Source organism: Uloborus diversus, chromosome 10, assembly GCF_026930045.1.
Source record: "Uloborus diversus isolate 005 chromosome 10, Udiv.v.3.1, whole genome shotgun sequence".
NCBI lineage: Eukaryota > Metazoa > Arthropoda > Arachnida > Araneae > Uloboridae > Uloborus > Uloborus diversus.
This window is the reverse complement of record NC_072740.1, coordinates 121,920,288-122,042,183: the sequence shown is the minus strand read 5'-3', so window position 1 is coordinate 122,042,183 and position 121,896 is coordinate 121,920,288. Positions and strand designations below refer to the sequence as shown.

Genomic DNA, 121,896 nt, shown 5'->3' with positions numbered 1-121,896 from the left:
GGGCCATTGATCTTCATTGAGGACAAATGAACCGACTAGGACCAGTCTAGCTGGGTCCAGAGCTTGTTGCTGGTCGTCACATTTGTATCAGTATTTGTATAAGATATAGTGTTACTAGCCCTGGTAGGTATTTCTATACCCTATACAGCATCATTTAGAAAAACTTTTCAATGAAAGCCTACCTAGGACCTTATCTTTAAACTTGTTTTACTCAAAACTTGAAAAAGTCCACTACCAACCCTTTGCTTCTCACTGCCTCAATTGTGATGTAATGAAAAAAAAAAAGACGTTTGAACAAAAGAGGTTTTACATAATGATTTTTAAAGATTAGTAATAAATGCAACATTTTTGTATTATTATTTTTTATTTTCAAGCTCACATAAATGGAAGGTTTATTTTATAAAAAACATATGATTACAATTGTGATGTAATGAAAACAAAAGACTAATGTTCATGGGAACAAGACAGAAATCCATGAAGCATAAGATGGAATACCAATATCCATTAGTCCTATATAGAATTCTGTGTATCGATTTATTCCTAAAGATTCCAATCGCTTGCAACTCAATTGTGTGTCCTTGGGTCTTTGTGCCCCAGGACTTGGATTATCATCAGGAAGTATATGAGAAAAAGGAAGGTTATGCATCTCAGCAATAGTTTTTGCCATTGCATATTTGGTCAAAGGTTGCTTTCCACACCAGTGGAAAATAGAATTGAGAGTAGGATCCTGAAAACAAATTGCTTATCAAGTGCTGAACAGATAAAAAATATAAATACATTTTAGAGCCCTCATTTGAATACTAATTTTAAAAGATTTAACATTAAAATATAATTTGAAGCTTAAATATTTCACTTAATAAGTAAGTCTTAGAAAAGAAAATCCTGCTGATATTTGAAGTTGTACGAAAAGTATTTCTGCATCAGGGGATAAAAAATTTGTGTGTGTAACAGGGCTAGAAAAATCTTTAATTTACATGTCCTACTGGGCATGTTTGTCTAAAAATACATGCCTGTATAAAATTTTTACATGTCCACTTTTTATTTTATTGTATAGTACAGTGCCCGCCACTAATAAAATCACTGGATTATAAAATCAGCCGCTTTATAGAATCAAATCTGGAAGAACAGAATCATTTCTATATCAAAACATGTTAGGTTTATCCTTTAATAAAATCATCCTTGCCGTTTTATAAAATCTAACTTTTGGAGAGCATATGTTAATTCTTCTTTGAATAGAACCAGGATTTTATTTTTTCTTTCAAGGATTTAAAACATTGCAGCACTAATAAAATAACAAATTCCACATAAACAAAAACGAAAAAAAAAGATGAAGTTTGTATGTTTTTTTTTTTTTTTGGGGGGGGGGGGGAGTTGAATGAAACAAAAGGAAGAAGAATGAAGCAGTCTCAAGAGAATTGTTTCAGAGTCATGTATTATTAGTTGATGCTGCCTGTTTCCACTTCGCAGAACTGTTTCGACATGCAGCACTGCTCATTCAGCACTGAGTCAATGAGTTCGTGCTCATTCAGCAATCTACAGGGGTTGACAGTTCATTTTTACAATTGAATTAAAATTGTTAGCTAGCAAGTCCTGACGACTTGAGTGTGAAAGATTAATTCGAAATTTTGAATTAGTAGGACAAGCTTCCTAAATGTAGTTAGTGTGATGCTACAATTAAATAACTGATTTCTCAATCTTTACTTTTAAATTCCCTTATTCAAACAACAATAAGTCAATATTTTAAGACCCTTGAGAAATTTTAAAAATGTACCTTATGTAAGTTAAAATGTCAACTGTATTTTGCAACTAAACTAAAATAATACACTACAACTAGACTAAAAATAAAATACAACTAATCGTAATTTATTTCTTTTTTAGAGTATTTATACTTAAAAACCTTTTTTCTTTCATGAGTGCTGGTTTATAAAATCAGCCGCTTTATAAAATCAAATGTCCTCAGCACGAATGTGATTTTAATAAGCGGCGGGCACTATAATGATAAAAATATTTGTCATGTAGCATCAATCAGACAAAAAATTAATTCAACAGCTTTATATCTGATTCAAGAATTATTGTTATATAAAATAAAAAAAAATTATATTAAAATAATTTCTGAATATAATACTTTAAAAAAAGTTTTTTAAAAAAAGTATATTATAAGTTATTAAAATTACAAATACCTAATTTAAAAATTGCATGCTCAGCCGGACATGTAAGGGTAAAAGATTCATGCTCAATGAGAATTTCTACATGCCCCTACATTCCCGGGGAAATGTTGGGCAATATAAGTTTCGAGCCCCGGCATTTAAAAAAAAGATGAGTATAAAGCATTTATTAAGATAGTTGGGGAAAACCTAACCTGGTTGTATTATAATGCTGTGATTAGAATCTGCATAGCCTTCACAATGTCGCCAGATTAAGTTTGTCCCACTTATAATCTGGTCAAACATAGACTATAGGAAAAGGGATCTGCATTCACTGCCTCAGTTTCTTGTTGTCAAAACAAATTAACAGAAGACAACACAAACCAGACTGAAGCTGAAGACTCTATATCTGCCTTTTCAGACACAATCCCAAGTTATTAGAAATGTTCCATTGCTTATAAAATTTATTGCTGACTCATTTTCATGAACAGTTGCATTTCAGTCAATATTTTATTGAGTCCAGTTGTTCTTTTTTGTGATGTATTAATAATTTAAAACAATATTCTGTAGTTTTTTTGAGCTTTGATTATTTTTCTATGGATTCATGGCTGGGGACACAAGATCCTTAGAAAACAACAAAACTCCTGCCTAGACAATTGGAACAGAAGTAGAAGCACTTACATTTGAGAGACATATGTAAAAGAAGCAGTCGAAAACCTTTGTATAATGAGATGAGCAAAAAATACAATGCATATACATGTATAAACAAAAGCAATTAAAAAGAGTAGATAGCAAACCGCTGTTTCAAGGTTATAAAAACAAACCCCTTCATCAGTGCATAAAAGTAAAATGGTACGAAAAGTCAGACGGACAAGTGAACAAGAAATGTAAGATATGGAGTAAATAGACTGGAAGAGGCCGGAACCAGAAACATTACGTCATCAAAAACAGCAAGGACATCTGTACCTAGGAAAAATGTCATGGACTAAAAATAATTATTAAAGGAAAGGTTTCCAAACAGTAGGAAAACGGGGCCTGCTTGACAAATCCTTAACAACTAAAGTAGAATTTTTTCAGATTTAGTGAGTCTCCCAAAAATCTAAATCATAAGAGGAAGAGCAACCATGAATAATTTTAGTGGAAAAAAAAAATCGAAATTATGATTGTACCAACAATGTTGGGTGATAGAGGAACATTTAAAATCCTGTTTTTTGACCTAATTTTCATTTTCTTTTATACAAAATTTGAGAGAATGTCTAGTCTGTCCTATGTATGCCAATCCACACTGACAGGAAATACTATTAACCCCCCCATCTGTTAAATTCCTGAACAGGGTATTTAAGCTGTAAATATTAAAGTTTATTAATCGGGAAAAATTAAACTTTTTCAGGATTTTAGCAATCTGATGGGAGAAGAGTAAAGCGATAGAGTTAAAATAATCATCAGGAGTATGTGTTTGATTAATAGTAGTTGAATTAATTTGTTTCCAGTAAATAGTATCTATGACGTCAATTGAAAAACCCTGATCCAATGCTATGCTTTTAAAATTTCAATTCTAAGGATAATAAAACGGAATTGGAACAAATAGACAACATCCAGAAAAAAAGTTTTAAAAGAGGCTAACTTTTGTTGTGGGTTATGACAAGATAGCTTACGAGGCGGAAGAGTGACTGTGAAGGGTTTGCAGAAAACAGTTGCAATAAAATTATTTTTGTCCATCGCCCAACATTGTTGTTCCTGGACTCATACTTTCGATTTTTCTTGTACTAAAATTATTCATGGTTGCTTTTCCACTTACGATTTAGACTTTCAGGAATCTTACTACGTCTGGGAAAATTCTACTTCAGCAGTTAATGATTTGTCAAGCATGTCCCCTTTTCCTAATGATTGGAAAATTATCTTTCAATAAAACTTTTTTGGTCCATGACATTTTTCCTAGGTACAGATGTCCTTTCTGTTTCAGATGATGAAACGTTTCTGGTTCCAACCACGTCCAGTCTATTTACTCATTATCTCCTTACATTTCTTGCTCACTTGTCCAATGCCCAACTATGTGTACCATTTTTCTTTTATGCAATTATGAAGGGGTTTGTTTTTATAACCTCAAAACAGCTGTTTGCATAGTCTTCTAGCTCTTTTTTAATTGCTTTTATTTGTACAGATATATGTGCTGTCATATTTTTTACTCATTTGAAAGATATGCATTCATTTTAGTTTCATTTTGCATTTGAGGGGACATAGTTCCCCAAAGATATTAATACATTTAGTTCATTTACTTAATTATTCATTTTCTTTTAATGAACGGTGTTCCATTTTAAAACTAAATTAATAAAATCATGGTTATAGGCTGAAGAAATAGTCGACAATTAAGAAAGTATGAGGGAAAAAAATTATTTGCACTTCAGTTTTTTGGTTTTTGCTTGTCAAAAATAAAGAAAACCAAATGTTTGAATTTAGTAATCTTTAAAAGTAAAAATTATCCTCCACTTTAATTTTTAATGTCAGAAACAACTTTTGTCTGTAGATGAAATTCAATCATATAATTTAAAGGAACAAAAGTAAGAAAAGTTGAAAATTGCTAATTGGTTTCCTAATTCTGAAATATATGCAAACTGTATGCTTCAATCATACTTATACACAATCCTATTATTTATTAACTCTCTACAGGGTTGCAAAATATCACAACATGATAATGTTAGGAAAAGGGGAATGGAGTTTCTAGTTCAGTTTTTAAGTAAATAAACAGAATGAACATCTACGCATACTTAAAATTTTATTCATAAGAAAGTATTTTTTTTTTTTTTTTAAAGAGGATATAAAGAAACAAGTTAAAGAATTGTAGTTGCTTAAGAAATAAAATTATAACAATTTATCTCACTTTATTAAAGAAAAACATATTTTTCAACATCAGGTAATACATAGTAGTATCCCTTACTGATCAGATAATACCAATGTTGCCACCTTGTAGAAACTATTTGAGAAGCATCTGTGGTGATTTTGAGGAGAATTTTGAAATTCTGCAGAACAACTTGGTATGTTGTATAAAAATCAATATAAAAAAATTAAAACTCTTATGCACTTTTTTTTTTTGAGCTTTGATAATTATTTTAAGCACTAGTAAAAAAATAATTATTTTAAAATTACTAAAACAGCTTTAAACACTATATCATGCTTTGAATATAAGCACCTTTAATTTCCCATATGTGCAGGCCTGCTTTAATAAACTAGCAAAATATTATAAAAATAAATATAATTTTATTAAAATCTTTGGTAAGCCTGGTCAGAATTAAGACCAAACAAGAAATGCGGAGCAAAATAACTTTTGTGCGGAGATGCGGAGTTTCGATATTTTTCTGGAGCAACTCTGCAAAATGAGGAGCAGTTGGCAACACTGTAATACCAATAAATAAAAAAACTAATTCATCTCGGTTTTTCCCAGATTCCACTCATTCATTGATTATTATTTATTTTTCATATTGTTTCGTTTCATTTTACTTCCTCTTAGCTGCAAAATGAAAAAATAGAAAATCCATTATACGTCAAGACAGAATCTGCATAAATTATGGCCCAGGATTTTTGTTTTATGTCATTAAAAACTAAAACTGCTTATCAATCATTTCCTAAGATGATTTAAAATCAGTAATATTGATAGATATTTTAATAAATAACAGTCCACTTAATCAAAGTAGACAGCAGACAATGATTGGGTAGATATATGTGCTTACAACAAATGAATGGCAAAGCATTTTTTTTTACAGATTATTAAACATATATATACACACACACAAAAAAGATGTGTTTTTGTAATAGTTTTTAAACATTACCATTATATCAAACAAAATATGGCAAATAATTTTTCTTTTTTTTCAGAGGTCATATTGACCTCCCATTGGGGCATGGTATATTTTATTTGTTTTTCCTGTTTAACAATCTATCACAAATTATATTTAAATTATATCATGGTTTTGATAGACCAATGAGATTATATTAAATAGAAGATCATACTCGAATGATTTTTAGAGGACTTTCTTTAGGTGCCTGGAAAATTTACAAACACCAGAAAATTAATTGAATTTCAAACTGCACAGAAAAATCCCAAACACGATAATAAGAATTACCTAAAAATTTACACCAATATATTTCAAGTATTAAATACATTGAAAGCATTATTTTCATTTGTGAGGTTGACCTAGTGCTGAATATAAAAAACCTTTAGCCTTTATGCTTTCATGTCAGCACATTACACACCTAGAAATTTCTGTAGACAGCTTTCAAGACAATAGGGAATATAAAAATAAAATTGTTAGCAAGGTTTGCAGTATTTAGGAAACATTTTATTAAAGGAGAAATATACCTAGAATGTGTGCAATCAAATAATGGTTACTTAACTTTACATGGATTAAACCACAGAATACTTACTCTTAATTTCACAACAGCCAATTTATAACAAACATAAGCAATGTCTCGCACATGACATGGATATCGAATTTCATAGTTGGATATTTTTGTGCCTGGTTCTTTTTTCTGTAAAAGTGGGATTAAGCTAGATACAGCACTTTCGCCAACATATTCCTCATCTCCATATATAACAGGAATGCGCAATACACAGCTATCTAAAATAGGAACATAATGCTTAATAACATATAAGCACAGAGATCATTTAAGTACCCCCAGTGGTAGGAATTAGCGCGCCACAAGTAGCGACGCTACTGTAGTAGCTACGTTTTTTAAGTTTGTAGTGTAGCACACTACTTTTTAAAAAAAGTAGTGTAGCACACTACTTTTTTTGAAAAAAGTAGTGTAGTAAGTAGTTCAATACAAAAAAAAAGTAGTTTGTAGCGATTTCTGGAAACTACTTTAAAAAAATGTTAAAAGAAAAAAAAAAAAAAGAGGCTTCAAACAAATCTGACTGGTGCAAATCTTACGTGAGTAAAACTTGCACCACTCAGATTTGTAAGACCAGCTGACCTCAGACATAATATTTTGACACCATACGTTCTGTTTGACGCCATTAGTTTGTTTAACACTGAATTTTTCACACTTTCCCAACATTTGCCTTAAATAAAGCAAGGTTTAAAAATAAAAGAATAAGCAACAATTGTCAATGTAGTACCGCGTTTGAGTTTTCTGGCAGCAGAAAATGTCCTGTGGATGAACGTTTTAGATGCCAATGAGATTGTTCCAACATCTACCTCAGGGTTGCCACTCAATCCTGAGAGGAAAATTCCGTGTTTTCCCTGTACGAGTACGTAGCATTAAAAATGAGTGAAAACTTATATTTGTATAAGAAAATTAATATCCTGATAGTTTCATCATAGGAAAAATAAATACATAAATTAAATAAAGGAAATGAGAAAGTATTTATTAAAATTGAAATAACAGCATAGTGTCTGAATATTTATGTTTAACTTCTGATGAAAAAAAAAAGACTTCCATTTATTACTTGGACCATAAAAAGAAAAAAAAAATGAATTAAATAAGCAGAACAATAAATACCGATGACTAATCTCATGTTCCCCAAATTAAATCAGCATGAAATTCAGGATGTGTGTTAAACAAAACATTCAATACTAATTGCATTTATGATAGATATTTTAATACTTACACAAACAAAAACAAAATGGTTGAATCAAAATTACATTTATTTTTTGGTAGTTAATGTTTCAGCATTGATTCTTGAAATTTCAATGTAAGAAAAAAATTAAATTCCCTGTATTCTCCAGGTTTTTAAGGACTTTTTCCAAATATCCTGGATTTTCCCTGTTTTTCAGTGCATTTTTAAATACCCTGCACTTTCCCTGTTTTTTCAGGTTTCCCTGTGGCGTGGAAACCCTGTACATGTTTGGAAGCTACTGTAAATGTTAAGGAAGTAGATGATATTAAAGTGCCTTGGTCAGCTAATAACAAATATTAGTGTTATAGAAATGTATGATAAGGGAAATTATTCTGGTTCTTGCAAACTTTGCCTGGTAAGCAAATAGCTTTTGGTATCAATGTCCTTCTTATAAACAGTGGAATCTCAACTTACGCGAGGGATGGGTTCCAAAACTCTCACGTTGGTTGAAATTTTGCATTGTGCAAAAAAGGGTACCATTTTTTATGAACACATCAATTACTTTAGACATTTGAAAACATCCGTTTTAACCCATTTCTTAACTTTCTATTACCGAATTTATGCACAGAGAACCCAAATTTTACTGAATTTTTTAAAAAGTTGTGTTATTGAATAAATGAAACAGTACAGTATGCATAGTATGTAGCAATAGTGAAATGCAGCACCACTATAGTACTGTACACTAGATACAATAATTATATTCAATGCATTTTTTAGTTATTCAAGCATATCAAAAATCTTCACATTTCTTTAGATGTCAGAAACTTTCTATTTTTTCTTCCATTTTCACAAACTTTAGATAAATAGCCCACTTATGTGAAATTATGTATCATCAACTTCATATTTGTAATGAAAAAGTTGAGGAGTTGTGATTTTTAAATTAACAAAGCAATGTTTCAACTAGTATGGTGTGGGGAACTTCCGCTTTCAGTGATGCTAAAGGGAAAGTTCATTCACGAAACTAAAATTAGCATCCAATAAAGAAGGTGATACTTAAGGCCCACAATTTACTTCTGAAAATTTTCGTGTTGCAGGGTGAGGAATTCTCGTTAGCTCCAAAATTCGTTACTCCAGAAAAGCTCGCCATATAGCAATTTCATGCTAGTCGAATTGCGTTGTAGCACAAGTCCACTGTACTTCAAAATTGCACATTGGAGTAAAGTAAGCATTTTTAGTTATGCTCGCCAGATTTCTGAAATGTTCAACCGGGAGACCAGAATACCCCCTTCTTCCCTTGGATCGCGAGTATTCAGAAGGGTACACACCCCTGATTGGTTTTTAGAGTATTTTAGAAGGTAGTTCATTCTCAATGCTATAGTAAATGGTTACTAATTATGAAAAAAAAAACAGGGTTGATAATAAATAATACAAGTAGATAAATTTAACCATGTTATTTCCTATAGGTTAATGTTTATAATTTACTCTAGTAAGAACATTTGAACAATATTTACATGCATGAGTACTTTTCACTGGCTAGGACTTTTTTAAGATTTTTCTTTTTTTTTAAGGGGGGGGGGTGTTATCCTGTTGTAAAAATCCTTACAAGCTAATCCCTTATTAATTTTGCTCGTCAATATTACAAATGACAAAATAGTTATGCTAAATAGTTGAGCTAAATAGTCCTTCACAGTTAATTATTTTTAGAATTTTTAGGTCATTTGTAATCAAATTCATGTTTTACCGAGACGTGAAGTAAACCGGCCGAGACACCGGAGTTTGGTTCGAAAACCCAGTTTGACCAGGACCAACCCGGTCAAACCGGGATGTCTGGCAAGCCTATTCTTAGTTATATTTCATATTTTGGTATTAATATTTGATTATAAATGCTAGTACCCTTCGGAATATTATTCCTATTTCTATGTATTTTTTTTACTCATTGAGTGTTGATATATTTACATAATACATGGCGCGATCCAAAAGTAATAAGCCTCACGTTATACTAACACATGCACACCCTGTAGCTCGCTACGCTTGTTGGCCCTCAGGAAAAGGACCAACGGATGTGGAATGGTCGGGTCGGGAGAAATGAGCAATGGAAACTGAATTTCAATTTAAAAAACATTTTATTTAAAACATATGTATAAGTGTAAATAGGAAAAACAAACATTCAACATTTATAAAATCAAATCCCCATAAACAAATTAAATATTTCCCTCCAACATACATCAACAAGAAATATCACATTATTCGTTTTCCTTAAATTTCAGTTCTAAAACGTCCTTAATAAAACAACCCTAAACACAATGCCTTATTGTTGGTACGTACTGTCTAGGAAAAACTAATGGAAAAAGTTCATACCCCTGGGAGTCCACACACAAGCACTTGGCACACAAAACATGAATGCCACATCCGCCAATAGGATGTACTGTTGAATTGAAAAAGAACATGTCCACTCGTGGAAGTCAGACCATCCTCCATCAATGGTCACTGCATTCCAGGCACACCCCTGCCACAGTAGAGGACTCCTCACCATATGCAGCACAGGAAATTTACCTGGTTTCCATGCCAAACAGGAGAACATTCAGTAGTAGAAGACACACAGTCTATTAGAGGTCACCTCACCCTAATAGGGGACACGCAGTCTGAGAGATGCCTCACCCCACACTGAACCCGTACGGTCCAACCAGCTCGAAATCTAGGATGAGCAGCTTCGGATCCTCCGGTCCTGTTAAGCCTAATTCTCAATACTTCAACTCTTTCTTTCTAAATTTTAATTTTTCAAAACCGCCTTCCAAACATACGGTACAGTTTTAGAACTCATCCTGAATTACTAGCAGGCAAAATGAATTTTAATTTTACATTTCTTTAATAAACTTCCAAGTCCCCTGTGTGGACAAATCAACCAGAGCTCACATGCTCATATCAAAAACAAACTGTCTGCAGAACGGAAGCAAATTAAACGAGATCGATTGATTGATTGACTTTCTATTTAAACCAACTCAGTTACCCCTACACAATGACGTGACATCATCAAAATTTGCATCTGTTGCATCTCAAAGCAACTCAAAACACAGTTAATACTTTAACTGTTGCTATTTTAAATTACCTTCTTCACTGCTTTCAGCAGAAAGATCCTCAACTCTTGAGGCCTGACGTCACGTCCGCCGATGGGTGAAACACGTGATTGACTTGTTGGGTGTTTAATCACTGGGGATTTCTATACTTTCGCCGGATATTTACGTCTTTTATAACCGGGAATTTTATTTTTTTGGATAGGTTTGAATTTACAGGTAAGTTTTAAACAATTTAAAATACATTCAAGCTCTTCACGAATCTCTCCAAGAGCCAAAAAAAGGCTTTTGCCAACAATACTAACACATGCACACCCTGTAGCTCGCTACGCTTGACAATGATGGTGGTGAGGGTTGTTGGCTTGACAGCGCAATGTAAATCAGTTGCCTCCCAGCTTTAGGAGTGGTAACATCAGCTTTAACAGTAACCCCTATACGATGGTGCATGACACGGCGATATGGAATGTTTGTCAGAGCAATGCAAAGAGATCAAATTTTGCTTCTGGTTTCCTTCTCAAACGTTCGCAGTGCTTCAACAGGGGTTTGGAACTGAGTGTCTGTCCTATTTGCAAGTAGAAAAGTCGCACAAGGCCATTTGGCTGGGGCACAAGGCCATTTGGTGGGGGTGGTGGTTCGTCAGGCTGGGAAGTGGTGACTGACGAACCCCAGTCTGGACGCCCGTCCTCGGTCGGTACTGATGTAAATGTGCAACAAGTGTGAATTTTTGAACAGGGACTGGTGTTTGAGTCTCTACCAAGTGCAAAAGCCCTGGACTAAGCGGAAACAACGGTGTATCACATTGTTAAGGAGAAGTTGCGCATGCGGAAAGTCAGCACGAAACTTCGCCGAGAGTTCTGACTGAAGAAGGTAGGAGTCAACGCTCATGTGGTGCCCTAGTACTCCTACAGTCCAGGCTTGTGGCCTCCCGACTTCTTGTTTCCTCTATTAAAATCAGAGCTGAAAAGGAAACTTCTCGACTCCATCTAGGACATCCAAGCACATGTCAAGGCAGCCCTTGCAGATATCTCGAAACAGGACTTCAGGGATGCCTTTGAATCATGGAAAAGCCACCTACAGAAGTACATTGTTGCAGGAGGTGCCTATTTTTAAGACTATTAGGCAGTGTACCGATATAATCTGTCTTTTTAAACGAAGGCTCATCACTTTTGGATCGCACCATGTATAAGTCAATTACTAAATATTGTAAGTTTTTAAGGTTATTCAGTACAATCGAGAAATCCTTTTATTTCACTTAATCAATAGCGTAAGATACGAGATGGTGTCCAAGTCCGGACTGCTAGCTTGAAGCAAAAAATCAATTAATTAGTTCCCACAAAATATAAGTTCCTATAAAATTAATTCCTATAATGAAAATTAAAGTTTTTCTCTTTTGTTTAAACCATTTTTTTCATCATCTAAATCAATTTTATGTATATGCATGTCTTTTAAAAATTTAAATCAAGTTATGACTGCATCTTTTTACATTTTTAAGTAGCCGAGTTGCACTTCTTGAATGTAATATTCGCTGTCATGAAAGGATAAAAAATTTGAAGGTTGAATTCCTTTAACTTTTCAATCCTTTCTTGCAGCGAATATTCATAAAAATTGTAAAAAAATTTTGGAATGACAAATTGGTTCAGTAAAAGAAAGAAAGAATAAATAATTCTTAGTAATATTCCATGTTCAAATGAGCCAATTTAAGAATCTAAACCACTTTTCAAATTTCTCGTTCAATCCTCAAATGGTGTGTATGCTTTTTATTTATTTTTTAAAAAGTAGCGATGTAGCGTCTACTTTTCAAAAGTAGTTTGAAGTAGCTACATTTTGAAAAAAGTAGTTGAAGTTAACTACATTGTTATAAAGTAGTTGTAGTTTGTTACAAAAAAAAAATGTAGTTTTTCCAACCACTGAATTTGTCATCATTGCTTTTTGCTTCTTCATGCTATTTGCCTGAATTACTGTTTTTTTTTTTTAAAGTTTGCAATATACATTTATATTTTATTGTTCTGTGTGTGTGTATATATATGATATTTTTGACATTCATTTAATTTAACATAAGACATTAATAACATTTAAATTTTGTAAATTTAAGTGCAAAGTGATTTAGTCAACATTTTCAATGTTATTACATTGAAGGTTATGATGTTGCATCAGCAAAACATGTCTATGACACACTTACTTATAAAAGACATATGAAAAATGCCAAAATTTCGGTTATTCAAATTAATAAAGAAGCATGTTCCATTGAAAGAATTAAAGTAACAGATATCCAATCATACCGTTCTATAAATTTAAAAATAATGGTATGATATTCTCGAAGTATTTTGAAATTGATTCACGGAAAGAAGTTATGTATAGCAACTAGAACTTTAAATGCAGTTTTCAAATAATTTGGCCATTTAGCTCAGAAAAAAAAAACGACAGAAATCAGAGCCAGAAATACGTATGTATTGACTGAAAATTCGTAAGTTGACATTTTTGTCCTGCAGACAACTTTACTTGCACATTTGAAACTACTGATGAATTATCAATACATATAGCAAGAGACGAGTATAAAATTACTAAACTTCTCCCAGGAATGGATGAAGCTATAAAAATATATTTGCAAAAAGAATGGAGACTAATACAAATAAAAAAGCTATCCAATTATCAACTCTTTTAAAAATGCTATTGTATCGAGTAGCTATGCAATGTTTTCAAGTTAGGTTTTACAATATAAGTCGTCACTGAAGTAAAAAAAAAAAAAAAAAAAAAAAAAAGTAACGCCGCTAAACCAAAATCAAATTTTTCTTGAGCGCTTCAATAAAGGGAAAAAAAGGAAATAAATGAACCATTTATTCTAGACTAATACGGCATAGAATAAAGCAATTTCCAGCTTTCCACCAAATACTTCCATATTCGACCTTTTTTCACTCCCTAACCACTGGCCTAAATATGGATTAGCAAAAAAAAAAAAAGTCATGTGTCTAAACCAAAATCAAAAGCAATTTCTTCTTGAGTGCTTCAACAAAGAAAGAAAAAAAAAAAAAAAAAGGGGGGGGGGAAATAAATGTACAGGTCATAATGTAAAAATGATATGTTTCACTGTTCAGGGTAAGAAACGGTTAAGCCCAGAATATTTAACACAACTACAGGTTCTGTCCCATTTTAGCAAAATGAAAGGGAAGGCTAAATATCTTGATGCTGAAATGGATGACGATGATAAACTTTTACATTTCACAATTTAAGAAAATGAAATTGCTGAAAATGAAATATCAGGGACGAAATCCACTTTTTTGCAGAAGCAGAAAAGTAATTATTTCTCCATTCATTTTATGACTTTGCGCCTACATATAAAAATTGTAAATGTTAAATGTGATGTGCAAATTAAAATGAATATCAAATGTGTCACAGAACATTAAAATATCAATTTATATCAGGGTTGGCAAGTTTCTGCCGAGATGGTTAAAACCACTGGTAGAAACTGGTTAAAACCGGCATGGCAAAAACCACTTTCTGCCACATTTGCGGCAGAAACTGGCAAAAACTCAAAATGACAAAAAATTTATTATTGACAAACAATAGAAAAAGCATGGAGAAAATAATTAGCTGTTAACCAAAGCACAATTTAATTACAATATTATCACGATTCAAAATCAAATGTTACATTGTTTGGACCCTGCAGTTGCTCCTAGGAAAAGGTGGTTTCTAAAATCTAAACAGTTTTTCAATTTAATATGTACAAATGAGAAATTTTAGAATATTCTTTCAACAGAAGAGATAGCAGGCAATGCATCAAGGAACAAGCAATGTTCGTGAAACTTTCCTCTATTGTATATTTTTTAAACTGGACCAACTAGTAACTGGGGTAATGGTAAAAATTTGAGGGAAAAATAAGCTTTGATCCATTTTTTTTTTAAGCTTTGGCCATTTTTTTTTTTTTTTGCAAAGCTGTGACATTAGGTAGAAAATCTACTTTAATATTGGCAAGTAAAATTCTGGCACCTTCTTCTTGAAGCATAAGTTAATTTCAATCACAAGCAGTTTAGATGAAACATATAAGCGAGCAAATTACAATCAGGAATGCCTGTTTAATTCTGTATGTCATTCCTCTTTCCTAAGCACCCATATGATTTTTCATCCTTTGCTAGATTAATACAAATATTAGGAGCATCTGTAATTGGAAAGTTCCCTTTTCGAACTAAATCAAGCTCACTAGCATAGGATTTTATTTTTTAAAATGATGAAGAGAAGTATTTTTTTCATTTTACTTAAACAAATATCATTTAGTGATTACTTGAGTATTAGAGATGCTTTTAAGTTTTTGCCAATTTCTGCCGGTTTTTACCGGTTATAACCAGTTTCTGCCACTGGCATGGCAAAAACTAGTTTTTGCCGGCAGAAAGCCAACCCTGATTTATATTGAAAACTATATCATAAAAATACAGCAATTTAGGCAAATTACCAGGAAACTCAAGCACAAAATCATGACAGAAATAGGCTATATAAGTTATTTTTTCTATCTTCTTCTATTTTCTTTCTTTTTTTTTTCAATTTTAAAACATTGGAAATTAAATTTCTATGGTATTAGTTTTATTTTGGATTTATTTACAATTCTGATATTCCGGATTTATTTCAAATGTAGTAGTAAGTACACAAAAGTCAAGAAACAAAAATAATTTTGTTTTGCTGCTAATTATGTTACTGAAGTCAATATAGATGTAAATTTTAGATGTTGAATCAATAATGTTTCAAAATATACTTTGTCAAGAACAAAAACTAATTTATTTTACATTCATTTCTATTTGAATTGTTAAAAATGTAATAGTTCAAAAATAAGTAGCTTTAAGAAGAAAAAACAGCCTTGAGAACAAAGTTTTCAAAAAAAGATTTTTTTTTCTTTAACAGAAATTGTCTTATACTGATCCGTTTGAAGTGCCGCGTTAAAATTACATTCAGGAGTCTTAGATGGAACTATAAATTAGATTTAAAAAATAAAAAAAACATGCAATATAATAACAATGAAAATGTTGACTAAAACACTTTGCACTTAAATATACAAATTTAAATATTATTGTCTTATGTTAAATTAAATGAATGTCAAAAATATCATATATATGTCTCAGAACAATAAAATATAAATTAATATTGCAAACTTTTTAAAAAAATACCAGTAATTCAGGCAAAAAGCCATGATGACAAAAATAGGCAAAGGTTTTAATTTAAAAAAAATAATGTAAAGCATTTTGCCTCAATGGAATTTACTGTTTTGGTAAGACCAATAACAGGGCACGACAAGGGCAAAAAAAAAAAATTATTTCAATATGTTCGCGCAAGGAGTTAGGACAGTTTATCAGTAAAATGTGACATTTTCCCTATTTCGGACTAATATAACTAAAAGCACATTAAACTTGCCTTAGTTAATTATGCATTTCTTTAAAGTACTTTTTACTTACCATTCAAGCTACAGTACTTTTGCCGTGGCAACTGAAAATTGCAATCTGTTTTTGGACTTCAAAAATGCTAAAAAACGTCAAAAATGCCACTTTTTTGTGACTTTCATTTACCTTGCAGCAACAACTTGCCACAAATTCAGCATTCATTTTGTAAAGTGTGAACCTTCTATTAGGGATGCACCGGATAGTGATTTTGCCGGATACTGGATATCTGATGCACCCTTACCTGCCGGATTCGGATATCCGGGCCGGATATTTGGCATTTCGATTGCATTGCATGTTCGCATATTTTTCTACAACGCCATTTCAAAACAATAAATCAAACTTGTTCCACATATTATTTCTTTAAAAGCATGTTAAGTACATTCAAATGTACTTTTTTAGAGCCTCTATATTTTAATTTAGGAATTGTGCTATATATAAAATGAAACATTAAAATATTGTTTTATTTCGACAGATTTTTTTCGAAAGAGACAAACTTTCCGCAAAAATTAATTCTGTATGTAATGTACACATGATTAAGGTGAAAACACAAATATTGAAGAAAATACTGCATATAGCTATTTCAAGGATACTACAAAGGAACCTATTGATCAGTGCAAAAAGCTCACCAACACAACCAGAAATTGCGAGAGAACTAACAACAACCAGGTGGACACCGGTATTTAAACCAAAGAGGGTCAACCAATAAGAATACAGGAACAAGACATCAAACAACCAATCAGTGAACAGCATGTACACTCTGGGCTCATAGCAAGGGGAGAGACAACCCCTTTGTCTTTCCCCTTGTCAAAGTTTTTTTGCAGTGTTTACGGAATTGGGGTTTGACCAGTGTCTTCAATGTAACCCCATAAAAAGAAATCATATGTCATGTAGATGAAATTGGATTGCAGATTAGATCAGGGGTGATTGTGCCTCCATGAAAAAATACCCCTGCTGCCAAGTTTTGAAGATCCAAAATCGTAGCAGAATGTTGCAGTGTTGGGAGGGGGGGGGGGGGGGTCGATGCGTGGCTGATGATGCAGATTTAAAGAACAAAAACAATGATACTTAACAAATTTCAAATATGATACAGGAAATATTAAAATGGAATAATAAATTTATGTTCTTCATGGAATTTTCAGCAGGTTTTTTGGTCTTTTTTGTCGAAGATTCAATAACTGGATCAGCGTCGCGATCTAAAAATCTATTAATCTTTACACCATGCAACTTTTGAACAGCGATGCTGGTTGCGCAGAGACCATTAGCACACACACGTGTAGAAGTTTGATTTTCTGAACTTAACAGTTTAGTTTTCATGCAGTTTGTGTTTTTTTTTTTTTTTTTTTGCGTTCTTGGGATTATAAATGGAAAAAAACCCAGAAAATCGTAATTTTTGGACCCGCTTTCATAGTGTTGTAGTTTAAAGCTGTATTTTGTAGAAACTACGATTTTTTCGTAGCAGTTGGCAGCCCTGCATTACGTGTATGTACACATTTTATTATGCATATAAATAATTTATATACATAACTATTTGTTGGGACTAAAACTCAGTTTTAATTGGACTTAATACGTCCATGTGCACGGAGGGAATTAAATTCTTTTAACTTTTATTTTTTCTTAAAATTTTTCAAAGAATTTTATTTTCCTCCACTGTATCTGAATCCTTAACCATTAATTACATTTCATTTACTAATACACTAAAGGCTAATACACCAGCATTTTTTAATGATTCCCAGTTTCTTTTATGAGTATTTGTAGCAGAATGTTGCAATAATGCCTTCACACCATCATTAGCATATGTAAAGGGCTTGTAGCAAGAAACACAAGAACAAAATCCAGCCCTAAGATTTTTTTTACATAATATTTCCATCTTTACATTGTAGGAATCCACTCTGTTTAACCATTCCCAATTAAATGTGTTTTCCTGCATTGATGGAGCTAATATCTTCATTTTTATCCAGATACCTCATTTTTTAAATGAGAACATGCAAAGTTCAAATGAATAAATTTATCAAACAAAAAAGTAGCAAAATGAAAAGTAAGAGTTAACTAGTAAAATTTAACTAAACAAACTAATTCATATTTACGAGGAGCATATTAATAACGATAAAGTATAATTAGTTCAACAACAACAGAACGCACGCAAATAAAGATCATAAACCAGAATATAAAATAAAGAAAATATTTGCATACGATAAATTCCTACAACTGCCATAAAGAACAAAGACAGGAGTCGAAGCTCTTATCACTTTTCTCTTTCTACCTTCCCCAAAAGAAAATAAAACTGGGCACCAATTTCAACCCTTCCCAGTTTGACCTTGAAGCACAGCATCATCTGAAAAATACTCTTTCTTTGGCAGAAAAAAAAAAAAAAAGCAAAAAAAGAAAAAATGTTAGGAGGAAAGAAAATGGCACAGCAAATTCTGATAAATCTCTTTCTTTTAGATACAAGCTCCACAAGTTAGAACAGCCGACGTCAGCAGGGGAGCAAAATCGATTAGGGCAACCCTTCCGGAGGAGGAAAAATAATCTATCAAGTAACCCTCCTTATCTAGCCTTTAATCCATCCCCCACCTCAGCTGTTCTTCGATAATTACCATAGAGTTTGCAAAACATGAATGTAGCTTACACATTATACCAAACAAAACGTCTTCAATTTGGTCTTTTGGTGTTTCATTAAACATCGCCCTAAATTTTACAAAAGTGGGATTTTTTGAAAATATAGGAGTTCTGGTATTTTTGAAGAGGAAGATACAGGAATTCAAGATGGAAATCTGGTAAAATCAGGGCCAGATTAACGTATATTTACGCCCCTAGGCCAAGCTTTAAGATTGCGCCCCGTCGTCCAAACTCAATCTCAAAATTACCTCCCCCCCTCCCCTCCGTATCAGTAACAAAACTTATTTCTAACCTTCGTTTTTGCTTCTATGTATATAAGTATGGTATTCTGTAGTATGCGTAATCGCATACTACAGAACTCTGATAATTTATCATATAAAAAGGATTAAATATTTTCTGTGACACTTTTATAACATCCTCAGTCCAATTTGCGGCTAGAAACTAATTGGAAATTAATAATGAAAGTAACAAAATAACTACTTACACAATAATTCATTCGGTCTTGAATATAATAAACATATTATTTACAGCACAGCTCACAATTTTCTATATACATAAACAAACCCAGTGCAACTTCTTTTCATTTTAAAATTTTTTCTTTCTTGCCTTGGCCCAGGCAAATGAATCAATAGTGGTATTAAAGTCTATTGTTTTCATTACATCGGCTTCGATGCACAAAAGAGCAAGAGAGTTAAGTTTCGCTTATTTTATCGTTGACCTGTGATAATTTTTTACTTTTTTTAAACAGGAAAAAGACCTTTAAAAGAAATGAAGCTAACATTAAAATCTTTCTTAACATAATTTCTCTAACAGATACATACAATTTAATATTTGCAATTGGCTAATAAAAATAGAGCAGTTTGTAATTATTTAAAGTAACTAATGGAAATTGATACGTGCATAAGTACTTGTCATAACAACCTAAACTACTAGAGTTTTATTCAGATTTAGTATTCTGTTAGAAATTTCATTAGATAAAAACTTAAGCACTATCATTTATGTTAATTAAAGTTGAATTTAAACTATTTACTTAAGAATCGGCTGATGCTGTTTTATTTATTGATCTTACCTTTCAGCTGATGCGTTCTTTACTGGCGTACAAGCAAACATCCTGAGCACGATTTCAATATTTGGGTATATTTCTTGCAAATCATTTTCTTTGATCCATTTGTAAAGTGGAAGGGGCTTTCTAATTTCTATTTTATTGCCTAGAATGTGTGATTTAAGATGAATAAGTTCATCGAAAATCGATGGCTCCAAATCGTTCTCAAAAACTTTAACAAGTTTTTCCGCCTCATCAGCAAGCTCTGATGTCGTCAAATTCCATAACTTTATTATTCCACTGAACTTCTCTATTAGATCCTCATAGGAAATCATTCTCTTTTTGATTTCTTCTGTAACTTTGTCAATTATGGGCAAGAATGTATTTAATTTGAAATTATCTCGTCCAGAAAAGCAAACTTCACCAGATCGGGATTCGTCAGCTTGAAGTTTTCTAGTTGGGGCTCCCAGTTTTTCATCACGTTCATACGCTTTATTTTGGCAAAAAACGAGGGCTTTGTTCTCATAAACATCAAACTGCTCTCTTAACTCTTCAAGAAACCTAATTAAAGATTTTAAAACTTCTACCGCTGCCGTTAAGTCTACTTTTTCATTCTGAACATACTTGTTGATTTTGTGTAATCGAAAAAGAATTGTGCCCCATAATTGAGCCATAAATGCTGTTTCCAAGCGATTCAGTCTACTGATCAATCCTCTAGCTTTTGCCCGGGTACCTGATTTTTGACATGGATCTCTTTCTAACTCTTCTAGAGCACTGACAAGAGTTGGCCATTCTTCCTGCAAGGCTCTTAGAGCATCATGCCTCGCAGACCATCTTGTAGTAGATAGATTTTTAACTGTTAATGTTTCGGTCTTGTGCTCACTTAATAGTGCCCATCGATGAGTCGAGCTGGAAAAAAAGTTGTATAACTCTTGCAGCAGAGTAAAAAATAAAACCGCTTCAATGCAGTGCCAACTAAATTCAAAGAATGAGCTGCACATGGGACATACGATGCAAGTGGACTCACTTCAAGAATTCTGGCCTGCAAACCCAAATACATCCCAGACATATTCGACGCGTTGTCGTAAGATTGTCCACGGCACTTATGCAGATCTAAGCCAAAAAGCTGTAGATTTTCAGTGATTGCTGTAAACATATCAACAGCCTTGTGTCCAACATTTGGGAGAAAAGTTAAAAACCTTTCAACAGGTTCTCCACTTTGCTTAACATATCGTATAATGAAGGACAATTGATCAGCATGAGAAACGTCCGGAGTTGAATCAATGATTATTGAAAAATATTTCAAAGTTTTAGCCTCATTTAAAATGTAAGAGAGTACTTGCTTCCCCAGCACTTCAATGAATTCATCGCATATCGTTGATGAAAGATAGGAAACTTTCCCTTTTTCCGGATTTCTGTATTTTCTGATGTGGTCAGATAAAAAAGGATAGAATTCAGCAAGAACTTTGAGCACCATCATGTAATTTCCGTTTGAGTTGGAAAAAAATACTTCTTCTGACCCTCGAAATGGTAGCCCGCGAGAAGCTAAAGCTTTAATCACAACGACGACTCTGTGAAGTAATTTCTTCCAATAGCTTATTTCTTGATCTATCTTTTCTGTAAGCTGTGAATCAATTTTGCAGTTAGCATCTCCTTTGTTTCAAACTAATTACATTGTTTTTGTGGAAAAGTGAGCCCTCGTGATCTTTTATTCTGGATGATGCATTCTTCCAATCACTAAATCCATCTTTTAAAAAAGATGATTGTGCTTCTGAGCTGAAAAGACGGCAAGGGCCACAAAAAACTGCACGCTTTGATTCAGAGTAGACCAACCACGCTCTGTTTTGTTTTTCCTCGTTTGCCAGCTTCCTATTAAAGTTATTAATGTTAAAAGACCAAAAACGGTTCCCATAAAGCTTTTTTGTCTGCAAAAAATCTGCATCTTTATTTTGTATCAAGCCATTCTTTGATACATAATCACTTAGTTCATTATTCACTACCCAGTTTGCTGGATCAGGGTCAAAATAAAATGTTCCACATTCAGAGGTTCTTTCAAGTCGTTTTTCTTGATTTGTGCTAATGGAGGAACTTTCCACGTCTGACAATGATAGTGCTTCATTTTCAATTTGAATATTTGAACTATCTGATTCAGACTGTGGTTCTGAAGTAAGTGATAAGGACGAATGCAGATTAGCAAAGGCACTACTAGTAATGACATTGGAGTCTAAAAATGAATTGGCATCATCTTTTTTAGTTTTCTCATTTTCATCTTGTTGTGATAGTGCTTCGTTTTCAAATTGAATATTTGAACTATCTGATTCAGACTGTGGTTCTGAAGTAAGTGATAAGGACGAATACAGATTAGCAGAGGCACTACTAGTAATGACATTGGAGTCTAAAAATGAATTGGCATCATCTTTTTTAGTTTTCTCATTTTCATCTTGTTGTGATAGCCAATTTTTCAAAACACCACTGTACTTTTTGGCCTCTTCTGATTTTAGTTTAGCTCTTTTCCTAAATTCAGCTCCAGATGGGCGTTTTTTCGATTGGCTCATTTCAAAATCTGAAAAAAGAAAAAAAAAAAACTTCGAAATTATCCAAGGTATTAAACGTTTTACTATCAACAATCACTTGCTGGGAAAAAAGAATTGATTTCTTTCGATTTGAAAATTTATTTTATTTCGTTGTGTGAATCAATTTTTACCCAATGAATAAAAGAAATGTCATATTCATTCTTTTAAGGAATGAATAAAACGTATCTCTTGTGGTCATTATCGCAATGGGTCATTCTACGAAAAACGGTAATTTTTTCCCCACACGTGACGCTTCATATATTCCATTAAAAATAATTAAAAATGTTATCAAACAAAATTTTTGCTGCCTAAGATATCAAAAACGTATGTGTTATTTCTTCAGTAAAAAAATTTCGTCATTAATTACCTTTTAAATTATTACTTTGTAACGAAATATATAAACCGTCAAGTGCGAGACAACATGGGTACTTTTTCGTGCACTGATGCAGTGTCAAAATTTGAATTCCAAAGCTTACTGCAAGTGCTACTCGCGTCACATGATATCGATATAAAAGTAAATAATTAATTTTTACTTTTTATATTAGTTTTTGCATTTTATTTTGATTGAATTCATTTGGTGCATTGCGTGCATGACTGGAAGCATTTGCAATCTACCAAAAACTTGAACATTATGTGATAGATAATTAGAGGCTCATTTTCCACCTCATTGAGCCAACTTTCAAAAGGCTAGAAGACTGTTCAAATTACTTTTCAACGAAGCAAAAAAGTTCTGAAATCTTTGCACGGAGTTTTCACGTGCGGCGTTTACACTTTATTGCGAGTTTTAAGTTTTTACTTAGCACGGGCATCACCGTGCGGGTACTGCTAGTTATTTATATGTGCAGTCATTGATCGATTATTCATTTTTCTCTTTAGTGTACGAACATTAAATATTTCTAACAGTCGTGAGTTCAATAGGTTTCTTAAATTTTTAGTAGCTTTCTTACAGAAGTAGTTAACAATGCACACATTACTTAAAATTATCTTCTAACTGAAAAAGGGTAACTTTATTGAGTGTAAACATAAAGACTATTTGCACAAGATAGGTTAGATGGAAAATGATCCCAGTAATTCACGGCCATTACAAAAGGCAACATTTAATAAACAATCGATCCAAAATCAATAAAACTGCAAGTACAAAATTGATTATCATATTTACTCGTATCTTAGTGATAACATATTTGATTCAGAACTTCAGTACTGGATGATTCCTAATTATGACGCTGTTTGACCATCATCATAGAGTTTAAAATGCGGGATAGCCTTGCTTACAAGTCCTCCAGGAAGGCAATTTTTCCCTATGGTGTTACACCCCGAAAAAATAGTGAAATATCAAATATGCTTGATCATATGTAGTTTAGGCATTTGAAACTCTAAATTTGGCTAACAAACACAAATCATAATCTTCTTTTCTGGGAAGGTTAAAATTGTTACATTTAAAATGATCCGTTTTGTTGGTTTTTAATTTTTCAAAAAATGCGTAAAATTGCTGGTAGGTGAAATATGGGAGCTGTTAAGACCCGGTACGTGCATACTAATTGAAAGCCTTCACTAAAATCAACTGTGTTTTGTACTTGGGAGAACTTAATGCATAACAAAAACACTACACTAGTGGACAAAATTATAGACTCAAATTTTTTAAAAAGTTTGATTTAATTATAATTTAACCCAAGTTAAACGTTTTTTTCGTTTAAGTAATGGTAAATAACTGAAAAAAAGTTCTAAGCTTAGTATTACGAAAGGGCTTAATAAAACAATCAATGTAACTGGAAAAATGGAAAACTTTAATATTTATTTATTATGTGAATCAATATTATCTAATCATTTCGTTTACCTTGGACAAAAGTATAAAATGAAAATTTGAAATTCTTAGATTCTAGAAAAATTAATTAGTCCATGAATCAAGATTGCCGTTCTTGATCGTTAATTGCTTTTTTCTTTTCCGAAAATGATGACAAACAATAAAAATATGAATTAAAAATGAAATTTCTTGACACAAGAATTTTCAATTCTAATTCCAAGAATTTAAAACTAACTTTCTGGGTTTCTCCTCAAAAATTCATTTTATGGATGAATTCCGTCATTAGATATTTTCTTTTCTTTTTTTTTTTTAATTATGTCAAGCAATAAAATGCAAGTTACTACAATAAGTTTAGTAAATTGCTATTATCTATACAACTGGGATACCAAGAAACGGAAAAACATGTACTGTAATGTAATATGTGTGCATTTTGTTATCACTGTTTTTTTTTTTTTTTATCTTTTCTGGCCATAATTTTGACCACTTGTTCCGAAAAAGTTAAAGCTCTAGGCATTTTAAAATCATTCGAAATTCAATGTAAGAACAGTATATGACGACACAACAAAGTGGAAAATATCTAAAAACCTCAAATAATGACGAACTAAAATCTGACAGTGAAAACGTTTTCCTCTATCAATCCAAAAAATGGGAAAATGAGAGATTTGTTTACTAAGTGTTTTATTTTTAAGACGTTTTTATCAATTGACAAAATTTAAAAAGAAAGAAAATAACAATATCTAGTGCCGAGATTATTTGTTTTAGTTTACAGCCATGAAACGCATTTAAGAGGAAAAACCCAAAAATTTAAAAATTTCATCTATGATAATTTAATTTTTTATTTCATGTTTTTATTGTTTGTCATTACTTTAGAGAGATAAAGAAACCAACGATAAATAACCCAACATTGATTCATGTTCTTGTTTTAAATGGCCCTATTCGCACAAAATAATAGTAAAATCCAGGCATTTTTACTTTTTAATGTTATACTTTTATCCAGGTTTCACGTAGTGATACGATACTCAATTTGCACATTTTTTTAATTACTTTCATTGTTTTATTAAATTTATTAGTTATACTGAATTTAGAACTATTTCTCTAGTTATTCATCTTTACTTTAATAAAAGAACATTAAACTGGGTTAAGTTAGGATTACAGCAAAGTAAAATAAAAATGAGTTTATAATTTTGTCCAGCACTGTACTTTAGTATTTGTTGTTAATTTTGAAAAACAAAGCAACTAACGATAGCTAATATTTACATTAGTTCATGTTTAGGCTTTAAATTAACTTATTCGAACAAAATTTTACCGTAATACATGATTTCTTACTTTTGAGTTTATACTTTTGTCCAGGTTTCATGTAATGATGAAACATTAGATTTACAGTTTCTAATTCCACTAATTTTTGCATTTAATTGATGATGTATACTCACTTTAAAACTATTTTTCCGATAATTCATCTTTGTTTTCATTAAAAAAAGTTAAACTGAGTTAACTTAAGATTAAAACGAAAATCAAAAGCATTTTGAGTCTATAATTTTGTATGTGAATATAACGCACTTTCACGGTCTGCTCAAAGTAGTTTCTCTTTTTTTTTTCTTTGGAAAAGGTATCTTTCATGAACGTTTACATAAAAAAAGCATAGTAAACCAAAAATTAAGTAGATAAATTTAAAAGTTCTCTTAAGATATAGAAATTCAGTTAAACAAATATTATTAAAAACATAAATTGTTATTGAAATAATTATTATCATATTATGAAACTTACCTCAGCAGGGACAAGTTAGCGCAGTGTGCCTTGATGGAAAGAAAAGTTCCGGTATTTATTTAGAAAATTAATCACTTCTCATAGCATATGACTCTGGTTATGAATGAACAAAAAGCACGTCGAATATATCAACATTTCGCACACTATAAATAAGACAAGTGACAGCACAAGTAATCCTAGAGAGGGAATAAAAATATTCGTCAGTAATCAGATATCACACTTTAAAAAAATATTTTCAATAACATAAAATAGTTTTCAAAAAGTGTGAAGTTTCAAACGAAATATTCTTGTGTTAATTCAATTCTACCGACAGGCTAGAAGCAATTTACAAATTTGCCACGAAAAACATAAATTTATTAAACGAACCTCTAAGCATTTCGAAAAGTAAAGACAACAAATCTACTAAGATATTAATATATTAAAAATGTTTAAGCAAAATCGTAGTTGATAAAGATTATTGAAATTGAAGTTTAATCAAAATGCAAGTTAAAAGTATTTTAATATATATGTTTTTTAATATTTCATGAATAAGACTTTTTTTTAGAGAAGGTCTGCATATTTTTCTCTGATATATTATACAGCATAAATAAAATTACTGCACAAATGTGAAACTTCTCACAAGTATACAAAACTCTCAAATAACAAATATAAAAATTCCATTGAAATAGCTTCTAAAAAGAACTAATAATAAACAAAAAACAAATAAGGTGATTAAAATCACAAAATCTAGCATAACTTGGTTAAGATTACAAAAATAATAAAAGACAGACAATTGAAGTCAAAAAATTTTGAGTAATTCACTTGTCTACACAATGTAACAATGTATTCACTTAATATTACAATTTTAAGAAGGTTCCATTTTAACCTAACGTTAATGAATTATACATAAACTTTACAGAAAAAAAAAAAAAAACTTATGATATTAAAACATTAGTCCAAAAAAGAATTTGTAAGCACACATCTTCAGATTTTTTGTTTTTTAACAAAGCAATTTAAATATCTTTTTTCCCATTTAGGTCGATGCGTTAATTTTATTGCTAAGTTTTTTGTGAATTTTAAAATGTATGTGTACAGAAAAGCACAAATCGTAAGAATAATAATTATAACAAAAATAATAATAATGCTAGAAATTATGGAAAATTTAATCACTCCTATTGTTATTAATATGGAAATATAAAACTTACCTCAGAAGTTTTTACTTTATCTCAGTTTCTTCATGATGAGTCTTTTCTTCTCCAAAAAACGTGTTGTTGGGACCCCAAGAAAAGGAAAACGACTGACTAAACCTGCGTACAAATTTGTCCTTCTGTATAGTATACTGACTATTTCCGGTTGTAACGATAAACCTAAACCTTCCACCCTCCACGATTTGGAAATAGCTTCAGGATAACTTTGCATGTCGCCTGTGTGGATCAGGAGCATTTGTGTGGATACTTGAACAAAACCCCATCTTAATTGCTTAAAATCTATTTTCCAGCTCGTTCGCGTCAGCAATCTATCACTTTGCGAGAGATAGGGATCAACTTTCGTCGGAGCTTTTTAACAGACTTGAATAAAGAGACCCACTAGTTACCCTAAAGGGTAAAAGATGTGTCGCCTTTCTTTTCCAGCATGTGTGGCATCAAATTGCGGGTCTTGTTTACTTGGAAATACAGAGCCTGGAGTTATAAGTCTGATTACCTCTCATCATTCTCTCTTTTTCCGACTATCAGTCTACTGTCCCACAGAGAAGGATAACACTTTCTTCAGATGAGTTCTGGAAAATTGGTGAATTCTCTGGATGCACTCTACCCTTGCGGCAGGCCCGGGAATTTTGTCTTGGACCGACTTATAGGAATTATATCCCCCCCCCCCCCACGCCTCCAACTGTTCTGCCCGTTTTGAGATATATTTTCCTTTTCCATTGACTTGCGCGATGTGTTACTTAATTTATTTCTTTTTTTATTCTTATAAACAAGACGCTGTTTATAAAAAGATGAAAAAAATCTCAACCATGTGAGCCCTGTTCGACTTGTGGGGCTGTTTATATAAATAAAAATACATTAAAAAAAAAAAAACTCTGCAATGTGCGCCCCTTTGGACTTGCACCCCTAGGCCAGGGCTTAGGTTGGCCTAATGGGTAATCCGGGCCTGGGTAAAATACCGGAACACAATCACTCCTGTTAAATGTTTGTTGTGTAACCAAAGGGTCACATATTGAACATTAGTAAATTGAAAAAAAACTTTGTATATTTAACTTTTAATTCATGTCTCAGTTATTGCAATATGAGTACCAGTTTTAAAAATAAGATAGTTTAAAACTGGGTACATCATTTGTGCATACCCTGTACAATTGGTCTTTTACAACTAAAAAAAGTGGTGTTCTTAAAAATTTGAGGAAAAAAACTGAAATTTCTTCTTTAAAATGGATTAATTTTTTTTCTTCAAAATATACGATTTTTAATCTTAGTATCTTACAATTAAAAGCATAAACGATTTTTTAAAAATTATTTTTCCCATATACAGAATGTAAAAATTTGATGGATGCAATTCAATGGTGATATTTTTATAACCACTTTTATAAATAACCCAATTTTATAGCAATAGAGAATGGCCTTTCCCAAGAAGTTTTACAACACCGAAAACATTCTATATTCAACCTTATTGCGGTAAACTACCATGTATTCAAGCTAGACCAGGTCTACAGGGTTCCACTTCCATCTTGCAAACAAAATTCAAGCATTTTTCAAGGACTTTTTAAGGACATTAAAAATTTTCTCAAGGACTTCAACTCTAATGAAGGGTATGCAAAAGAATCAAGATTCCCTTCAAGAATGAAGTTATTATCAATGAACCATTCAGATTTGATGAGCAATACATTTTGTAAGCTTAAAAATTGAGATTTTTTTAAAATAAAGGTAAAAGTTTTGCATTTGTATGAAAAAGAAAATTCTGGAAGAATGTACATTCGAGTGAAATGTTAAATTTTTTGGCTTATTTAAACTTGAATTCAAAATAGTACTGTATAAGAAAGGATGGTTGGACTATATTTTCAGTTGAAAATATTGTATCATTGTAACAGAACCAGATCAAAATAATTTAAAAAAAAAATTTGCTGTCCATGTAAGGGACACTTATCAATTAAGTTTTATCAATGAAGTAATTAAATAATTTGTAGCCATTATTAATATACGATCAAGGGTGTATACTAGGGGAGAGTCATGACCCCCCCCCCCCTAAATCATTCACAACAGTATACGTCCATAATGTAAACAATTCAGTAGCATTTTCAATTCATTAATCATCTTTGAAAGTATCCCCCCCCCTTTTTTTTTGTAAATTATGAATGACACGATTTTATGAAATAATTGTAGGGCTTTTAGCACTAATTTTTACTACATTCATGGAAAAAAAAGAGAAAGAAATAGAAATTTACAGATTGCATTTTAAAAGCTATTAAGATGCATTTTGGAAAACTTAAGTGAAGATATGTTTTTATTTGCAAAATAAATAGATAAGCAAAAAGATGAGCAGTTGGCAGCAAACTGCATTTTAGATGAAATAGTTTTAGTTTATCGCAAAACCTGAAGGTAGTGAGGATCAAATACGATTTTGCTGATAAAATTTCACTTTTACAGAAAATAACTAATTAAAAAAATAATAATACATGATTTCCGCCCCTTTTTATGAAATTCTCAGTAGTTTACACTGAGATAGGCATCCAATTCTGTTTTTGGAAACTTAGGCAATTTATAGTCTTGTCTGCTTCTATCTCGCGAACGACCAAGCACAGCGACTACACGAAAAATTTAAGATAGTAGATTTTTGATTTTGTTGCATAAAAAAAATTATAAGTAATTAAAAACCCTCAAAAAACTATAATTTAGATGAAAGTGTCAGGTTTTAGCACATTAGCGTCCAAAGCCAATAAGGATAAAATAATATTCCGAAGATAAAATTTGATAATTTGAAGGAAAAAAATTTGCATTTTTCAAGAAAATAATTAATTATTAAGGGAGAAAAAATACAGCACATGTTGCTGAATGTTCTATAGTTGGCATTGTATTGCAATAGACATTCAATTCTGTTTTTAGAAACTTAGGTACTTAAAGAATCTTGTCTACTTCCATCTTGGAAGTGATCAAATATGGCGACTGCGAATAAAAATAAAACTTTTGGTTTTTGAATTTGTAGCACAAAAATAATTATAAAATAAAAAACCTAATTAAACACCAATTTAATTGAACTGTAATAGCTTTTAGCACATTAGCCTCCAATGCAATAAAAATAAGATGAATTTTTAAATACAAAATTTTTTATTTCTCAAGAAAACTATTTTAATAATAATAATAAAAAAATTATATATAAATACATAAAATGCTTTACAGCAAATTTTACGCTATTTTCATTAGTTTGCGTTTAAATAAACATCAAACTCTGTTCTGTTTTTGGAAACTTAAGCATTTAAGTATCTTGGCTACTTCCATCTTGTGATTGACCAAATATGGCATCTATGTTTCACACCTAAGTAAAGTGTATTGCCGTTCTGATCAAAAAACGATCTTCCTTGCTCATCCTTAAGCGTATGCTTCCTAAGCGATATATTTTCTTCAACCCTCTTGAGTTAGTGAATAATTCCTGTTCATCCCAAGATATTTTTTCTTGGGAAAAACAGAGGGGGGGGGGGGATGGCAACAGACGTTTTTTTAGGTTACCCCTTTACAAATTAGATCTGACCTTTACTGGCTTACTCTGTTGGAACGTGAAAAATGTGCTTCACCGCACAAGAGGGGAATTCTTTCGTAGAAATCAGTTTTCAAGGACTTTTCAAAATTTTCAAAGACTTCATATGATTTTCAAGTATTTTTGGGGGCCCTTGAAAGTCAAAATGAGATTAAAGGCCATGGGAACCCTGGGTCTATTGTTTAACTTTGTATAACCCTTAATCTAAATGAGAGAAATGACAAACTGACTAATGTAGAGCTGGTACAACAAAAACTATGTAGTTAAGTCAAGAAGTTAGTTGCACTACTACAAAAATGTGTTCCATCTTAGACCATTTTGATGACACTGAGTGGCAACTCTTCAGACATGTACCCTTATCGTGTGGTGTAGCGGTTTCCCCGACGCAAGTTTTGTTTTTCTGATAATCAGTCACAAACATGTCTCAACAGCTGCAAGTAGCATCCAAATTGGAAATGCGTGCAGTGATTCGTGTTTTGTGGGCAAAAAAGTGCAACTGCACTGAAATTTATGGGCAGTTGCATGAAGTGTATGGTGAAAATGCAATATCAAGTCGAGCTATCGCGAAATGGTGCAACAAGCGTGAGAATGGACGTGCAGAGGATGCTGAGAGCGAGGGAAGACCAAGATCACCTTTCTTATGGCCCAGACCTTTCCCTGATGACTTCCATGTTTTTGGTCAAGTGAAACAATTTTCAAAGCTACGATACCATTCGGATGATGAAGTGAACGCTGGAACCCAACAATGATTATTGGACGAGATTTCTTTGCAGGCGGGATCGAAAAACTTGTCCCTAGTAGCACAAAAATATAGAACGACATAGGACCGACACAGCTCGACGTTTTGAATCCCGATTCATAACGGATACAGTTTTTAAAATATAGAACTATGTCAAAGTATATTTTTTTCACTGGCTTTATATAAAAAGTTGTTTTTACTTCTTGTTTCGATTTTTTAAAAATAGTTAGCCGTAATTAAAAGCGTTTATTTCGTAATTTTTCTTATAAATATGCAATTTAGGAGAAAAATAGAAAAATTTCGCGAACGTCGAAAAAAGTCGTTTAATGTCGAAAGAAAATATTGTGACACTGACATACTTCGACGTCAATCTATAAAAAAATCCCCATATGGTTTTCTAAACATAGATCTGTGCCAAAATATGTTTTTTTTTCGACATTTTTTAAAATTTCATATTTAAGCTGTTTTAAATCAAATGAGGAAAATAAATATACTTTTTCTTTGGCATATTTTCATTGGCAGATTATTAAAAGAAAAAAAAAACTCTGAAGCTGCAGATATCGAAACAATCTTTAAAAGAAATACCTCGAAGTTTTTACTGCTTATTTTCATCAATGTGTCATTAAGAAATCAATGTGTCATTTTATCATACGAAAATATAGCTATATTCTTATTTGTATAGAAATCAGTAGTAAATGGAAAAAATTGCAAACATCGAAAAACGTTTTTTGACCAATTTCGACGTGAATCTTTATAACTTCTGTATAACAAGACCAATTCCGGAACCGGATGTCACGTGATCATGATGACTTGTCGCTACTTCCATTTTGTATTTGTATGGCGGCAAACGGCTACGGCATCGCAACTTTGGGAAAGAAACATCGCCATTGATAAATTGGATTCAGCATATTGAAACATCATAATGAACTACAATTTAAGTAAGTAACATTACAAGCAAAGTTACAAAATATAAAATGTTATGATTCTGTAGTTTTTGGCTGATTTTGTATTATTTACAACGCTATTTCTTCCTATTGTGAGTTGAGTATTTGGAATTGTGTGTTTTTCTTTAGTTGATCTTATTCCATGTTATTTTTATTTTCCAGCTTTTAAAAATTGAGGTAGCATTCCCCCCCCCCCCCCAATAATTTCAGTTCTTTTCTTACCCCTTCAAATTTTAATTTAGTACACTTGCTTTGAGATTTGTTTTTTGTTTTATTGTTTACGGTTGAGATAATTATATTTATTTGGTAATGTTTGCATAAGATTTGTTAGCAAATAATGTACAAATAATATTATTTCCTATGCATCTAAGATGGTTTTATGTTCAAACTATTTTGGTCCTGTAAGTATTTTTGAAGTACTTTGTTCAAATGCATTTTCTTGATTAGCGTTTTAAGATGCAAAAAGGTTTTGCAGACTCTCCTTTCTACTTAGGATTAGGAATTAGTTTCTCAGTTTCATCTTAATCCAATGCATTTTATATTGATATGGGGTGGATGAAATAATTTTTTTACTAAATGAAGAAAAGGATTTCACTATTATTGAAAAAAATAAATAAATAAATAAATAAAAGATTGAAAGTGTGTTTACCTTTGCTGCTCAAAATTTTGCTTTTGTATTTCAGTGCAAGGTCTTTTAGGTTATGAGCATTAAAAAATGTTTTCATAATTTTCTAGTTTCACTTATTTTGTGTAAAATTAGTTCATTTTTTTGATAATAGTGCATATTGTTCAGCGTTCAAAATTACGGCTGGTTCACTGGTCCCGGACCAGTGAAACCTGCCTCAGACTACAAAAAGGGACAAAATAAAAATCGGTGGTCCCTTGGCAATTTATGCTCACACTTTGCTAAAAAAATTCAAAAGCATAAGCCTGGTTGATGCCTGAACTAATTATTAGCTAAACCATTCATTGACTTTTTTTTTCAAACCGCTGTACATAATTTATATGAATCATCCACATTTTATTCAGCATTTGAAACTAAGTAAAAATAGCAAAATTAAATTATCAAATTTTTGGTAGCCCATTTTAAGGGTTGATTAATGAAATTGGTTTTCCGACTGTTTAAACTTGACTGTTTAAAAATTAAATGTTTATTGCCAAACAAATTTTGAATATAGTGCTTTATTTAGTGTTAAATCAATTAGCTAAAAATAAAGAAAGTTATATTTAAAACTAGTGGTACCCAGATCAGCGGCGTACGCAGACAAATCAGTCCGGGGGGAAGGGGGGGGCTGAGCTCGAAAGTCTTTGAGCTGGGGAGGGATACTCATGAACTGTAGCTAAGAAAAGTTCATGTATCGCTTTTCTGATATCAATACGAATGTAAGATTTCAAAAATACATCATAAAAAAAAACTTGTTCTTTATTATAATTTTTATAATTAATTTTGAAAATTTCGGGGGGGGGGGAGGCTGTAGCCCTATCAGCCCACCCCCTGGGTACGCCACTGACCCTGATGGCTATGCCAGTCGTAGAAAATTAAAAGGTCATTTGGTTCGCCTGTATATTTCAAATGATGGATGATTAATTCCTCGTTAATTGCTTGACACTTGGCACACATTGTTGGCATTTGTTTGTCCACGTTATTATAATTTGCTTGGTAAAATGTTCTTAAAATTGGAATAGAAAAAGAACAAAATCGAATTTTGAAAAAATCACTTTGAGGTGTTCGCCGAATTTCATGGAAATTAGCCAAATGGTCTAGGCGCTATGCGCGTAATAGACAGAGATTCAGATACAGACTTTCAGCTTCATTATTAGTAAAGATTACTTAATAAATGCAATCATAAAGCATAAATAATTTTACGTACAGACATATTTATTGGTTAAATTTAAAGCGGACCAATAATGTTGCTGTTGACTAGACCGAAGGACCAGTAGGATTTTTTGCTGATTTCTAACTTTGATGTTTGTCTCATTTATGTAAAGTACCTACCCCCCTTTGTGTGTGTGTTTAGTTTATGGATAGTTCTGTTGTTTGCATACATTTTTCTTTATCTATTACAGATTTGTTACTTAGTTAGTGCTTGGAAAATCTGCAGGAAAGTTAGTTTTGGGATATACTCAACAAGCAATAATGTTGCTGCAGACCCGGACAAAAATGGTAAGAACTCATATTATGGAAAATGTACAGTAGTCTCTGCCTTATATGATTGGGTTCAATGTTATCAATCCTTAATTGCTAGTATTAAAATCCCTCAGTCCCAATTTTCTCTATTCATTTGCATGTTAAAATCTCTTTTTGTTATCATGACATTTTTTAATGTTATCAGTTTTCAAATTCGATTCTTAACTATCAATGAACTACTTAAAAGAATCGTCTTGTATTTAAGTGCGCCAGTGTTTGTATTTCGGAGAATTCTCCCTATTAGAGACGTACCGAGTAGCACTTGTGCCGAGTACTCAACCTGTCACTACTTGGCTGAGTATCAAATATACTTTAAGAAGAACCACAGACAAACACATGATGAATTTTGAACTCATTGGAACTGTAGTATAGACCTCCATGTCCATATAACAGTTTTTCAAACAAAACTACATCTGAAATTTAATTATGCATCATTTAAAAACTTTTGCTTGTGTCAAAAATTTTACAAAAATGTTATTTTTAAAATTAGAAGAAAGCAAATAAATAAAAGGTATGATTAATCAAGTTGGAATTAAAACAAATTATATATCAACCTATAATAGTTCTAGTTGCCAAACGTAAATAATTTTTTAAAGCAAATAAAGTGTTAAAAGTACAAATGTGCAGAAATCCTGCGGACCCGTGCTTCTGTGTTGCAAGGAACGTCTTTTTCAGTGCATAAAGTGTGAGCTAATGAATGTAAAGACATCCTACAAAAATATCCGACTTTTGTCGGATATTTTTAACACATAAACTCGCATTTTGTGGATTAAAAAGGCATTCCTTGTAATGCCAAAACACACGTCTACAGTGTTCCTGCACATTTCTGCTTTTAATGTTTTATTTGCTTAAAAAAATGATTTATTTGCTTTTATTTTTAAACCAAAAGTATTTTCATATTTTCTATACTTGCCTTTTTTGTGTCTCATTTTTAATAAATAAGTTTTATTAACTTTGGTGACATTAAAATAAAGATTTACTTCATTGAAGCATAACAAACCTCATTATTCTCAAAATTTAAATTTGAGTTGTAAATTTGAATTGTAAATGATTGCACTATATTATCTGTTTGCACTTTTTTTTATTAATTGTCAACTCTATCTTGAACCAATATTCGATTTTTTTACAACTACTCAGTATTAGCTGAGTATCTCAGAAAAATTTGGCTGAGTGCCGAGTAGTTACAGAGTACTCGGTACCTCTCTACTCCCTATTTAGTCTAAGGAAAGGAGGAATGTACCAAAGAGTAGACAATGACACAATTCCAGCAATTTGTAGAGATATGCGCACTTGAGGTTGTCTTAAGTCATTTGATATGATAGTACCTTTTCGAAACATTTGTTAGGTTTCTTTTAAATTAATTTCATTTCAAAATAATATCTGGCATAAATTGATAAATTTATAATTTCCTGATTCGCTTTTTCAGTGGTTGATTCAAAACACAAATTTGGTCTGCTTTGCGGCCCTTCAAAAAATTTTGTCTCGCAAAAACAGGTTTAAACAAAATGTATACCCTAAAGTTAGACATTTCATAATATTTCTTATGTAGGAACCAGGGCTCAAATTATATTGCCCGACATGCACAAGGCATGTAAAAATTCCTATGGGGCATAAATCTTTTACTCTTCTTACATGCCTGGCCTGGCATGTAATTTTTGATCACATATTTTTTCCTTAACTTTATTATTTCGTATTTGATTGAAAAATTACCGTACCCTTACTTGGAGCTCAAAATTAATTTTAAGTCTGCTGTTTCTGGTTTGCGTGGAAGTGATCCTTCCCTTTATATAATTTAAATTTTGTTAAATTTAACAACGGCTTATTATGTACTATTTATTGAAACCATTTTTTTAAATTAATTTATATAAAAATAATTCGTCTGATCAATGCTGTACGACAAATTCAAATGCTTTTATTGATATACAATAAGGAAAACCGGGCATGTATTTTTTAGACAAACATGCCCGGCAAGGCATGTAAAATTTTAAAGATTTTTATTGCCGTGATAGAAGCAGCGCTTTCATCACTTTTATGCTCAATCAATTCAACTGAAAGCAAAAAAAAAGTTAAAACACCTCTTGCTTCCTAGTCATTTTTAGCGAGGTCCTTTAGGCTAAAGGGATTTCAGATTGGATTTGGAACAGCGAAACAATGTATAAAATAAGACCTTTTTTTTCAAAAATGGAAAAAAATTAACTAAAATTTCTTTTTTTCCCCACAAAATTTGGAGTTAAAAGAAAAACCAGAGTTGATTTATGTTATTGTTATCAATCGTTTTTTTTAATCAAAATCATTACGTCCCATACTGACCCATAAGGCAAAGATTACTGTAACTAGTTGTAAAAGAGCTGTCGAAAAACTTAATGAGTGAAAACGACAGAATGTGTATAAAATACAAATAAAGTGTTAAAGAGTAATTAAAAAGTAGAGTAAAAAAGAAAGAATTTAAACTCTTTTTTAATACTTTATGCACGTTATGTCGTTTTTACATATACTGTAACTAGTAATTCAACAAAATAAATTTAGTGGAAACTTCAGTGCATGATTTTTTGAGGAAAAAGGTGTGGCTATTAGTGTGACCCCCTCCCTCGCAACTTATAAATGCAAATTTATTTTCTTTAAATGAAGGGAACTTTGAAGCAGCTGAATGATACCAAGTAGAGGATTTAACATGTAGCAATTGCAAGGGACCAAACTAGGTTTGGGTTTTGGACTGTCCAAAACTGGTTTAGGACAGGACAGGTGGTTTTTACCATCCAAAAGTGTCTTAAACTGTCCTAAAGTATGTTTACGCAAACAGAGTGTAATCTAATCAGTTCATATTTACTTCAATCTTCGTAATGTAGAAATATAAATATAAGGGGCAGGGCTGGCAAGTTTTAGTTGACTTAATTAAGGGTTGCATTTTTTAGTTTACTTAAACAAATATGATGATTAAGTAATTACTTGAACTATTAAACAGACATTTTTTGTTTTTACCGGTTATAACCCGTTTCTGGCAGCAGAAAGCCAACCCTGCTTAGTAAGAATAATATGTCACTGCCTTCAAGAAAATGAAATGGGGTTAATAGTACTGTCGGCTCTTGCTTAATCAAATATTGTCGGTTCGAAGAAATATTTTCCATTAAGTAGGGAAAATTTCCTTACCTTTCTAAATTGACAATGTAATAATAATTAATCAATAACTATGTATAGGAAATAATGTCATTTGGTAAAAAGCTTTTGAAATAAGCTAAGTAAGCAACAAAATAGTTTCGTAATTAGAAAAATATATTATAAGTACGTATTAAAATTATTAAAAGGTAACAACTTGAGAAATATGAAATTTATGTTTTGGCATCTTTTTTCAGTACACCATATTTTGAAAAATTCTGTGATATTGGATTCCTTGCTTGAGGTCTTTGGGATCACTTTTCTGAACTCCCTTTTTTACCTCCTTGTCCGCTTTGTTTTCCACTCAATACAGTATACTCTCGATGTCTTGATCTTCGATATCTCAAAGACCTTGATGTGACAAAATTATTTTCCCCCTCGATTTTGCGTATTTACCTGAGGTTATTTTTTATTATGTCGAAGACTTTTTAATCAAGACCTTGTAATGTTGAATATTTTTCAAACCCATTTATAATTTTTCCAGGAAACCACAGTTTTTTGTCTCGAAGCAACTAGAGAAATGTTTCCAAAAATTTATCACACCCTTCATTTTTTTTGGGGGGGGGGAGGAGGAATGATTCCGTGAAGCCTATCTACTGTTGTTTTCATTCTAGAGCACAGCAGCATCAGAAAATGTAAGTCCTGAGAAACAGAGTTGAGTTTTGGACTGCCCAAAACTGGTTTAGGACAGAACCGGTGCTTTATACCGTCCAGAACTGTCAGAAATTGTTTTATGCTGTCCAAAAGTATGCAAAAGCCAAAGTTGGGTCTAATTTAATCAATTTGTATTTACTGCAATATTTGTTATGCATAAATATAGATATTAATGAGGTTAATTAATGAGTATTTGATAATATTTTTCTCAAATGTTTGTTTTTAAAAATACTTTAAAAAATTGCCAATAACTCTATTACATAAAAATTTCCTTATGTAACAGTTGGTAGAATTATAAAAGAAAATCAACAATGCTACGAAGACAACTAAATTTAGTTCCATTTGTAACTCAAAGGAATGTTATTAAATGTGACATATTAGGTGCCAAAAAAGCTTAATTTTTTCTGTTTTTTTTTTTTTTTTTTTTTTTTTTTTAAATCATGGATTAAAGATTAATAAATTAATGATTAAACATTTACATTTCAAAACTTGTCAATATTCTTGTCAAAAAATTTGGTTTATGGCTAGGAAAAAAACATGCATACAAATTGAAATTTTTAATGAAGAATTGAATTTCTACGTAATTAGATTAAAATCAGCTGTATAAATACATATATATTTATACTTAAATGTTCACGTTGAATAAATATATTAAATAGTCGAAAAAAAAACAATTTTTACACATTTTATTCTGTCATATTTTCTCACAAAATATAGTTTCTCAGAAAATAATTTTGGACACTAGGGTTTTGAACAGGGCATTATAAACCTTGCCAACCCCACTTTCTTTTGCACATGTATCAACTAGGGAAATTTGATTACTTTATCAAAAAAAATCAACGAATGCATACAAATTAAAATTTTGATCAAGAATTCAATTTCTATGTAACTAGATTAAAATCAGCTGCATAAATAAGTTGAATGTTCACATTGAATTAATGTTCAATATAAAACATTACTTTGATACATTTTATTTTGTTTTTGATGTTTTGTCACAAACTACAATTTTTCTATAAATATAGTTTTGGACAGGATGGTAAAAACCAGGGTTTTTACTGTTGTCCAAAACCTTGCCAAGCGTGCTGAGAAGCCTAAAAAACGTACTTAAAACTTTTCACACCATTCGGTTGAACCTTTTGACTCGATTTTCACCTCCATAAAAAGGGGAGATGAACGGGAACCCCCTTTAGAGACACAAGGAATGGTGCAATCTTTTGTGCAACTTCTTTTGTATTGGGGCGCTCGAATCTCATTTGAAACCATTCTGCAATTTGGTAATCGAAATCTTTGCCAAGTTTAGTCGTGATAATTATTACGTTTTGCTACTTCACTAGAGCATTCTTTTTTCTCTAATTTTGACTCATTTAAAAAATTTCAATTGTTATTCTTTTAAGACTTTTTTCAATACATATTTCCACTTATTTTTAGTGATCGTGACTGATTTTTAGAATAGTATTATTTTATTATGGTTATGACCTTGTTATGTCGAAAACTACCTATATATATATTTACTGTTCCATCGATTTCGTGACATTAAGAGCGTACTGTATTTATCAATTTATTACTGTCTGAAATGTGTATATTTCTTTTTGTTATCAAATTTTTCAGCTGCGCTTTTTTTTTTTTTTTTTTGTAATAGCAACGACAAAAGAAATTAGATGGATCAGAAGAGTTGTTTTGATGGAAAATGAATGCTTCCTCTCCTGTTGATAGCGAAAAATATTGTTTTACATTTTTACATCAATAGCTGTTCTTAGCTTATATCTAGTCGATTCAAAATTTTTCTCAACAAAAATATTAACAAAAGCTGATCAATATTATTTGATTATTGGGGGAAATTATTCGATTAAGTGGGGATCTTCAACATTGCTTCTGTGGAGAAATATTCGGTACCAAGAGGTTTAGAGGTTTTATTCATATAAACAGGGTATTCATTCAACCATTGCCTGATTAAGCAGGCTGACAATATTTTCTAGGTTTTTCACCACAGTTTCTACCTGCAAAAAACCTAGTTTTCCCCATGTCGTGGTAAAAACTGAACCCTGCAATATGTGTTGAAATTGCGAGTTCTATTCGGGAGGTTTGACTCCAAAACCCCTTGGCTGAGCCATTCATACTATTTCAAAGTAAAGTGCATTTTTTGCAATTTTAACATTACATTACTGGTACAATCAACATGACTAATTCAATTCTCCCCTGTAACTATCTAAAAACAGATTGTTCTTACTCGGTATACAGTCAAAAATTGATGGTTTATTATTTTGTACAGTAAAAAATGTTTAATGTTTTTAATTCTTATATGTTTTTCAGCTTGTGCTCCCTATGCTATTTCAATACGTGAAAACAAGATTTGGTTAAGTATTCTGAAGTGTTCATGTGTGGAAAGGATTGAGTGCTACGAACAATCCCAATGCTCTATGGTGAATGGATGATTAGATTTTGTTGCTCTGGTCTTTACCCGAGTGTGTTTAATTGACTTCATATATTTACAGCTGATGCAGTGTTTCCTGTATATACTATGTAAACCAGTTCTGTTTAATTTGTTTTTAATAAATATTTCAAGAAATAGTTTTGCTTCTACTCTTTATTTAGGCAAGATATTGTATTTTGCTACGAGTAGTCTTTGACTCTTGAATAACAACTTGATCCCCAAAAGCTAAGAAACTACTAAGTAATTTCATGCCTTGCATGAAAGAAAATCTAAGAGCCTTAACCTGCATTCCTCTGTTAATGCTTTTAAAAATTACTACTAAAAGGCATTGCTGAAAAAGTAATTTCAGTTTTAAGGTTGTAGGCTCATGCTTAGAAAGACTTAAGTATACTCTTATTTTTCTGTTATTTCTACTGTTTTTACTGATGTGGTTATTGTTTTATTGAAGATGTCATTTATAGGTATATTATGGTGATTTATGTATAATTAGTAAAATATATTTAATGATTATTTTGTATTTATTGGAATTTGAGGTTGACTTTTTTTACTGTAAGAAAGCTTTATTTTTACTATTTTTTTATTTTCTGACAAAAAAATATGTTGGGCAGAAATTATTTCTGAAATTTGTGCTGCAAAATGCAAAAAGCCATCATATTTACAAAACGTGAAAGATTTTAACCGTCTTATTTAATCCTATTTTATTTATTATTATTTATTAAATTTTAATTATTTACTTAATTTTTTTTTCATTTAAGAATTTTAGAAAAAGGCCAATTTTCTTTCAATATTGGGTTAAAAAGTTTATTTTCTCCTTTTTTTAAAGGGCTTTTTCTTAATATTTCATTGTACTTTAAGTACGTAAATAGAAAGCACTGTTTCACATGAATGAAATCGGGGAAAATGCTTAAGCTTCATGTATCTTGAACACAAATGCATCTGATGTATGAAATTGCATGCTTGTGCCGAGCAATAGTGCAAAACCTTCTTACTTAATAACATCAACCGCAATTATGATGACTATGTTTTGAAAGAAGTGTAAAAACTCTTTATTTATAAATTATTGTATCTAAAAAAAAAAGGAAAAAATGACATATTGTCGCCTCATAGCAATCCTCATATCGTCATCAATTAGGGCGACGATATAGAACCATTACTACTGAATGTTCAGGGCCGATATTCGTGAACGTAACGGAAGTGGAAAGTTTTTACGTAGTTCGACGTCGGTGAAAATATAGTTCTATGTTGTTTTTGAAACTTTTTCTACGTCGATCGGTTTTTAGAACTGTTATTTCTGAATATTCAGGACCGTTATTCCTGTATGTTCAGGGCCGATATTCGTGAACGTAACGGAAGTGGCAAGTTTTTACGTAGTTCGACGTCGGTTAAAATATAGTTCTATGTAGTTTTTGAAAAATTTTCTACGTCGATCGGTTTTAGAACCGTTATTTCTGAATATTCAGGACCGTTATTCCTGAATGTTCATGGCCGATATTCGTGAACGTAACGGAAGTGGCAAGTTTTTAAGTAGTTCGACGTCGGGGAAAATATAGTTCTATATTGTTTTTGAAAGTTTTTCTACGTCGTTCGGTTTTTTGTGCTACTAGGGGTACAATGCCTCGACAAATGCTTAAACAGAAGTCGTTACGCTGAAAAGTAGATTTTGAATGGAACTTTAAAATACCAATAAAGTTACTGTAAAATTTCTATCCTGTTTTGTTTTCTTAAGCACTGCAACTAAATTTTTGACTGACCCTTGTACCATAAAGATGAGACCCCCCCCCCAAAAAAAAAGATTCAAAAACTAAAAAGAAAAACTGAGAATGACTCACATATACATGTTGGGTACATGTGCCTATTAATCAGCCAAATCTGCATGTTACTAATTCCACAGCTTAAAAATATACAATAAAATAAATCATTTATCTCAATCGAGATTTATTGCTTGTTATACATGCAGTTAACTTTATTCACAGTTTGTAGCAAGTTGCTATATGCATCATACTAATGTCGTCAAAGATTTTAATAACTGCAAAGCAATTTTGTTGTGCTTAAAGAAACTTTTTGAAAACAAATCATAAATTACATTCTATTTTACATATATATATATATATATATATATATATATATATATATATATATATATATATATATATATATATATATATAACCATTTGATGAAGTTAACAATATTCATCTTTACTGACAAAAATATTTATATTGAAAAAACTATAAAAATCTTCCATACTGGTTCCCCGCTTCACTACTTAGATTTATTGAAAACACAACAAATATTAAATGATTAGTTATTTTGCCACACAATCAAATCAAAAGGTAAAAAACTTCTATTTTTAATCCAAATTCTTGTCATTAAAAATAAATGAATATAAAAATTAGTAGCTAACCAACGTGAAGCATGTGCTTCGACAGCAGGAATTCAAAAATCTTTTTTTCCACATTTTTTTAATGTGTAATTTTTAATGGGTCTCCATCTCGGGATGCTATATACACTATTTATAAATTTATACAGAGGGCTTTAAAGTTCAAATTAAAGATCTGTGTCAGGATTTAAACGACAAAAGAACTACAGCAGAACTAGTAGAATTCTACAATGAATTTAGATTACAGATTCATGTTTTCTTTAATCAGAATTCTGCTGAAGAAAATAAGTCATTAAAGGGGCAATTTTGGCCCAAGGAGATTTGAACTTGTGAACTTTGTATTATTAGTACAACACTTTAACAGGCTCATCCATTGGGCTTGATTTAGGGATGCCATTCATTAAGGCAATGAATACTAAAAATAAAAATAGATCATTTTTTTCGACAAAACAGGCAAAATGTGAATAGCCTGTTTATTTTCCACCGAGAGCAGTGGAAAAAAAAACTTTAAAATGCATGCCTTACTTAGGAAATTTGATTAAATGTTACAGAAGTTATGGCACTCAGAAAAAAAACAGAAAAAAAAAAACCACCCAATAATATAAATGATACTTGTTTTAACACAACAATGAGTGTAAAATTTAAAATCAATGCTATCACAGCTTTAAGTCGAAGATGCCACTATTACATAGACTTATCACTGACCACAGGTTAATATCACAGAAAGTATACAATCAATGAAAATCTTCAGTTAAGACAAACTATACATAAAAATAACAATAAATAAAGAAATAAAACTAACAAACTATATCATCTCTAAATTATGAAATGTAATCCAAGCCTTTTAGTATATATCAGATTCAGAGCCAATTATAAACTAACATAAGTAACTATATATTTATGTATATTTTACCTGGGTTAATTTTCATAACTTCTCTTTCTCCTTCTAGTTTAGTTTTTCCATATAAATTCAGTGGGTTAGGATCAGCATTCTCCGAGTAAGGTGGATCTTTGCCATCAAACACATAATCTGTACTAATATATATGAAAGCAGCATCATGGGCTCCTGAAATTGTATAGTTTACAGTATAACTGAATATTTTTAATTGAGAATTGAAATATTCTTATTGAGCGATCAATACCAAATTTTGTAGAAAATTGGTCCTGTTTTCCAGTTAAGTTTGACATGTGTGTAGTTTGTAAATGTAGTGAATGAACAAGGGTGTTGTTCAAGGGCATCAAAGAAGGTTTACAAGCATAGTTGCTAGGAGTTTTTCTCGGCCACAATACAGACTACATGTTGAAGAACAGATACATACCAACAGAATTTTTATTGATGCCAAATATGCAGTGGCGTAGCCAGGATTTCATTTCGGAGGGGGTCCAATCTGTGGTGAAGCCAGGAAGTTATTTTTTTTTGGGGGGGGGGGAGGGCTAAGGAAATTTGACGAATTGATATGGAGATCTTCTTATAAATAAGAAAAATAAATTTTAGAAATGAAAATTTTATTTAACTGTTATTGATGACAAGTAATAATTTTGAATGCATATGACTTTAAAACAAGCAGGTTCCTACCGATTTCTCACTTCCCCAGGAAGCCCACGCAGGTACAAAATTTCAATAAATTTGGAGGTAACTAGACAAAGGAGAAGTGCCTTTTGTTAGATTCTGAACAAGTACATTCTCAGAATTTGCATCTACTTCAATGATACAAGGGAAACCAATGTTTTGTAAACTGTAGAGAGAAATATTTTCGTACACTCGGGAAAAATTAAGAATTATTGCAACAAAGTTCTACGCATTATAGCGCTCACTCATTTCATCCCTCCGTCTTCCCCCACCCATTTTACTTTATCAATTTTCCCTTTATTTTATTTATTTATTTTTTTTTTTGTATGTTTCAGGGTTCATACATTTAAGGGAGAAAAAAATTCAAGTACTTTTCAAGGCAATATCATAAATTTGTACTAAAAATATTGTATGAAGATTTCATTCAATGCAAACATATAAATAATAGGTAATAATATAAAAAAGTCAAGAAAAACAAAATTGCCTTTTCTACAACAACAGACTCTGATAAAAAAAGATCCACTGTGTTGAAAGTTTTTCTGCAAATGTCTGAAAAACTTGGTCATAAAGAGGAGCAGGTCCTACAAGGTTTAATTTTGAAATCTTCACATTCAAAGAAGTATATTTAATAGAATATGCAAGTTAATATTTATAAAAAAAAAGAACCTTTCCTGAGTGATTTTAATTTTTATCAGAAGAAACCACAATGCCTAAATTCAATGGAATTGCTAGAGGAGGTTTTGATTGATAGTGGTTCATACACATATAAGGGCAGTTAGGATCAAAAACACAACCCAGAAGGTAATTTATGGTTGCACTAAGTTTAATAGTATTAGACTTTTGATAATTATTTATGGGTATCAAAGTATAAATCCATCAATCGATTTCATACAAAATCACCTGTAAGTTTCACCGAGTTAATCGGGGGGGGGGGGGGATCATTTTTAAAACTAAGACCCCTATTACTTAAATATACATGTGTACAGCAACTACTTTTGATACATATAAAATTCATTTCTTATGTTAAAATAATTTATGAAGTTAAAATATTGCACAGATAAGTGCCTGTTGATAACCAGCAACAAGCAAAGGGCCTAACTAGGTTGGTCCTAGTCAATTTATTTGACCCCAATGAATATCAATGACCTTCCTTAAGCTATCTACCCCTTTGCTGATTACAGCCTCTTCTGGTAAACTGTTCCATGCCCCACAATCCAACAAAGTAGTAATTTTGAATATTTGAGGTAAAGGGAGAAAATTGGAAGTAGGGAGGTGAAAGCATAACAAACTCTACTGGATTTCCAGTGAATAACCAAAACACAATCACCCGTGTTATATACCTTAATTATTTTAGTAGACATAAAAAAATGATGTACTTATAAATTCAACTTTACAAAATTGTATAACTCAACTTTATTATTAAAATACAAACTTTAAGTCAAAATGTTAAGTGCTCAATCGCTTAAATTAATTTTTTTTTCAAAAAATCTGTAATAACCAAGAATTAGCTAATGATAAAATTAAAATCAAAATTGCAAAATTAAGCAAGTATATATGTAATTAAACAAAACAAAAATAATTAACTTTTTAGTTATTAAAAATAATATAAACAAGCTAATCTTATGTAGCATGTGTCAAAATAATTTTGTAATTGCCAAAAAATATAAAAATATTTACAAGATGCAAAAGGGTTGAAACCTCAAACAAGAGAAGCAAATTGTCACGAATTAAGTTCAATGCTGGCATGTTTCCCATAAAATAAATTCATTAATTTTTTACTAAAAGTAAACATGAAATACATCATAAAATTAAACATAATCTAAGATAGCATGTATAAAAATAACATCTGATTAGCCAAAATATTTAAATATTTGGAAGATGCAAAAAGATTCAAATTTCAAACACAAGAAGCAATTTTCCGCGAAGTTTGAGTAAGTTCAACGTTGGCATGTTTTCCATAAAATAAATTTATTAATATTTTACTAAAATTAAACGTAAAATATGCTAATTTGAGGTAGTATATTCGAAAATAACAATCGATTAGCCAAAATATTTAAATATTTGCAGGATGTAAAAAGATTGAAATATCAAAAAACAGAGAAATTTTTCGCGAAATTCGGGAAAGTTCAATGTTGTTATGGTTTACAATATAATTCCTTTCTTGGACATGGAAATTAAGCAAAAAATAAACTAATCTGAGGTACTATACGTCAAAAAGGCTTCCGATTGTAAAAAACTTCAAAATATTTTCAAGATGGAAAAGAATTGAAATCCCAAACAGGGAAGCGATTTTTCGCAATGTTGCAAATCGAACACATGTTCAGAAAATAGCATTAGTAAAATACTTTATTAAAAGTTTTAAGCACAATCCGATGATTTTCGAAAGAATTTAAGCACCAAGAAACTTTTTCAAGGTTTTCAAGCACTTGAAAATGATTTTTTTTTTCAAGCACTTTTCAAGGTTTTTCAAGGGTGTAAGAACCCTGATATTGTACAAGTTAAATTTTTATGCATATTTTTTCTTGTTTAATTTTTTTACTTGAGTAAAATGCTTGTTTTCAACACAATGCATTTTTTTTCCTCAATCATACATTTATACTTGCTATTTCGGAGGGGGTTCGGACCCTCTGGATCCCCCTTCCCCCTTTGCTATGCCACTGCATATATGTTATTTTTTTTTAATTGATAGAAAATGCCATTTTAACTTTTGTCAAGTGCGAATTATTTTAACTAATTGAATGCAAGTGTTTTGTATTTATGTCGTGAAAGTGGTTAGTCTTGTTGAATGAAGGTAAAATTTTAAATTTGTATAAAGTCTGATAATTGTAGTTGATCAAACAAAAATTCTGTTTAAGCTTGTTTATGTCTGCTTGTTATTGTAATTTTAAGACAGATGAACAGCAATTTACTTCTCAATTATATTATCCTTTCATACTTTTATAGTTCCCATGAGAAAACGTAGGTGCTAACAATATCAATTAATAAGATAAGAAAAAACTGCAAGATGCAAAAGAATTTGCATCTATCTCAAATACAATGAGCAATTATCTGAAGAGCATTTATTTATCAATAATCCCATGCTTAAATATGTTTTTTATTTCTTAATTCTTTTTTCCAGATTACATTATTTATTTTAATTTAAAAACAGATGATGAATAAAACAAGTATTTACCCCTTTTAAATTATGTAATTCTCATGAAAAATAGGTAAACTACTAGTAATAATAATAATATACGAGGGCTGTTTTTTTTTCAACTTCCGATCCTGCCCCTAGACGGCAGGGCGAGCGGCATCGGCCAGCAATACGCGGCAGTCGACTATGCACCTCTCCCATTACAGCCTCACTCGTTTTTGGGCGTCAGATGCCATTACCAGTTTGTCTAGCGACACATAAACATGGCTACCATGATAGAATCTCCCCCCAAGTGTGAGTTGCGAAGTGTCATTCGCTTTTTGCAAGCTAAAGGAATGAAACGAACATACTGTGAAAGCTTTATGAGTGACAGTGCAGTGCGTGATTGGTGTAGGAAATTTAAAGATGGACGAGGTGACATTAATGATGAAGAGGGCCAAGGAGGAAAGTCGGTCACAAACGAAGACCTCGTTGATCGAGTTGACCAAACTGTAAGAAGCAATTGGAGGTTTTACGAGTACGGACCTATCCGATCAGTTTCCCGAGATTTCAAGGTCAACCCTATACACTATCTTAACTGACAAGTTAGGCTACAAAAAACACCGTGAAAACCCATCTCAAATCACTGGCGGCAAACTTCTATGAAGAACGTATTAAGAAGCTTGTACCCAGGTATGAAAAAAGCCTCAATTTTAATGGTGATTATGTTGAAAAGTAAATAATAATGTACCTAACTTTTGACAATAAATTTATTTAATTACTCTCATTAGTTTTATTTTCACACCACATCAGAAGCTTGATAAAAAAAACAGCCCTCGTAATATTAATGAGTAAAATAAGAAAAGTTGATAAAAGAAATAAATTTCAAAAGAACAAATTCAAACAAAACATCAAATTATGCTTATAAAATCTATATGCTGGTTTGCAATCAAACAATTAGTTTCCCATAATAGAACAAACTGTAGTTCTCTCATCTGATCATGAAAAATATCGACATTTCAAAAACATCAACAGGTTGAAACAAGGGCGTGCACAGGGGGGAGAAGGGACACCTGTTGGCCCGGGCCTGAGCCTGAAGTGGGCCCAAGATGTTGAATATGAGGCAAGAATATGAGGCACGTGCTTAAAGTAAGCACCGTTTAGAAATTTAAAAAGAACAAGTACAGATAGAGCAAAGAAATTTATTGGACAAAAATCTACCACCCTTGCACTGTTTTTTGACATTGCTCTCGGATTTTTCAAGCATTTATCATACATGGTACAGGTTTTTGTATACCTATTTGTAGAAAGTTGCCCCCCGTGTAGACAACCATGAGGCCTCTTACAGGGCTTTGCCGGACTTGATAAGCTCGGAGAACATACCACATGGTTGAGTACACAGGCGGCAACTTTCTACAAATAGGGACATAAAAACCTGTACCACGCTATGACAAATGCTTGGGAAATCACAGAAGCAATGTCAAAAAATATCGTAAGGGAGGTAAATTTTTGAATAATAAATTTCTTTGCTCTATTTGTACCCTGTACCATGGACGCCCATATGCAAAATTTTAAGGGGGGGGGGGGCTCAGATATTTTCCCCACGGTTTAGCTGGATATTTTCCCCATAGAAACCGATTTCATTACAGATTAGAGTTATTAAAGATTGACATTTTAAATGAATTATTCATTAATGGCAGGACAAGATTTTTTTTTTTTTTTACATTTTTGCAAAGAAAAAGTATTAAAAGCAAAGAAGTTCCAATTTCTAAGGGGGGCTTGAGCCCCCACTTGCCCCCTATATGGGCGCACTTGGCCTGTACCAGTTCTTTTTTCATTTCAAAACCGTACTTACTTTTAAAGACATGCCTTGTATATGTAGGGACGTAGGGGTAAACAATATGGAGGGACCTTGTAAAAGTCATTTGTGATGGGTCCCAAAATTTCTGTGCACACCCCAGGGTTGAAACACCTAAACCATTTGAGGTTCATCAAAAATCTTCTGCATTCTTCTTAAATACATAAGAGGAACAAACAGGCTATGTTTCATCAAAATTCGAGACTATGAGTGTTAAATCCTATTTCTTGACTGATTAGGCCCAACAACTAAAATCAACTTAAGAAATAAATAAACTATTGAAATCCATGTACGTAAAAGTAAAGAAAAAAATAGACCAAATTAAAGTAGCAATGTTACTACACTAACAAACTTCAAAAATAATTGAAACCTCCACAGAATGCTTAAAGATTGAAATCTCAAAAAAAAAAAAAAAAAGGCATGTAATTTTCGGTGAATCACGTGTTTGACGCTGGCATGTTTCCAAAAAATATATTTTCAGCAGAAATCACGGTGTTTGCTGAAGTTTGAAAAAATAGGAGCTGCAAGGTTGCAAAAATAGGAAGAAGGGACTAAAAAATCTAAAAAAATATAGGAATTATAGGAAAATAGGAATGTTTATCAGATTTATAGGAAAATATAGGAATATTGAAACACTTCTATGCCTGCAATATTGCTTCCTTTTTTTTTTAATAATTCATTTGATTACTTTGGGTATTCTTAACTCCTATCTATATTTTCATTTTTATACACACATTTTATATTCATATATAATTTTTTTTTTTTTTTTGAATACTTCATTGTGATAGCCATTGCATTGCTATTTTGTGTAGTAGATAATGACGCATGATTTACATAATTCCCATGTATATTTTCATTTTTATGCAGAACACATTTCATATTCAAATATAATTTTTTTTAGAATACTTTATTGTGATAGCTATTGAGTTTCTAAGTACGTGAATGCTTCTAAGATAGTGCAAGGGAAAATTTAACGTAGTTTGTTCCAGTTTAAATATGAGTCTATGAAAATTAAAATCCCCCCCTTTATGTTTACTTCATTTTAATATTGATAATCAAGATATTATTTTTTGAATCTAATAAGATGCTTTTAAAACCATGTGGATATGATACAATGTATTAAAAATTTTGGTTACAGTAATCTTGTTATTCCTTACATTTTTTCTTACATATTTGCTCAATGCTTATTTTAAATAGTAAAGCCTCTCCTAACAGACACCCCTCTTATGAGGACAATTTTTAATTCCCCCGATTCCAATGCAAATAACATTATTAAACCACTGTCCTGCGGACACCCCTCTATTGTGGACAAAAAAATTTGTCCTGTTAGTGTCCGCAATAAAGGGGTTTTACTGTATACTAACCAAAAAAAAAGTCGTAAAAATTCTCTCAGCATGTTATTCTTAAGATAATATTATCATGTTGATGGGACTAAATACACTAAGAAAAAAATAATACATAATTTCTATTTAAGAAATGAAAATTATTGTTGTGTTCCTCAGAAAAGTAGCAGAAATCTTTCTTTCTTGAAATCTGTTTACATTATTTGTTGGTACCACAGTTGTCGAAAAGTGTGCTTCTTTAGGGTGGAGGAAGAAAAGACGCCATAAATTGAAGCGATTTTCAATGCGAAACTCTCTCCCTCAGCCTTTTCTTATGCTGTCACAGAAATAGTGACGAGGCTCTCTTTCAGAGGGTGATGGTCTAGGTCAGTGGATGGCAACTGGCAGACCGGGATCCGTCAAATATTGGACAGCCAAAACTATTTACGTTTATCTAACAAAAAAAAAATTACTTAAGAATATTCTTCTGTAGATAACAATATTTTCAGGTCACCTCACCATTATTTTTAATATACTTTGGTTGGCAGGGTCTGGTTAAGATACTGAGAGGCCTAGGCCAAATACTTTTTTTACAATTTTAGCCATTGGCTCAAACAATTTTTGCCACTTGGGAACCTCCAGGTGTCAGGGACTCTAGGCCATGGTCTAGTTGGCCTATTCAGTAACCAGGCTCTGATAGTTGGGACAAAACCTAACCTGGCAGCATTTTGAAGGCTATGCAGACCCTAATCCTAACATTATGTTGTTGCCAGCTTAGGTTTGCCCCAACTAGTTTCTTCAAATTTTAATTTCCTATTTCATCATATTTTCTTAAATTATTAATTGACCAATTTGAGCCATTTACTTGGCTCTCATGTAAGGTTCGGATACTTTTGGGAAACTTTTGAAGAACAAATATTGATATAGTATGATATTTGCTCAAAATTTAGGGCACCCACCTTAAACCCACGAACAAACTGCTCCTTGCGTGAATCTCACTTGCAAAACAAGACCATATATTTAATTTCTCCCGTTGATGTTTGAAAACAAATATGCCTATTGATTGTCAATACAGTCTACTCTCGATAACTTGAACTTCCAAGGGACTGGCTAAAATGTTCGAGTTATGGGCGTTTCCACAACAGTCTCAAGAGTTTGGGACCGGATGAAAACTTCAAGATAAAGGAATATTCAAGTCATAAGCTTCCAGTTATCGAGATTTGACTGCATTAAGTTGGGAGTAAAAATTAAGATAAAAGAATTTTAAAGCATATATTTTCTTCTGGGCCTCAATGAAAAATTTTCAAACTTATCCAGATCCCACTTATAATTACTTGTCAACATCTGGTCTAGGTAGCTGATAAACAAATAAAATGAAAAAAATATCTTACGTCATTTAAATAGAGACATAAAAATTTCAATATGAAATAAGATTTACTTGCAAATTCTGCCAATTTTTTTGAGCAATCCACATTCAGTTTTCTAGCATCATCATATTCTTTTTCTACCCTATCGGGAGATCTTTGAGCAGCGCTATGTACTATGACATCTGGCTAAAAAATAAATAAATTTGATTATGTCACAAGCAAACATTTTGGAAAGACAGTTAATATCTAACACTTCACACATAGAACAAAGTTGTGAGTGTGTTTGCCCTTGAACCAACACGCCCTTGAATTTTCCTTTAACAAGTGCATGATGCACACATGATTTTGTACCTTTCATATTGGCACCATTATAATATCCTTGATCTCGAACATTATTTACACTCAACTCTTAGTAGGAATACTTTTTATTCAGTGAAATGCCTTCAAAATCAGAAAATGGGATAACCAGTAGTTAGATATGACTTAATAAATGAAAATAATAGCGTGAAGACTATATAATTCCGAATAGCACATGTTTAACATTTTCTATAAGAACCTAGGTTTTTTCCATTAGGATGCTGGCTTTAATCAAGGATTTAACATTATGCGACTATATTATAGTTTGATTATGTATCATGCTATTTGTTTGATTTTCAACAGTCGCTGTAGGTCAACAGTTGCAGTTTTAGACATGTTTCTACTCCTGACAAGGGTGTGCACAATGTTCAGGATCATATTTTACATTATTGTTAATTATAACTCAGAGATATTTCATCTAATTTTCATCTCATTGAGGAATTTTAACATTTCTTCACCCCTCACTCCAAAAATAATAACAAAATAAATAAATAAAATGAAACAGAAGACAGTTTATGGGCTTCTTATATTAGGGACCCTGGGATAATTTCAATTTTACCCACGCAATAATGAAACCCTTTGACGAAGCCTTGTGTTATTAGTCACCATAAAAATTGAGGATAAATCAAACAATTTTTATATTGGAATCCAATTATTTCATTTCTTTTGACTACAGGGTATATTATGTAGTCGGTGGCTCTTGACTTACGATGTTTAACTCAGCACATGTTTATATTTTTCCAATAATTTTTTTGACATAACAGGGATGAGGGTGGTCAGAGAGCAAAAAGGAGGAAAGCCCATAAAATTCTGTAAAATTTCAAATTTCATCAGAAAAGGCTAATTTGTGTTTTAAAGATAATACAAAATTTTCTCCATATTAATTATGCTTGAAATAATTGGGTGGCACACATTGCTATTTGAAACACAGTATTAATTTCTCATATTGCAGTAACAAAAAAAGGTTAGGAAAGTTTTTTTCTTATTTATCTAAATTGAAGTAAAAAAAAAAAATTCGGGGCAGGGACCGATTGAGCGCAATCGGCTTAAGTCGACCCATGTTAAATGCAGTGAATCGCACAGGGCATTTGAAACACTGCAATCTCAGGTTATTTCTTTGCATGTTTCAGAAACATTCTTGCAACCAGGGTCAAATTAAGTCATGGACAACCAGGACTCCAAAAATCAGAAAGCGAAAAATCTGTAGCTAAAATTAAAAAACCAATATATTAAATCTTTCTTTAAAAAATCCATTAAAATTTTAATCTCTTTCACAAATCCCAAAGCCACTCCAGGCATCATTTTTTTAACCTTATTATTATATTTAAAAGCAATGACATAAATACCTTTTATATTTAAGTCTTATTAACAGCAAGGCCAAATTTGACGAAATCTTATATAATATAATGAATATTTATCATACATTTCAAAGTTTTTTGTGAAAAATAAAATAAATTTTCAAAGAAAAAAAATGTAAAGACGAAATTTCAGAATGGACAACAACAGCATTTTGTAATTATCCAAATTTTTATGCTAACTAATCACAAATGATCTCCTAAATCTGAAAATCTAATTCTTCTTCACACAAAAAATTCATCAATTACTTATTCAACATTGTAATTGCCCCAGAAGCGCCGCAAGAAGAAACGACCTCTGATGGGCCTGAAGTTAGTTGTGCCAAAGTACACCACGCTCCTCTCCCTCGCAATACGTTTTTTAGTCATTGAACGCTGATTCTCCTCTATATTTCCTTATTTGTTACGTAGATTTAATATTTTGAATACATTTTCGATTTACAAAGATTATTGTGCAATGGAACAAGGCTTCTAGAAAGCTGTCATGCAATAATATGCAGAAAATACCATTACAAACCAGCATTGTTGTTATTATTTTTTTTGTTGTTGTTGAAATCAGTGATGTAAGTGCAAGCTCTGAAGTGTGATTTTTTGGTTTATTTTTCAAGTTAGTACTTAATAAGTCGGGAAAATTAATCTTCACGAGGAAATACAAGGGAATAGGCTCTTGACTTATAAGTTTGTGGTTTGACTGCCATCCATGGATAGACTGGCACAACCATGCTTTAAATTTTTCCTTTTAAATACAATGTTTTAAAAATTAAATTTGAAAATTTATAGCATTACTCTAAAAAAAAAAAAAAAAAAAAAAATCCCTCTCAATATTGCTGCTAACTCAGAAAAAAATTGTAAGCAAATTAAGAAGAATGAAACACGTAACTTTAATGCCAAAAACATGTGAAACAAATTTATAGAAATAGAATATCCGAGATGTTATTTGATGTAAAACTTAAATATATTCAATCAATTCTAGTTCAATTTATTTTTTCAATATTCAACTTCTTCAAAAAAAAGCTACAGATTGTGGACAAAGATGTAAGAACAAAAATAAATATTTTGGAAAAATATGCATTATGATGAACAGCAAATTATTTTGATGTTCTTACAGTCAGTATTTTCAAGCTTACAGACAATTTAAACAGGGTTTTCTTTTTTTTTTTTTCTATTCTAATTTATCCTAAGAGCCTTTGTTGGCCATATGAGACAGTGAGGAACAAAGAGATGTAAGCGGCAAAATTAAAAATTTGGAGATAACCAACACAAATGGTAGGTGAACCCCCCTCCCCTGTCTTGAGGCAAGAGATGGTACTGGTAGCCCTGGTAGGTGCTTGCTGTACAACATGATTTAGGGGGAAAAAAATCAATGAAAGCCTACCTAAAATGTTATCTTTATAGTTGTTTTACTAGAAACTCGAAAATACAAATACAAAAGTGACGACCAGCAACAGGCTTTGGGCCCAGCTAGACTGGTCCTAGTTAATTTACAATCCCCAGTGAAGATCAATGGCCCTCTTAAAACTATCTACTCCCTTGCTCATTACCACCTCTTCCGGTAAACTGTTCCAAGGTTCCACTACCCTGCTATAATAATAATTTTTCCTAATATCCAAGTTAGCCTGAGATTTAAATAGCTTAAAACAATGACCCCTTGTCCTGTTTTCAGTGCTAAACTTCAATCCCGTAACATCTTTCATTTTAATAAAATTAAACAACTGAATCATGTCCCCTCGGTCTCTTCTTTGCTCAAGACTGTACATTTTTAACCTTCTAAGCCTGGAATCATAGTCTAAGTGAGAAAGTCCATTTATTAGCCTTGTAGCTCGCCTTTGAACCCTTTCCAATACATTAATGTAAATGTCCACTTACATCCCTTTGCTTTTCACTTCCTCACATCAAGTTTAAAATAAATCCTTGTTTTATGCGGGCTTATTTCACACGGTTTCGATTATACATGGTTTAAGATTTGACACCTTTATTTTATTTTACGTGGATGAGTTTCAGTTTTACGCAGATACGGCAATGCAAATAGATAAAATTTTCCCCTATTTCAAAATCCAAACTCCTAAAGATTGCAGATTCCGCGTAATCAACTGCATTTTGGCGTGCTAATAATCAAGCTTGGGCCACTGGAGACATTTTATGCGATTTGTTCCAGGGCTCTTTCCAGAAGTAAATAAAGTTATTAAACTCATACACAGTTCAGAACGTACTGGAAGAAGAGCTTTGAGGAGTGACAAAGGAGGACAAAATCAATGAGGATACTGACATCGATGAAACACAACCAAAAACATTCACATTGAAAATTTTGAGCCAGTCCTAGCCAACAAAAATGATCTTTGATTTGTTAGTAAAGGAAGATTCTATCATGGAAATGACGCAAGTGATCATGGATGCGTTAATGCTTTGCAAAAAATTACAGAGAAAAATTCTTAGTGACTGCCCAAAGACTATCATAGCCAGCTCCTATTTATAAACAGGACATAAAAGTAATTTATGTTTTCTTTATGCATGTTGCGCATAAAAGTCAATATAAGTACATATTAAACTTATAATGCAATTAGTTATCACTAGAATAAAATATTTTGTTATCTGCGGAACCAAACCCCTATTTTAACACTAGTATTAGGTCTCAATTTACGCAGTTTCAATTTATTGGTATTTCCGTGTAACATAAACCCCGCATAAAACGAGGGTCTATTGTAATACTACTACTAATAATTTTAAAGGAAAACTAAAATTGAATAAAAATATAACTTTAAGCTTCAGTCATTTTAAGGTAATATAATTCTTTAAAACAATGTTAGCATTTTTTTCTATTCCTAAAATTAATACAAAAAAAAACACACACACATGAACAATTAATAATTATAAAAATGTCAGAAATGGCCTAAAAAAGTTACTATCAAATTTGTGAGAACTTTGAAAAATAAGTAACCTTAATAGGACTTAAAATAAATTTTAAAAATCTATTAAAATATTTTTTTATTTAGATCAATGTTTAAGTGAAATTATGCAAGTCATATACAGTCGGACCTTCATATAATCGAAGTAGCAAATTGCTGGAAAAAACTGGACACATAAAAATTTCGATATATAGAAACAATCTTAGAGTTAATCATAAAAATCTCCTAAAAACATTAAGCTAAAGCTAATTTTCGTGTATGAAACCCAATTTCTAATACGATCATCAGATTAAATGAAAGTTAATAACTAAAAAAAAAATGTGAAACATTTACTGAGCACTGCATTGTTTCTAAAAAACCAACGGTAATGTTTTGAGTGAAAGTTTTCTGTAAGTTTCAGTACTTTAATTATGGCTTTCTGATTTCTCATAACAGCAGGCACTCTGCTTGCGGAAATACAAAATTTAACAGAAATGACATTTTTGCGCCCTCAGACATCTTCATTCTTCGGCAATTCAACTTCATCCACAACATTAGGGGATTTTCGTTTTGACTATAGTAATCGAGAGAAAAGTAAAAAATCAATCTACTTAGCTTGAATGATTTTCACTGAAGCTAAAAAGACTAGGAATGATAATCAAGAGACAAAAGGGATAACTTCAAATTGATTTTACTGTATTACTGGTTCAATTAAGATTTTAAATAAACTTGAGCGAATTTAAAAACTCCAGAACAGAACATTGACTTATCTACACACCCCTCAACCCAAGATTCCTTATGAGTTTTGTAGCATGGAAGTTTGCTGGGAATTGGATATATAGAAAATTTCAATATATGGAGGTTCGACTGTATTTGTGTTAATAAAAAAGTGATAGTTCTTTATTAGAAATGTAGAAATTGATGTCTTTTTTTTTTTTTAATGAATGGATAAATGATTATGATGGCTGAATAGGAGCTTCTAGCAGATTTCTCTCTCTCTATTTTACTTCCTTTGCCAAAAAAGGAAGTATTGTATTCGCAAAAAAAATTTCCCTCAAAATTCGACCTTAATTTCCATTTTGCTCACATCCAAATTAATGTTGAGTTTTTTTTCAACCCGACTACATGCAGATAAGTGCCTAAGAACATATAAACACCTGAAATATCCATTTTGACATTCCCCGAGTTAATTAAAACGACTTTTCTCGTGACGTCTGTATGTACGTATGTATGTGCATATGTATGTCGCATAACTCAAGAACGGTATGTCCTAGAAAGTTGAAATTTGGTACGTAGACTCCTAGTGGGGTCTAGTTGTGCACCTCCCCTTTTGGTTGCATTCGGGTGTTTCTAAAGGGGGGGGGGGTGCCCTTTTTGAAGGGAAATCATTGTTAATTTCAATGTAAACTCAAGTGGTGTTATAATTTGGCAGACACTTGGCGATATATCGCCAATCTTTTGGTCGCCAAGTTTTGTCACCAACTTGGCGAATTTTTATTTTACAGGGTGGCGACAGGAACTGTGAAAAAAAGTTCACCAAATTTCCCTGATTCACGTTACCAACGATAACGGTTTTCTTTCTTTACTCTACTTGAAGTCCATTGTATGGTTGTATAAAATGCAGTATTTTAAACGTTTTAAGTTGCGTAAAGTTGTTGAACTAAAGATATATTTGGAAAAGATGCTACTTTTTTAAATAAAATGGTAAAAAAAACAAGACAATTTTTTTTGGGGGGGGGGACCTACAAAACAGTATATTAAATTTTTATACATGGAAAGATTATAGAAAATGAAAAAAAAAAAAAATACTTTACTTCCAGAAACCACTTAGCATAAGAATTTTAAGAAACTATTAAAATTACTCTTAAAAGCATTTGTGTATTTCTGATAGAACTAAAAAGTAGTTGAAATTATTTTGAACTAAGTTTTCAAACAGTATAATAACTGTTGCATGAATAACAAATAATAGTGAAAGAATAGAAGTAATGTAGTTATTCTTATATAACTAATTGACATATTTATGCAAAACAGATGAAACCATTTGACATCCATTCATAGGAAGTTTTTCTCTAATCAAGAACATAGGTTTTAATGAACGAATACAGCATTTTAATAATAAAAAAATAAAGATATTTACTTAAGTACACAAGTTAACTCTATTTCAAATGATTTCAGTATGTAACGAAAAAAAATCTTAGATTGCTTTTGTAACAAACAACTTTGAAATACAAGAAAAAATAAGAAAAAAAAAAAGCAATTAGTGAATTTTAAAATATATAAAAGAAGAATACAACTTGGTTATAAAATTGAAGAATTACTTAAGTCTGAAGAAAAGAAAACCTTTATAATCTGCGGTGACAACAAATAGTATAACGGCAAAAAACAAAGTTCTTTTTATTCAAAGTTCAATTTTAGCAATTAAATTAAAAACCCAAAGAAGTAATAACTTTAAAGCTTTTATAGTATTAATTCAAAAACCAAAGATTTCTTCTTGAAATCGTGATTACAGTACCTAATTACTTAGAGACAATGGATAAAAGCAAAGGAGCTAAGACATTAATGAAGGCTTCCTCTTTGTCTGTATAGTTGTTTATTTTACGTAGCATTGAAAGCGAAAAATTAAATTTCAAGCTGGGTAAAATAAACAACCTAACAGACACAGAAGCAATCTTAGGAAGTTCATCCTGTGGTTAATAAGTAAGATTCAATACTTTGATTTTGAGGAAAAAAGATGCACAAATATGCGGCAGTATATAATCGCACCTCATTAATTTTACTTTTTTTTTAAACAGATAATTGGTGGAAAATGCGTAGGGAATTAGAGTACTTAATTTTGTAAAGCAAAAAAAAAACTTTTTCTTCAAAAAATCAATTTTCTCTGATTTTTTGTTATTTTTTCAAAATTCCCTGATATTTCCCTGATTAATAAAGTTCCCTGACTTTTCCCTGATCTCTCTGATTTCCCTGATCAGTCACCATCCTGTTTTAAATCTGGTTTTAATTTGGCCATTGTTGGTGATATTTCGAGAGTAAACAATTGAATCACATTAAAGTTGCCAATAATGGGGAAATTACATTAAATTGGAGTAAAAGGAAGTCATGTGATGCACACATCAGTTCGTTTTAATGAAAATATTGTATCGAAAATCACAGGAAAGTAGAGACAAATACATGGGCTGTAGGAATATATAAAAGAGAAAGATATAGGGATTTAAAGAAAATGAAAAGTCACACTAGCGGACTAATAGTTTAATATTCAAAGGTAAAATTGGAAGTAAAACAAAACTTTATCTAGAGATTTATTGTATTTCAATAATTAAAAATATAAAGAGAGAAATCAGAAATATTTCTATCAAAAAGTATAACTTTTAAATGTTTTTGGAAAAGAAAAGCATAGGAGAGCAGTGAGAAGCTGTACTTGAAATCATTTCTTTCCTTAGTGGCACCAAACGTGGCCCTTAATTGCATTTTTAGAACTTTGATTTTTAAAAATCTCCGAAGTTACAAACGACTGGCCGCAATCGCATTTTCAAGCCTATAATTTCGAAAAATATCCCGAGGAATGCCTATAAGCCTCTGTACATAAGTCTAAAATTGCATTTTTGGAACTTCAATTTCTAAAAACTGACATGGGAGAGCCTTCGAATCTATCTTTTCACCTAATAATGCTACCAAACCATGGTCTACAATCGCGATTATAGGCCTTCCATTTCAAAATGATTCCTTGGAGAGCATTTCCAAACTACCCCTCCCAACATCATTAAAGTTCATCTAAAAATATTTTAGAAGTTCAATTTTGTAAAATTACTGCTGAAAATTCTCCCCCCCCCCCCAGCTCTTCCTCTTATATCTCCGAAAACCATCTAAAATTGTGAAGCTTTTATTACAGTAAGAAAATATGCCGGTAAAAATTTCATCTAAAAAATATTTTATTTAGGATTAGATGTATAAAGCAATTATAGTTCATTTTCTAAGATATTTTTCAGTAGACGAGTGGTAAGGTATCTGTTTTTCTGTTCCAAAAGTCGTACATTGATTCCTGCTTGGTACAAACTTAAATAAATTTTATTCCATAAAAAAAATAAATAAAATTTGACATGGCATGAGAAAATTAGCAGAACTGATATTTAAAATAAGATTACCGCACACTGTTCTCTAAAACAGAGTTTCTAAACCTTTTGTGATCCGCCAAGCGGCAAAAAGCTTTGAAACATGTTTGCCAATCGGCGAGTTTCTTTTTTCCCCCCTTCTTCATTCTACTTGTTCACCATTAAACATTTAAGAAAAAAAAATTGAACCTGTAAAGATTTTTTTGCATTTTTTCGTTTCTTAGGAGGAAAAAAAGCAACTTGCATACAATTAGAAACAGGTAAAAAATTTTTGTACCGGTGAGGTTTTTTGTAAATAAAAATAAACGAATAAATAAAACTGCGTGGTGTTAAAGAATTGTCACAAACAATACGTGTTTAGATTGCTTCATAACAATTTGCAACAACTAGGAGGCACTGCGCCCTGCTCGCTGCTACTCACAAATCCTGAATCTGATTAAACTACACGTTAGTTATTTGAAAACTATAAGTGGCTTGAATAAATAAAAGTATTTATGCAGTTTTTTGAATACTCAATAGTGTTAGAAAGAATTCAATAGTATTTAAATTTCTTGATTTCGTCAGCCGCTCCCCTTAATAGCTGCGGAGAGATTGTTTTTTAAAAATTTCGATTATATTATTGCATCACAATATACTGCAGGGGAAAGTTGAATATAGAAATTAAGGAAATGTTCCTTTTTTTTCATTTTTCATCCTCGCTCTCCCACCAAAAAAAAAAAAAAAAACTTTTTTGAAACGTCTAACTATAAACTTATAATACAGATATTAATGAAAAAACTAGACTTCATTTTAGGCCTTAAGACCTGGGCTGTGGAATTGGAGTCCTTGGAAAACAGGACGACTCCGGGTTTCTTTTTTTTTCTTTAATTTTCACAGACTCTCCTTACATTAAAAATAAAAAAAAAATACAACCAATTATTTTGAACACATGTATAAAGGCCTACTAATATGAAAATCAGTCATTGTGGCAACCAGCTGGCTTGATTGTTTATCGAACTTTCTGTAAGAGCTACCTAAGCCGTCTGATAGTTAGCTTATTTTTTAACTTTCTTTAACTGATAGCAACTGTCAGCAACAGGGGCGGACTGGCCCTAGAAATTTTATGTGGAAAAATATTCTTGCCGGCCCTACCCCAAAAATTTTTGCTGTATTTTTCCCAACTTTAAAAGTTTCTAGTGACTTTAGCCTTCGATGAGCATTTCGCTTCTTTTGAAACTGTTTGACTGTGTAAATGTATGATACAACCGTGAGACCGTGACAAACCATTTTTTATGAATCACCGGGGTGGATGAATTTTTTACACGTGCGAAACAGGCGACTCGGTATGTCTATGGACTGATTTCTGGATATGTTTTTATGTTTTTAATGTTTTGTTGACAAATGGAATGTTTTTTATCAGGTTGAACAATGGATTTGGTTATGTTTACGTGGATTTCAAGGTAAGACAATTTTGTTATAGGCAGGTACTGTCCTGTGGAAGGCTAATTATCGGAACTTGTTTTCCTAATTAGTCGAGGCGAAACCCAATGCTTTTAGTTTTAGGTTTGAGCTCTAGTTTATTGTTTTTAGCTTAGCAAGTGGTGCTTTTGCCCATTGTTACTCTATATTACATGTACTGGAGCTTAAACATTCTCTTCTAGTTCATAGTTAAAATTTTGGTCTTTTGACCATAATTAATGAATCCTCCACGGCTGATGAGCTCTAGATTCACTCTTTATCTATTCCTACTTAATAGCTGTTTGCATTTTTCCTTTTTATCATCATTTATTATTTATAATTTGTTTAATATTTGAAATTCTGTTTGCTTAATTTTATATTTACTTGGCTTTTTAGTTTTGCTGCGTTGCGCATCTATGGGCTCTTGGTGTGGTCTTTTCACTATTTTTCACTTTTATTATTATTATTATCTTGTATGTAATTAATTTTGTGCTGCTTTGCGCCTTCTAATTTGCATACCAGGTGTTTGCTTTGTTTCTATGTTGTTCTTTAGCTCGGTCAAAATAGACCAAAAAAAAGCGAAAGTTAGGAAAAATTTCCATAAAGCTGAAAATTGGTACAGACCTTAAGAACATCATTATACATGAAATGTCAAAAGTCCTCATCGATCCGAGTGGAGTTAAAAATTTTATGCAAGGTCAAAGGTCAAAAAATCAATTTTTCATATATATATCTCTTAAACGATAATTGTTAGCGAAAAAATGGAGGCTACAAAGTTTGAAAGGTATGCAATTGTGTACAAACAAGTGGGGATTCCGAGGATGGGTCATGGGGGTCATACCTTCCACCCTAAAGCTACTAAATATAGGTTAAAATGGCATTGGAGACATATTTAAAAAAAAATTCCCTTAGACCCCTTATTTGTACCCCTATTTGGTACTTTGACTATGAAATTAACACAAATATAGTTAAGGACAACACTAAAGTGAAGTGTCAGAAATCCCCATCGATCCCGATGGAGCTAAAATTTTTATTCAAGGTCAAAGGTCAAAAACCGATTTTTCGCAACTATCTCTTAAACGGTACGTGTTACTGTAAAAATAGGGGATACAAAGATTGAAAATTAATAGATAATTAATAGATAATTATGCACAAACGGGAGGGGATTCAGTGGATGGGTCAAGGGGTCATACACCCTTCTCCCTAAAGCGATAAATAAAGTCTAAAACTGCAGTTCAGGGACTCAAATTTCTAAAAATTCACCCTAAAATCCCAATTTTTTGACTATAAAATTACCATAGAAATAATTAGATACATCATTATAAACGAAATTTCAAACGTTCCAACAAATCCCAGTGGAGCTAAACGTTTTATTCAAGGTTGAAGCTCAGAAAATCAATTTTTCACAAATATCTCTTAAACGGTAAGTGTCTTAAAATAGAGGATACAATATTTGAAAACTATGCGAATATGGGAAACGTAAGAGTAACGTATTACCTATTTTTACTGTTTGATCTATTCGCTACTCCAATAAACTATAGGGGGCGCTGCAGCCACTGTCTAATGGTGGATGAAAAAGGTAAAACAAACGCATACCGCAATTTATAACTTGCTTTGACGCTTAGTGAATGAGACTAATTTTAAACCATGTTTATGAGAAGCTTTCTTTTCTATTCTTCTGAATTTTCATTACATCATACTCTCTGAAGCCTGTAGTTTACCCCAAAGAAAACATGTGGAATGCAATGTTTTACTTTTTTCTTTAATTTTGTAAATCACCGCAAGGTAGCGTATACAAGCTCTGGAGTTGCGAATATATATAAAGGTGACAGTGTTCCTTTGTTTCGACCCGATGGCCAGAAGCCCCAATAGCACCTACAGCTCTGAAATTTGGCACAAAATTCGAACGTACCCCGAGAATCTGCACCTTGAAGCCGAAATTTCAAATTAGTTTTTTCTAATTAACTAATTAAGCTAAATTTCGGCTAGTTAGGGGGTAAAAAATCTCCCCACCCCCAAACATTATGTATCGTTGGAAAGGGTTTTCCTTCTCAAACAAGATGATGTTTGTTCTATTTTTATCAATTAATTAGAACAGGAGGTATAAGCGATTCTAATTGAGCCAATTTTCAAGGCTTCTCTTTCGAAAAATTGCTATAACACTAGGTCCACTTTCCGGACAATTTTAAACTATAACAGTAGGTCTATTTTCCAGACATTTTTTCAATTATTTTCTTTTTAAACATTTTGTAGGAAGTTGCCTTTGTTGCTTATGAATATTTTACTGTTATTACTTCATTTTCAATTCATTGTGCGTATGTTAATTGATTTTTTTTAAATTAGAAAGTCGCTTGGTGAATTTGGCGATGAATTATGGAGTTTTTTACATTTGAAAGCTACTGCAACTGTAATGTTGATGCAATTTGTTTTTCTTTAATTCAACGGATTTTCTTTAAAATGAAGCACACTTTGCTTAGGAGTTTCAAAGACTAATCTCGTGATTTTCAAGAACTCTAGATTTGAACTTTAATAAACGAAAACAATTTAATTTAAAGTAATCGTTATTTTAAATTCATATTCTTTTATTTAAAGTGTTGAAAACAACAAAATTTTAGCAAACACATGATGATTAAAAATATTAAACGGTTCTGTAAATATATAAACAGTTCTTGTCATTGTTGGTTCAAAACAGATGTAATTTCACGCTGTATAACAAATGACTTATTTTTCTCCGAGACAAAATTGCGAAGAGTGAGATTATCTAATTGGTTGAAAAAATCATGGCTCCGTCTACTGTATAGAAAGTGGCGGGAAAATTAACAGTAAACACAAAGGGAAAAGAGAGAGAGGGAGAAAAAAAAAAGAAAGCTTTCTTAGCAGGTGTTTGCATGTTCCCAGAAACGGTATACATCCTATTCTTCGGATGGAATCTTTTTCTTATGAAGGAAAGGGATCAATGTAATCTTTCCCAGACAGCCTTTAGATGGCCATAAAAAGAACATCGCCATTGTGTCCTCACTTTGTAACAAGATACGGCAATAGTTCGACAAGAAAAGAGTGACCACTGGAAGAGGAAAACCATCTAATCATCATCCTCTCCGACCATCTTCCCCCAATTGCAGATCCAATTTCAATGGTCTAAGACAACAGACTGTGACTCTAAAAACACAAGAACGGCCAGCCTAGCTAAATTTTTTTTCTTTTTTTTTTGCAAAATAAAACTGACTTTGAAAAAAGAAAACGGCCCGAGTTAGATACGGCCCATGTGGAATTTTCCACATCTTCCACATGGCCAGTCCGCCCCTGGTCAGCAAACAGTTTTGTTGCCTAACACTTTCTAAGTAATCACTTTCAAATAAAAATAATAATATATTTTTTACCTCGATGTCAGTTATAAATTCGTAAAAGGAATGCATGCATCACTTGAGCAAGTCTGGAAACTTCTGAGGGAGATTGGTGAAATAAGCGTTGGCACGAAAACGCAAATCGAAAAGATCCGATAAAATATAATTTTTTTTTTTAAACCTATAGACTTTTTCTAAGACAGGAAAGTACAAAACAAATTCAGTACATGATTTATTGGCTACAACACTCAATAATTGAAGTTAATCATAAAATTTTCATATTACGGTTAATTCTAGAGCTGTCAATAAAATTAAAAATTGAGCCAAGAAATGTAGATAGAGTAAAAGCTATTTCATACAAAGCTGTATACCGCCACATTTTGTGTAAAATTTGCTCCAGACATACATGTAGGGTCAGCTGGGGTAAATATGAACATGGGCTAATTTCGAACAAACTCCGTTAGCACTCCTATGAGCAGTGTAGGAATCAAAAAGAATTAAAATGTGATGAATCATTACTCGATAACTATCAGATGTTTCCTGCCAGTTTGACAACACAGATTACGGCAATTTCAGTTATTATAAGAGTTCATATCTTCGAAAAGTGGAAATCATTTTGTTGTGTGTTCAATTTCGTGACCACCTCATCACAGGAAATCAAGGTAAGATGTTGTTCTCAAACATTTCCGATTCAGTAATTAATGCCCAATCAGGATTTCGATTACTTTTTGCTACATCTCGTTCTCACTGATTTACAGAAGAGTGTTCATATTAACTCCATATTTTTCTTGATATGGGGTAATTATGAGCATTTGTTTCAGAGCATTTTCTGGCATTTCTGATGAATTTTGTACGGTCAAAATTTTAGTTATTTTTTTTAATCATGAACATGAGCCAACAAACATTACCTAATGAGTTCCTTTAAAGGTTCAAATGACAAAATGCCTCGCACCCACGTTAAAAACGCCCCAAGCTACTCTAGAGAAAAGTTGATGAATGCAGTGCACGATATTTTGAATGGCAACAAAACCTACAGAGATACAGTGGCTATTTATGGTATTAATTTAGGAGTGTTGCACAACAGAGTCACAGGCAAAACTGAGGCTAATAAAATTGGAGCAGGTTGCTCAACAGACATTTGTATAGATGTGGAGCAAACTCCGGTGAAATGCCTAACTGCCAGGGCTCAAATAGAGTTTTCCTGTGACAAAGAAGAATTGAAAACCCTCGTCCAGCAGTATGTTGTACCTAGCTAATGGATTGCATGATCATTTCAGATAGTACGCCAGGAGAGGATTGATATATGGACTTTATGAAGCGGCACTCCAGCATTTCACTGGAAAAACTAGAACTCCTGAAAAAGCAAGGAATAAAGCAAGAGATCTCTTTGTGGTTTACCATTTTTATGGTAGAGTAAAGGAAGTTTACGAAAATCATTCTGTGGATGATCACTGAAATCAACGTTCACTATTATCTCATACACATTGGGGTAAACATGAACATATGGGAGCAATTATGAACAGGCATTTTAAGGTCACTGATTGCAACTTAAAAACAAAAATAAAAAAAAAAAAACCTCACAGAATAAAGTAGTGCAATGAAACATTCGTTTTTGGTCACTTTCCAGAATTCTGCATTTCAATTTTTATAGACTCTAAAATTAAAATAAGGTGTCATCCGGGGGGGGGGGGGGGGCAAGAAAGCCCTTTGCAAGCACCTTTTTTTTTTGACTTAGCAAAAAGTTTGGGTTTACACAAAATTGAAATCTTTTTCTTGCCAATAAGGCGATAATATTTTAAGCATGGCATCCCTGGCTAAACTAACTTGTGTTTGGCAACCCGAAGGCAATCTTGGATTTGTTCAAACTTGTTCACTCGTCAGCAGTCCTCGTTAGATAATTCTCGTTTTTTTGTGCAATGTACCTTATAGGAATGCTTATTTTGTGTTGGTTTAGATTCAGTAGATGTGTTTTGATGAATGAATATTAGAAAATGCCAGTTTCTTTAAACTTGACCGTTAATTAAGAGTAAAACCTAACATGGGGTGTGGCTCGGTATGACGCATTGTTTCATATGTTGTGTTTCAGACTGAGTGAGGATTTATACAATAAAAACATAAGTTTTTATTTCAGGATTTTAAAAAAAAAACCTCTCACTTCCGAAATTGTTCATGTTTTTACAAAATCTTGAGGATTTCTTATAGTTTTTAACTTTATATTTACAGCATGTAATTTTATTTTACAAAAAAAGTACAGGTATTTTATACGAAAAGTTGATTCTTATCGATGCCAAGGCACATTCTGTAAACGTGTCTCCTTTACTGAATTTCTGAAAATAAGTTGATTCTACGATTTTATAAAAATATGAAGGTGTTATTTTATGTAAATTATAGTAGATATTTTTAGTAGGTATTTTGAAAGCATTTTTGGATAGTAAATAAATATATGGTATTTTTGTATTTTTTATGTTTGGGATGTTCTGTCGAGACATTTTTACTTTTTATGCATTGAAATTTGAATAACTAAGCATTTTTTTTGGGCTGAAATAGTTTTATTTTGGGGATGTTTTCTGCTTTAAACATCGCATATTGAATCGCTTTGCTCTTTTTTAGTAGAGTATGAGAATTGTTTTTGTTCTATGAAACGCATGTTGGAAAATAGCTTTTATTTCTATTGGTACATATTTCTTTGGTGAGCTGTGATAGTAATTTGTTGATTTAAGCATTTTAAATACCTTCTAGTAATTTTTCTTTGTGTACAAATACTTTCTAGTTTCTGGTACTTTTGAAGCAAATATTTGCGAGGTTTTTTGCTGTAGTTTTATGGTTTTTTATATATATCGCCTTCTGAAGTGCTTTGATCATGTCCTTTTTACTTTCTTCTATATCTAATATATAGAAGAAAGTATTGGATTCGTGCAAATTTTCGAATTTCAAATTTTGACGGATTCGAACGTTTTGAGGTAAGCCGAGTCCATTTTGACTATTTTTGGAAAATGTCTGTCTGTGTGTGTATGTGTGTGTATATGTGTGTCACGTCAGTGCGTGACCAGTTTTTTTGTGGCCACTCTACAGCAAAAACTACCGCATGAAATCGAACGAAATTTGGTACACATATGTGCCCCTATCTGAACTTGTGCCCATTGGTTTTTGGCGCGAATTCCTCCAAGGGGGGTGGAGCAATGGGACGTTTTTTGAGTTACGTGTGCTTGCTATTCCTCAGGAAGCAACTTGCGGAATCAAACGAAATTTGATCCATATGTTGCCATTAACAGGAACAGGTGCTGATTCAATTTTGGTGTCAATAACTCAAACGGGGGTTGAGCTATAGAACGTTTTTTGTCGTCAATTGTGACTGCTGTATCTCAAGAAATAATGAATGGAATGAAAGAAAAATTTATCGGCAAGTAGCCCTTAGTGGATATAAGAGCTGATTTTATTTTGGTGTCAAAAGCTGAAAAGGAGGTGGTGCAATCGAATGTTCTTTTTTTTCATTGTGAGTGCCATATCTCAAGAAGTAATGCTACGTTCTGGATGAAATTTGGAATAAATGTGAATCTATAATTGTAAATAGGCGTTTCAATTTTGGCGCCAATCGCTCCATGGGGGGGCTGTTTTTTTTTGAGTAAATAAAAATAGCTTTAAAAATGCAACAATAAGAAAGATAAATTGTAATACTGTCGTCTGCTTATTTCACGTCATTTTAATTTTTGGGAAATAATCGGAAATGTTATTGCAATGATTTAAAATTAATAACTGTTGCCATTTTATGTTTGTTAACAAATAAAACATCTAATTAATTCAAGCAAGGCTTTTAAAATAACTTTCAAGTCGTTCTTTGCTTTGCTTTTGTGGGAATTCAGGAATTCGAACGGTCGTCAGGTTTTTTTTTTTTTTTGTTTTTTTTTGTTGCTGGGAATATTGCATTCTCTTCAAGCATAGGGATTGATCAGAATTCACAAGAAAGATATAGAAGAAAGTTTCGTGATGGCCACAACATACTAGTTTTTATCTGAATTTTTCCTGTTGGCACTAAAAAAGCATCGATAAGAACGATGTATGACATTTGTCATCATACATCGTTTTCTTGGTGACACTTTCTTGGCGTCAACAGGAAAAAGTCGCCAAGGGTGGAGTGTATGACATTAGTTCCAAAGTTTGTTTTTTCTCTCAAAAGACAACCTTCAAAAATTGAAAGCACAGGATTTGAGCATCATCTATTTGTTAAACAGTAAAGGGGAGCAAATTAATCCTTTTCATTTTTTTAAAAAATGAGATTTTAAAGTAATCTTACTAAACAAATCGCAACTATTAGATAATTTGATTTTAAAATTGAATTTTTAATGCTGTATGCGTCTTAGGTATACAATAAAATCAATGTGAAAATTTCATAAAAAGGAATTAATATTTTCTCTATAATCTCTGTTTAGGAGTTTTCCTGACTCTCCATGAGGGAGAGGGGGGATTTGAAAAAAATAAATAAATAAATGGAAAAGCTAGAGTCAGAGTCGGACATTTCAAAATCCAGGAGTCGGAGTCGGGCAACTTTCCTTCCGACTCCGCAGCCCTGCTTAACAGTGAAAAAGAAAAATATCGACTCATAAGGATTTTAATTACCATACAAGTCCTGAATTCGGCATTTCTCACACTTACAAAAGAGCTTTTGCTGCTGCAGTTAAAGCCTTCAATTAAGGGTCAGATAATACGTCAGAATATGTGGATATTAATTTCTTTAATGTAAAGTTAACAAAGTTAAGTTAACTCTTTCTGCCCCGTAATAGCCGAACACGCCCAAATGCTTTGGCTCCCATAATAGCCCAATGCTGCCCAGAATATTTCCCACCCCCTTGAGAGCTAACAAGCGTGAACTCGGGGTGTGTGCGTGGGAATGAAGAAGCGACAGTTGACATGACGGACAATGAGAAGGAATGTGAAGCAACATCGCAGTTTCACTTTCAACATGAAATTTTCATTGCTGGCTGTTTTCTCTTGGAAGTAAAGTCTCATTTTTCTACTTCATTATTTAAATTTTTGATTCTTTTTAAATGGCATATCGGAGGAAAAAGACATTAATGCAGGAAAAAATCAATGCCATATTTTTTAATTCTGATTTTGATAACTCAGAAAACCTGCAAATTGAGGAAAAAAAATAGAAGCATAAGGAATTAGTTCAGAAATATATTTAAATTTTAATTAAGATTTAAATTGAAAACCCGACAATAAGCGTTACATTCGTGAAAAATACCACAAACAAATAACCAAAAATAAAATGATGTTGGAATTAAATAAATGGAAAAAAAAATGCGATGAAAAGAAATAATACAGTCGACGCTCGATATAACGACCATCTCCATCCTAGAGAAAAAGGTCTTTATAACGAGTGGTCGTTATAAGAGGTATAAATTTAAAAAATGTACACTGTCATCATGCACGCCCAAGTAAATGCCCAAATTTTTTTTACCATAGGAATTTTTGGAAAAGTCGTGTGCAAAATATTATGACAGAATATTAAACAAGTTTTAAAGTACAAAATATAGGGAGGAAAATGTTACACACTTTCAAATCTGCTACTACTACTACTACCACAACAATTTCTGAAGATAAAACCCGAAACAGAGGTCTGCCTTTTTAGCAGACGTCATTTTTGCAAAACATTATTTTCTGTTTCAGATATAAGTGATAAATTGTGTTTCTCTTGCTTTCCAAAGAAACATTTAAAAGTCCCTTTAAATATACTAGATTCAAACACCAAACTACCAATACATCTGTCAACTCCCTTTTCTTAGGAATCTGGAAATTTCTCGATTTTTCTTCCCATTATTTTTTCTGTGCTAGCTGTGGTGAACGGTAGTCACCCCCTCTTAAAGTTGGATTTTACATTGAAAACTTCAGGCAGATGTTCGTAAACAATAATCAATGTCATTTTATGCTACAAATTTGTTTTATTGGAAAGAACACAAGAAATAGCGTCCGCTGATTCGGTCGCTGTATTGGATTAGTCGATACAGAACGGTCGTTATAACGAAAGCAAATTAACATAGAGTTTATAGGAACAAAGTTGGGACTTTTACCACTGGTCGTTATAATGGGACGGTCTTTATAATGTGTGGTCGTTATAATGAGCGTCGACTGTATAGCCTTTTTGCCAACATGTTCGCAGTTTTTGATTATAAAAAAGGGTCGGTAAGATAGAGCTTCCCCACAAAATTTTCTGGGGACCCAAAAATCATTGAAAAATTGAATTTTCAGTTTCTGGTTTCAAATGTATGCTTGAAGCAGGGGAAAAGGGGGTTGTTTCAAAAAAATAAATAATTAATTAAATAATAATAATAGAATAAAGGAAAATGCACACTGTTTTCCAAAATTAAGCTCTACACTTTTACAATGCACTTTTATGACATTTAATTAAATATACTTAAGTGTAATTTAATTAAATGTCATAAAAGTGCATTGACGTGTTAAGTAATGAGACTGTGATAATTTTGGTTCAACAAAAATCTATAGAATTGCAATGCATACATATCTGATGCCAGTGAGGAGAAGAAAGAATAAACTTAAATCCAAATTCTACTGGACAACTTTTGAAAATATTTGTAACATTATTTGTGACTATAATTTAAATGTGCGTAGAACTCAGGAAAAATTCCCGAAACCAAAAGCGAATTTGGGTCGGGGGTGGCGTAATAAGTATTTTGCTGGCTTACTTTAGAGACTTGAGTATTATTATTAATGACAGAAGAGTGGATTCGATGACATTTTCATAATAGTTAAGCGTTTTTTCTCAACAATAAAAATAATATTGTTTAAAAACAGTTCTTTAACTATTTGTCATGAAGATTCGAAGCAATCTAGTGCATTAGTGTTATTAATACAGCAAAATTGATGTTAGTACATGAACAAGCAAACTGTATAAGTTCTGAACAAACTTCATGTTTTTCCGTACTTTTCGTAAACGTTCTTAGAAAACTTAAATTTAAAAAAAAAATGTTTTTTAATTGTCATGTTTTAATCTCATTCTTGGCACTGTAGCAGTTTGGTAATCAAAAAACGAGTATAGTTAGCATTGTGCACATAATTGGTTTGTGAAACATCCAAACAGTGTACTATATTATGTTAGCAAATTTATTTTTTAGTGTTACTTTTGTGACATAATAGGAGAGAGACACTTGGTGTGAACAAACCATTTATCTTTAAAACATAAAATAAAATTTGGTAACTTTTGGTTAAAACTCTTAAACTGAGATGATCTTAATCCCAGAATCCTAAGTTTCTTTTCAAGCGCAATATTATTTTTCACTTTTCTTAATCGTCCGAGTTGCAAGTGGCAAAAGCAAAAGGCTCACCAATTTCGAAGAGTGTACACACTTAGCCTCATGAAACTAACTGCACAAAATAATTATCAGAGATTTCTAAATGCACTTACTTTGAATTGTTGGATTATCTTCTCGACCTCTACTTCATCAGTTAAATCAACCTGTAGGTGTATATCCTTGGCTCTTGAAAGTGCAAAACCTAGGACCACCCAAGTGTGCGTCAAAAACTCTTTCATTAATGCACGACCAAGAAGCCCAGATGCTCCAGTTATTATGACTTTATAACTAGACATATTGTAGCATACAAATTAAAATCTCTCTCAGTCTTATCTTATTTACCTTAAAATTAGCGGAACCGAAAGACGACCAAAACAAACCAACGAAAATTCACACACAAAATTCAAGTGCTTGCTTCAATGACGTATTTTTCACCCACCTCACTATTGTAGCCGCTCATGAAAGGTCAAATAACAAGCTTTTTTTAAATATAAGTTTAGCAACTCTCTCTTTTCTAATTTTCAACAGGTTTCGAAGTAGACTAGTTTCTTAAAAACCACCACGTGAAGCTGAAGTCCAATCCCAGTGATCCCAACCCGATTGGGATATAACAGACTGCACTAAATAACCGGCCGCGCCGCGCAATTGTTAGATTCAGATGCCGCGTTTGGACATGACAATCGCATATTGACCGCTCCCAAGCGGTAATTCTGTAATCAACGTTACGGCTTCGTTTCGTCCGTGCTCGATAGATGGCGCCGCTACGTTTTCATCATATTTTTTTGCGTGCTTTTTAAAAATGTCTTGTATCTTTTGAAGTTTTAACCATGGATAGCTTACCATTCGGCTTTACTTATTCAAATATTAATATTACAAACAATCAAAACGAAAATTTAACTTTCAGAGTAAAAGAAATCACTAATGAAAATGCTGCAAATGTTAAATGTAACAGCCGATTTAAATTATTGGAATTTAAAAACAAATGTGACAATTCATGTGCCTAATGGTTTAACGTTGTAATTAATAATTTAATCAACGGTCTAATTGATACAACTATATCAATTAGATAACATTATATGCAGTATTCGGGGGAGGGGAGAGTACATATAGTGTGAAATGGTAAGTCAGAACAGCTCTTTTACAAAAGTACTCCAATAGGCTTTCTAGTTTTTATATTTATTTATTTTTTTTGCAAAACACACACACACACACATATATATGCCAATGATTTTTTCCTTTTTTTTTTTTGGTGGTGGGGGTGTGATCGCTTCATTTTGGGGGGGACGGACACATTCACCCTTAGTTTTATTTACCCATGTTTTGTAGCATTTTTTAAAATTAATTTTCTGTTTATTTGTTCCTTAAGTTTTGTTGTTTTTTCCACCAGTACTTACATGTTCTTTACTTAATTGCTATGTTCGACCTTTTTAGGTTAGATATTTTTTTAGATTGTATTTGTGTTTTAATAGAAATTGAATTAATTTCTCTTTTGAATGGCTTATACAGATTTAACTTAAATATGCTTGTTAATTTTATACACTGAACTGGTTACGTCAACCGATTCCGATTCGCCGATATCAACTAATTCCGATCCGCTGGTCGAAATGCGATCCGAAAACGGCTGGAAACGACAGTCCGTTTTCGAAAGGTATAGGCAATTTATTACTTTAACTTTTTTATCGCCAGAAAAAAGTCTTTGTTCAGTAGAAATATTATTCTAAACAATCGGGACCGAACCCCATTCGAATAATTAGAACCAGAAAATGTTCTATTTAAAAAAAATAATTGAGTGTATGTGATGTTACTTAGTTGTAAAATATTTTATTAAAAATGAAATAATAAAGTAAAATTGCAAAATTACTGAATAATTATTTGAAAATGTGTGTGTGGGGGGGGGACTGATATTACACTAAAAAAATTATAATTTAAAAATGAATAAATAGAAAAATGAAATAAAAATTAATTATAAAAAAAATTCTAAACAAATTTTCAGAACTTCTAAAAATTCTCCCCCAAATTCAAAAAATCCCACTTGAAATCTGAAGTAAAGGGGGACATTCCCCCCTAGAAATTGAACCTTATTTCCAACCCTGTTATATATACATTTAATTGAAAGTAACTTGCCTTTGTATTGTAATTGTCAATTTAGCAGTGCATCCTGTATGCTTTGAAGGACCATCCCCAGAAAATCTTCTGTCTGTCTTATGCACACAGGGATAGCTGATTTTGTATTTATTAAATCTCCCTGATTTCGGATATGTTGTTGAAACACGTCAAGTACTTTTTGTATCTTCACTCAAGGCCGTATCCAGAAATTTTTTTCGGGAGGGGCCCGGATTAGCACATTGCCCTATCACACACACACACATATAGTATATATAGACACACCAAACGCATAAAAATGTTAACATAGAAGACATTTTGTCTCGATTTTTAATGATTCCACTGTTTGAACTGTTGTTATTTTAATTTCTTATTATTTTTCTTATTCACCTTGTAGTGGTAAGGATAACAGGAGAGTGTCCCTTTAAGTCGGATGCAGAACATCCATAATTTCAGGGGGTCCGGGGGTTTTCCCCCGAGAAATTTTTGGGAAAAAGAATCTGTATTTTGAGGCCTTATATTAGGTAATTAAGACTACAAAAATATGAAAAAAAAAATAGGCATACAAAGTCTTTTAAAAGTTATACATTCTTTTGCAAATCAAGATCAAACAAAATAAAAATTGCTTGCTCGACAAATCATGAAACTTAATGGACAGAGAGGAAAAACGAGAGCGGAGAAAAGAGAAGCACCTCGCCATCTGCTCATATCGGCTTTTAGTGAAGTTTGTTTTTGATCACTCCCCCGACTTCCATTTATTTTCATTAAATGCCCTGCAGTATGAAAATTGAACAAAACAGTTTAAAAGGAATGGTGTAGACATTCAGAAAATAAGAACGAAAGAGTAATATTCTAGCCATTTGGACGATTCATACTTTATTTTCTTGATAAGGTATAAAATTGAAGAACTTTTCAAGGAATTTTAAAAACTTAAATAATTTTCAAAGACTCTCGAACAGTTGAAATTATTTGAAGCTTTTTATTTACACTTTTCAGCAGTTGATTGCACAGTCTTACAAAATGATTATAACTTTGTAAGACACACCCGTTTTAAGTTAAAAATAAATGCAACGAAATATTTCTCGAAACAATTTTTTTTTTTCAATCACAAGTAGTGCAGAAAATGAAAGAGAGTAGAGTAAGTGTTATTTTTTTCCTCATACTTAAGGTATTAACAGTTTGCAGTAGAAGTAAGAAAAAAAAAACAAGCAATAACAAAAGAACTTCCATGATGCTGAATTCGGCATTAAATAAATGCAAGACAAGAAACATATCAGGCACAAAAATGATCTTGAAAATTATGCTACAAAAACGCGAGAATCGTGATTTTTGCATTTTTTACTCAGGATGTATCAAGGAGCTGAATTTGGCACATCTTGGTAACAAGATACTCGCCTAATCGGAAACTAGGGGCCCAGCCTTTGGTGAGTCCCCGGCTCGAAATCAGTATAGTGTAAGTTTTATAAGAGTTTTAGGGGGAGGAGGGCAGGGTCGTGCACAGAGGGGAGAAGGGACACCTGTTGGCCCGGGCCCGAGCTTAAATGGAGCCCAATATTTTTAAACCTAGGGTGGAAAATATGGATAAGCAATATAGAGGGGGCCCAAAAAAGCATTTTTGACAGCCCCAAAATTTCTGTGTACGCCCCTGGAGGAGAAAGTGCAGAAGTCAGTTCGGTTTACTTGAAAAGTCTACTGAACTGACTTGAAGGGCCTGCCTTGACCCTGGACTGCCCTGAATTGAATTGGGAAAGAAAGCAGGAAGTCCTAATTAAAGATCTAAATTTCAAGTGTACCTTGCAGCTAATGAGAACTAGAACTGCTTTTTCTGTATTTCTTCAAAATATTATAAATTTTGAATAGTAGCAAAATTAAGAATAAAAATTTTCTGACATTAGGAATTAAAAAAAAAAAACCTTCTATTTTACGGTACAAAACATTTCGGGTTTCGGGGGGGGGGGGGGGGGGGGGGGGGGGGGGGCCCGGGCCCGTCAGGCCCCCCCTCTGGATACGGCCTTGTCTTCACTGTATTGCTGTTAGGGCCAATCCTAGCAGGTGTGCAGAGTGTGCACCGCACAAGGGCGGCCAAAGCAAGGGGCGGCCGCAGGCCGCATCAAAAAGTTATTTTAATCAAGCAAAATTCCTCAAGAATTTCTCAAAAGATAACTTATAATCAGTCAAATAAATGTGCTAAATTTTAAATGTTCAATTATCAAAGTAAGTGCCGATTTCCCAACAGCATAGCATAGTTTAAGAAAAATAGATTGTTAGGGAACATTGTGCTGGTTCATTGTCCATTAATATCTACTTTTTACACACATGCTTCATTTGGTTGCAAAATTTATGACAGAACTAGTAATCAGGCATGGATACAGGGGAGGGGAGATGAGGTAAATGCCCCCTCCTGAAGCATGAAAGGGTGCCTTCTAAAAGGAGCACTCAGGGTCACTAATGTTTACCCTCCAAGCTTTTATAGACCTAAACAATGAAGACATATTTTATATATTATATTTAAAAAAAGCTATACTGATTAAATACTCTCACAAGCATTTCAAACAGCAAATTCTGTTTTCAACAATCGCGGCTGCGTGGAGAGGTTGGAAAATTGCGATTCCCCTGAGAGTCAAATATATATGAATGAACTAAAATTTTGTATCTTTTCCCCTTTACAGCATTTTTTTCGAATTAAAATCACTCATGAACTGCCCGGTTTCAGATCAGGGCTCTTGCCCCGGGTAGTAAATTTAAACGTGGCTTCAAAACGAAGATCCAAAAGGATGCCATGACCTTCTTGACGAGACCAAAGAAGACTTAAAATGGCGTTTTTAGGACTTTAATTTCGGAAAATTTTGCTGATTGAACCACCGATCTTAAGGACCCAATTAAATCTCTGATTCACCCCTTCCAACTTAACTTAATCAAACATAGCCTGAAAATGCTGGCTTTAAAATCCAAAATGTGTTTTCAGAGGACAGCCCTTCTTAATGTCATCAAAAAATTGCTTAATGACATTTTTCCTATTTCTTTTTCGAAATTTTTGTGATGGAGGGCCTCGAAATCCATTCCCAAACATTACTATTAAAGAGTCTCAATTAGCGTCTTTAGAGAGGCCCCTAATCCCACCCCCTCAGTTTGAAATTGACTTCGGTTTCAAAAAACAATTCGTGAGGATACACTGAACCCCCGCCCGCTCTTTGTCCCATCGTAATCAAACAATGCCTAAAATACGATTTTGGAAATTCAATTCCTAAAAAACTCTAGAGGAGAACTGCCTGGCTTATGTAACTTTTTACGGCGCTAGGGCATATACCCATTTATCGTCGAAGTGAGGTGGACAAAAGTCTATAGTTGTGTTTTTGAGATATTAATATCGAAAAATATCCGAAAGATCCGCCGAAGCTTCCCAGTTTTGTAAGCGTCACACTGTAAAAAATCTCGGAAAACTCTCTGAATATACAAAAAAGCTTTCCGTAATACACAGATTCGTACGCCCTCAGCAGTTTTCAGCTCTTATTAAAAACCTTTCCCGTTTAGCAAGAAAGTAAGAGTCGACGCATGCGCAGCTCACACGCCAATTTTATAGTCCAGCACCAAATCCAAACTGAAACTTTCGAAAGCACGCAATGAAAACAAGTGCTGACTCATGTATGCGAAGTAACACTCATCAAGGGGATTAGTAGAAGTTTTGTTCCTCGCATGAATTCACTGAAGATAATTTTATAGTCTTATATTTTCTTGCTTATGTATCGTCATGAGATTGAATTTGAAGCTATGTCACTTATTTTTAAGTACGAAGTGCAACTTCTCGACGCATGCTCGCGGAAGGAATACAAACTGAAATTAAAAACCAAATAGCTGCCGAGAGGACGCCATGTAAATTCGTTGCGTCGCATAACTTGTGTAGGTAATTTACTTTTTTCTTGGATACTTTTCTCCTTTCTACCAAATGGGTAATTTTTGTTGGCAGAACACATATTTAAAGTGCAAGTGTGTCTAGTTTTATTCTGTAAAATTTATGAATTGAAGATTATAAAAAACTTTAAATAAGTGTTATTGTGTACTTTGTTTTTATGTGTCAATCTCGGTTAATATTTGGCTGAACATTTATGTATCAAGCATTATGAATTAAATGTTATAATATGCAAATTGTCAGGTTTGATAGTTCGTCTTTAAGGTTGCATGTTTTCATTCTCTTGTAAACAGTGTAGCTAGATTGTATGAAGTAAAAAAAAAACTATCTCTTATAATTAGGAACATAGTGCTTCAGTATTATCTAAATGACGATATCTCTTTAAATATTTGCATTAGCGAAACGCTCTAAATTAGTTAAATGTGTATTAATTTCTTTAACAAATAGATACATATATGTATTTAAAAGTGTCTTCATTTTTTTCGTTTTACGAGCCTCAATTTTACCAAAAGCAAAAAAAAAAAAAAAAGAAAAAAGACTTAATAAAATAATTTTGTATTTTTACACCATATTAAAGTATTTGACCTATAATTTATATGATACTTTGATTTATAATGTATATGATACTTTGATTTATAATTTACATTATACATGAAATATTATTTATCTCAGCAGAGCTTCATTAGTACGATTTATTTTAGTTGCAATGTACCTGCCCTTAAGGGAAAGAAGCTGCAAATATAACAAACAAGAATTATTTCTCAATAATATATTTTTGTATATATATGAAATACACAAGCAATGAATAGCAATGAGAAAAAGAAAATTAAAAGTAGCAATTATTAGAATAAAGTTGAAAGGTTGAATTCGGAGCTCATCAGCCGTGGAAGATTCGATAAATATGGTCAAAAGACCAAAAGATATTAAACTATTTACTAAATAGAGAGTGTTTAAGCTCTAATATATGCATTACATTGGGCCAAATGCACCATATGCTAAACTATATGCAATAAACAAGAGCTTAAACCTAAAATTAAAAGTAGGGGTTTTTTACCTCGACTAAATTAAGAAACAAGTCCCTATAATTTGTCTTCCTCAGGACAGTACCTACTGCATGCATACTAGTTTAATGTAGGACAGTCAGGAGGAATGAGTCAGTGGCAAAAATGGAACAGCTGCATTTACATGCCAAAATAAAAAGTAATATTATTTCATGTCATTGTTTTAAAAGTGATCATTTTTAAAAAACTATGTTATTAATATACAATGTACATATGGGGAGAAGACGAGGGGCGTTCACCACGCAGACTGTGCCATTGACATTTTCAGGGGGTTGCTTTTTCAAGGAGGGGTGGGCGCTTCATAGCATTTTATGGGTGCACCATCACTCTTATGGTGGGGGGGGGGGATTCTCGTATATATGAAATGGAATAATCATGTAATTGAGTTCAATGTTTTAATAAATAAAATATATATTGCATTTTGCGCACACTAAAAATAAAATCAGTAACCTATTTTGAATAAGTATTTATATTTGTGATGAGCTGGAAAAGAGCAAGAACAGAAGAATCAACCCGAATGGTTCCAGCAGGGGGACTTGGTGTCATATTTAAATTCATCAATTTCTCTGTTGGTACTTTTCGGTACACTTTGTTCGTCAGAGAAATTGACTTATGAGGTGAACGAATTCCGGAACGCGAAGGGTAGGTAAGTCCTGTCAAATTTTATCCGAAGATAAAAGCTATCAAGTTTGATACAAGATATGTTTTTAAGTTCTGCATTAAAAATACAATATGTTGAAAGTTTTGTCTTGAAAATATTGAGAGAAAAACTGAAGTTTAAGATTGTTTAACAAACAATCCCCACTTTTCAGAAGGTACCCCCCCCCCCCCTCCAATTCCCCTACGATTTTGTGATTAGGAATGAAACTACTAGATTATTTCATAATTTTTCAAAAATTTATAACTGTGCATATGTTATGCTGTTAACCATGCTATTTGTCATTAGAAATTCAAAAAAAAAAAAATTCACGAATGATTCTAAAATTGCTTGCATTATTGCTCTTAGATATGAAAGAATTGAAACTGATATGGTATGCAATACTATAATAAAGAATTATATTTTAGAAAAAATCACGGAAAAAGGATTCCGAAATTCCCGGAAACGTTTTTGAAAATTGTTTGGAGAATTCCGAAATACTCGGAAATGTTTTCGAAACTTTCATGAACCACAGCTGCACAGAATACTCAGAAACATTTCTGGAAATTACGGAAAGAGGATTCCGAAATATTCAGACACGTTTCTGGACATTACAGAAAGAGGATTCCAAAATACTCAGACATGTTTCTGGACATTACAGAAAGAGGATTCCGAAATACTCAGAAACGTTTCTGAAAATTACAGAAAGAGGATTCCGAAATACTCAGACACGTTTCTGGACATTACAGAAAGAGGATTCCGAAATACTCAGACACGTTTCTGGACATTACAGAAAGAGGATTCCGAAATACTCAGAAACGTTTCCGGATTTTTTTTACAGTGGCATAAAATTGCGCTTTTAGAAATATCCGCTTGGGAGCCCCAAAGCCTTTCCTTCCCAAAAATAGCCTAAAATGGATTTTAGTTCCGAAAAATATTTCGGTTCGGAATTTTTTCACGTTTTCCCTATCGTTTTCAAATATAGCCAGAAATGGGTTTTTGAAACAATAGTGCCAAGAAATTACCGGAAAAAAGCCGCCAGATCCCTTACCGTCACCAGAGACAGCCTAAATTTGCGTTTTAAACTTCAATTTCGAAAACTTTCAATGGGAGATGATTGAATCTCCCTCCCTCTAGCAACGTCAACAAAGATAACCCAAAACTGCTAATTTAAAGCTTCAGTTTCGGAAAATTTTCGGGAAGAGCGGCGATTTTTCCTAAGCTACGGTCACAAAAAATAGCTTCGAATTGATTTCAATTTTGAAAGAATTTTAGGAGAGAACTCCAACATTACTTTTCCCCTGAAGTCTCGAAAAAGTTCCTAAAATAGCGATATTTAACGTCAATTTCGAAAATTTCTGCATGCACCTTGAATATACCCGACTCTTTTCTCCTTGCAACCAAACACAACCAAAGATTACTAAAACTATTTTTCATACGCCAATTTCAATAATTTTCTGGGAGCAATCCCCCCTCCCCTGATCTCCCTCCTCCATCCTTTCACTGATGTCACCGAAGAAAGACTATAAAATGCGTTTTTACGACTAGTAAATTTTGGCATCTATTATTTTCTTCAAAGATATAAATTGTACCTAAGAAGTTTCTTACTAGAAAATTTTTCTTCATTTTTATAAGTTCAACCTTCTGTTTTTTTTTTAATTTATTTTTCTTTTTCTTTTTTAATTAGAACTTGATTTTGAAATTTGAAGAAATATTTATATGGACGTCAAAGATTAGTCAAAATATGCAAATTACTCTTGAAGGGCGGCACAGTAGGTCTTTGCACACGGGCGGCCGACACCCTAGGATCGGCCCTGATTGCTGTAACCAGTTCTGTGTATAAAATTAACAAGCATATTTGAGTAAAAGCTGTATAAGCCATTCAAATGAGAAATTAATTCAATTTTTATTAAAACACAAATACAATCTAAAAAATCTTTAACCAAAAAAGGCCCAACATAGCAATTAAGTAATGAACATGTAAGTACTGGTGGAAAAAACAACAAAACTTAAAGAACACACTAAACAGAAAATTAATTTTAAAAAATGCTGCAAACATGGGTAAATAAAACTAAGGGTGAATGTGTTCCCCCCTCCCCCCAAAAGGAAGCGATCACACTCCAACCACCAAAAAAAAAAAAAAAAAAAAAGGCACATATATATATATATATATATATATATATATATATATATATATATATATATATATGTGTGTGTGTGTGTGTGTGTGTGTGTGTGTTTTGCAAAAAAAAAAAAAAAAAAATAAAATAAATAAATAAAAAAACTGGAAAGCCTATTGGAGTACTTTTGTAAAAGAGCTGTTCTTACTTACATTTCACACTATATATATGTGCTCCCCCCCCCCGAATACTGCTCATAATGTTATCTAATTGATATAGTTATATCAATTAGACCGTTGATTAAATTATTAATTACAACGTTAAACCATTAGGCACATGAATTGTCACATTTTTTTTTAATTCCAATAATTTAAATCGGCTGTTCTGTCCCTTTAATAACATTTTTTTTTCGGGATTATCCGCAATTAAATTAAGAAAAAAAATTTTAAAACTTACATTTGCAGCATTTTCATTAGTGATTTCTTTTACTCTGAAAGTTAAAATTTTCGTTTTGATCGTTTGTAATATTAATATTTGAATAAGTAAAGCCGGATGGTAAGCTATCCATGGTTAAAACTTCAAAAGACACAAGACATTTTTAAAAAGAGCGCAAGAAAAATATGCTGAAAAGTTGTGGCGCCATCTATCGAGCACGTAAGAAACCAAGCCGTAGCGTGGATTACAGAATTACCGCTTGGGAACGGTCAATATGCAAGACAATCGGCTGTAGGTTGCAGACAGGGATGCCGCAAATTGCGAGATTAGCTCTTTTATTCGCTGTAGTTTCCTTCAAAAAAGTAGTCACAAGCGGGAGCGGGAAGAGTTGCTGAAACGGGTTTTATTTATTTATTGAGAAGCTAAACAGCTTCACGCATATACAGCTTCATTTACATAGAGGACTGCGTGCCTAGCACTTTGCCTCCGGACACACACAGTTAAGATTTACAACACAAGAGAAGGAAAAGTAACACCCAGGGCACCGGCGGGACCGGTTAAGACGAAGCTTCTTAGCACAGAGCCGATACTGATTTAAAGGACACAATGGCTCTGGTTAGCAGAATTAAAAGCAGATTTTTTCCTGAACCTAATTCTCTCCAATACGATTAATTTTCCAAATGATGCTAGAATTTTTGATTGTATCTTAAGATTATGAAAATAAATGAAGAAATAGAAAAGGTAAGTAAGTAAATGAAAAGAAATAAAAGCAACAAATAAAGCACATCATAATAAATATTTTGTTTTTGTCACATTAAGTTAGGTGTTCTAAAGATTTTTGAATCAAAATATATTTTTTGTATTGCATCAAAAACTTAATTTAATCTTAATTTAAAACGAGCTGATGTGTGAATCACATGACTTCCTTTTACTCCAATTTAATGTCATTTCCCCATTACTGGCAATTTTAATGTGATTCAATAGTTTACCCTCTCTTTCACCAACAGTGGCCAAATAGAAAAATTAAAAAAAAAATCGCCAAGTTTTTTGGCGAAGAAGACAGGCGATATATCGCCAAATGTCCACCAAATTATAACACCGCATGAGTTTACACCGAAATTAGCAATGATTCCCCCCCCCCCAAAAGGGTCAAAAGATCCCTTTAGAAACACCCGAATGCTACCAAAAAGGGAGGTGCACAACTAGACTCCACTAGGAGTCTCCGTACCAAATTTCAACTTTCTAGGACATACCGTTCTTGAGTTATGCGACATAAATACGCACATACATACTAACGTACATACAGACGTCACGAGAAAACTCGTTTTAACTAAAATCTCAATATTCATTCAAGAGTGAGTAAAATGGAAATTAAGGTCGATTTTTGAGTAAAAATTTTGTCGCGAATACAATACTTCCTTTTTTGTAAAAGGAAGTAAAAAAAAACGAAGTCATATTTTGGTATAATTCTCTACATAGTCTAATATTTTCGAGGGCCCCAGAAACTACAGGGCCCTAAGGAGGGTTTTATAGGCCAAATAGCTAATCAGATCCGGATGTTCGCTCTTAGAAGAAAAAAAAATCGTCGCCAAGTTGGCGAAAAAACTTGGCGACCAAAAGCTTGGCGATACGTCACCAAGTGTTTACCAAATTATAACACCACTTAAGTTTGCATTGATATTAACAATGATTTCCCCCCAAAAAGGTGCAAAAGACCCCCTTAGGAACATCCGAAAGCAACCAAAAGGGGAGGTGCACAACTAGACCCCACTACGAGTCTATGTACCAAATTTCAACTTTCTAGGACATACCATTTTTGAGTTATGCGAGATACATACGCACATACGCACATACACACATACGCACATACATACAGACGTCACGAGAAAAGTCGTTGTAATTACCTCGGTGATGGTCAAAATGGATATTTCGCGTGTCTATACATTCTTAGGCACTTTTCCGCATGTGGTCGAATCGAAAAAAAAACTCAACATTCATTTGGGGGTGAGCAAAATGGAAATTAAGGGCGATTTTTGAGTGAAAATTTTTTCGCGAATACAATACTTCCTTTTTTGTAAAAGGAAGTAAAAAACGGGGGGAAAAAGCTATAAAGGAAAAAAATGCAGATTTAAATTTACCCAATGCAATTTTCTGATTTAAATGTAACAAAGTCTAACATTAAATTAAAAATTCAGAAAGGGGTCAAAGGAGAGTGTAGACATAAGTAGACGCGGTTAAAACAAGGTAACCTATCTCCCCCCCCCCCCCCGAAAAGAGACCAAGAATAATTGTAGTAGTTCTAAGCGATTTTGTCTCAAATATGAAAATACGAGCAAAAAACCTATGATGTAATGTTTACTAGGGTAGACCGACCAGTGAGTGAACACCACCCAGTGAATGAACAGAGTGTCATTTAAAAATAATAATAATAATAATAAGCTTCCAAAAATTTTTTTCTGAATAAATTCACTACAAAAGCGTTCTTTATTGATATTCTAAGCTCTCTCACACTCGATTGGTCACTTTGGATACGTATTTTTTTCCTGGAAAAAATTTGAAATTTTTACTGCCGTGAATCGTTCTTTCTTTCTTTCAAAATAATAAGGCTGGTTTTGTGCTAGCAATTATTTTGATACATATTATTTTTATCGATAAATTTTATTTTTTAACTGTACGAAAGAAAAATTAAGTATACATATTTAGGCTATGGATTTAAATTGTGTCAGTCAATGCAGAATGCGTAGATTTTCAGGTAGAGGGGTGTTCAGTCACTGACTACGAAAAATTGCGAAAACCCAGTGAATGAACAATGGCAAAATTTCTTTTGATTTAAAAAGAAATTTGAAGTTTCTTTGAGATATTTTCATTTTCGTACTTTTTTGTAATGCAGATAATTTTATATGCTTATTTATTTATGTGTTTCATTATATATTTTATAATTTCTTTATTTTTGTCTTTGCAAACAATGCACTTTTTACTGAGTTTTATCTTTTATCTATCTATATCTCTATCTGTATATTAACCTACCTACCTACATCTATCTTTCTATATCTTTATCTCTCTTGATAGATAGACAGGTAGATAGAGAGATAGAGAAATAGAAATATATATACAAAGCGAGAGAATAGATAGGTTGATATGTATGTATGTTTGTATATAGAGATAAATAGATAGAGGAAGATATAGAAATAGATAGCTAGGTAGAGAGACTGATATAGAGATAGATAGGTGGATATATACATAGGGAGATATATTGATAAGTAGGTAGATAGATAGATAGATAGATAAATAGATAAGTAGATATATAGATAGATATATAGATACATACATAGATAGATAAGTGGACAGATAAGTAGATAAGATATATAAATAGACATGGAGATAGATAGATACATAAGTAGATATATAATACATATAAATAGATATATAGATAAATACGAAATGGGAAGATTGGGCACCGCAGATTGGGCGCCGAGCGTTTTGGGCGCCGGGAAGCGAATTTTGAAACTCTCAGTTACAGTGCACTGGCGAAATTCGAAAGCTTCCAAAATGGTTGGCGAGAATTTCGCAGTGCTGCTCTTTGCGGAGCGCAATGCTGCTTATGCTCTGCGCAATGCTGCTTATGCTCTGCGCAAGGCCGCTGCTTGCAACCTGTGTTTGAAAACAAAGTTCATTATAATAGTCGCGATTGTCATTGTCATAAAGTTCTGTATTTTTTAATCTCTGAACGATATTCTTGGTCTAATTAAACAATTATTTGAACACAAGATGAATCAAATTTTTAAAGTTGCAAGTCGTGGAATTAGTTAAATTTTGTATTGAGACTTTTATAAATTTTGTTTACAAATGCTCCCTGTGCAGTCGTGAAAGCTTGGCTTCATCTTCATACGTTATGGCTTTCATATTTTAACTCGTATTATATTTAGTATTTTGCACAATTAATTTGTGAAAAATCCTTGAAACTTATGTTTTGTCACATACAATCTTATTTTGTGAAACAACCACAAATTTTGTTAGCCGTACTAAAAAGTTGTTATATTGTTGACTAATATAATGTAAAAAATATATGAATTTTTTGGGATACGTTTGACATTTCTTTTAATTCAGTATTGATTTAATGTATTTTAATTCTTAAATATACTTCAGTTTGATTCTTCTGTGTGTTGAAGTTATGCATAATTCAAATTGCAGAAAGATATTCCTTTTATATTTTCCGAAAAATATGAAAATGCATTTTACTTATGAGTTAAAAACTAGTTGGGTTGTGGAACAGTAAAAAAATGTTAAGAATTTTTCCTCCTTTCCAGCAATCCTACTGGTGATTAAAAAGTTCAAGTTGAAAATAAAGAATGATAACGGAATATCCTATCAATTTATTTTGAATAGTAATAAAATCTCGGTTGTGTTTCTTTAAAAAAAAAAAAAAAAAAAAAACCTATATTGTCCCCTCAAAGTAGCAGTAAGATATCTTAGTGTTATATCTGGGATTAGATATCTTACTATTGTTCTAAAGCTACGATGTATTTCGATTTTGCATTAAAAAAATCCGAATTTAGACCATAATATTTAGGACAGCATCAAGAAAAAAAAAAAAAATTCTAAAGATGCAGTGGCAGATCTTCCATGTTGCAAAATTGTAAGGGGCTCCCAGGACCATAAGGCTATAAAGATGATTCAAAATTGCAGCCTTTTTTTAAATTTTATTTTTTAACTTAGTTCTATGATAGACAAAGACTTAATAAACTTTTTAGAGATATGTATCAATATTTTGAAATTTAACAAACTAAACAATGAGATGGGCTGGTCATCTCTTGAGAATGGAAAATGATAGAGCTTCGTTGACGGTCTTCAATGCAGTCCCTTTTGGCAGCGACCTACGGGTAGACCAAAAACGAGATTGGTCAACTGTGTGGACACTGATTTTGATTTCATTAAAATCAAAAACTGGAGGTCAACGACAAAGAGGAGAACAGCCTGGCGGGATCTCTTGAAGAAGGCCAAGGCTCGCAATGGGCTATTCAGCCAATTATGATGATAATTATCGACAAAGGGGTCCCCAAAAATATATTTCAACTGGCCCCTTAAGCCCATAAATCAGCCACTGGAAACTAATCTTCTGGTAACTCTAAAGTAATTTGAAGTGAATATTTAGCAAATACTTGAACTACCTATAATGTGAAAAGGTAATTGTTTCTTATTCACGGTAATTATTACAACTGGCTAAAATCACATTGGTTTGTTCAAGACATGAATAAGTACAGAAATTGTTAATTTCTTTAAATTCCTGAACTGCTAACAATTCGTATAAGCAGGCTTGTCATTTCGAATTTTTCCAGGGTTTGAGGGGTGGGGGAGGGTGTTTACTCAATGCAAATTTTATTGCAAAAGCTACAACACCTTATATGTAACATTAATTTCTCAAAGCTAGGGCTGAGGTAATTGACCCTCCTAAATTACAGTACTGCTTATAGGAAGTTTAAATTTCGACAGGGTCAACAAGAGGCCATATCTGCCTGGGGTAAAACTAACCTGGCAGCTCTGTAATGCTGTGATTAGGATTTGCGTAGCCTTCACAATATTCCCACGTTAGGTTTGCCCCAACTATAGTGGGCCAAGCTTGGACTCTAAGTGATATGCTTATGGAGGGCTGACAACCCCTAGCTGACAAGGGTTGTACAGTGACTCCCAAAGGTCCTTGAATTTAAATAGTAAAAATTAATGCCATTCAAATTGAAATGTTTCTTATTTCGTAATTTTAAAAATTTTATATCATTGGCAACCTAATTATAATTGAATCAAGTTTATTAATTTCGAAAAAGGGCATAATGAGTTGTCAAAATTTTCAACTTCAGTTCATTACTTCATAAAAAAGGGTAAAAAACAATGTGCACTATTTTTTATTTAAGCTTATAAGAGGTTTATAAAGTTGAATTGAATTCTAAGAAAATACTCAGCAGACAATGAAAAAAGATTTAAAATATACACTTTTCTTATACAACATAGGAAAATAAGAATATTTTTGTACAAAAAAGATTTTTTTGCTCACAAAGGCCTGTCATGTCAATGAAGTTCCAATGCCATCAGAATATAAACATGCAAGATCTATATAAATTTAATAAATAAAATTGGACTGGTTTTCGACAAACTTAAGCTTTTATAATCAAGGATAGTAGTGAAGTGATAGTGTTTCTAATGTTATCCTTATATGCATAAAATTTAGTCCTCTTTTCAGAATTTTGCTACATAATACTAAATATCGTGCATAAAGACTTGGACACATCCATATGGTATTGAGAAAGATCAGATGTGTCCCCTTTCAAAAATAAACATTAAAAAAAAGATATTTCTAAAAATTAATTGATTGATGGTTGTTTCAATTTCAAGTTTTTACTGACGAGTTTGGCACTAGTAAAATTCAGTGCACCTTCAAACATTTATACTGCAGTGGGCAGGTAAATGGCAGTATCTGCAGAAAGTAGTTTTCGAGATATTTGAAGCAACTTGTTTTATATTCAATACTAACAATAGGGAAATGTTGGAATAAGACGTTTTTTTGCACTTTTTTTCAGCATGAAACAAATAAGCAAGCTTGTAAATTAAAGCTAACCTATAACAGGCGACAAAAATGCAAAAACATTTAAAATTTTCAGGTACTTCTCCTTCGGGAGCTCATTGAAAAGGGAAAGTTAATGGTCTTTTGTTAAGTTGAAACCCCCATGGATGTAACACAGGGAAATACAGCATCAAGAACACTTCCCTTTTGCAAACTCTCTATAAAAAAGCCATTTCTTTTGCAAAAGTGTGTTCTCAAAGCCGGATTTAAGGGAGGGCAGGCAGAGCTATTGCCCCGGGGCCTCCACAACAAAGGGGCCCCCACAATAAAATTTATACAAACTTTCATGGGTCAGCAAATTTTACGTTTTTTCTCCCAGACATGTTTTTTTTTTTTTTTTTGTATTTCTACAAAAACTGTTTGCACAAAAATATTATTATCGAAATGTAAGAAAGCCCTGATTACAAGTATCAATTTACTATCAATTTTGTATTTGATCGAGCATTTTAGTGGCAATATATTTCTTGTATTCATTTAATTTGTAATTTGTACCTATGAGTTAAAGAGAAATAAAGTAAGTAAAAAAACACGAAAATGGTTAACTTTGCAAATCATCCTTACAACTTTTCGTTTTTTGAGCTCAAAAATTTAAAAATTATTTGACGAAATGACTTGAATGGACATTTTTTAAATCGAAAATATCGGATATATACATATATATCAAAATATTCAGATATATATATCAAAGTATCGGATATTTTCGAAAATATGATCTTTTTGAACCACTCCTTCGTTGCCCCGAGGCCTCCACACTTCTAAATCCGGTCCTGTGTGTTCTAATGTGGCCTTTGTTTTGGGAAAAGTTTTATCAAATGTATATCTAGTGAAATCTAAATAATGAATAAAATTCTATGTCATTCATATATTCTAATGATAGTTAATTTAATTGAGAAAGATGCGCTTTTAGCGCTCCTCCTCATGAGCAAATGTAAAAAAAGACAATTAAATTTTTAAAAAAAATCCAATTGGTACTATACCCCAGCAAAATCAAGAATTGATGCGTGTAACTCATGCATGCACATTCAAATATACGCACCTATTAAATTAATATTTTTTGACACTTTTAAAATGTTTTACAAAAGTTTGGTACTTTCAAATTTAAAAAAAGGATGTTTTGTATGTGATAGGTATTTAACATTTGTAGGGAACTCTGTTACTCTGTATTGTTTTGAAACAAATGATGTTCGCAATAACTACAATAAAAATAAATACTGCAGTTAAAGCACCGAGGTGGTACGATTCTTAAAAAATAATACAGCGCTTACATATAACACAGTAAACTTCCGATTATCAGCGAGTTGGGTGTCACAAATGCCGCGGATAATAAAAATCGCGGATAAACCCCAAGAAGGCTAAAATGAAGGACAATAAGGTAAAAATTCTCCTCCCACAAAAATATAGTTGCATTGATGCGTTAATACTTTCTTCAAACTGAAAATTTATACAGTAACGTACTAAAAAGTTTTGTATTTTTACACAACGGAACTTACATAAATAAAGAACAAGTGTATGTACTAAAAGAAAGTACTGTCTGTCTTTCACGAGTAAAGCTCCCGCTGTCAAGTCTGAGCTCATCTACTGCCGTATAAACGGACTTAGTTCATTTTCTGTAAGGGTTAGCAGGAAGGCTTTCTGGGGCCGTTTCGCCTCTCGTCTGCTCGCCTTCAGTGGCGTTTCTCGTGATGGTCGGACAAATGAAACAAAAATAAATGAGTTTATTTACAATTTTTAGACAAAAAACATCAGTCATTGTTGTTTCTGCTTCTTACTGCAAAAAACACATGTTCCTGTTTGTTAAATGACTCTCGGATAATAGAGAGTTTACTGTAGTTTAATTTTTCCGCAAAGAAAAAAAAAAAGAAAAAATGTAATAAAGCAAGTTTTGGAATAGTATTAGAAAAATTTCTGAGTGGGTTTAAACACTAAAAATCCACCCCTTAGAAATGATCCTTAACTGAACCCTCAGTGAGAATTTAGAAAGGAAAGGTTCCTCCAGGAGGGATGGCACATACCATTGCATTTTATAGAGAAAAAATTCAAAATACGTTGTTTCCAAAAGCTGGAGGGGAGCAATGACAAGCCCCCTGAATACACCCTTAAATAAACAAAATTAATTGATCATAATGCAGGGTGTTCCAAAGAGAATGATCCGTGAAAAATATTGAACATCAGCACTTCATATTAATTTTAAACTATGTAGATAATGAACCACTTTTTTAAAACCAAATTAAAGTAGTTAAATCTTCCACATTTTCATTTTAAAAAACTAATGAATCAAAATAAGAATCCTAAGATGATTTGATTTTTGTCATACTTCTTAATTAGTTTTTGAAAAGTTTTTAGTGTACAGATGTATTCAAAAAGTACTTTATTTCAGTGACTTTAATTACAGCACAACTTTTAAAGGCAATTACATTGTTGTAGAAAAACATGTATGCAACAATCATATTTAGCAGTAAGTTATCCAAGGCCAAGGTAGACATGCAATATACCGACAGCCTGGTTATGACATCCAGAGACTGCAGTTCCGTCATTGTTATGAACTCATCAGTCTGGAACAGTCAATAACTAAGCTGGAAGCAGATATCATCTCATTGATACTTAGAGTGCCAACAGACTGGTAGCTAAATTAAATTTAACACACCAGCGAGAGTCCCCAGCAATGGTACAGTTTTCAACTCGTCAATTGCAAGCAGAGCATGGGTATAAAGCAGTTTACCACCTTTTAGCCAGGGCTAAGGTAGAACTACAGGCAACATACAGAAATCATCTCCATGTGCTTGTTATTTATGGTAGGTTATTATTAATCCATTTAATTATTTGTCAATAAAGTAATCAATTCAGAAGCAATCATTGCTCCTGCGATTTGTTCATAATTTTTTTAAATACATTTTTTTCCTTTTAGAAAAGTAAGTTTAATTTTTATTTATTGAATAGCTATGGTAAATTCTTTTGCACTGGTTTAAGGGTCTCACTTACTGCTTAAATGCTTGCTTACTTAGTTTACATTTCATTTTAATAAAATTATTTGTTTTTAAACACTATTTTTCTTGTTAAATAACATGGCATTTTTCGTAAATATTTTTACTTCATCATTCATTGGCAGGGCCGAAGACAAGGGGGGCAGAGGAGGCAAATGCATAGGGACCCGGGCTAACAGAGGCTGACGATATTAAAAACATCCCTGTGATTGAAATGTACGCTCGTTGTTAAAAATTTAAATGACAAATAAGGTCAAATGCTTTAGAGCTGCTCTTTTTATTATCGTGACATGTGCTTAATGGGCAGTTAATGATTAGTTTAGCTTCATTCTAAAAACTGAGCATGGTGGTGTGGCTGTGAGAAATTCCCAAGTACCGTGGTACCTGCCTGACACTGGTCGCTCAAATTCTCACGAGCCCCACAGAGCACAGGAGCAGTGACTCAATATCTTCCCACCCATCCCTCCCCCCCTTTTTTTAAATAAAACTAAAAACTGAGACAGATGAAGGTGAAATTACAAATTAAATGAAAAGGATTATATTCTTTCCTGAGATAAAATGTATTTCTTAGGTCATTAAATGGTAGTATTTTTTACAGATTTTCTCACGACATTTTTATGTTTATCGTTAAAAAACTTGATGAACTAACCAAAATCTTCAACATTGTTCAACCATTGTTCATTGAGAAAACCAATAAATTAAAACATCAACAACATAAGAGTAGCACACTCAGATCATATTTCAGTTACTATTCTCAAGAATATAAAAAAAATCAACAGTTAAAGAAACGCATTTTGAAACAGCATGTATTATCTATAATGTTAAAATCTGTTCTGCGTCTCTTTCAATGTGAGTTTATTGCGAATGTTTACAGCGAGTAGAATTTTTCAAACATAACAACAATACAGACGTAAATTAAGATTCATAATTTCGCATTGCAATTGCTTTAATGTATCCAGGTTACCATACTGTTTAATAGAACGCGCTCGTTTTTATTTCTTCTTCGCCAATGAACTGTAATTGGCTTTGTTCGACGATCCTAACCGGTCGATCACTGAGAAACCAGTTGCTAACCGCTGCGTTCTATCATCTACCGGTTACCGTATTAATCTGTTGATTAGTTGATTGAAGCAAGTGATCATTAGATGTCACGTTGTCGGTTAACCTGTACCTACCAGTTGAGCTCGTCGAACGCAAGCATTGAGAACATTTCAAAATTCGCTTCCGGGAACATTGGGCGCCGAGCATTTTGGTCCCGGGAATATTTGGCACAATATGCTCGGCGCCCAAAGTTCCCGGCGCCCAAAATACTCGGCGCCCAAAGTTCCCGGCGCCCAAAATGCTCGGCGCCCAAAGTTCCCGGCGCCCAAAATACTCGGCGCCCAAAGTTCCCGGCGCCCAAAATGATCGGCGCCCAAAATACTCGGTCCCCAATTTTCCTAGACCGAGATAAATACATATATAGATAGATAGATCGAAAGGTATATTGGGATAGAGATATAGATAGATAGATAGATATATATATATACATAGTTATATAAATAGATAGATAGATAAATGGATATAGATAGTTATATAGCTAGATAAATAGATCTCAAAGAAACTTAGTTTCTTTTTGAATCAAAATTTATCATGTTCATTCACTGAACCAATTTGTGTTCATTTACTGGTTCGAGGTGTTCATTCACTGGATCGTTGTGCCATTTTTTCTTTAAACACCTAAAAAAGTCGGAAGCAGTACCATTTAAGTTTCCGCGATTTTTTAGAGATATTTACATAAATCAATTAAAATGTTTTAACTATCACGATCTGTATAGTATTATGGAATTTAAAATTACTAGGATTTTTGAAAAATGAAATTGCGCTTAACTGTTCATTCACTGGTCGGTCTACCCTAGTTTGTTATTGTTGCGTAAATTCAAAATGTATAACAAAAGCTTGAAAATTTTTAAATCTTTAACTTATTTCAACAAGAATCATTCAGGAACAATCGACGTATGGACACGACTTTTAACTCAACCGAAGAGTAACAGATGGCGCTAGTATACATGTCCGTGCCTAAAATTTCGAAAAGGGATTGGTTTGATAATTTTTCATTCCTATATCTCATTTTCAGAAAACACACAAGTGTGCCGTAATTAATTTCTGATTTATGACCATAATCAGTGACGCAACGAAGGGGCTGAGTATGGAAGAACCAAACTTCCTTCAGAACCTTTGGTTTTTAAAGTTGAATTTCCAATCCTGGTGTTGTATTTTACATGCATGTAATAAAGGACTTTTGATGAACCCTCCCTTTAAATTCTGACTTTTCTAGGTGAGAGTTATGTATTTTTCAGCTTCTTTCGATCAATATGCTGTACACTGCAAACCTAAAACTCTCCCCTTGTTTGCGACCTTTGCAGTAGAACGCATGAACTCGAAAGTCGAAATCCCAAAGGAGAATTTATAAGCCTTAGAGGAGAAACATTTTTATTTACACTGATATTAATTCTTGCAAAGTACATATAGGGTTTAACAGAGGCAAACTTGATCTAGTAAATGTGAAACAAAAAACAAATAATGTTATTCTCTTTGATACCTGTGTGATTATTATTTAATCGTGTTATTCAAAACGCTTTTTTAATTATTTGATTTGAATTTAGTTGTATACTTTAAAATGGTTAAAAAAACGGGGGTGGGGGGACCCTGGTATTTTTCGAAAAATGTTTTCCGGTTCATGTTTAATCATTCTAAAGGGACATAACATGAAAGGAATTAATTTTTTTTTCTGACCAGGCTTATAATATGATATAATTAATAAAATTTTATAAATTTTAATCGTTAAAACCACAAAATTAGCACTGCAGACCTCATTTACGACGTTTACTTGCATAAGAGTGCTTGTTTTTCACACTCCCTGTAGACCCCCCCCCCCGGGCCGGTCGATTTGAAAGTTTCCAGGGCCGAATTTCCTTCCCAGTCCGTCCCTGGATTACAGACATGATCGAGCTGACATTAGATGTGAGGGGGGAGAGGAAAAATATAAAAAAAAGGAATCTTTTCAAGGCCACACGGTATTTACATAGTATAAGGTGATACAGTTTGAGAGTATAATAAAAATTGACTTCAGTAATATAAGTGTATGTTCAGTATTTAGATTTACAGTGTAAAATACTGAAATGTTCGAGAGAAAATATTGGCCGGCCTTTCCAACCAGTAATTCTCCCATCTCCGCACCGGAGGGGAGACCGCTTCGATGAACAGTAGAAAAAGTCACTGAGCAGAGCTCGCTGTGTGTTGAGAAACTTTGCTCGCAAACGTCTCCAAGACCAAGTAAATTCGATAGCTATCTGGTATGACAACTGGAAGCTCACTATCAATAATAATAAGACCCAAACTATCTTTTTCTCCAAAGGCGACGCCCACCACCCAAAGCAAATTAAAACCAACGACGAAAGTATCTCCTACTCTTCACATGTTAAGTACCTTTTGGCATAACCCTGGATAGAAAACTCACTTTTTCCAAACACACAAAAAAAAAAAAAAAAAAAAAAAAAAAATAGACAAGACCAATTTCAGAAAACACCAAATGAGGGCCATTCTTAATAAATTCAGCCACCTCCCTTTTACTAGCAAACGACTCCTCTACATCACCGTCTTACGACCTGTTCTAATGTATGCTATTTTCATCTGGGGCTTCACTGCAAAAAAAATTGTTAAAAAATTACAGACTACTCAAAACCATATTCTGAGAAATATTAGCAATTCTCCCTGGTTCATTAAGGGAAGGGATATTCATAGAGACGCTAACATAAAATCCATTTCGCATCAAATTATCCGTGAAGCTAGAAAGTTCTACCGTAGTCTTCAAATCCGCTTATCAGAGAGCAAGCCATATTCAATGAAATTAGATCTTCAAAGCATAGGTATCCTGCCCACTGCAGGCTCCTTGACTATGATTCTCTGAGCACCAAAAATAACCCTCTTCCAAATCCCCAAGATGATTATGATGATCTTTAGCCCCCTTAATTTTCGCTTTTTGCTTTTGTTCACGATGCTCCTCTGTTTGTTCTCCTAATAGAATAAAGAAAAAAAAATGTAAAATTTTAAAATGACAAAATACGTCAGAAAAACCTCATTAAATTGACAAAAAACATATAACTTTTTCTTTTCACGATTCAGAATGTTTTACAAGTCTTTCCATAATTTAACTTTCCCAAGTTTATATGTGCCAGGGGTGTTTATTTATTTTTCGAAGCCGCACAAATATTACATGACTCCTATTTAATGAATATAAGCTTTAAACGCAATTTTTTAAAAAATAATTTATTCAAACTTTAGCACCAATTTGTTAGTAATAATGGTTTCGTATTTTACTTTACTTCGTCAGATATTTCCTTACAGCAATTAGCGTGACCTTTCATCTTTCCCTGGAAAGGAAAAAGGAAACTGGATAGTAAAATTTGCCAAAGGAAGATTTTTGAAGAACTGCGTGACTCTTATTTCCTTATTAAAACTGCTTCTGAATTATTTCAGCGAATTAAAATACATTTGCTAAAATATTCAGTCTGAATTTGAAAATTTGATATAAAATAGCGAAGTTAGTAAATTTTGAGTTTATTTTACGATTGAAAAAAAAAAAGAAAGAAAACAATAGTGTAGAAGTTGTTTTTAAAGAATTTTGTCTTATAAAGGTCACGTTTTGGGAAGGTGTTTGCTAAAATTGCAGGTAGGGGAGCAGCATGGCTTTTGAGGGTGGGTACCGCTTGCTAAAGTTTCTGCATTCTACTCGGTGAATAAATATTGCGGTAATTTATTCAAATAATAATAGCTAAAGCAAGGGTGCCGTCGGGGGAAGAGGAAGTGGGAGGGAGGGCTCATGATGGATACTACACTAGCGAAAACATCAAAAGAAGGCATTTAAAAAAAATTAAGTCTCAATTTCAGTGAAACTAGTTTCGGGGGGTCGGGGAGGGGCTCAGTAAAATTGTGAGAGGGGATGCTATCACCCTTGGGGCAAGCTTTCCTAGCGAAAGTTTTTATATAGAACAGCCAGTGGTCATATTGTTAATTAAATGTTTTAGTTTTTTTCCTAATAGTTTTAGCTAAACCAAGGATGCCGACCCCGTTGCGGGGACGGTTCATGGTGGAGACTACGCTATTGAAATTTTTATAGAAGGTGTTTCAAAATGATTTTAGTCTCATTATCGGGAAAAAGCACTGCTGGGGGGTCGCCTAGTAAAACGGGAGGGGGGGGTACTTTGCCCCATCACTCTTAGGAAGCATCCATAGAGTAACTATCAGCATATTTGTTCCCGTTATGTAGAAAATCAATTGGCCATCTTAGTAAGTAAACATTTCAGCAATTAAATTTTAAGTATTTTACTAAAGCGGGGGGGAGGGAGGGTATGGCTCTGTTTATGCCATTCAAATTTTCACAAAGAGTGCTTTAAAAAGATTAAAGTCTTATTTTTGGGGGATAACACTTCTGAGGGGTGGGGTGCTTCGTAAAATTTGGGGATGTGGATGGGTTGCGGGTTCGCTCGGGGAAGGGGGTAGCCATAGCGAAACCATCTGCAATTTTCAAAATCTATAGGCCATCTCGAAAAGTAAATGTTCCAGTATAGTAATGAATTTTAATAACTGCTGCTAAAACTAAAACAGAGATGCCAAGGTGAAGAGAGGGGGGAGGGGTAAAGATTGAGCCATCGAAACTTTTAGGGGTGTTTAAAAACTATTTAAGTGTCATTGGGGAATTTTTTTTGGGGTGCAGTGGGGACTCGTAAAATTTGGAGGGAGGGAGGAGTGCTCTGTTGTTCTTGGGGGGGGGGGGAAGCACAACAAAGCTAAATCTGCATATTTAGATCTGCAATAGGAAAAGCTATCGGTCATAATGATAAACCAGCGATTCGAGTAATTTACCCTTAGCTATGCAGAGGTGCCGAGAAGGGGGAGGGGCGGTTATGGCGTAGACTACACCATTGAAATTTTTAAAAGAAATCAAAGGGTTCCATTTCTTAAGTTTCTCCTCATCTTCGGGAACTTTGAAAAGCGAAACGTTTTCTTTGCCTGATCCTTAACCACTTTTGCAAGCTGGTATAAAACAAGATGTAGCTTTTTTTTTTCTCTTAACAATCGGCTTTGATGTATCCATTAAAATATTTTAAAATTATTTCATAAATTTTTTACGAAATGCGGAAAAAACAACATTAACGCATAACCGAAATATAACTAAATCCCGCATCAACTTATGTAAACCCCGTCGAAAGTATCGTGCTCCCTAACCGCACTGCCCACCAGCGTATTGCCGAAAGTTCGTCTTCATGAATCGCAGGGAAAACAGCGGCGGTTGGCACACTACTCTTCCTAGCAAGGAGGATAAAAGAATAGCTTTCTTCTATCCTCCTTGGGATATTCGGACGACATAGCTGGAAGTAAAAAAGTTGCAACCTTCTTACCCCTGGGGGATAATCCTAGGACATTCGGAGATCTCACAGACATGTTGTGGATTCAGCTCATATCCAGTTCTATATCTTGTGGACTGCTCATAAATGACTTTTGGAAATGGTTGGTTGTCTGGCAGTTCTCTAGCGTACCCGTTTTTAAGGAAAGACGCAAAGCAAAAATGTTTTTCTGTTTTCATTGAAAGTGTTCGAATTTTTAAAATCGTCTTTACTTTAAAATGGTTTGTAATATGTCCTTATTAATTTCAAGTACTAACTTTGAAACATTTATCAACAAAATTTCAGAAGTGTCTTGCATTTCGAGACTTAGATTTGATGTTATAGTAGGATGAAACGAATTCATGTCCATCTACAAATCGGGTTAGCCTTTATTTGTGCAAACTGGCTAAAGACTTATCAGTTAAGCTTTTGTAAATGATCCTTAAATACAAAAAAAAAAAAAAAAAACCGCCTCTGTCGTTGCGAGATTCTGATTACATTTCGTCAATTCTAACTGACACAAATGCAAAGAACTAAAACCTTTAGGCTGATGGTAGCTCAAACTGAAGCAACTGCATAAAAACTGAGCTTCCTACAATTGAGTATCTCTTCCATTACTTGGATAGCGTTAGTTTTATTTGATTTAGACAATATGACTGCCCGCTTTGAGCCTCGTGCAGAGCGGGTTTTTGGACGGGTAAAGTCTTTTGATGATTTTTGTATTGAAAACAAGTATTAGTATGAATTTGTTATGTTAAATATGAACAACGGTAACAGCAGAAAATTATGAATACCTAAAAATTAAATAATGTGAACAAAAACTATATATATATATATATATATATATATATATATATATATATATATATATATATATATATATATATATATATATATATATGCAGTTAATGTCATACGTCCCGTTACTTTTCATAAACTTACTGTAAAAATTGTCTGATGTGGCACTTTTTGTTACCTTCTTTTGTCACAACTTCATGAAACCCCTCCCTCTCAATGCGTGAAATCATTAGTGGGAAGCCTCCTAACCAGTGGCGGCGATTTGGGAAGAGGGGGGAGGGTTGCAAGGGGGGATTTCCAATTCAGAAACCAAAGCTAGATATTATTTAAAAAAAAAAAAAAAAAAAGCAGAAATGTCAAAGTTTTCAGATCATAATTATTTGTTTTACTTTGTATATTTGTTCACGAAACATTATTTAGCACAAGCAGTAACTTGAAGTTTATGCATTCATTGTTTAGGTATTAGTAAATCAATTGTATAACTTAAACATGCCATACTTGCTTAATAAAAAATTATTAAGGTGAGTTGGGGGAAGTGAAGCCCTTAAATTGTACAGTTCGACTTTATTAAGGCCTAGACATAACAAGACTTGATAAAAAAATTTTAATTTTTATTTCGTATGTTACCTGTTTTAGTGTGTTTCCCAAGACATGAGCCTGTTAAAATCATTGCAGGTAAAAAAGTAGAAAAAAATTGTTTTAAACTATTGTGCTCTAGGGCCGCACTTTCTCAATAAAAAGTGGGGCAAGAGCATCACCTATCTGAATTTTTTTTAAAAAACCGTTTGAGAAAATAAGGGGCAAATGCAATCAATAGAGTATTTTTTCCTGATTAAAAACGATTTTTTTATTTTTATTTTCACCTATTCATTGGGAAGTTATTACATTTTTCCTAACGAAACCTGTCAATGTAAAATGAAGAACGTTCAAGGAACAATGGATTATTAAACAAAATTATGAAGTTTCTATTTTAAATTAAATAAAGAACATGAAAGATAACTTTTATTATGCTAATAAGCTTTTAAAAAAAACTTGCATATCAAGGAATAATCTTTAAACTTTAATATCAACTAACTTATAAAATATTAACTTAATAATACAAAAGGTAACTATACAACTGACAAAAGGTAACATGTCTTTGACGAACTTGCACATATTTTTTTGTATAAGTACACTTAGTACAGTAATTAGCAATTTAATTTATATTATGGAGCAGTATATATAAGCAGTTATATTGGAGCAATATAGACTAGTGACACTTATTTTTAGTTAGACAAAGGTGCAGGGATTAAAAATTAATTACATTGCTTCATTAAATCGTTGAAAGCAAATTATATCTATCATAAAAGAACATTGCCAGATTAATGGGAAAGTGCAGCCCCAAGAAATGTGAGGCTGCACTTGCCCCTTTTTTTCGGGCCGCACTTTCCCAGTCGTATAATTTTTTGGGGCAAGTGCAGCCCTAAAATTAATTGTGTTTAAAGTAAAAAATAATAAATCTCAGCTTTAAAAATACGAAAAGTAGACATGAAAATAGTTGTAATTACGTTTTGGAAGCACGAAGAAGTGAGAACAACAACAGAAGAAACGATGATTTCTCGAACCATAACAACATGGCGCTGTAGTGGAAATGAGAAAATTTAGGAAACGAGTGAGGGAGTAAAGTTACCATTCAAGTAGCGAGATCTAACGCACGCAGTGCAACGTTTACCAAGCTACCCAGATGGCAAGCAGCCTAGCAGATATTCCCGGTTTCTGATTATTAACCTAAGCCGTACTTGCCCCAAGACCGCATTTACCCCAACTGACTTTACCAAGTGTTTGTGACACCTCAAGGTACTTTGGGGTAAATAATGAAAGTCTAATTCATGGCTATATGTGTTTCTTTGGACGAAGTTATTGTGTACATAATTCATAAAAATCTTACGCAAAACGTGGGTTCAGCTGTTAAATTTGCATCAATTACCACTCATATGCTCTAAAAACCAGTCTTAACAAAATTTTGTACTTTTTGCTCCTCTTTTTTTTTTCCTGCCGATAAAATTCCTATATTGCTTTTAGTTGACGCGTTTTTCTTCTTCTCCTTTTTTTGCATCCCACCCCCACTTTTCAGTCCCAATCGCCGCCTTTGCTGTTAACTAAACTAGTTTGAGAGGATGAGAGCTTCTAATCCTTTCAGTTCCCAATTCAAAAACTTTCTGTATCCGCTGCTACCACGTCAAAAGTTCTGCGGGTGTCTAAGCTAAAAGCATCCCTTCGGTTTTCACTCCTCCAGCACATTTAGACATCGTGAAAAAGAACATTTTAACATCTTTAAGGCCTCTCAAAGCCCCCTCCCCCTATTTAAGCTTTCTCATGCAATATATATTTTGTAAATTAGAAAAAATATGTATATTTTTTTTCGAAGGTAGGTGAAAAATACACTGCTTGACAATTGCTAAGGAACAAGTGATTTATGCAAATTTGTACCTCAACCACCTGGCCAATGGAAATAAATTCAAGTTCAGATGGCGTGGTAGACCAAGACTCGTTATCTGTATAAAAGACAGTGCATACGCGCTCAAGATTCGTACGAAAACTCACGCCGTTTGGTTTTTAACAAAAATAGTGCTGGATGTTAAAAAAGGTTTTTCTCTGAAATTCTGTTTGGTTCTTGAAATACTTAAGAGTAAAATGTCAGCAAGACATCTTTTGAGTATCTACGATCCTGGAAGAGCGGTTGGACGACTGGACGCAGGTCAAAAAAGTGTCACCACTGTGGCTGCTGCAATGGGTGTATCAAAAAGCGTCATCTCCCGATTAAAGACAGCCGCTGAAGGTGGAAATGTTTTGCAAAAGCATGCCGGGGGATCGTCGAAGGAGCACCATACCTTCAGAGGATCGCTATGTAGAGGAACAGAAATTTCACTCTTGGACAGATAGCTGCAAATCTAACAACCGCTACCGGTACGCATGTTTCTGCAAGAACCATCTCACGGCGAGTAAATAATGTCGGTTTGTATGCACGGAAGTCCGTACGTTACATCCAAGTTCAACCACGCCATCGTCGAGAGAAATTACGCTGGTTTAAGGAATATGTTGGTGGGATTATCAAAATTGGTCTAGAGTGATGTTCTCTGACGAATCTCGTTTCAGTGTGACAAGTGATTCTGGTCACCAACTACTGTGGAGAGAGCATGGAACACATTATGCACAAAAATTTGTTTGCGAACGTGATCGGTAAGGCCCAACGCGTCATGGTGTGGGCAGGCATCATGCACAATGGCAGAACACCGCTTCACATTTTTGAATATGAAAGCGACACGTCGCAAATGTATTGCAGAGATGTTATGCTGGACGATGTTCGTTTTTTTAGGGGGCTGTAGGTCCAGACTTTCTCTTTACGGACGACGATACACGGCCACACTAGAGCATTGAAGTGTCAGACACACTGCAAAGTGAAAACATTCTCCGTATGCAGTAGCCTGCTTACTTTCCCGATTTAAATCCAATTGAACTTGCCTGGGAGGCTCTTGGCAAACGTGTTGCGTGAAGAACCGTCTCTCTCAAAACAGTACAAGAACTCAAATCCGTATTGAGAGAGGAGTGGGAAAACATCCCCCAAGCACTCCTCAATAATTAGTGGGGAGTATGGGAAACAGATGTAAATTGTGCATCAGTGTCCCTGGTAATCATACATCATATTAAGGTACTCATCTCTAAATCATTCTGACCCAGATCATTTTTTTTTTTTTTTGGTTTATGAAAATCATCTAAGTAGGATTCTTTTTTTATTTTTAAGTTTTTACTTCATTGATGCAGTAATATCTGTACTATTTTGTACTTATAATAAAGGCACATCCTCCCTACTAACTACATATTTCGTTCTGTTTCTTTAATCATTATCGATTCTTAATTATTCCAAATAACGTAATTGTTCCTTAGCAATTGTCATGCAGTGTAGGACGGAATGGATACATATATTACCAAGAACGTCAGTAGATGGCAGCACACGCAACCAAAATTGCTACCATCTGCTCACCCGTCTGATAGTGGTTTGAGCTTTTTGTTGAGAGCAAACATTTCAGACATTGAAAAAAAAAAAAAAAAAAAAAAAATGGGATAACTGGTCGCATTCTTGCACATTAAATGTTTACAACTGTTCAATTGTGTTTCTGTTCCATTTTATTCAAGAAAAGATTCTGTTAAGTTAAAATTTAAATGAATTACAATAGTGGATAGGCTGTGTGCATGATTTCGTAAAGGGAGTAGAGGGATTTTAAGGTTTTTACATACTTAGCGCATTGTCATGAAAACATATACCAGTGTTTCAAATTATTCATTCATGTTTAATGTCACACAATGGGACAAAATAGGGTGGTTAAGATATCCCTAATAACTTTAATTTAAAATCATATTACCAGTCCTAGCATGATATTTTATGCATAAACGTATTACAAAAAATAGCATACTAGGATTTGAATATTATGTAAGAACGGATAAGATGCTGTGTATATAATACGACTGATTTTGAATACAGCATATGCACGAATAGATATATGCTTCAAAAATGGAGCAAGATCGAAAAAAATATTTTTTTTTCTTCAATTAAAATTAGCAGAAGAAAAAGCACTTAAGTTTTCCGTTAATGCGTAGAAAAGAGCAATTTTATGCTTAAAATTTAAATTTACACCTCTTTGGATTTTTTTAATTTCCAAAAATTTTGTCATTGTTATTATTAGACGTAAACATTTGATTTCACGGATTTTCTGAAGAACCACCACTTGCTATGTGGGTGTGTCCTCCCATAAAAGGCCCACGTGTGATTTCTGGAGCCTCAAAGAACCTCTGTCCGAATAATATTATATATATATATATATAAAATATATATATATAATTTTCCTAAAACCTATACATGAAATTCATTCACGATTTGAGTGCAAAAATCAGCTAAACTAAATACCCAATTATAAAATAAACACTGATTTCAATTATTACACGATGAATTATTTTAAATACCCAACTAATTATCTACGATCTCTTCATTTTCAATAACCTTTTGAAGTCGGGGCCTCCTAAAATTAATATCTAACGTAACTTACAACTCCCGAATAATGAATTAAACACTTATTTATCTAAATAGGGGAAAGTGGGGTAAAACCGGGAAGTTGGGAACGAACCGGGTGCCTCCTTCTAGCCCCTGTAAGCGCTGCAATCGCGTAGACAAAGGAGGAACTACCTTACACCTTGATGACAAAGCAGTGGCCATTAAAGTAGAAAGCAATAGACTCGCTTCTTTCGTTTCTGTGAAGAAAATTCTGTTTGAGTGGTTTTTGCTTAAAATGTTTGAACAAAACTAGACCGATTATACTACGTTCCTGTTTCTACGACAGTAAAGGTATGTAGCTCTCTTTGTGCAACATTTAATTACCTTCGTTATCATTCTAAGCAATTGTCTATAACGTTCTGTATAGTCATATGACGGCATTTTTTATGAAAGCTGTACGTGCGGGGCAAAACCGGGCACTAACCGAGGGGCAAAACCGGGTACTACCCTCAAACACTGAGAGAAGGATGCAACCGAAAGAGGACAAGAGAAATGGAAAAACTGTCATTTTGACGGGTTCCCCATTGAAGATTCATCTTCAGGCTACATTAGAAGAAAAAAAAAAGAAAAATGATAGAAAGAAAACCAAAGTTGGACAGCAGAAAAAAAAACCGGAAAGAAAGATAAACAAATCAAAGAAAAGGCCACATTATACGGATGCTAAAAAGGAACAGAGAGAAAATAAAGCGTCCAAAAAAAGAAAAATCGAAAGAGCAAATGAGGGATGAGCCAGTGAAGCGGATGACAATACTGCCTGCATTTACTGCCATAAGTTTTATTCGGACCGGAAGGGTGGTGAGGGATGGGATCCAATGTCATCGTTGGACCCATGAAAGCTTTTCTGGGGCCGAAGAGGAAGATAACTATTTTACTTGCGACTGGTGTCAATAGGCCTTACATTACAGCAAAAAATTAAAGGCAAAGATAATTAAATTTACTGTCAACTCATCAGTATGTGTCCTTTTGTACTTATTCTGCTTTGATAATAATTAACAAATGTCACTGAATAAAACTAGAATTTTGTGGAAATTTTAATTTTTTTTAATTTCCCATAGCAATAACATGTCTACCCGGTTTTACCCCACTAATGGGGTAAAACTGGGTAAAATGACGTTTTCACAAAAAAATAATAAAAATTAAAAAAAAAAAAAACAATTATGGTTTTGAAACTGTGGTTGCATCAAAAGATAACTACTGCATACTTTTGCAAAATTTTGTTCCTTTATGCTAAAAACTGCGATTTCTGGTAAAACGTGGATCCTAGGGTCCTGGTTTTACCCCAGTTTCTCTTTCTACTACTAATTTTAATTACTATACGGTAAAATATTTTAATACCTAACTAGTTATATACAATTTTTCTTGATTTTTATTTCCCTTTTGATGTCGCTACATCCTATTAACAGCTTAACTGACTCAGTGGCGGATCCAGACTATGGATTTGGGAGGGGAACTTTTTCAGCAGTTGTGTTTATGGAGGGGAGGGGGTACATGGCATTACTTTTTAAAAAATAACTATTAAAATTGAGTTATGGAACTTATCCTCGCGTCTTAAAGCTTCTGTAAAAAAAATATGCATTAGAAATTCTGCAAGTACAGTTCTAAACAAATAATTTAAAAAACCGTTTTGCTCATTGTTTTATTTGTATTGTTGTATTCATATATTAATCTTAAAATGTTCGCCAACTGGTAGGGGGTCTGGGGTTCTCCCCCGGAAAATTTTTGAAATTGTAGTCCTATGAACAGTTCTAGACGGTCTCTGAGGAGGTTATACGGGGAGGAAAGGTTCGGGGGATCTTTTAGAAATTTGGGGGAAATTTTTAGAAATTGAAGCTTTAAAAAGCGATAGTTGTTGACGTAAGGTAAGAAATGGGACTTTTTGGGGCTTACCCCGACCGATTTTTTTTTTTTTTTTTTGTAGAATAGATCTAAATCAATCGCCATTCTGCCCGATATTTTGAAATTGAAGTTCCAAAAACGCAGTTACAGGCAAACTTTGATGTTACAAGCAGTGAATTGAAGTCTTAGGAAACCAAGTTCTTAAGCAATATTAGTGACGAAGGATTTAAACGCTCTCCCCCTTAGATTTTTCAAAATTGTAATTTTTTTTTCCACTTTTAGATTTCCTACGAGAGTATTTCGGCCCTTGTCCGGAAATTTTTCGTAATTGACGTCTTAAAAACGTGACTGTAGACCATATTCGGGAACGTTAGGGGTTCGGCTTTTTTCAAATTTAAAGCTCCAAAAAAGCAATATTAAACGATTCTCGATGTTTATAGAATGCAAGGTGTTTGGTAGTTCTCCCCTGGAATTTTTTCGAAATTGACGGCCTGAAAATAAGATTTCAGACGCTCTTGACAGGTTTTAGAGGGGGAAAGGATAGTTGCAACTCGTAGTAATATGAAGTCTTTCTTATTTTTAAACCGAATAGGAAAAGAAAAGGAAGGAGAATAAAAGAAATAGGAGGTGCGGGATGTAATTAACTGATAAATAATCCACCACGATGGAAAATTTTTAAGGTTCTTTTCAATAGAAATTTAGATTATTTTTTCGACATCCCCCCCCCCCCTTATTAAAATAACTTCGTTTTCCCTAGGTACCTTCTATTCTTCTCTTTAAATATAAGAAATGTATTTAAAAACATTCTAATCTGCCTTCTGGGTGGTTCCCCCTCCCCTTTCCATCTGGTTGTGCCAATAAATTGTGGAAGCCTTAAATATAATGATCTACTCTACACCAAATAAATAAAAAAGATAGTTTAAACAGGTTTGTGTTCAAAAAGACTTAGTTTAAAAGTTTAGTACCGGAAAACAGGTGAAAAAAGAAAGTACAAAAATTTGTGAAACTGGAAATGGCCCTAAAGTGGATAAGTTAAGCTACGACTGGGAAGCTATATATTGTGATGAGCCTTTAAAAATAAGTACGATGAAAAATATTTACTCAGTCACCGAAATCCAATTTTTATGTAAACTTATAGTCTTTTTTATTAAGCATAACCTATAACCTATGACGGAAGAATTTAATTTTGTATTTTTTTATAACTATCTTTACATTCCTGCAGTGCCGGATCTTCGATTTTTCAGATCTGGAGCAAAGCCTAAATCCTGCCACCCTTACCCATCTTCCATGAAATTTATACAAAGGTTCAACGAAAAAATAAGAGAAATAGGGTAAATTTGCATCTTTCTAAAAGTTGCTACCTGGGTAACTGGGGAGGGGGGGTATCGGCTATGTACAAAAGGTAAGCCAAGGATACCGCCTAAGATTCAGCAGTGCGATTCCTGTATTCATACTTAGTAGGCACGAATTCACTTTTTAAGCAATTCCTGTTTTTCTATTTCAAAACATGCATCAACTACTGAAAATAAAGTGTATCAACTATTAGATATTCTCTTTTTAGTTTATTGTTACTGTAACCCAATGTATTTTTTTTTATTAAAAAAATGTTCATTCATTTTATTAACCGAATTATTTTGGTTCATTACAATAGGAGACTAGTTGGTACAGTTATTACGTATCAAATGTTTCTCCTAGGATCAATTCCCTCCAAGCAATGTTGACAAATAGAAAAAAATAAATCTTTAAAGTGTCAACTAACTGGTTGTTTTACTTTTCTCTGTTTTCTGAACAGTATTAGGTTTACTTGATTTTATGTTTTAGAAAATGACATTTTCCTGTACTCCAATTCCTCTCTTTCAATCCTCTTTTGCAAGTCTCTCCTCGCTTTTCCCTGTGCATTTCTTCAAGTTAAAAGTTCTATAAAATAGAAGATTTTTTCTGCACTCAAAAGAAGAATTTTCCTGCACTCTGTTCCAAAAATTTTAGGTACACGTGGGATTTGGGGGGGGGGGGGGAGGGGTGGCAGGGACGCGCCAAGCCTGATCGACGCCGTCGTTCAGGCGCGTCTCGTGAGCGCTTCTATGCTCTAGCGTTCAGGGAAAATATAGTTAACACCTGGAGGGAGGTTTTGTGGACAAATACAAAATGGAAAAGAAATACGTTTGGCATTTAATTCATATAAACAATAATGTGTGAATATTAACTTTGGAATATGGTGCACGTATTTACTTAATATCTCGAAGTTATTTCGAGTTCAGAAGCTCCTCTGATATGCTAATAATGCGTTTTGGAAAAGAAAAATATTTTAAACATCGAAGTTAACACCACTTTGAATATTTATCTGATCTCTAACTGATGCATAATTAATAAAACTAGATTTAGGGGGGCACATTGAAAGAAAAACCCGTTAAAAAGAGGGGTCCAGGGCTTCTCCCCGGAAAAATTTTGAAATTTGTAGTTTTAAAAACGCAATTTTAATCGATCTTTGGTGGTGTTACAGGGAAAAAGGATACAAGGGGTTCCATTGAAATTTGTAGAAGTTGAAGCCTTAAAACGCGATTAAAGGCCATATTTCCTGACGTTAGAACAAGGGATGGAACTCTGGGATTCCACTCGAAGTTTTTTTTTTCTTTTTCTTTTTTTTCTTTTTGAAAAATAGGAAATAATTCCCCTTCCCTCCCCTCCAATCTTTTGAAATTGAACTTCCCAAAACGCAATTGTTGGCAACTTTAAGACTTTTACAAGAAGGGGATTCTAGAACTCCGCACCCCCCCCCCCCCCCTGGAAATTTTTTCAAAATTAAAGTCCTAAAAACTTAAGCAATATTCTATGAGGTTGGGGGAAAAGGTTCAGAGGCTTCACTTAAATTTTTCGCAAGTTATGTTTGAAAAACCTATTTTTTTATGATATTAAAGGAAAACGGTTCAGAGGCCCTAGCCCGAATATTTTCTGAAATTGAAATTTTAAAAACGCGATTGTGTAAGACCGTATTTGGTAACATTAGGGCTGGCAATCTTTCGCTCCAAATGAAGCTCCAAAAACGCAATTTTAGGCTATTTTCGAATGCAGTTTCAAGTGATGTTGTTTGGTATTCGGGGGCTTTCCTTGGAAATTTGTGAAATTGAAGATCTGGAGACGAAATTTGAGATGCTCCGTTATTCCTCTGGGGGGGGGGGGGGGGGAGAGGTTCGGAGGAGTATTATTTTAAGACTTTCAAATTTTGAAGTTTTACCCCAACATAATTATTTTTTTCTTATTAAAATCACTTTGCTTTCCGAAGACGCGTTTTTTTATTCACTTCCATAATAACGGATATTTTTGAAAAACATTCAACTCAGCATTCTGGAGGGGAGGGGCATGGGGTGGAGCAACCAGAGGGATGTCCTGTTGACCCCCCCCCCCTCTGATTGCGCCACGGAGCAGGAGGGTACTGTTTATATTTCTAAATTGAAGTGTAATATTGTAGAGAATATTTCACCTTAAAATCTGAAACTGAAGCTTGCCGGTAAAACGAAAAATTCTAAATTACGGAATCGTTAAAAGGGCATTGAATCTAATTATCTGAAACAAACACATTGTTCAAAGCTTTTTTTTTAACTTAATGAACAAATAGTTGCAGAAAAAGGGGGTGGGACAATCGAGTAATTATGGTTAAGTCGTTACTTTTCGGAACTAAAGTAGTAACCTTATTTATTGTCTGCATTATATGTGTATTATGCACAAGTAAATTATATGCAAATGTGCTTACCGTATTTTTTGTGTATGGTAACATAAAAAATATACGGTGCAGTGGAATCACCACGAACAGTAGTTAAAAATCACGAAAAGACATATTGCACAAATTATAACAGACCACATTCACTGTAAGAACCAAAATGGGGAATGGCAAATTTCTTGCACTTCGTATTATGCTCAACCGTGTGAAATTATAGACATACCGAAATAGCATTCAGAGCTCCAAATATGAAGAAAAATGCAAAAGTATGCATTAATTAGCATCATGTGTCTTCACTGTAAACGATTGCGCTTTTGAATGACATGTTTAGACGCTACAAAGGCAATAATTTTTCTTTTTAAATAGGCAGCAAGGAGGATTGCTTGTTTTAATGTGCATTATAATTTCACGGCAACTTTAGGTATAATGAAAAACTCAATTTTGTCTTTGGTTGGTGGAGCTTGGCGCCTTTCAGACTCTGGCGCCGTCGTGCAACGCACGACCTCGCACATAGGGACGGCGCGGCATAGGGGGGGGGGGTGGATATTTCCCCAGTTCCCCTTCGTGGATCCGCTTTCGCTGTTGTCTGATTGCTCTTCCTGAATCCTTTCGTCAAGTTCTAATAAACAGAAAAAAAAGTTGTACTCTGTTTTCTGAACAGTTTTAGGATTTGGGATTTTTTTGAGGGAAGAAGGGAACATTCCCGAGTTCCCCTCCTGGGAACCACTTTTGCAATTCTCTCTTCACTTTTCCTTGTACCTTCCTTCAAGTTCAAGTTCTAAAAAACAGAAGAATTTTGCTGTACTCTGTTGTGAAAGTTTTTAGGCACACATGAGATGGGGGGGGGGGCATTCCTCCAGTTCCCCTTCGTGGACTCGCTTCTGCTATTTTCTAATCGCTTTTACTTTAGCTTTTCTTCTAGTTCAAGTTCTATAAAACAGAAGAATTCTCCTGCACTCTGTTGTGAAATTTTTTAGGCATCTCTGAGATTAGGAGGGGGGGGGGGGACTTCACCCTGTTCTCTTCCGTGGATCCGCTTCTGCTGTTGTCTAATTGCTTTTCCTGGTGCCTTAGTTCACCTTCTAATAAATGGAAACACTTTCCTGTACTCTGTTTTCTAAACAGTTTTAGGTACTCTTGGGATTTTTTGAGGGGAGGGGGAGAACTTCCCGCAGTTATCCCCTCTTTGGATCCGCTTTTTCTCTCTTCGCTTTCCTGGTGCCTTTTCTCAAGTTCAAGTTTAAAAAAATGGAAGAATTTTCCTGTATTCCATTCTGAAACATTTTAGGTACATTTGGAATTTTAGGGGGAGGGGGGGAACGTTCCCCCAGTTCCCTTCCCGTGGATCCGCGCCTGAACTGACTATCCATTAAATCCTAAGTTAAACACTATTTGAACTAAACTTGAAATTTTGTTAAAGCAGAGCCGTGTCCAAGGGGAGGGTTTAAGGGGTTAAACCCCTCCCATTGGAGAAAAAATAAAAAAATAAATGAAGAATTGTGCTTATTTGACTTAAAATTAGCTTTCATGTTCAAATTTGTGTACAGAACTTTTTTTTAAAAGCATTCTCTTTGAAGTTGCGTGGTAACTTACGACACTGTCTTCTCTTATTCAACTAAAATCATATTTTGGAAAAACAGAGCTGGAGGAACAGTTGAATGGGCTGTCAATACTTTGTTTAATATTGCTTCTCATAAGGGGTTTTGATCTGGGCCGTTTCACAAAAAGCGATAACTGTTGCCGCTCTGTAGATGCAAAGTAATTGCGTTTGTTAATGTAATTTACAACTGCATCAAAACTCTTCCTATTTAGTTTGCTAGGCATTATCTTACAATATTAAAACCTGAAAACATATGTTATAAAAGAGTTTGTGAAATTTTCTCAGTACTTGTTGCAATATATTGCACTGTAAACAGATAATAGGTTTGAATCTAAACAAGCAGTAAAATGGATAAATACTGAGGTTTTCTTGCCCAACCAGAAATTTCCTTCTGGGAGGTGGGGTTCATAACGATCCTTACATGTACAATACAACCTCATTTATCCGGACTAGATAGGACCAAAGACAATCCTAATAAGCGAAAATCTTAATAATAATCAATAATATTCTTAAATATGCAGACTTATCGTTTATTGCACCAAAAAACAATGCTTTCTAACAAAACTACATCATACCATTTTTTCTCAATTACTTCATCAGTTATAATTCAGCTGCAATAGTATTGGGCTGACATCCAAAGTATATCATATTGTTTGCTAAATTAGTACTATACTTTATTGTACGTCCTTTGCAGGAGTAGTATGCTTAATTGAAATGAAACCGAGTATTTGGCGCATTTAAACTTCTGTTCTTGAAATCATAATTTTAAATGATTATTTACGTAAATATAATTTTCCACAAATTTGATCCAGATAAACAGGCGCTGGCTAAACGAGGTTCTGCTGTGTGTAAAATACATTAATAGAATAGGCAGTATATTGCTTAAAACCTAATCTTCTGTGAATTTGAATCATTCCCCCTCCCTCCAAACTGCTAAGCCCCTCATTATGACCTTAAACAGTGAAGAATTATTTGCACACTGAAGTGTGTTTTCCTGACAATGCAACTAAGAATGAAAATAATTGAAGCCAAAAGCAGGCCCGTCATTTGGGAGATTAGGGGGGTCAATTGCTACCCCTCTCCCTGGATTTTACAAACACAGGGATGTGCCGTCCTAAACTCGCTTTTAGAGCAATCTTGGGAGCAGGAAAATGGTGAGTTTGGAGCAGTAAAACGGTGAATTTGGAGTAGCCTTGAGCAGTAAAATTGCAAAATTGGAGCAGCTTGCAGCAGCGAAAAGTTAAATTTTGCATCAATTTGTAGCAACTATGTATATTTCACGCACAGAAACATGTGTGACATGATAAAATGATAAAAATGGAGATTAAGGATGCAAAAAACCGTAACTCCAACAATCCGACTACAAATTGAAGCTCTCTTAATTACATTTATTTATTTGTTTATTTTTATTTTATTTTATATTTGTTTATTTATTTATTTTCTTTTTTGCCTAATATTTTTCACAAAAAACAAGCCATGTCCTGCTCTACTTTTTTCTTAAGCTGATTTAAATTTAGTTCACATATTTACTTTGCTTAATACGTCACAGCTTTTGTTCATATTTAAGTTTTGGTGTTTGATATCTATTTTTAAATTTTGTTTGCTTTTATGTAGTTCATACATATATGTAAACACACAAGAAAGACACAAGATATATATGCATAAAACTCAAAAACATATTCAAAAAGGCTAAAAAAAAAAAGCAAGAAAGAATAGTTAAATTTAAAAACTCTACCTCAACAAATTACAAATGAGTTTTAAAGAGCTATTTATTTTATTTTTTTTTTTGGTACCTGTAAGTTATTTACTAACATTCGACCTTATACACATAGTCATATATGTTACATACTGAGCTACTTGATTAACAAATCTGAAGATCAAGCAAAGGAAACCATTAAAACCTTTAATTTTTAACTATTTGATATTTAATCACAAAATTAATAATGAAATTACAATGAAAAAAAAATGCTTTTGAGAAATGATGTTATAAGAAAAGGAATTTTATAATACATGTGAAAAAATAAAAATAAAAATTTTGAGGCAGGCTCAGAATATGGAAAGTAATGCTTGAGTCTCAGAAACTTTAAATGTCTGCATTTTCATCGCCAGAGCATTAGAATTCCCCGATTTTTGCTATCTTATGTGTCTCCAACCAAAATTAGGGATCAATTTTCTGTCCTAAAATCTTAAGAAACCCAAGATTAAAAACTGGTGAACAATATTAGTTTTTACACATGGCATTTGCTTAGATCAATTCGGATGCAACTAGATTTGACGTTTTTGAGTGGGCGTGGCAAGAAGACGAACTTACATGTCCTCTTCTTCTGAAAACAAAAGATAAGAATGGTTGAAAATAATGGTCAATGCAAAATTTTTCAACTCAAAGGAAACGATCACATAATAAATTAAAACGATTGAATTTTTCAAAAGCGGATGCAATCGGATTTTGAAATACGCAAAAAATCAGGGCTATATAAAAAAAATCGTAAAAACAAGCTCCAAATGCCTAAACTTGATGATAATGTGAAAAAACTGCCAAATATGCTGAAGGAACTGCAACATTAAATGCAAAATCGCACTTCTGGCGCAAGTTTGTCCGATTTTGGAGCAGGAAAGTTCATTTAGCAGTCTTTTGGAGCAGTTTGTCGCAACTGGCACATCCCTGCAAACATGATGAATTTAAGCATTTTTGTACATATTTTGTTGTTTTTTCAGATAAAATGTATCGATCAAACGTTTTGCCCCTCCCCTTCAAAACAAAATATTTTGAAGAGACAGGCCTGCAAAAACCCCTCCCTTTATGAAATCCTGGACACGGGCCTGTGTTAAAGTGTTTATATACAAAATGTACAATATCTCTCTCTCTCTCTCTATATATATATACATATATATGGTGTCCAGGAAAGGACTCCATGATTTCAAAATTAAATATACCGAAAACAATGGCTGATAAAGGTATAAAATAATCGGTATAGTTATTGTAAAACTCGTAAAAACCTTATAACCAATTTATGTACATTTGTTAATTAATAAGCATGCGTATAAATGTCAAATCTAAAATGTTCCAAATTATGAGTTTATTAGGTTGTAGCATTATAGCAAATGTCTTTCCCCGTTTATTAAAAGTCAGAGGTTTCTTCAAATCCTAAAAAATAGAACCTTTTGTTAACTTTTAGGGCTTTTGACTCCTAAATATGGCTTTTAGACGAGCAACCTACGAACAATATTTGATATTACCGTTATATTAATTTTGTGGCCCGTGAGTACCCTGTAATATCACCGAGACGCTGAATAATGAGTGGTTTTAATTAGGAACATTGTCATAATTATTATAATACGAGGGCAAGGTTATTAAATAAACCCATACCCCATTTGAGTTCTTTTAAATTAATTTATAGCTTAACTTTAAAATATTATATGATTTATAAAATTATAGCTTCGTAACCTATAAGGTTTATTGAAGAATTCAGAAACGATTTTTGTGTGAATTTCAAAGCAGTTGTCGATTTGTTTGTAAAGTCAAGTTAAAGTTGATGTCAGGCGCGGATCCAGGATTCGGCTCTGGAGGGGGCACTTTTTTTCCAATTTCGGCGTCCCTACACACCTGGCACCCCTCTCCCTCACCAAATGAATTCATAAAGAGGGAAAATCACATTTTTGTTTGTTACCCACATCGTCTTTACTTTTGAACGTTCAATTATTCTCCCGCTAAGGAAAAAAATATTTCGTAAAAATGCATTGCTACTGGAAGCTTGAAATTCTGAACTCTCCCCTGGAAATTTTTAGAAATTGAAGTCAATAATGGAATTTTTGACGCTCTTGGATGGTGTTGGGATATAATTTAAATAAACTAATGTAGGACATAATGGGATTTTTATAGTGGAGTTCCCAGAACGGGTGACACCTAGGATGTTAATTTGTGGTGCCCCCCCCCCCCCTCCTCACTCTCCCCAGCAGAAAAAAAAAACTTAGAACAAGGTATTGTGATTTGTTATTGCAATAAAAGTAATTGATACGCATAACGTTTTCAGTGGAAACAATTGGTTTAGTATAGCCTTAATAACAAAACGCAAAAATGCAAGCACGGATGCAAGGGAGAGGCGATAGGGGTGATAATTTGAGGGATTGTCCACCTGCCATAAACGCAATTTCAGTCGATCTTCGAGGAAGTTAGCGGAAGGTGGATGGGGATTCTTCAAAAGTAATTCAAAATTGTAGTCTTAAAAACGCGATTGCATTAGATCTGAAGTTCCAAGAAGAGCAAGTGCACAACTTGAAAAGTTTTTTTTTTCCGTTTAAATGGGAGGGGGGGGGGAGCACTTAAAAAATTCCCCCAAGACAGATAGTATATATGTAATACATAACACACATACCAAAACCAACAGGACCGTTGGGAAGTCAAAACTAGGAGATGATCTTTTCTTTGGTAATGTTAAAGGAAGCAAATGTTCGGGATCCTCCCCAGAATTTTTTTGAAATTTATGGCTTAAAAACGTGATTATAGACTGCACTTGTGAATGTTAAAGAAAGAACTGTGGTTTAAGAAATGTTACCGATGCAAATAGGCTATTATCAAACGGTGAAAAAGTCCTAGAATGCCAAGAATTATTGAACTACTAGAATACCGATTTTTTGAGTCGATTTATCACTTCCAGTCAATGTTTCAAAATCCAAAAGTTTTTAAATCAGGGGGGTCAGAGTTCTCAAGCGGAAATGTTTCAGAATTGAAGACCGAAACCTGTGTTATTAACATGTGTAACCAGGATACGTAGTAAAGGCTGAATGATTAAAATCAATCGCTCCTCACTTGAAAAATTTCTGTATCCGCTGTTGAGAACGGGTATTTCTCATGATATTGCGCCCCTAAGCAGACGCGCCCCTCTCCGCACTGGTTGAGGAACGGTTAATGAAGTTAAGAAAAATTAAAATGTCTTTCTTTTGCACCCAGTTCCAAAACTTCCCTAAATTTAGAGGGACACTCATAAAATGCAGATATTGCGCCCCAAGGAGGCGCGGGCGCTCCACAGATTGAGAATCGGTAAATGAACCAAATAAATTTTCCAAATGTCTCTCTTTCGTATTACCCGATTCCGAAACTTTCCCAGTAGATGAGGGAAACTCATAAGTTGCACATATTGTGCCATCCAGGGGGCGAGAACCGGTGAAAGAACCAAATAAATTTTCCAAATGTCTTTCTTTCTTTTGTACCAAATTCCTAGAACTTTCCCCCTAAATGTAGAGCCAAAATTTATAAGTTGCGAATAGTGCGCCCCCTAGAGGGGCGCGGAAGCGACTCGCTTCCCGCAGGTTGAGAACCGATGAATAAGACACATAAATTTTCCAAGTATCTTTCTTTCTTTTTACTTGATTCCAAAACTTCCTCAATAAATTTCAAAGGAAAACTCATTAGTTACGGATATTGCGCCCCCTAGGGGAACGCGCCCCGCTCTCCACAGATTGAGAACTGGTGAATAAACCAAATAACTTTTCTGAATGTCTTTCTTCCCTAAACCCAATTTCAAAACTTTCCCCCTAAATTTGGAGGGAAACTTTTTAAGTTGTGAATATTGCGCTCCTAAGATGAGCGTGGAAGCGCCCTTCTTGATATTGGTTTAGAATCGGTAAATGAGACAAATACATTTTCTAATTATATTTCTTTCTTTTGTCCTAACTCCAAAACTCCCCTCCCCCCTATATTTAGAAGGAAAATTCATTAGTTGCAGATATTGTGCCCCAGGGGACGTGCCCTATTCTACACACATTGAGAACTGGTGTATAAACCAAATAAATTTTCCAAATGTCTTTCTTTTGTACCCAATTCCAAAATTTTCCTACCAAATTCAGAAAGAAAGCTCATAACTGGCGGATATTGTCCCCCGCCCCCCAGAGAGGCAGGGAAGCGCCCCACTTTACACAGGTTGAGAACTGGTGAATGAGACAAATAAAATTTCCAACTATCTTTCGTTCTTTCTTTTTGGTATTTAAATATTCGTCCGGGGACGCCTTCGGCGCCCCCTTCCTACTTTCGCCCTTGATTTTCCCAGGGAGGGGCAATTGCCCCCATTGCCCCCCCTTTGGATCCGCGCCTGGTTGATGTAACATTTTGATACTTAGGTCAGTTGGGGTAAGTGCGGTCCTGGGGCAAGTGCGGCTTAGGTTAATAATCAGAAACCGGGAATATCTGCAATGCTGCTTGCCATCTGGGTAGCTTCGTAAACGTTATTACTTTGCACTGCGTGCGTTAGATCTCGCTACTTGAATGGTAACTCTACTCCCTCCCTCGTTTAATAAATTTTCTCATCCCCACTACAGTGCCATGTTGTTATGGTTCGAGAAATCATCGTTTCTTCAGTTGTTGTTCTCACTTTTTCGTGCTTCCAAAACGTAATTACAACTATTTCATGTCTACTTTTCGTATTTTTAAAGCTGAGATTTACTATTTTTTTACTTTAAAATCAATTAATTTTAGGGCTGCACTTGCCCCAGAAAATTATACGACTGGGAAAGTGCGGCCCGAAAAAAAAGGGGCAAGTGCAGCCTCGCATTTCTTGGGGCTGTACTTTCCCATTAATCTGGCAATGTTCTTTTATGACAGATATAATTTGCTTGCAGCGATTTAATGAAGCAATGTAATTAATTTTTAATCCCTGCACCTTTGTCTAACTAACAATAAGTGTCACTAGTATATATTGCTCCAATATAACTGCTTATATATACTGCTCCATAATATAAATTAAATTGTTAATTACTATACTAAGTGTCCTTATACAAAAAAATATGTGCAAGTTCGTCAAAGACATGTTACCTTTTGTCAGTTGTATAGTTACCTTTTGTATTATTAAGTTAATATTTTATAAGTTAGTTGATATTAAAGTTTTAAGATTATTCCTTGATATGCAAGTTTTTTTGTCTTTTTAAACTTCTTAGCATAATAAAAGTTATCTTTCATGTTCTTTATTTAATTTAAAATAAAAACTTCATAATTTTGTTTAATAATCCATTATTCCTTGAAAGGTCTTCATTTTACATTGACAGGTTTCGTTAGGAAAAATGTAATAACTTCCCAATGAATAGGTGAAAATAAAAATATAAAAATCGTTTTTAATCAGGAAAAAATACTCTATTTATTGCATTTGCCCCTTATTTTCTCAAACGGTTTTTTTTAAAAAAATTCAGATAGGTGATGCTCTTGCCCCACTTTTATTGAGAAAGTGCGGCCCTTGAGCACAATAGTTTAAAACTATTTTTTTCAACTTTTTTACCTGCAATGATATTAACAGGCTCATGTCTTGGTAAACACACTAAAACAGGTAACATACGAAATAAAAATTAAATTTTTTTAATCAGTACAATTTAAGGGCTGCACTTCTCCCAACTCACCTTACATGCAAATTAATTTAGTATCATGGTTTTTCCAAGAAACTACCATATGATTGCTTTCATTTTGCATTTTTCATAAGCTGAAAACAAATCTTTTATTTCGAAAATAGCTTCTTGGATTGAAATGGCTCTTTTAGGCACGCCTACTCATTTAAAAATAAAAGTTAATTATTGGTTGATTTAAAGAACAATTAATGACGAATCGCGATATTACGTTCCCTTGAATTTGAATTTAGTGAGTTAAATAATGTGTTCTGCCACTCTGGCCTCTGACTTCAGTATTACTTCTTTAGCAAACAGAAACGCTTTAGTTCAAAATATACTGTGTGTGTGTGTGTTTTTTGTGCCTTTGAGAAGTCAATTTAAAAACAATGATATAGTTAAATTAATTCATCCTTTTTGGGAGGCGGGCTCCCTGTCCCCCTCCTAAAATCCGCTACTGTACGTCCCTATTGAAGATACCAATGAGTTTCCTCGTACAAAAAAAATAATTTTCGTATCAACCAGTAAATATTCTGTGTAGATGTTCGTAACTGTTCCGAGACCAGTTCTCAGCTTTACTTTGAACAAACTTTAAACAGGATTGTACTCATGGTTTCCTCCGGAGATATGACTCTGGAGGATAGATTGTACACAAGAAACCACTCTATGAAGGTATGGGAGGATTTATGGGGCCATAGGGGAGACGCATCGTGACTTGAATCATAACATAACACTGATCCGCACTACGCGATTCTAGTCAAAGTATAATTGTTTTAAATAACAATAAACGACAACAATCCTGTAGCAACGTTATTAGTCGCGAATGTGCTTAGAAAAGCTGAAATGCAACCCTAAGACGGGTTCTCTCCTGCCGGTTGTATTTCAGTCGTGCTATGTAGTTGCTTGGCGATCAATGGCATGAAACATCCACATTTGTAAAGCCGTTTTACGGACGAACTAGCGAGATTTATGATCATGATTTTTTGGACTCTGATGAATAGCGGATTGTAGTGTGTGGGGGGGGGGGCGTAAAGGGATAAATTAATTTAACTATTTCATTTATTATATTTCACTTCTCTATAACATATCTATATATTTTTTTAGTTATATAAAAAGAACGCAAAACACACACCGCATATTTTGAATAAAAGCATTGTATTTGCGAAGAAATACATTTAACCCACTAATGAAAAGTAAATTTTTATTTCTATTTTTGAATCTAATTTTTAATTTAGCTATTTTGATCCATTTTGTTCAATTTATTCGTTCTTTATAGCACTCGGGGAAGATAGCATATTTTTGCGACTTTCCGTCGTGCTATATAGAAAGGTCGGATGACGCATCAATCCCTCGATTACGTATTTCATTTTGTCTCCTTCCGAGATGGGTTTTTTGTAATTTGTAATTTGGCATTTTCTATTTCTTGCATTTCATTTTATCTTAACGAGAAGAAAAATGACCCCCCTCCCCCTCTGATGTGAAATGATCATTTTTCTTTGTATAAAATGCGCAAACACCTTTTCAAAAAAAAAAAAAAAAAAAAAAAAAGAAAACCTATTAAGGGGACAGTGGACTTTAAGTTACCTTTTTTTTAGTTTTCACACTAGAGACTATGGGTTTGTAGGCGCATGTATTTTAGCATAAACATATAGAGTATCACAGAAAAAAGAAAAACAACTCTTACTTATTTTAAAATTAAAAAAAATAAATATTTTTTTAAATTTTAAAATGCTTCATGCAACTTAAATTTCTACATTTTTGCTTAATTTTCTCATTTTGTTATACGTAATAAATCATTACAAAAAAAACTGGTATTTATAAATTCCTCAAAAAATAAATTTTTGAGAATTTTTTAAAAATACTTCGATAAAAATTCCCCAAATTCTCTCTTGCTTAGTAATTTTTAGTCGATTTTTTTAAACATTCCTGAAGTTAAATTCTACAATGCATACCTACTTTTATTATTTGGTATAACATGAGGTTAAATTTTGAATTTCGTGTAA

The 121,896-nt window shown here is 33.1% G+C and overlaps 1 protein-coding gene across 1 annotated transcript; it reads right to left on the bottom strand.

Moving 5' to 3' along the window:
• Nucleotides 1-366: 366 nt before the first annotated feature.
• LOC129231434 (methionine adenosyltransferase 2 subunit beta-like) lies at nucleotides 367-73,762 on the bottom strand. Its single transcript, XM_054865749.1, has 5 exons — nucleotides 73,328-73,762; nucleotides 52,495-52,609; nucleotides 44,108-44,260; nucleotides 6,564-6,757; nucleotides 367-727 (listed from the first exon to the last, which is right to left on the bottom strand). The coding sequence occupies exons 1-5, from the start codon at nucleotides 73,508-73,510 to the stop codon at nucleotides 452-454; spliced, it is 921 nt and encodes a 306-aa protein (XP_054721724.1). The 5' UTR covers nucleotides 73,511-73,762; the 3' UTR covers nucleotides 367-451.
• Nucleotides 73,763-121,896: the final 48,134 nt, after the last annotated feature.

Excerpts from the sequence above, each read along its gene's own strand:
- LOC129231434 (XM_054865749.1), bottom strand. The coding sequence starts at position 73,510 with ATGTCTAGTTATAAAGTCATAATAACTGGAGCATCTGGGCTTCTTGGT. Across the intron at positions 52,610-73,327 it reads AGATAATCCAACAATTCAAA|CCAGATGTCATAGTACATAG; the intron begins GTAAGTGCATTT and ends TTTATTTTTTAG. Across the intron at positions 6,758-44,107 it reads AGTTATGAAAATTAACCCAG|ATAGCTGTGTATTGCGCATT; the intron begins GTAAAATATACA and ends TTCCTATTTTAG.